General features: G+C 50.3%; 2 protein-coding genes across 4 annotated transcripts; both read right to left on the reverse strand.

The window, feature by feature from the left end:
• Positions 1-1120: 1120 nt before the first annotated feature.
• LOC132584027 (immunoglobulin superfamily DCC subclass member 3-like) lies at positions 1121-67280 on the reverse strand. 3 transcript variants are annotated; one of them, XM_060255802.1, is made up of 14 exons: positions 67167-67280; positions 51177-51512; positions 47713-47857; positions 35299-35429; positions 34427-34564; positions 33137-33295; positions 24482-24647; positions 23034-23284; positions 21818-21988; positions 13257-13445; positions 8017-8121; positions 6112-6241; positions 3368-3515; positions 1121-2028 (listed from the first exon to the last, which is right to left on the reverse strand). In XM_060255802.1, exons 1-14 carry the CDS (start codon positions 67216-67218, stop codon positions 1936-1938), a joined length of 2214 nt encoding a protein of 737 aa, XP_060111785.1. In that variant the 5' UTR covers positions 67219-67280; the 3' UTR covers positions 1121-1935. The 3 variants fall into 3 exon arrangements, with proteins under 3 accessions (XP_060111785.1, XP_060111793.1, XP_060111801.1); XM_060255810.1 differs by having other exon boundaries at positions 1906-2028; positions 21824-21988; XM_060255818.1 differs by lacking the exons at positions 1121-2028; positions 3368-3515 and having other exon boundaries at positions 6108-6241; positions 21824-21988.
• A 19434-nt stretch (positions 67281-86714) lies between these two features.
• On the reverse strand, positions 86715-121110 carry SLC27A3 (solute carrier family 27 member 3). The gene is made up of 10 exons (XM_060254142.1): positions 120456-121110; positions 109374-109583; positions 106298-106456; positions 101887-102011; positions 100450-100644; positions 99233-99323; positions 98091-98289; positions 93209-93306; positions 91783-91913; positions 86715-86910 (listed from the first exon to the last, which is right to left on the reverse strand). Exons 1-10 carry the CDS (start codon positions 121108-121110, stop codon positions 86734-86736), a joined length of 2040 nt encoding a protein of 679 aa, XP_060110125.1. The 3' UTR covers positions 86715-86733.
• Positions 121111-141974: the final 20864 nt, after the last annotated feature.

The raw sequence follows: 141974 nt of genomic DNA on the forward strand, positions 1-141974 counted from the left end.
AAGGTGGGCTCTGCCATGGCAATAGGCAAACCCCAGTCTCTTCCAGGACTGGAAGAAGAGTGTGGATGCTGCTGTAGACAAAGTTGGACCATTGGTGCAACTGGTGCAATATAGATTGGCAGTGGTCTTCGGTGTCTGAACCACAGGATCGTTCCCACTCTGGGTACCAGAAAAAGGATCTCTGGTAACCAGGCCACGAATGATTCTGAGGTCAGGACACTGAAGAAGGGCCTGAATTTGGGGATCTTCTGTATGTAAAGCTTGTGCTCTACCACTGATCTGCAACCCTCCAAAGTGGTAGATCTCCCTGGAAAAGATACTGGGGTTTAAGACCATATGGAACGGAATATTTCGGAAGCCCTTCCCCTTTCCAGTTCTAATCACTGGGTAGGAGGAAGGCGGGGGTGGGGGGAGGATGGTGATGAATGGCACTCTGCACATCCCCTAATGCACTGTTGTTACCACTTTGTGAGACTGGAGCTTGCCATTCAAATATGCTGAGTTTTGAATAGACCTCTGTCTGTCATGGAGCTGCCTCAGAAGGAGGGCTCCCCGTGAGGTACAGGATATGAGTGTCTCCCCAGTCTGTCTTGCCAGCTCAGGTGTTCAAGGAAGAAGGAAAGAAAAAAACAGATCAGGAAGAAAAAGAAAAGACAAGATGGAAAGCGAGGGAAGGGGGTGGAACAACAATGCTGGTGGAACCACAATTTTTGAGCAACCCCTGCCATTGTGAGTCACTTAGAGCTCATTATGGCTGTCCCAGAGTCAGAGGTGGGCTCTTCAGATCTCAAGGGGATAGCAGGAGACATTGGAGCTCAGAAGCAGACCTTTCCTGGAGCAAAAGATCTGTCTCCAACCATGTATTTTGAGGTACTCCTGTGGTGGTGGGGGGAAGGGTTACCTCAAGGGAGTCAGAATGTGAGTGGGCTATTTCAGTCCCTTCAATAAATACTTTCCCCTCAGGACTGAAGAGCCTCTTTCTCCTCAAAAAAGGACCCATCCCACCACTTGTGGGTCTCTGAGACCTATGTCGTTCCCCCCGCCCTCCCCATCAAAAACTTGAAAACTAAGGCTCTGTCCGCATTGTTAAAGCTCTACATCTTTGGAAGCAGTACAGCAATTCCTTGAATCATCTTTAAAAATATTTGGATTAGAGACGTTATACATATATATATAATATATATATCAAAAAAAGACACTCTGTAGGAAGCAGCAAGAGAATTGAAAGGAGCATGAGGTTTTTTTGAGGGGATGCGCCCTCCCTGCCCCCTCATGACTGAGGAGGAGGAGGCGGGGGGGCGCTATAGGGGTTGGGGGGGTCATGCTGCTGCTCCCGCTTTTGGTTTGGCGATATTTGGTATGCTGGTGCCAAGCGCCCAGGCACCGTGGGTGGGGGGGTCGGAAAGGGGACAGTCCTCACCCACCCGTGTGGAGGTGTTCTTCATTTGGAACTAGTTTTGGAGTCTCAACCTCCCCCCAATCCAAGCCCCCAATCCTTAATGCAGGGTTTGGCTTCGGCGAAATTTGGGGTCAGCTCCCACCTCCGGTCTGAGGCAGCCAAGGAGAGAGGTTGACTCTTCCTCTCAAGATGGCTGCCTCAGCTTCTGGAAGCCTCCAGTTGCTGGGGAAACTGCCCCCCGTTCCCCTCTGGCGTTGCCCACTGAGGGGGGGGGTTGTTATTTGGCAGCCAGAGTGGCTGGAGGTTGAGGTAGTTTTGGTATTTGTATCAAAAATAGACATCCAAGAGAATTGGGGGGGGGGGCAGGGTGGTGACAGAGCTGAACCCTGGAGGTCCAGCAGAGGTGAGGTAGATTCTTTGGAGGTTTACGGTTGGTGTCCCGGATGAGGTGGTAGGTGCCGGGGTCCAGGGAGGCCGAACCACTGAGGAGCTCCTCCACATCAGGCCTCACCGACCCCATCCCCACCTGCATTGGCTTAACCACTGGGCTGGGAAGGCGGACAGCGTTCAATGGTCACTTCGAAACAGGGAGTGTCGTGGGTTGGGAGTCCATCTGAGGATGGAGGGTTCTGTGGGGAAGAAGGAAAGTGACGTCAACTTTAGAAGAAGAGACTGGATTTATTCCCTGCCCTTCACTACCTGAAGGAGTCTCAGAGCGGCTTACAAATCTCCTTCCCCTTCCCACAACAGACACCCTGTGAGGCAGGCGGAGCTGAGAGAGCTCTGGCAGGAACTGATCTTGAGAGGAACAGCTCTGCGAGAGCTTGTGACTGACCCAAGGCCATTCCAGCAGGTGCAAGTGGAGGAGTGGGGAATCAAACCCGGTTCTCCCAGATAAGAGTCCGCACACTTAACCACCACACCAAACTGGCATTACCAGCTATGCGCAGGCAATCTTTTTTCCTACCACTGCAAGGTCCTTTTCCCTATCAGCCCCACAGTCCTTAAGCTGGGCCTATACAACAACATCCCCCTTTCCCTTTTTAACAGCCCCTCCCCGAGAATCATAGAGTTGGAAGGGACCTCCAGGGTCATCTAGTCCAACCCCCTGCACAATGCAGGAAACAGAGCCAGTTTGGTGTAGTGGTTAAGTATGCGGACTCTTATCTGGGAGAACCTGGTTTGATTCCCCACTCCTCCACTTGCACCTGCTAGCATGGCCTTGGGTCCGCCATAGCTCTGACAGAGGTTGTCCTTGAAAGGGCAGCTGCTGTGAGAGCCCTCTCCAGTCCCACCCACCTCACAGGGTGTCTGTTGTGGGGGAGGAAGGTTAAGGAGATTGTGAGCCGCTCTGAGACTCTTCGGAGTGGAGGGCGGGATAGAAATCCAATATCTTCTTCAATAAACACTTCCCCCTAAATTCACAGGATCCTCATTGCTGTCAGATGGCCATCGAGCCTCTGTTTAAAAAACCTCCAGGGAAGGAGAGCCCACCACCTCCCAAGGAAGCCTGTTCCACTGAGGAACCGCTCTGACGGTCAGGAAGTTCTTCCCCCTAAATTCACAGGATCCTCATTGCTGTCAGATGGCCATCGAGCCTCTGTTTAAAAAACCTCCAGGGAAGGAGAGCCCACAATCTTCCAAGGAAGCCTGTTCCACTGAGGAACCGCTCTGATGGTCAGGAAGTTCTTCCTAATGTTGAGCCCGAAACTCTTCTGATGTCATTTCAACCCACTGGTTCTGGTCCTAACTTCTGAGGCAACAGAAAACAATTCTGCACCATCCTCTAGATGACAGCCCTTCAAGTACTTGAAGGCCTTGAGAGTGAGGAACAGGCCAAACACCTAAAGTCTCCCCAACGCTTTCAAGCCCAAACCAGAACTTGTGGCAGAAGGGACAGTTTGAAGTGATCAGACCCTGACCTTTAACAGCTGATACATTCGGACCCTGTTCCTCCCGCCTCCTCACCTGAGTGACCAGTTCCACCATCTCGGAGGGTTTTGCCCTTCCCTCGGGCTTTCGCTGAGTTCGGAGAGGCTCCCGGGTGGTGGTTTGAACCGGCTCTGTTCCCTGGGGGACGGTCCAACTCTCTTGGGTCCCTTTCTTACAGAAGAGGCTGCAGGGGAAAGAAAATTTGGGTTGAGGTGGACAAGCCCCTGCATGCATCCTTTTCAGTGGTTCTTTGGATTGTCAGGGGCCAGACTTATTTTCTGAAGGAGCCTCATGGTGCAGAGCGGAAAGCTGCAGTACTGCTCTGCTCATGCCCTGAGTTCGATCCCAGCGGAAGCTTCCATCCTTCTGAGGTCAGTAAAATCTGCCCCCCAGCTTACTGGGCGGAAAGTGTCGATGACTGGGAAGGCAATGGCAAGGAAAGGAAAGGTCCCCTGTGCAAGCACCAGTCGTTTCCAACTCTGGGGTGACGTTGCTTTCACAACGTTTTCATGGGGTGGTTTGCCATTGCCTTCCCCAGTCTTTTACACTTTCCCCTCAGCAAGCTGGGTACTCATTTTACCGACCTCGGAAAGATGGAAGGCTGAGTCAACCTCGAGCCGGCTACCTGAAAACCCAGCTTCCACCAGGGATCAAACTCAGGTCGTGAGCAGAGAGTTCAGATCACAGTACTGCAGTACTGTTGCTTCACCACTCTGTGCCACGGGGCCACTCTAGGCAATGGCAAACCACCCCTTTAAAAAAGTCTGCCAAGAAAACATCATGATGTGATGTCAACCCATGAGTCGGTAACAACTTCGCGTTTGCACAGGGGACTAGTTTACTTTTTTGGACTTACTTTGTTTTAAAGCCAAGCTTGCCTGCTGCCATTCAGCCCCTCAGCAGTTCTCAGGGCTCGTTTTGTAGCAGGAACTCCTTTTGCAGATTAGGTCACGCACTCCTGAAGTAGCCAATCCTCCAAGAGCTTACAGGGCTCTTCGTACAGGGCATACTGTAAGCTCCAGGAGGATTGGCTACATTTAGGAGGCGTGGCCTAATATGCAAAGGAGCTCCTGCTAAAATGCCATCCCTGGGCCACACACCCCTGATGCAGCCAATCCTCCAAGAGCTTACAGGGCTCTTCGTACAGGGCCTACTGTAAACTCCAGGAGGATTGGCTACATATAGGAGGCGTGGCCTAATATGCAAAGGAGCTCCTGCTAGAATTCCATCCCTGGGCCATACCCCCCTGATGTAGCCAATCCTTCAAGAGCTTACAGGGCTCTTCATACAGGGCCTACTATAAGCTCCAGGAGGATTGACTACATCCAGGGGGCGTGGCCTAATATGCAAAGGAGCTCCTGCTAGAATTCCATCCCTGGGCCACGCACCCCTGATGTAGCCAATCCTTCAAGAGCTTGCAGGGCTCTTTATACAGGGCCTCCTGTAAACTCCAGGAGGACTGGCTACATTGAAGGGTGCGGCCTAATCTGCAAAGGAGTTCCTGACCTCAGACGCTAAGCAGGGTTGGCCCTGGTGGGCACGTGGATGGATACCTGCGAGGGTTGTTCTGCAGTGGCAGACTATGTGCGTGTCTTGCTTTAAAAGTTCTACAGGGTTGCCAGGGCTGGCCCTGTACTGTCTGGCACCCTAGGCAAGGTTAACCACTGGCGCCCTCCTCCCTTGCACTGATATTGTCACCGAGTCACCAATTGGGGGTTGCCCAATTTGGCGCCCCCAGAAAGCCGGTGCTCCGGGCGATTGCCTGCTTTGCCTAGTGGCAGGGCCGGCCCTGAGGGTTGCCTGTGTCAGCTTTGGCTTGAGGACACTTTCCACACACACACACACACACTTCAAAAAGGCCGAGAACCATTGCTACACCCACCCTGATGGTCTGCGATGGAGGATCTGCCGGGAATCCAGGGCAACGCAACCGTTCGTGGAGACACGAGAGGATGCTTTCACATGGGCTGCTAAGAGCTCTTGGATAATTGGCTACATCAGAGGTGTGTGGCCTAATATGCAAAGGAGCTCCTGCTACAAAATAAAATGCCGTCTTGATCCACTTCAAGAGACCATTTGCGAGTGGATTTTGCCATTTCACACAGGAAAATCCAGTTGCAAAGTCCACTGAAAGTGCGTTATTTCGTGCGTGTGAAATACACCCAGGGAATTAGAGAAGGCAGCATAGACGTAAGCCTCGCCCCCCCTCTCCTCCCCAAAATCACTGGAGTTGTGGCATGGAATGCTGGGAGTGAAAAAGCAGGCACTGAGGAGCATTCTGGGTAAGTCAAGGGCTTTTTTGTAGCAGGAATTCCTTTGCATATTAGGCTGCACGTTCGTGATGTAGCCAATCCTGGAGCTTATAGTAGGCCCTGTATTAAGAGCCCTGTCAACTGTTGGAGGATTGGCTACCTCAGGGGTGTGTGGCCTAATCTACAAGGGAGCTCCTGCTACGCAAAAAGCCCTGTTAGGCCACACACCCCTGATGTAGCCAATCCTCCTGGAGCTTGCAGTAGGCCCTGTACGAAGGGTCCTGTAAGCTCTAGAAGGATTGGCTACATCAGGAGGTGTGGCCTAATATGCAAAGGAGTTCCTGCTACAAAAAAGCAGGGCAAAGGAGGTATTGTTCTGTTTTGTGTGGGTAGCAAACACTGTGTTGTAACTGGGAAGAACAGAAAGCTAGGTATCCTAAGGCTTCTGGGAAACTGTGGGGAGGGGGGTGGCATCCCAGAGACGTCAGGCCGAACCTGTGGAGGAGGGCGGGGTCCCCAGGCTCTCACCTCTTGCGGTAGCCGAACATGAGGAAGAGAACGCAAAAGATAATGCACGCCATGCCAATGTGAACGCCAACCACGATGCCGGCGAGGGAGCTGTCCCCGTCCTGCCCGCACTGGCACACCGGGTTGGCATCTGCAGGGGCAAAGAAACAAAGGGAAGTCATGGGGTTGGAAAGACCGGCAAGCAAGGGGTGGGGGACATGGAGGTTGCCCTCCCTTTGAGGAGAAATGAGGAACAGAGAAGTGGGCGTTTCTGAAAAATTAGAAGCGGGGAAGGGGACAATGCCAGGACAAACCAGTGTTCCCTCTAGGCTGAGTTAGTGTGAGCCTCTGGCTCACAGAATTTTGTCTTAGCTCAGGAAGAATGGCCCCAGAGCAAGCTAATTCATGAAGTGGCTCATAACTTTAATGCCAGTAGCTCACAAAGTAGAGTTTTTGCTCACAAGACTCCACAGCTTAGAAGGAGTATCGGACAAGACGGTATACATGAGCCCTGCTGGACTGGGCTGAAGGGTTTCTGAGGCCAGCGTCCTGTTTCCAACAGAGGACAGCTAGATGTCTCTGGGAAGCCCACCAGCCTGGGGAGGAAGGCCTCTGCCTTTCTTGTGGCTTGCTCCCAGCATCTGGAATTCGGAAACAGACCACTTCTGAGTAGGGTTTCCGGGTTCTCCCTGGCTGCTAGTGGGGTAGGGTGTAGGGTTGCCAGATCCAGCTTGGAAAACTCCTGGAGATTTGGGGAAGGACCTTGGGGAGGACAGTAATAATAATAATTTTTATTTATATCCCGCCTTCCCCGCCGAGGACAGTGACCTCAGTCGCGTACACGGCCATAGACCCCACCCTCCAGAGCGTCCATTTTCTCCACATGAACTGATCTCTGTCATCTGGAGATGAGCTGTAATTCCAGGAGATCCCCAGGTCCCACCTGGAGCCTGGCATCCCTACCTCTGAGCCACTGGGAGCCCTCACCTCCTCCGTGAATTTGTCTGGTCTCCTCCAAAACCAGGGCGACAGCCACATCTAGTGGCTGTAAATCCCATCAGAAGAACGTAAGAGAAGCCATGTTGGATCAGGCCACTGGCCCATCCAGTCCAACACTCTGTGTCACACAGTGGCCATAAGAACAGAAGAGAAGCCATGTTGGATCAGGCCATTGGCCCATCCAGTCCAACACTCTGTGTCACACAGTGGCCATAAGAACAAAAGAGAAGCCATGTTGGATCAGGCCATTGGCCCATCCAGTCCAACACTCTGTGTCACATAAGAACAGAAGAGAAGCCATGTTGGATCAGGCCATTGGCCCATCCAGTCCAACACTCTGTGTCACACAGTGGCCAAAACCCAGGTACCACCAGGAATTCCACAAGCAGGGCCAGAACTCCAGAAACCCTCCCACTGTTGCCCCCCCCCCAAAGAACTAAGAATATAGAGCATCACTGCCCCAGACGTAAGAGAAGCCATGTTGGATCAGGCCAATGGCCCACCCAGTCCAGGTGCCATCAGGAGGGCCAGAACTCCAGAAACCGTCCCACCGTTGCCCCACCCCCAAGAACTAAGAATATAGAGCAGGGGTGGCCAACGCTAGCTCTCCAGATGTTTTTTGCCTACAATTCCCATCAGCCCCAGCCATTGGCCATGCTGGCTGGAGCTGATGGGAGTTGTAGGCAAAAAAACATCTGGAGAGCTACCGTTGGCCACCCCTGATATAGAACATCATTGCCCCAGACATAAGAGAAGTCATGTTGGATCAGGCCAATGGCCCATCCAGTCCAGGTGCCATCAGGAGGGCCAGAACTCCAGAAGCCCTCCCACCGTTGCCCCCCTCAAGCACCAAGAATACAGAGCATCGCTTGCCCCAGACAGAGTTCCAGCAATACCCTTGTGTAGGCTCTTCTGCCCAGTCCTTACCCAGCCTCTCGGAGTTCTCCTTGAGCGACACGAACCGCACGCTGCTGTTCCCGTTGCCGTTCCCGTTGAAAGCTTGGAGCTTGATCTCATACATGGCGGAGGGCTCTGTGGGGTTGGAGGTGGGGGGAGAGGACACAACGTGAAGTTGGTGTTTCCGGCAGCAGGCACTAGGGGGCAGCATGGCCCGGCTTCTGGGAGATCACTCAGTCCAGAGACGTCTTAGAAAGGCAATGGAGAAAACTGGGAAAGCTTCCCTTGTGCCTCTACACCAGGGGTGGCCAAACTTGCTTAACGTAAAAGCTACGTAGAATAAAGGTCACATGTTTGAGAGCCGCAAGACATGAAGGGCAGATGTTTGAGAGGAGGGAGGGAGGGAGGGAGGGAGGAAGGAAGGAAGGAAGGAAGGAAGGAAGGAAGGAAGGAAGGAAGGAAGGAAGGAAGGGAGGGAGGGAGGGAGGGAGGAAGGAAGGGAGGGAGGGAGGAAGGAAGGGAGGGAGGAAGGAAGGGAGGAAGGAAGGAAGGAAGGGAGGGAGGGAGGGAAAGAGGGAGGGAGGGAGGAAGGGAGGGAGGGAGGAAGGAAGGGAGGGAGGGAGGGAGGGAGGGAGGAAGGAAAATAGATGGGGAAAGGAGAGGGAGGGGAGGTGGAAAAAAAATAACTTTAAGTGCATTTTCCAAGCCACCGGTAAGCTTGGCTTGGGGAAATGATGTAAAGCGACAAATGCGTTCTCCGAGCCAGCCAATATAATAATGCTCTAGCATTATACCCTACCAAGGTCCCTCTCCTCACTAAATACCACTCTGAGGACTGAGTCATTATCTTGTGGGAGCTTCCTGGGCTGTGACGTGTTAATAGAGGACCTTACCTGACTCAGCCCTACCCCATCTGCCTGAGTAGATATAAATTACATGCCTACCAACTTCTTCTCAATTTGACCCAGAGACTGTGACTGGCATCCTCAGAAGTGTAGCCCAGAAAACTGAACTTCTTCTCAATTTGACCCAGAGATAACTCCAGTTTTCCGGGTTACACCTCTGCGGATGCCAGTCACAGTTGCCGGCAAAGCGTCGGGTCTCACAATGCCAAGTCCACGGCCACACAGCCCGGAAAATCTACAACCACCAATATCTATACTGCTGTTGGTATATGGCCTATGAGCTTTTAAACCCAATAAACATTGGCTTGTGTGTTGTGGGAGTTACAAAAAACCCAAACATTTCCAGTCAAAACCAAAGTTAAATTTGTTGTTGTTCAGTCGCACAGTCGAGTCCGACTCTTTGCGACCCCATGGACCGAGTCAAGCCAGGCCCTCCTGTCTTCCACCATCCTCTGAAATCCGCTCAAATCCATAAAGTTAAATAACAAACCCCAAATCTCTCCTCTCCACCTGAAAGCAGGGATATCAAACATGTGGCCCGGGGGCTGAAGCAGGCCCCCGGAGGGCTCCTATCAGGCCCCTGAGCAACTGACTGCCTTCTGCTTCCTTCTCCCTCTCTCTTGCGTTCTTCTGCATCACAGCTTGCTTTGCCAGGCTCTCTCAATCGCACAGCAGAGCTACTGAGTCAAGCCTCTCTTCCTTCTTTTGGCTGAGGCTCCAGCCCTCATAAAAAAACGACACCCCTGCCTTAAAGGATGTCTGCCAGTCCACCCCCCTTCGAAAGTCCTGGCAAACAAGTATTGTGCCCATGTGTGAGACAGCTGGTGTGTACACGATTGTGTGAGTGGAAAGTCACAGAACATGGAGTTCCTGAGGCGCAGGGTGCCTGAGGACGTGGATCGCGTCTGGGGTGACCCATCTGCTGCACCGTAGGAGGGACTCCGTGCCTCCAAGAAGATAGAAGCAGTGCGCAGTTGGAGGCACAGAGTCCCACCAACTGCGCGCTGCTTCTATCTCCTTTGTAAATAAAGCAGGAATTACAAAACCAGAATCGTTTCCGAGGGAGCCGTGCTGGTCTACAGTAGAACTAAGGGTGGAATTCTAGCAGGAACTCCTTTGCATAGTAGGCCACAAACCCATAGAATCATAGAGTTGGAAGGGACCTCCAGGGTCATCTAGTCCAACCCCCTGCACAATGCAGGAAACCCACAAACACCTCCCCCTAAATTCACAGGATCTTCATTGCTGTCAGATGGCCATCTAGCCACTGTTTAAAAATCTCCAAGGAAGGAGAGCCCACCACCTCCCAAGGAAGCCTCTTCCACTGAGGAACCACTCTAACGGTCAGGAAGTTCTTCCTAATGTTGAGCCGGAAACTCTTTTGATTTAATTTCAACCCATTGGTTCTGGTCCTACCTTCCGGTGTCCAGTAGCACCCCGGGTCAGGTGGTGTCCCTAGGAAGATGCCTACTTTGCCTACTCCCACGCACTGGCCCTGCCCATTGGCCAGCTTGGAGAAGGTATTTCTCTCTTTAAATCGCTTCTCCAAGCCAAGCCAGCCAGCAGCTTGCAGAATACATTTAAAGTGAAAGTTGCTTTCCTTCCATCTCACTCTCCCCATCAGCAGCCCCGTGGCGCAGAGTGGTAAAGCAGCAGTACTGTGGTCTGAACTCTCTGAGTTCTATCCCAGCGAAAGCTGGTTCAGGTAGCCGGCCCAAGGTTGACTCAGCCTTCCATCCTTCCGAGGTCGGTAAAATGAGTCCCCAGCTTGCTGGGGGGGAAGTGTAGAGGACTGGGGAAGGCAATGGGAAACCACCCTGTAAAAAAGTCTGCCGTGAAAACGTTGTGAAAGCAACATCACCCCAGAGTCGGAAACGACTGGTGCTTGCACAGGGAACCTTTTCTTTCCTCCCCATCTATTCGCCTTCCTTCCTTCCTTCCTTCCTTCCTTCCTTCCTTCCTTCCTTCCTTCCTTCCTTCCTTCCTTCCTTCCTTCCTTCCTTCCTTCCTTCCTTCCTTCCTTCCTTCCTTCCTTCCTTCCTTCCTTCCTTCCCTCCCTCCCTCCCTCCCTCCCTCCCTTCCTCCAACATCTCACGTTCATGTCTTGTGGCTCCCAAACATCTGATGTTTATTCTATGTGGCTCTTACGTTAAGCAAGGTTGGCTCCCCCTGGCTTAGAGGGAGTATTGGTTAGGGTTGCCAGGTCCTCTCGCCTGTCCCGCGGGGTGGGGGGGGGCCTTGAGGGCATCCTGGAGGTGGGCAGGGATATCGTGTGAGTTCCCTGATGCGATGATGTCACCTGGAAGTGACATCACCATGTCGGCCATGTTGCGCTCGGATGCTCTGGTGTCTGGGTAAAACTCCGTGATTTTTTTTTGTGTGCGTGTGTGTGCCCTCAAAACCACAAAGTTTGCCCAAATGCCAGAGCTTCCCTGCACAACATCCCCTTTTTAGGGGAGATGTTTCCCCCACCAGTCAGCTTGTCCATGTCAGAGAGGATCCCCTCCAAACTGTGGGATTCCCCCACAGAGATCTGGGAGCTGGTAAGCCTAAGATTAACATTGCGAAGGCCATGGCAAACCACCCCATAAAAGGTCTGCCACGAAAACGTTGTGAAAGCAACGTCACCCCGGATTCAAAAACGACTGGCGGTTGCACAGGAGACGACCTTGACCTTCTCTTTTTCAACCGTAAGATAGGTAGCAATGTTAGGCTGTGTGCAGCGGTAGAACCAAGCAAGAGTCCAGGAGCGCCTTAAACAAAATTTGTGGCCAAGCAGGGCTTTTTGTTGTTGTTGCAGGAACTCCTTTGGAGTTGTCCTCGAAAGGGCAGCTGCTGTCAGAGCTCTCTCAGCCCCACCTACCTCACAGGGTGTCCATTGTAGGGGGTAGGTAAAGGAGATTGTGACTGCTCTGACAATCTGGGGGTACATTCACACTACACTAACTAATGTGTTTTACATCCGGATTTTTGCTATTCTTACACAGTAAAAATCCGGATGTAAAATGCATTAGTTAGTGTAGTGTGAATGCACCCCCAGAGTGTCAGAGCGGTCACAATCTCCTTTATCTACCCCCTACAACGGACACCCTGTGAGGTAGGCTTCCCAAATCCCCCGCCTGGGCGGGGGACCCCTGATTTGGAGCCTCCTCCCCCCGCTGGCCAAAAATTCAGAAAGCAGGGGGAATGGCAGCCCTTCCCACCCAGCCCCGATCCCAGCAGCTTCTCCTCTCCCGTTCCCACCGATCCCCAATGCTTCTCCTCCTCCCTTCCCTTCTCACCTCAATTGCAGCAGCTTCTCTTTGCCCCTCCCCTTCCCACCCAGCTCTATCGCAGCAACCGGAGCTTTCCCAGGCTGCTTCCTGCCCCGCCCCAAAGGACCATGTGCCTTTGCACCTCCGGAGATGGTGAAAGGCTTCAACTTTCTGTGTCTGTGTCTGTTGCTGAAATAAGCTGGCTGATGAGTAGAGAGGGCAATCCCCTACATCAGATTTGCGAGAAGGGGTGTGTGTGTGTATGTGTGTGTGGAGAGGGAAACGTCTTCATTATTCCCTATGGAAATCATTTCTCATAGGCTATAATGGGGAATTGATCTAGAGGTTTTGGGGGCTCTGGGGGAGCTATTTTTTGAGGTAGAGGCACCAAATTTTCAGTATAGTATCTAGTGCCTCTTCCCAAAGTATCCCCCCCCCAAGTTTCAAAACGATTGGACCAGGGGGTCCAATTCTATGAGCCCCAAAAGAAGGTGCCCCTATCCTTCATTATTTCCTATGGAAGGAAGACATTTTAAAAAGTGTGCTGTCCCTTTAAATGTGATGGCCAGAACTCCCTTGGAGTTCAGTTATGCTTGTCACATCCTTGTTCCTGGCTCCACCCCCAATGTCTCCTGGCCCCACCCCCAAAGCCTCCTGGCTCCGCCCCCAAAGTCCCCAGATTTTTCTTTAATTGGACTTGGCAACCCTTGTGTGGCCTAATATGCAAAGGAGCTACTGCTACAAAAAGGTAGGAGCTTTCATGAGTATCTGAAGAAGTGGGCAGTGACTCACAAAAGCTCCTCCCCTGCCACAAATTTTGTTAGTCTTTAAGGTGCTGCTGGACTCCTGCTCTTTTCTGTTATAAGATTTCCAGCGTATAGGTTTTTGAGAGTCAAAACTCCCTTCGTCAGATACCTAACAGAATAGGTTTCTCATGTTTGTTTGCCCAATGGAAATGACAGCCCAGAAAGACTGACTCAGGAATGCTTTTGTGGCTTGTGCGGGGTGAGGAATGCAGAATTGGTGTCAGAAGTGGGATAGGCCGGAGGAGGGGCCAGGAAAAGAGCTCCTTGCTCAGCGTCAAGCCGAGAAGCAGCGGTGGGTCACTCACCCAGGTCGTTATATGTGAAGGAGTTGGCGGTGGCAGGCAAGGTCTGTGGGCCTTCGTAGTGGGCGCTCGGCAGCTTTCGCAGGTACAACTTGAAGCCTTCGATGCTGCCCGGCCTGGCTGGCAGCTCCCAGAAGACGTGGACTGAGCTGGTGTTGAGGATCTTGGTGAAAAAGCCCACCACTGCAGGGACTGAGGAGGTGGAGAGGAGAAAGACAGCAGAGTCAGGAAAGGAGATGGGGGCCCAGAATCACCCTCTCCATCAGGGTCTTCAACATTGTGCCCATAGACACTAGGGGGCCCGCCAGCCAGGGCTTTTTTTGTAGCGAGATCTCCTTTGATTATGATGTTGGATTTATATCCCGCCCTCCACTCCGAAGAGTCTCAGAGCGGCTCACAATCTCCTTTCCCTTCCTCCCCCACAACAGACACCCTGTGAGGTAGATGAAGATATTGGATTTATATCCCGCCCTCCACTCCGAAGAGTCTCAGAGTGGCTCACAATCTCCTTAACCTTCCTTCCCCACAACAGACACCCTGTGAGGTAGATGAAGATATTGGATTTATATCCCGCCCTCCACTCCGAAGAGTCTCAGAGCGGCTCACAATCTCCTTTACCTTCCCCCCCACAACAGACACCCTGTGAGGTAGATGAAGATTTTGGATTTGTATCCCGCCCTCCACTCCGAAGAGTCTCAGAGCAGCTCACAATCTCTTTTACCTTCCTCCCCCACAACAGACACCCTGTGAGGTAAATGAAGATATTGGATTTATATCCCGCCCTCCACTCCGAAGAGTCTCAGAGCAGCTCACAATCTCCTTTACCTCCCCCCCCCCCACAACAGACACCCTGTGAGGTAAATGAAGATATTGGATTTATATCCCGCCCTCCACTCCAAAGAGTCTCAGAACAGCTCACAATCTCCTTTACCTCCCCCCCACAACAGACACCCTGTGAGGTAGATGAAGATATTGGATTTATATCCCTCCCTCCACTCGGATGAGTCTCAGAGTGGCTCACAATCTCCTTTACCTTCCTCCCCCACAACAGACACCCTGTGAGGTAGATGAAGATATTGGATTTATATCCTGCCCTCCACTCCGAAGAGTCTCAGAGCGGCTCACAATCTCCTTTCCCTTCCTCCCCCACAACAGACACCCTGTGAGGTAGATGAAGATATTGGATTTATATCCCTCCCTCCACTCGGAAGAGTCTCAGAGTGGCTCACAATCTCCTTTACCTTCCTTCCCCACAACAGACACCCTGTGAGGTAGATGAAGATATTGGATTTATATCCTGCCCTCCACTCCAAAGAGTCTCAGAGCGGCTCACAATCTCCTTTACCTTCCTCCCCCACAACAGACACCCTGTGAGGTAGATGAAGATATTGGATTTATATCCCGCCCTCCACTCTGAAGAGTCTCAGAGCGGCTCACAATCTCCTTTACCTTCCTCCCCCACAACCGACACCCTGTGAGGTAGATGAAGATATTGGATTTATATCCCGCCCTCTTCAGAGTGGAGGGCTCAGAGCGGCTCACAATCTCCTTTCTCTTCCTCCCCCCACAACAGACACCCTGTGAGGTGGATGGGACTGAGAGGGCTCTCCCAGCAGTTGCCCTTTCAAGGACAACCTCTGCGAGAGCTATGGCTTGAGCCAAGGCCATTCCAGCAGGTACAAGTGGAGGAGTTCTTCCAGATTCTCCTGGATAAGAGTTTGCACATTTAACCACTACGCCAAACTTGCTCTCACACCAAATTGGCTCTCATATTAGGCCACGCGCCCCTGATATAGCCAATCCTCCAAGAGCTTACAGGGCTCTTCAAACAGGGCCTACTGTAAGCTCCAGGAGGATTGGCTGCATCAGGGGTGTGTGGCCTAATATGCAAAGGAGCTCCTGCTAGAATTCCATCCCTGGGCCACACACCCCTGATGTAGCCAATCCTCCAAGAGCTTACAGGGCTCTTCAAACAGGGCCTACTGTAAGCTCCAGGAGGATTGGCTACACCAGAGGGTGTGGCCTAATATGCAAAGGAATTCCTGCTACAAAAATAGCCCTGCCACCCAGACCTTTTCTTCCAAGTCTTTTTAGAATGTGGGTGGAGCTCCGTGGGCCTTTTGCCCAGCAAGGCTTCTGATTGGCCACAGAAGATTTGATTGGCTGTACAGATTTTTTTTTAAATGCTGCTTTGGCAGCAGCTTCCGCCTGGCACTGACTCTCTGGCACCCTAGGCAAGGCTAACTTCTGGCACACATGCACCCCTGCACTGATAACGTCACTGAGTCACATGGGGGCGCCAAAGAATCTGCACTGTTTTATGAAGTTAGGCTGTGGCAGCCATTTTGTTGCTGCAGCCACCGAACCCTGTCAGAAGGCCAAATGTGCCTGCAGGCTCCAAAAGGTTAGGGACCAGAGGGCCTTTTCGTCAGTCCTCAGAGAGGACCGTGTGTACGTGACCCATAGTGGTTAGTGGGGCTGGACATATAAAGGCAACAGAGTGTGGTGGGAGAGTCCTGCAATGGTAGGGTGGACGGGTCAGCTTTGGACTGTGAGTGGCTTTTGTACCCACTGGGGAAAACAGTGACTAAGAAGAGGAGTTTAGGTATGCAGAAAACTAGCATGCCAGGGAAAAGGCACAAACCTTTACTCTTGATGAGCTAGCTTTCTGCTTGCAGGGTTTGTTTCTTTTCCAGCACAGGGTAGGCATTGCAAAAATAAGACCCACACCCCAACTGCAATCTGAACTTGTATGGTCTGATTTAGGACTCCATTACTTCATCCTACCTCTTGTATAGACATGGCCTAAATTTCTACAGAGAGGGGATAACTGGAAGGTGGAAGAGCTACTTGAGTTTTCTGATCGGCCTGAGGAAGGTCTGTCTGCATATGAATATGTAAACCCGTGCCTTATATTGCCTTATACGGCGTTATATGTAGGGTTGCCAAGTCCCTCTGCCGCTGCGGCAGGGGACTTGTTCCTCGCGCATGTGAAGTGTGTTGACGTCACCTGGAAGTGACGTCACTGCGCCAGGGGACGTCGCACCAGGGACGCTCTAGGACTCATGCTAAAAACTGTATGGTACCATAGAGTTTTACCGCAATTCCTAGAGTGCCACACGAGAAACGGTCCAGGAATAACAGTAAAACTCTATGGTACCATAGAGTTTTTAGCACGAGTCCTAGAGCTTCCTCGATGCGACATCCCCGGCATGATGATGTCACTTCCGGATGATGTCATTGTGCCAGGGACAGCGGGTGTGGATGGGGCTCTTCTGGGGTGGGTATCCCCCCCGTGGCCTGCTCCCTGCTGGCATGTCGGGGCCTTTCAATCTTGTCGGGGCCTACTTATATACCTTATACTGAATCAGACTATCAGTCCATCAAAGTCAGTATTGTCTACTCAGGCTGGCAGCGGCTCTGCAGGGTCTCACGTGGAGGCCTTTCACATCACCTGATCTTTTTAACTGGCAACGGTGGGGATTGAAGGCGGGGCCTTCTGAATGGCAAGCAGATGCTCTTCTGCTCACAGGGCCACACAGCCTGTCTCGGAAGAACAGAGGAACTCTCTCCTCTCTTGCTGCTGAGGCCAAGTGAGAAGTTAAACGCTCCCGTATTGTATCCAAGTGAGAAGTTAAAACAGCCCAGGAGCAAGTTGAGTTGAGCAGGGGACTTGGGCCTTAGCAGAACCATGACCGATGGAGGGGACAGGTGATTCTGATCAGCCTGAGGAAGGTCTGTCTGCATATGAATATGAAGATGAGAGCCAGTTTGGTGTAGTGGTTAAGTGTGAGGACTCTTATCTGGGAGAACCGGGTTTGATTCCCCCACTCCTCCACTTGCAGCTGCTGGAATGGCCTTGGGTCAGCCATAGCTCTGGCAGAGGTTGTCCTTGAAAGGGCAGCTGCTGTGAGAGCCCTCTCAGCCCCACCCACCTCACAGGGTGTCTGTTGTGGGGGAGGAAGGTGAAGGAGATTGTAGACCGCTCTGAGACTCTGTCCTTGAAAGGGCAGCTGCTGTGAGAGCTCTCTCAGCCCCACCCACCTCACAGGGTGTCTGTTGTGGGGGGAGGAAAGTGAAGGAGATTGTAGGCCACTCTGAGACTCTGTCCTTGAAAGGGCAGCTGCTGTGAGAGCCCTCTCAGCCCCACCCACCTCACAGGGTGTCTATTGTGGGGGAGGAAGGTGAAGGAGATTGTAGGCCGCTTTGAGACTCTGTCCTTGAAAGGGCAGCTGCTGTGAGAGCCCTCTCAGCCCCACCCACCTCACAGGGTGTCTGTTGTGGGGGAGGAAGGTGAAGGAGATTGTAGGCTGCTCTGAGACTCTGTCCTTGAAAGGGCAGCTGCTGTGAGAGCCCTCTCAGCCCCACCCACCTCACAGGGTGTCTGTTGTGGGGGAGGAAGGTGAAGGAGATTGTAGGCTGCTCTGAGACTCTGTCCTTGAAAGGGCAGCTGCTGTGAGAGCCCTCTCAGCCCCACCCACCTCACAGCGTGTATGTTGTGGGGGAGGAAGGTGAAGATTGTAGGCCGCTCTGAGACTCTGTCCTTGAAAGGGCAGCTTCTGGGAGAGCCCTCTCAGCCCCACCCACCTCACAGGGTGTCTGTTGTGGGGGAGGAAGATAGAGGAGATTGTAAGCCACTCTGAGACTCTGATTCAGAGAGAAGGGCGGGATATAAATCTGCAGTCGTCTTCTTCTTCTGCACCCTTTTTGGCTTCTGGCAGGTATTTATCGTTGGGTTCGGCACACTGCTGGCTGCTGCTGGTGTCCCCCCCCCACCAAGCTGTGCACGTGAGCGGCCACTCCGTAACGCAGGAAGCCCCACTCGGCAGCAGTCTGGAGCTGCGCTTGCACTGCCCGTCGCCTGTTTCAAGATTACAGCAGTTCTGTTCTGTTCAGGCGGGGAACTGCTCTACTCAGCAAAAGGAGCGAAATTAGAGGGAACATTGCATTGTTGACTACCTGCCGTGAACCTTCCTGGTGAGGTGAAGGGCCACTCTGCTCCTAATTACGGTGCCCCGTGGCGTCATTACCAAGAGGGTAGAGGGTGGCATACAGGGCTGTAGCCAGGTTTTTACACTCATCGTATAAGTCAAATTTTGAAGAGAAACGGTTTCGTTTTTTCCCCAATATGTAACTTCCCAAAGTAATCCATGTTGTAAATTGCCAAGGATGTATATATATATATATCTCTGTATGGATATACTATGTATGTATTAGTTTGCAGCCTTGCTCTATTTTGTTTTTGTTTTAGTTTTGCTCTGCAATTTTGAGTTTCACTTTTTATTTTATTTTTTTGTATTACTTTTGAGATTTTAATAAACGATTTAAAATTAAAAAAAAAAAAGCTGGGGGGCTTTTTAAGAAGTCAGGGGGCGGAAGCAGGAATTCCTTCCACCTACCTCTCTCCCACCTCTGGAATCTTCGCTGTCCTCAGCACTTTGCCATCTATGTGCCTAAGTTGTGCCAAGTACTCGAATTACAGTTCTAAGCGGTGTCAATTACCTGAAGTTGTGCCAAAGCCTTGCCCAACTAGCTGAAGCTGTATCAACTAAGAGCATAAGAGAAGCCATGTTCGATCAAGCCAATGGACCCTCCAGTTCAACACTCTGTGTCACACAGTGGCCATAAGAACATAAGAGAAGCCATGTTGGATCAGGCCAGTGGCCCATCCAGGCCAACACTCCGTATCACACAGTGGCCATAAGAACATAAGAGAAGCCATGTTGGATCAGGCCAATGGCCCATCCAGTCCAACTCTCTGTGTCACACAGTGGCCATAAGAACATAAGAGAAGCTATGTTGGATCAGGCCAATGGCCCATCCAGTCCAACACTCTGTGTCACACAGTGGCCATAAGAACATAAGAGAAGCCATGTTGGATCACGCCAGTGGCCCATCCAGTCCATCACTCTGTGTCACACAGTGGCCATAAGAACATAAGAGAAGCTATGTTGGATCAGGCCAATGGCCCATCCAGTCCAACACTCTGTGTCACACAGTGGCCATAAGAACATAAGAGAAGCCATGTTGGATCAGGCCAATGGCCCATCCAGTCCAACACTCTGTGCCACATAGTGGCCAAAAACCCTAAGTGCCATCAGGAGGTCCACCATTGGGGCCAGAACACTAGAAGCCCTCCCCGTGTTGCCCCCCCCCCCCAAGCACCAAGAATACAGAGCATTCATTACTTGCCCCAAACATAAGAACATAAAAGAAGCCATGTTGGATCAGGCCAATGGCCCAACCAGTCCAACACTCTGTGTCACACAGTGGCCATAAGAAGCTATGTTGGATCAGGCCAATGGCCCATCCAGTCCAACACTCTGTGTCACACAGTGGCCATAAGAACATAAGAGAAGCCATGTTGGATCAGGCCAATGGCCCATCCAGTCCAACACTCTGTGTCACACAGTGGCCATAAGAACATAAGAGAAGCTATGTTGGATCAGGCCAATGGCCCATCCAGTCCAACACTCTGTGTCACACAGTGGCCATAAGAACATAAGAGAAGCCATGTTGGATCAGGCCAATGGCCCATCCAGTCCAACACTCTGTGTCACACAGTGGCCATAAGAACATAAGAGAAGCTATGTTGGATCAGGCCAATGGCCCATCCAGTCCAACACTCTGTGTCACACAGTGGCCATAAGAACATAAGAGAAGCCATGTTGGATCAGGCCAATGGCCCATCCAGTCCAACACTCTGTGTCACACAGTGGCCATAAGAACATAAGAGAAGCCATGTTGGATCAGGCCAATGGCCCATCCAGTCCAACACTCTGTGTCACACAGTGGCCATAAGAACATAAGAGAAGCCATGTTGGATCAGGCCAATGGCCCATCCAGTCCAACACTCTGTGTCACACAGTGGCCATGAGAACATAAGAGAAGCCATGTTGGATCAGGCCAATGGCCCATCCAGTCCAACACTCTGTGTCACACAGTGGCCATAAGAACATAAGAGAAGCCATGTTGGATCAGGCCAATGGCCCCTCCAGTCCAACACTCTGTGTCACACAGTGGCCATAAGAACATAAGAGAAGCTATGTTGGATCAGGCCAATGGCCCATCCAGTCCAACACTCTGTGTCACACAGTGGCCATAAGAACATAAGAGAAGCCATGTTGGATCAGGCCAATGGCCCATCCAGTCCAACACTCTGTGTCACACAGTGGCCATAAGAACATAAGAGAAGCCATGTTGGATCAGGCCAATGGCCCATCCAGTCCAACACTCTGTGTCACACAGTGGCCATAAGAACATAAGAGAAGCCATGTTGGATCAGGCCAATGGCCCATCCAGTCCAACACTCTGTGTCACACAGTGGCCATAAGAACATAAGAGAAGCCATGTTGGATCAGGCCAATGGCCCATCCAGTCCAACACTCTGTGTCACACAGTGGCCATAAGAACATAAGAGAAGCCATGTTGGATCAGGCCAATGGCCCATCCAGTCCAACACTCTGTGTCACACAGTGGCCATAAGAACATAAGAGAAGCCATGTTGGATCAGGCCAATGGCCCATCCAGTCCAACACTCTGTGTCACACAGTGGCCATAAGAACATAAGAGAAGCCATGTTGGATCAGGCCAATGGCCCATCCAGTCCAACACTCTGTGTCACACAGTGGCCATAAGAACATAAGAGAAGCTATGTTGGATCAGGCCAATGGCCCATCCAGTCCATCACTCTGTGTCACACAGTGGCCATAAGAACATAAGAGAAGCCATGTTGGATCAGGCCAATGGCCCCTCCAGTCCAACACTCTGTGTCACACAGTGGCCATAAGAACATAAGAGAAGCCATGTTGGATCAGGCCAATGGCCCCTCCAGTCCAACACTCTGTGTCACACAGTGGCCATAAGAACATAAGAGATGCCGTGTTGGATCAGGCCAATGGCCCATCCAGTCCAACACTCTGTGTCACACAGTGGCCATAAGAACATAAGAGAAGCCATGTTGGATCAGGCCAATGGCCCCTCCAGTCCAACACTCTGTGTCACACAGTGGCCAATATATGTGTGTGTGTATATATACATATATATATACACATACACACACACACACATATACATACACACACACACATATCTGCTCCATATTTTTATCCAATCCCCTCTTAAAGCTGGCTGTGCTTGTAGCCACCACCACCTCCTGTGGCAGTGAATTCCACATGTTAATCACCCTTTGGGTGAAGAAGTACTTCCTTTTATCCGTTTTAACCCGACTGCTCAGCAATTTAATCGAATGCCCACGAGTTCTTGTATTGTGAGAAAGGGGAGAAAAGGACTTCTTTCTCTACCTTCTCCATCCCATGCATAATCTTGTAAACCTCTATCATGTCACCCTGCAGTCGACGTTTCTCCAAGCTAAAGAGCCCCAAGCGTTTTAACCTTTCTTCATAGGGAAACCTTTAATCATTCTAGTTGCCCTTTTCTGGACTTTTCCAATGCTATCATATCCTTTTTGAGAAATCAGGGGGGACTAGCAGGAAGCCAGGGGCAGTGTCCCCACAGGCCCCCCTGTGGCTACACTCCTGGTGGCAAACGGGAGAGAAGCACACACTCACTGTTCCCCAAGGTGGTGGCCAGGATGGGTTGGGAATCCTGACTGGCGCCCAGCGGTGAATAAGCCTTCAGGTAGATGGAGTAAGTCGTGGAGGGTTCCAGGTTGGTGAAGACGTGCTGGAAGGTGGTCTTGCTGACGGCCCTCCTGCAGCTCCGGCTGTCGGACTCTGAGGGGTTTAAAGCACAGCACTTTGGGTTAGGGCGGGATAGGGCTTTTTTTTTGTCGCAGGAACTCCTTTGCATAGTAGGCCACACACCCCTGATGTTGCCAGTCCTCCAAGAGGTTACAGGGCTCTTCATACAGGGGCCTACTGTAAGCTCCAGGAGAATTGGTGATATCAGGGGGGCGTGGCCTAATATGCAAAGGAGCTCCTGCTAGAACTCCATCCCTGGGCCACGCACTGTTGATGCAGCCAATCCTCCAAGAGCTTACAGGGCTCTTAGTACAGGCTGCATCGGGGGGGTGTAGCCTAATATGCAAAGAAGTTCCCGCTACAAAAACAGCCCTGTCGAATCATAGGATTGGAAGGGACCTCCAGGGTCATCTAGTCTAACCCCTATGCTCCATACAAGAAATTCACAAATACCTCCTTCCCCACCCCCCCAAGTGACCCCTGCTCCGTGCCCAGAAGATGGCAAAAACCCTCCAAGATCCCTGGCCAAACTGGCTTGGAGCTTCTTGGGGTCACAAGAACTAAGCACTCTCAGCCCTATGAGTATCAGCAAGCCCTTTTCCAGCTCTTAGTGGCATTTGGAGGAGAGCGCAACCAGCAGCGCTTCTTTTTGTAGCAGGAACTCCTTTGCATATTAGGCCACACCTCCCTGATGTATCCAATCCTCCTGGAGCTTACAGGGCTCTTTGCACAGGGCCTACTGTAAGCTCCAAAAGGATTGGCTACATTAGGGGTGTGTGGCCCAGGGGTGGAATTCTAGCAGGAGCTCCTTTGCATTGTAGGCCGCACCCCCCTGATGTAGCCAATCCGCCAAGAGCTTCCAAGGCTCTTTTTTGAAAGCTCTCGGAGGACTGGCTACATCAGAGGGGTGTGGCCTGATATGCAAAGGAGCTCCTGCTAGAATTCCACCCCTGTTGGCCTGACATGTAAAGGAGTTCCTGCTACAAAAAAAGCCCTGGGGGTGGGAGAGGAGGCACCGGAGGGGGAGACACACGGGGGACAGGTTGTGGAAGAGAGAGGACCCTGTTTTTTGACTCACCTCCTGCCTTACGGATGTGAAGAACGTATCCGATGATGGCCTCGGTGACCTCCATGGGGGGCTCCAGCCAAGACACCTGGATGGAGGTGGTGGAGAGGGCCGTCGCCTGGACCCCTTCTGGAGAGCTGGGGAGTTCCTTGGAGAGGGCCACAGCCAGGCGGGCGCTGGCCTGGTTGGTGCCAGCGCTGTTCTCGGCGATGCACTGATAGATGGCCTCGTCCGCCGAAGTGATCCGCTGGATCATTAGGGTGCTGGGGAGAGAGGGGAAGAGGTGCCAGTGGTGAGGATAAGAGAAGCCACATTGGATCAGGCCAGCGGCCCACCCAGTCCAACACTCTGGGTCACACAGTGGCCAAAAGAACCAGGAGTTATCAGGCGGTCCCCCTGTGGGGCCAGGACAATAGAAGGCCTCACACTGTGCCCCACCCAAGCACTAAGAAAACAGAGCATCACTGCCCTGGACAGAGAATTCCAACAATACGCTGTGCCTGATAGCCAATACGCTGTGCCTGATGGACCTCTGCTCCATAGGTTTATCCAAAACACAAGCTTTCAGAGCATGGTGGAGGCAGGAGGCCCCCAGTTTTGCAAAAAAAAAAAACCCTTGTGTTTTGTTTAGGATAAAGGATCCCCTTTCACCTTACGGCCACCTGCCTTCAGGGGATCTCCCAGAGTTACCAGTGCTCTCTGGACTATGGAGATTAATTGCCTTGGAGGAAATGGATACTTTGGAGGGTGGACTCTGGCCTCCCCTCCCCAAACCCCGCCCTCCCCAAACTCCACCCCCAAAGCTTGTATCCCCAATCTTAGAAGAGAACTTGAGCAAATTCGGCCTGTGGGGGCACTGCCCCCTGACTTTCGGCAGCCTGCTTTCTTCTTCTTTTTTGCTATGGCTGAGCAGCCAGAGTGTCACCAACGGAAGCCGGAGCCAGGAGAGCTGAGCAGGGCACAGGGCACTGCAACAGCAAAAGCAAAAGCAGCTGGCGGAGAGGAGGGAGGGAGGTGGAGGAGTGGGAAGTGGAGAAAGCCCCTTGGAATAAGCCAGGGGTGGCCAATGGTTGCTCTCCAGATGTTTTTTGCCTACAACTCCCATCAGCCCCAGCTATTGGGGAGTTGTAGGCAAAAAACATCTGGAGAGCTACCGTTGGCCACTCCTGAAATAGGCTGACTATCTATCTGTCTGTCTGTCTGTCTGTCTAGATGATAGATAGGTGATATCAGTGATAGATAGGTGATAGACAGATATTTAAAAAAAAACCTTCTCCCATTTTTTTTCGCAATAGTTTGGAAATGCCCATTAGCTGGGCACTAATTAATTAGATCCCTTTGCACGACTATTCGCATTATATGCAGATCGGGTTGCCCTGACTGGGGAGGGGGGGACTGAGTGGCTCCCGTACAGTTAGACCGATTTAAAAGCGAGCCGCGGAGTCGTCCGCCAGCCTCACCTGTTGTTGTGGGTGAGTTTGATGTTCTCGCCAGGTGCCAGGACTTTGCCGTTCTTCAACCAGATGAGGTGGGGCTCTGGCACGCCTTGTGCCACGCAGGTGAAGATGGCGCTGGTGCCCGGGGGCTTGGAGACAGACTGGGGCCACTGCACAAACTCCGGCGGAGCTGCAGGAGAAGGAGAGAGCAGACCACAGTTGTCATCTCCCAGCTCAGGAATAGTTTGCCAAGTGCTGGTTCGCAGGCCAGTCCCATCCACCTTTCAGTTCACTTCAACCGTCCACACAAACAACAGAACAACAGCTGTGAAAGATCAGAGTTGGAACAAACTGGGAACCAGTGTGGTGGTTTGACTGTCAATCATAGGCGATGTCAGGATCCTGGGCCTAGTGGGGCCTACAGGCTTCAGAGAAGGGTTGCCAATCCCCAGGTTTGCCAATCCCCAGGTGGGGGCAGGGGATCCCCCGGTTTGGAGGCCCTCCCCCCGCCTCAAGGTAATCAGAAAGTGGGGGAGGGAAATGTCTTCTGGGTACTCATGATTCCCTATGGAGACTTATTCCCATAGAAAATAATGGAGAATTTATCCACGGGTATCTGGGGCTCTGGGGGGGCCTGTTTTTTGGGGTAGAGGCATTTTCAGTATAGCATCACCAGGGGGTCCAATTCTGTGAGCCCCAAAGATGGTGCCTCTGTCCTTCATTATTTCCTATGGAAGGAAGGCATTTAAAAGATGTGCAGTCCCTTGAAATGTGATGGCCAGAACTCCCTTTGGAGTTCAATGATGCTTGTCATGACCTTGCTCCTGGCTCCACCTCAATGTCTCCTGGCTCCACCCCCAAAGTCCCCAGATATTTCTTGAATTGGACTTGGCAACCCTATCTGCCTCAGAGTTATTCTGAAAAGCCTACATTTCCCAGGATCCCTTCTGTCCCTCTGATTGGGTGGCAAGGTTTTGGAGAGAAACTGGCCAGAGAGGGGTGGGGTCTGGGAAGAGAACATAAAAAGGCCAAGCCCAGGCAGGGGGTGTTCTTTTCCTAGGAGGCAGAGCTGAGGAAAGCTGCTGCAAGGAAGAGACCCTTGCCCTTAGGGGAAGGGTGAGTAGGCCCAGGTCTGACTGAAACAGTCTAGGGCAGGGGTGGCCAAACTTGCTTAACGCAAGAGCCACATAGAATAAACATCAGATGTTTGAGAGCTGCAAGGAAGGAAGGAAAATAGATGAGGAGAGGGGAGAAGAGGTAGAAAGAAAGCAACTTTAATTTTAAATGCATTCTCCAAGCTGCTGGCTGGCTTGGCCATGTGATTTAAAGAGACAAATGCCTTCTCTAAGCTGGCCAACGGGGTGATGGGAGCTTCGAGAGCCACACAATATGTGTGAAACATGTAGCTCCTGAGCCACAGTTTGGCCATCCCTGATCTCGGGACAGTAAGTTCAGACACGTTAGGGCATTTGGTTATTTATCCCTTCACCCCTTTTACTGTTTAAGGCACCTTGCCTGTTAAATTGCACTGGCTCGGTCTTTTAAATAAACCCCTTTTTTCCCTGTTGTTCCCTCTGCCTGGTCCTCACGCCTATTATTTGGCCTATGCTAAAGGAGGCCTGAAGGGCTTGGGAGAGAACTCTGGGCCTTCTCAAGGGGAACCCTTAACCTAGAGTGGTAGCAGCAATTGGTTATATCCCCCCTGAGTCGTGACAGGAGACGAAATCCCCACTCAACAGTAGGCTTCACTGGGCCAGCTGCTTACAGAAAGTGCCTCTCTTAGCCTAAACTACCTTGCGGCAAGGATTACAGAGTCCTCACCATGGAAGTCTGAAGAAACAGAATGAAGCCTTGGAACGTCCCCCCCCTCCCTTCCGTTCTTTGCTTCCCTTTTAAGTCTTAACCAAGCTAGTGTGGCTCAGTGGTAGAGCATCTGTCCCAGGTTCAATCCCCGGCTTCTTCAGTTAAAAGGACCAGGGGAGGAGGTGATGGGAAAGACCTCTGCCTGAGATCCTGGAAAGCGGCTGCCAGTCTGAGTAGGCAAGACTGAACTTGATGGACCAAGGGACTGATTCAGTATAAGGCAGTTTGCGAAGAAGAAGAAGATGATGATGATATTGGATTTATATCCTGCCCTTCACTCTGAATCTCAGAGCGGCTCGCAATCTCCTTTCCCTTCCTCCCCCACAGCAGACACCCTGTGAGGTGGGTAGGGCTGAGAGGGCTCTCACAGCAGCTGCCCTTTCAAGGACAACCCTGCGAGAGCTATGGCGGACCCAAGGCCATTCCAGCAGCTGCAAGTGGAGGAGTGGGGAATCAAACCCGGTTCTCCCAGATAAGAGTCCGCACACTTAACCACACTTAACCACTACACCAGGGTGGCCAATGGTAGCTCTCCAGATGTTTTTTGCCTACAACTCCCATCAGCCCCAGCCAGCATGGCCAATGGCTAGGGCTGATGGGAGTTGTAGGTAAAGAACATCTGGAGAGCTACCGTTGGCCACCCCTGGACTACACCAAACTGGCTTTCTTTAAGGAGTGGCTGGACAACATTGGGTAGGGGACGCTCCAGGCTTCTCCTGCATTGAGCAGGGGGTTCGACTAGATGACCTCTACGACCCCTTCCAACTCTGTGATTCTAGGATCCTATGATGACTGAGCTCTTCTGCTTTCCCCTCTCTAATTAAAGGGACCCACTGAGAGTCCCCTGCCCAACAAAATTGTGAAATCCGGCTATGCAGAGGTGACTGTGCACAGGGCCGTAGCCAGGATTTCATGTTTGGTGGGGCCCATGGCAGAATTGGTTGCTTGTATAGGGTGGGGCTCTTGGCACTGTAAGCTGCCTTGAGTCCCACAAGTTAACCCCCCCCCTTTGCTCTGCACACTGTGTTAGGAAAGGGGAGTGAAATAGGTGAAAAGACCAGCAGCAATGCAATTACTAGTTCAGAGTGGCGCTGAGCAAAAGGGGACAGATTAGAGGCCCTCCAATGAAGGAGTCATACAGTTGGAGGCAGGGTTGAAAGGATGGGCCTTCCCCCCCAGGCCCGACGGTAGCTACGGGCCTGCTAGTGCAAAGGACCACAAAACAGGAAACCGCTTCTTGCTCTTTTAAACTGGCTGAGACCGAATGATTTATAATTGCCACGGAGATCCTTCTAAATCGCTTTAGCTAACACCTACAGGGTTGCCAAGTCTGACTCAAGAAATATCTGGGGACTTTGGGGGTGGAGTCAGGAGACTTTGGGGGTGGAACCGGGAGCAAGGGTGTGGCAAGCACAATTGGACTTCAAAGGGAGTGCCACCACATATAAAGGGACCACATGCCTTTTAAATGCCTTCCCTCCATTTGGAATAATGAAGGATCGGGGCACCTTGTTTTTGGGCTCACAGAATTGGACACCCTGGTCCAATCTTTTTGACACTTGGGGGGGTACTTTGAGGAGAGGTGCCAGATGCTATGCTGCAAATTTGGTGCCTCTACCTCAAACAACAGCCCCCCCCAGCGCCTCAGATACTCATGGATCAATTCTCCATTATACCCTATGGCAGGAGTGGCCAACGGTAGCTCTCCAGATGTTTTTTCGCCTACAACTTCCATCAGCCCCAGCCATCAGCCATGCTGGCTGGGGCTGATGGGAGTTGTAGGGAAAAAAACATCTGGAGAGCTACCGTTGGCCACCCCTGCCCTATGGGAATCGGTCTCCATAGGGAATAACAGAGTCCCCAGCAGACATTTCCCACCCCTTCCCCCGCTTTCTGATGACCCTGCAGCTGGGGGAGTGTCTCCAAACCGGGGGATCTCCTGCCCCCACCTGGGGACTGGCAACCCTAAACACCTACACCTTAACTGTGCCTTAAATTTGAGAAAGGGGAACAAAATGTGGATGGGACCTGGCCCCGGCAGAGTTACCGGGATCGTGCCCGCTCCCCCAGCTGCGCCGCAGCCCCCCCTCTTGGCCGCAGCGTGGGAGCGACTGGGTAAGCCAGATGTCACATTGAAAAGGCCTGACACTCTCCAGAAAAGAAGCCGTAAGCTTCTAAAAGACGGGCGCATCTCATTAGCTGGCCAAAGGGCTGGGAAATGAGCAGCTCCCCCCACTGCTTTGCCCCAGAACAAAGGCAGGACCCCTCCCCCACGGGGCAGAGGCTGGGGAAAAACAGCCCCACACTTGAAAATGGCTTTGTCATCCAGATGGCCTGGGGTTCCCGGCATGGTAATAAGGCGTGTGCGTTGGATATATGTGAAGGTCTTGCACACGCCCGCCCCTCCTCCGGCCAGACCAGAAAGCGCACCCAGCGCCCTGCGAGAAATTTCCCCAAGTGCAACCCCTGAAAAGTGTGCCCTTTGACACCCGGGACCGGTTTTGTGGAAGATAATTTTCCCACAGTCTGGGGAGATGGTTTCCGGATAATACAATTGTGCACTTTATTTCTATTAGTTTGGTGTGGTGGTGAAGTGTGCGGACTCTTATCTGGGAGAACCGGGTTTGATTCCCCACTCCTCCACTTGCAGCTGCTGGAATGGCCTTGGGTCAGCCATAGCTCTGGCAGAGTTGTCCTTGAATGGACAGCTGCTGTGAGAGCCCTCTCAGCCCCACCCACCTCACAGGGTGTCTGTGCTGGGGAAGGAAGATAAAGGAGATTGTGAGCCCCTCTGAGATTCAGAGTGGAAGGCTTGATATAAATCCAATGTATTATTATTATTATTATTACTAGCACTACTACATTGTAATATATAATGAAATAATTATACAACTCACAGCCTGGTTGCTACCTGGTACCGGTCCATAGCCCAGGGGTTGGGAACCCCTGCCCTAGAGAGTCCGATTGTGGGGGAGCCCGTGGTCTAAAGCAAGCTGAATAGAGGAATGCTGAGTCTTAGGTTGGCTTTCATGCATTCTTTAGGCACTTTCAAGACACTTTAGTGATTAAATCATTTTAGTGATTTTTAGCGATTAAATCACTTTAGTGATTTTGACCCAGAGAGAACTCCGGTTTTCTGGGTTACACCTCTGAGGATGGCAGTTACAGTTGCTGGCGAAACGTCAGGTCTCACCATGCCAAGGCCACGGCCACACAGCCCGGAAAATTTACGACAATCAACTTCAGTGATTGTCTGCAAGTGGATTTTGCCATTGAATCCACTTACAAAGCGCGAAAGTAGACCGAAAGTGCGTTATTTGGCTTGTGTAAAAGCAATCGGTCACTCCAAATCAGGGATCCCCGCTTCTGTCTCCTTTCATGGCTGTTTGAGGGAACGGTCACCCTGAGCTAATTCCCTGCTAGGACAGGGTCTCCTTGGTCATTCCCGCCCGAATCCCTGGAGGTTATGGGAACACAGCCTCTGAATGCGAGTCGACTCTAAATGTTACCTTCCGTCTTTCCCCTCCTCGACGTTGTTCCAAAGGAGTTTTAGTGGTAATGAATAGGTTCCCAGCTTCGCTGTAGCTAGGGCTTTTTTTTTTTTAGCAGGAACTGCTTTGCATATTAGGCCACACACCCCTGAGGTAGTCAATCCTCCTGGAGCTTACAGGAGGCCTCGTACAAAGAGCCCCGTAAGCTCTTGGAGGATTGGCTACATCAGGGAGGTGTAGCCTAATATGCAAAAGAGTTCCTGCTACAAAAAAAGCCTCGGCTGTAGCAGACAGGGAAGAGGATAGGGATAAGGTCAGATCTCCTGTCATTCCTCACCACCACTGTTCACAAAGTCAAGTGTGCCTTTTTTAGCTGGGGCGGTCTATGCCAGACCGTGGTGGATTTTGCCTTAAGGTGCACGATTTCCTTTTGAATTGAATCTCTTTCCAGCACCGTTGACCCTCGCTGTGGACTCTGATACCAAATCGAGAAGCAGGGCTCTGGGGGTGAGCATGGACCCTCGCCCGTTTTTCTTTGGGAACCGAGACCTCTTGAATTCAAATGCGACGCCGCAAGGGGTCCATTTGACACTGTTCCCATCACGGGGAAAGAGAGGGTTTTTGCACCATCAATCACCCCGCGGCCCTTTGTCCCCGGTGCACAGGTCACAAAATCGACCCCACATCTCTTTATCCGAGCCACGGCCCAGAATCGATGGCCGCTCTGGGGGCAGGTTCGATCCTGTCTCTCATCAACCCTTGAAATGAGAAAGCGAGCGGGGAGGGGGGTGGTGGTGGGGAGGACACGCTAAAACGAAACTGATATCGGGGAAGGAACACCTTGAAACGGGGGCCTCGACGAGGCGAATTAAAATTTCTGTCAGCCAGGAAAGAAAGACGTGCGTCTTGATGGAGAGCCGTGCGGGTCTTTGTCTGGAAAGCCCAGAGGTCAAGGGGTCTGGAAAGGGACTCAAAGGCCATGTCCGGGAACCCTTTGCAGAGGCTGAGAGATACCTAGTGACGGTTGTGCATCTAGCCCAAACCATGAACCACGAGGACGCTAACAGCTAGATACAGAAGACCAGCGGAGCATTACAGGCCGAGGCATTTTTCATTCCTCCTTTCACCACTGGGTTGAATTATTGTGGGTTATGGCTGTCAGCTGGTTAAAAAAAAAGTCATAACTGATTGGTTAAATCAGCAGAAATTTGCATTTGAGGGGAGGGAAAACAATCGTTTGAAAGGATAATGGCATTCTGGCCTTGTTTTCGAACCAAGCACCCCAAGGTACCTGGGTGCTTCCTCTTAGAAAGAGGTTTTCCTTTCCTTTCTCTCACATAGGGAAGGATGCCTCAGCTGAAAGGGGGTTAGGGTTACCAGGTCCCCCCTGGCTAACGGAAGGAAGTGAGGAGGGCAGGTTGCCAGCTCCAGATTGGGAAACTCCTGGAGATTTGGTGGTGGAGCCTGAGGACAACAGGGACCTCAGTGAGTCAGTTTGCTATAGTGGTAAGGAGTGCAGGCTCTAATCTGGGAGAACCAGGTTCGATTCCCCACTCTTTCACATGCAGCCAGCTGGGTGACCTTGGGTCAGTCGGAGTTCTCTCAAGAGGTCTCTCAGCCCCGCCTACCTCACAGGGTTTCTGTTGTGGGGAGGTGAAGGGAAAGGAGACTGTAAGCCGCTCCGAGACCCTGAGTGAGGCCCCTTCCAACTCTATGATCTACGATTCAGTCAGACCATCAAGGCCAGCAGTGACTACTCAGACTGGGTGTAGCTTCTTCCAAATCATTTCTGATCAGATCTTTGAACGGGAGTTGCTGCGGATTGAACCTGGGACATTCTGCTCTACCTCTGAGCCTTTCTTGGGGTCTCAGGCAGAGGTCTTTCCTATCACCTACAACCTGGTCCTTTTAACTGGAGATGCCAGCGATTGAACCTGGGGCCTTCTGCGTTCCAAGCAGCTGCTCTACCACAGAGCCACAGCCCCTTCCCATGGCTCCCCAGTGTCCCAGGCAGAGTCTTTCCCATCACCTACTGCCTGGTCCTTTCAACTGGAGATGCTGGGGATTGAACTGGGGACCTTCTGCATGCCAAGCAGATGCTCTGCCACTGAGCTCAGGCCCTTCTCCTCCGGCTATGCAGGGTCTCAGGCTGAGGTCTTTCCCATCACCTTCTGCCTGGTCCTTTTAACTGGAGATGCCGGGGATTGAACCTGGGATCTTCTGCATGCCAAGCAGAGGCTTTTCCACTGAGCCACAGCCCCTCAGCTGATTTTAATGACTTTGTTTTTTATTTGCTTGGCACTCTAAAGACAACGATTATTACTGCAGCATGTTTTTAATAACAGCCGATGTGAATCGTAAATTCACATTAGAAGTGAATACACTTTTGCATCTTGGAGGAAAGGTAAGTTCATGTGAGGACTGCCTTGACGCTGCCAAAGCTATACGATTATTTTGTAATGTGTTTGAAAATTGTTCCTTTAAAACTTTCCATTAAAATGCGATTAGCTTTTGTTTAAAGGCAACATCCACAGGACCTAATTTCTTTTCTGTTGTTATAATAGGTCCCTTGCCACAAAAGGGTGTAAGAAAGTTCAGAGCTACGGTTCCAGAGCTAGACTAGGGCCAGGAAAACCAGGGTTCGAATCCACCCCCCTGCACTCTGCTAACCTTGGGACTGTCTCTCTCAGCCTAAGCTACCTCGTAGAGTTGTTGTACAACTAACATGGCGGAGGGAAAGCCACATTTGCAGCCCTCAGTCCCTTCGAAGAAGGCAGGGTTGCCAATCCCCAGGTGGGAGCAGGAGATCTCCCGGTTTGGAGGCCCTCCCCCCCATTTCAGGGTTATCAGAAAGCGGAGAGGGGGGAGGGCACTTCGTTATACCCTATGGAGACTGATTCCCGTAGAATTGATCTGCGGTTATCTGGGGCTCTAGGGGGGCTCTTTTTTGAGGTAGAGGCCCCAAATTGTCCATACAGCATCCAGGGCCTCTCCTCAAAGCACCCAACAAATTTCAAAAAGATTGGGACGGGGTCCAATTCTATGAGCCCCCAAAGAAGGTGCCCCTATCCTTCATTATTTCCAACGGAGGGAAGGCATTTAAAAGGTGTGCAGTCCCTTTGAAACGCGATGGCCAGAATACTCTTTGAAGTTCAGCCATGCTTGTCACACCCTTGCTCCTGGCCCCACCCTCAAAGTCCCCGTATATTTCTTGAGTTGGACCTGGCAACCCTAGAGGGAAGGGTAAGATTAAAACACGTGACGTCAGCGTCCCAGCTCTTTCGTTTCTCAGCAGCCAACCACGCTGACCCCAGCCTGCACTCACCCTGCACCATGAGGATTCCCTGGGCCGTACGGCGCACTCGGGTGCCAGGTCGATTGGCAGCGCAGACGTAGACCCCGGCGTGCTTCACGGACACATCGGAGATCATGAGGTTGCCAGTTCCCAACACCTGGATGCCTTCAACACCGATCGAACGCCCATCTGGGGAAGAAGAAGACTCATTAAATGGTGGCAGGAAGAACCATCTAGTCGTAGCTGACTTAAGACTGCCCCTGGGTTTTTTCAAAGCAAGAGACAGCGAGGTGGATTGCCATTGCCCGGCTCTGCATAGACACCCTGGAATTCTTTGGTGTCTCCCATCCAAGGACCCATCAGTGCCAAGTCTGCACTGTCTGACAGTGCCATAGAGTTTCCTCTCGAGATGCTGCAGCATCCCTGCATGAAACCATGGAGTCCCCCCCCCAAAATTGCTAGAGTGTCCCTGTGTAATGTGCCCGGTGCAATGAGGACTTCCAGGTAAGGTTGCCAAGTCCCTTCACTGCTGCAGAGGGGGACTTGTTCCCCGCAGGTGCTTTGCGCATGCGGTGCGATGACGTCACCTGGAAGTAACGTCACCCAGAAGTAACATCATCACGCCAGGGACATCATGCTGGGGATGTTGCGCCAGGGACGCTCTAGGACTCATGATGGTACCATAGAGTTTTACTGATATTCCTAGTCACACCAGAAACACTCTAGGACTTGGGGTAAAACTCTATGGCACCATACAGTTCTTAGCACAAATCCTAGAGTGTCCCTGGTGCGATGACATCACTTCCAAGTGATCTCATCGCGCCATGGACGGCACGTGCCAATGGGGCTCTTCAGGGGTGGGAATCCCCCTGGTGGCATGCTCCCTGCTGGTGAGTTGGGGCCCTCCAGGATGGGGGATCCCCCACCCCTGGTGGGAGCTTGTCAGCCCTGCTTCCAAGTGATGTCATCGCACCTCACACTCCATGTATGTCAGAGCTCTTTGGCGGCCAGCTCCGTGTCAGTGAGTTGGGGGACCTGAAACTGGAGGAACCCCTTCCCCCAGCAGGAGCTTGGGAAACCTAATTGGGACCAACCCTGTTTAGCTTCTGAGATCTGATGAGATTGGGCTAGCCTGGGCCATCCAGGTCAGGTCTACCCACTGGATGAGTTCTGCTGTTCCCTTTGGGGACAAAGAGAAAGGGGGAGGGCATTCCCCTGTGGACTTGTCCTGTTCTTCAGTACCTCTTAGAGCAGCATCTCCCCCCCTCTCCATCACAGTCCATTCCACCCCCCACTCCGAGTTCTCTGCCCTCTACTCACCCAGGCGGCTCCAAGATACGATAGGCCTTGGGTTGCCAGTGGCGATGCATTCCAAGATGGCCGTCTGGTGGACGTTGATGGTGAGGTTCTGCGGGCCTGACAGGATGACCGGCTCCTTGTAGAGCTTAGGAGCTGAGACTAGGGAGGTGGGGAGAGGGGAGAAAAATTAGGCATTGTGGATTGAACGTCCCATCTTGTCGATTGTGTTGACTCACTCTGTGTAATGCACCTTGAGTCCAAGAAATAACGTAAAAATAAATAAATAAAGAGAAACAACCCTTCCTCTGTTTTGCAGACCCGCACCCAATTCTGGCCTGGTGCTCTCCCATAATTTGGGAGGCAGGGGAGAGAGTAGGGTTGCCAATCCCCAGGTGGGGGCAGGGGATCCCCCGGTTTGGAGGCCCTCCCCCCGCTTCAGGGCCATCAGAAAGCGGTGGGAGGGGGGAAATGTCTGCTGGGAACTATTATTCCCTATGGAGACTTATTCCCATAGGAAATCATGGAAAATTGATTTGTGGGTATCTAGGGCTCTGGGGGGGCTGTTTTTTTAAGGTAGAGGCACCAAATTTTCAGTATAGCATCCAGTGCCTCTCCCCAAAATCCCCCCCCAAGTTTCAAAAAGATTGGACCAGGGGGTCCAATTCTATGAGCCCCAAAAGAAGCTGCCCCTATCCTTCATTATTCCCTAAGGAAGGAAGGCCTTTTAAAAGGTGTGCGGTCCCTTTAAATGTGACGGCCAGAACTCCCTTCGGCGCTCAATTATGCTTGTCACAACCCTTGCTCCTGGCTCCACCCCTGAAGTCTCCTGGCTCCACCCCCAAAGTCCTTAGATATTTCTTGAATTGGACTTGGCAACCCGAGGAGAGGCTCACCGCTGATGCTGAGGGTGGCTTCCTGGCTGTACCGGGTGTTGGCGATGTTACTGGCCACGCAACGATAGGTGCCCACGTCAGAACGTCTCACGCCCGTGATCTGCAGGATGCCGATGGGCAGCAAGGTGAACCTGGTGGGAAAACAGAGGATGAAGCAGCATTCACACAACCCCCAGGAACAGGAGCACATGGCCAAGGGCCTGCATATCTACGGGACCACCTCTCCCCATATGAGCCCCCTTGGGTTCTGAGGTCTGCTTCACAACATCTTCTTGTGGTCCCTGCGCCTAAGGATGCCTGACTGGCTTCAACAAGGGCCAGGGCCTTTTCGGTCTGGGCCCCTACTTGGCGGAATGAGCTCCCCTTGGAGATTCGAGCCCTGCGGGACTTGTCAAAGTTCCACAGTGCTTGCAAGATGGAGCTCTTCTGCCGGGCCTAAGGATGCCTGACTGGCTTCAACAAGGGCCAGGGCCTTTTCGGTCTGGGCCCCTACTTGGTGGAATGAGCTCCCCTTGGAGATTCGAGCTCTGCGGGACTTGTCAAAGTTCCACAGTGCTTGCAAGATGGAGCTCTTCTGCCGGGCCTAAGGATGCCTGACTGGCTTCAACAAGGGCCAGGGCCTTTTCGGTCTGGGCCCCTACTTGGTGGAATGAGCTCCCCTTGGAGATTCGAGCTCTGCGGGACTTGTCAAAGTTCCACAGTGCTTGCAAGATGGAGCGCTTCTGCCGGGCCTAAGGATGCCTGACTGGCTTCAACAAGGGCCAGGGCCTTTTCGGTCTGGGCCCCTACTTGGTGGAATGAGCTCCCCTTGGAGATTCGAGCCCTGCGGGACTTGTCAAAGTTCCACAGTGCTTGAAAGATGGAGCTCTTCTGCCGGGCCTTTAACTGATCCGGCGGGTGTCCCTTTAAACGTCATCACTTCCCCCCACCGTTTTACACTCATGGTGCTTATATAGGGGTGACAGTCATTGGCCAGACATGCTGTTCAATGTTCCCTCTAAGCAGCCCCGTGGCGCAGAGTGATAAAGCTGCAGTACTGCAGTCTGAGCTCTCTGCTCACAACATGAGTTCGATCCCAGCGGAAGCTGGTTCAGGGAGCCGGCTCAATGTTGACTCAGCCTTCCATCCTTCTGAGGTTGGTAAAATGAGTACCCAGCTTACTGGGGGGGAAGTGTAGATGACTGGGGAAGGCAATGGCAAACCACCCCACAAAGAGTCTGCTGAGAAAACGTCATGATGCGACGTCACCCCAGAGTTGGAAACGACTGGTGCTTGCATAGAGGACTACCTTTTGGGGGAGGGACGGTGGCTCAGTGGTAGAGCATCTGCTTGATAAGCAGAAGGTCCTAGGCTCAATCCCCAGCATCTCCAATTAAAAAGGGTCCAGGCAAGTAGTCGTGAAAAAACTCAGCTTGAGACCCTGGAGAGCTGCTGCCAGTCTAAGTAGACAATACTGACTTTGATGGACCGAGAGTGTGATTCAGTAGAAGGCAGCTTCATATGTTCAATATGTTCTGCAGAGTCTTGGGAGCAAAAATTCTACTTTGTGAGCTACTGGCATTAAAGTTGTGAGCGACTGCATAAATTATTGTGTTCTGAAGCCATTTTTCCTGAGCTAAGACAAAAAATGTGAGCTGGAAGCTAAAAATCTGTGAACTAGCTCACACGAACTCATCTTAGAGGGAACACTGGTGCTGTTATATGTTTGCCCCTTATGCCTGAAAGAGTGCCTGTCTCTTCTGAACATGCTGTTCTGATTTACTGAAACTGTTTTATGATGTTTTAATTTTGATGTTTGTTTTTACTGTTGTTTACTGAGCCCTCTTGCGGGATAGGGCGGGGTATAAAATAAAATAAAATTAAAATTAAATGGGAATGTTAACGTTAGAGACCCCATGCTGGACCAGGCCAATGGCCCATCCAGTCCAACATTCTGTGCCACACAGTGGCCAAAACCCAGGTGCCATCAGGAGGTCCACCAGTAGTGCCAGAACTCCAGAAGCTCTTCTACTGTTGTCCCCCACCCCAAGCATCAAGAAGACAGAGCATCAGTGCCCCAGCAATAAGAACATAAGAGAAGCCATGCTGGGTCAAGCCAGTGGCCCATCCAGACCAACACTCTGTGTCATACAGTGGCCAAAAAAACCAGGAGCCATTAGGAGGTCCACCAGTAGGGCCAGGACACCAGAAGCCCTCCCACTGTGCCCCCCGGCACCAAGAATACAGAGTGTCACTGCCCCAGACATAAGAACATCGGTGAAGCCATGTTGGATCAGGTCAGTGGCCCATCCAGTCCAATATTCTGTGCCACACAGTGGCCAAAACCCAGGTGCCACCAGGAGGTCCACCAGTAGTGCCAGAACTCCAGAAGCTCTTCTACTGTTGTCCCCCACCCCAAGCATCAAGAAGACAGAGCATCAGTGCCCCAGCAATAAGAACATAAGAGAAGCCATGCTGGGTCAGGCCAGTGGCCCATCCAGACCAACACTCTGTGTCATACAGTGGCCAAAAAAACCCAGGAGCCATCAGGAGGTCCATCAGTAGGGCCAGGACACCAGAAGCCCTCCCACTGTGCCCCCCGGCACCAAGAATACAGTGTCACTGCCCCAGACATAAGAACATCGGAGAAGCCATGTATAGCTGCGCCCGCCTCACGGCCTCTTTATTTCAGTCTCTTCGGGGTATTTTACTTGTTTATTTGATGGGACCACAGCAGCTTTGTTTGTTCTTCCCACAAAATATAGGCTCTTGAGAACTTTAACTTAAACCACAGATTTATTGTAACACAAAGTTCTTAACTTGGGGATATGGGAGATATTTACACAGGCTAATACGTTGTTCAGTTGTTTCAGGCTTTACAATCACTTTGTCTTTCTTGAGTCTCTCACAGTTACACAGTTTCCCTTTAACTCACTCTCCACCTCTAGCCAAGGTCTGGCCTCTTGGGATTGATGTGTCTAGTCTCACCCCTCGACTGGAGTCTCTCCTCTCAGCCCTCTTGGTGTCTCAGACCCACATCCACTCCCTCAACCACCTCACTAGATCTTCAGAGTTGTCTCTAGGTGTCTGTGACCGTTCAGGTCTTGACTGACTCACACACACACACAGCCCTCTTGGCTGGTTTTGTCGAGCTTGCAGCCTCTGGAAGACTTCCCCGTCTCCGCCTCAAGCTCCTTCACAGGATCAGCTGTCCTCTCAGCCTCTCTGGCAGGCTCGAACTGACCCTCTCAGTCTCTGTCAGGTCCCCACTGACAGACTTCTCTGACAGGCACCAACACTGTCAGAGACCAACACTGACTGAAACCCTGCCTCAGCAGCTTCTGTCACTCACTTTCCCTCCCTGAGAGTTCTCAGCACTTTGCCCCCACCCTCAGGTCACCTGACGCAGGCCCTGTGCGTCTTCAGTTCCTGGTTAACCACTAGCTTTCCGTCACAGTTCTGTTCTGGTCGCCGCACCTCAAAAAGGATATTATAGCATTGGAGAAAGTTCAGAAAAGGGCAACTAAAATGATTAAAGGGCTGGAACACCTTCCCTATGAAGAAAGGTTGAAACGCTTAGGGCTCTTTAGCTTGGAGAAACGTCGACTGAGGGGTGACATGATAGAAGTTTACAAGATAATGCATGGGATGGAGAAAGTAGAGAAAGAAGTACTTTTCTCCCTTTCTCACAATACAAGAGCTCGTGGGCATTCGATGAAATTGCTGAGCAGACAGGTTAAAACGGATAAAAGGAAGTACTTCTTCACCCAAAGGGTGATTAACATGTGGAATTCACTGCCACAGGAGGTGGTGGCGTCCACAAGCATAGCCACCTTCAAGAAGGGGTTAGATAAAAATATGGAGCAGAGGTCCATCAGTGGCTATATATATATATATATATATTGCTCAGCCTTTTGCTGAGCAATGGGACATGGGCACACTTGCTTGGGTTACGCTACGTTATAACTTTACAATTTTGTTATAACCCCAACTTCAAAATTATATACATTCTACATCAGTTATACAGTCTAATTTCTTCTATAACATTACCATACATACAGACTTCTAAAATTTACATTCTTCTAGACAGTGCATCTGCAATCACATTTTGCTTCCCAGGGATATGCTGTATGTCAAAGTTGTAATCTTGGAGCTGTAAACTCCATCTTATCAATTAATCTTTGGAACGTGGAGGGAGCGTTCCTTAACCCAAATGGTAATACAGTAAACTCAAAGAGTCCCTCTTTGGTTACAAAAGCTGTTTTCTGCTGATCTTTAGGCTCCATAGCCACCTGCCAATAACCTTTTGTCAAATCTAAGGTGGTAATAAAATTGGCAGCTCCAATTGTCTCGACCAACTCATCTATGCGAGGCATTGGATACAAATCCGGTACTGTGATCTTATTCAATCTTCTGTAGTCCACACAAAACCTCATGGTTTTGTCCGGTTTGGGTACTAGGACTACAGGTGAGGCCCACGGACTTTCTGATGGTACAATCAAACCCAATTTCAACATTTCTTCTACCTCCTGCTGTACATACTTGGCATTTGGGCCGGTCACTCTATACGGTTGGAGTGCCACAGGCCTCGAATCCCCTGTGTCAATCTTGTGACACGCTAGGTTTGTCTTACCTGGTACATCTGAAAAAATTGTTTTGTACCTTCCCAATATTGTTTGTAATTGGCCTCTTTGTTCTCCATTAAGAGAAGGGGCGAACTGAACCTCATTAATGGTCTCTTCCTGGGATATTTTCCCCCAACCCGACAATTCAGTTCCCGCACACTCTCCCTTCTTAGCAATTAAAACCAAATTACCCCTGTCAAAATAAGGTTTTAACATGTTTACATGGAACACTTTACATTGTTCACCATCTTCACTTAAGTTCACTACATAGTTCACGTTGGAGACCTTATGGGCGATGGTATAAGGTCCCTCCCAGGCCACGTCTTAACTTGTTCTTCTTCCTGGGCTTCAACACCAGTACTCTGTCTCCTGGCTTGAACTCTCTGTCTCTGGACTTGGAGTCGTACCACTGCTTCTGCCGTTGTTGCGATCTTCTCATGTTGTCTGCAGCAGCCGTCCTCACCTCCTGCAGATGCTGTTGTAGTTTGTGTAGGTAAGAGATGACATCTGTCTCCTGGACGTCCTCGTTCCCGGACCACGCCTCTTTCAGAACATCAAGGGGTCCTCTGGCTTGCCTTCCATACAACAGTTCAAATGGGCTGAACCCGGAACTTTCTTGGGGTACCTCCCTGTACCCAAAGAGCAGGTGTTGCAACCTCTGGTCCCAATCGTTGGGATGCTTGTATGCGTAAGTCTTTAGCATATGGTTCAGGGTGCCATTAAACCTTTCATTGAGTCCATTTGCTTGTGGGTGGTATGCCGTTGTGGTCACATGCCGGATTCCACAAGCTCTTAATAATTCTTGCATCACATTTGACATAAATGTGGTGCCTAAATCAGTCACCATCTCTTTTGGAAAACCCAATCTTGAAAACACATTCAATAGGGCTTCCGTCACTGTCTTTGCCTCAATGTCCTTAAGTGGAACTGCTTCTGGAAACTTGGTGGCATAATCTACGATGCTCAGGATGTACTTGTGTCCCCTTCTGGTCACTCTGGAGATAGGACCAACAATATCTACTCCTATCTTCCCAAAGGCTTCTGTGACTATAGGGACTGGCTGTGATAGACCCTTAGTTTTGTCTAGAGCTTTTCCCACCATTTGGCAGGCCTGACACGATTTGCAAAAATGTCCTTGCCCTTATGTCCTTGCCCATATTTGGCCAAAAGAACCGTCCTTGCACTCGGTCCCTTGTCTTATTGATGCCAAGGTGAGAGGCCATGGGTGATGCATGAGCCAAATCCAACACTTGCATCCTATACTTTCTTGGCAGGGCTAATTGCTTCTTTCTTTCACATACTATGTTATGTTTTCTTTTTAAGGCCACCCGGTATAGTTTCTGGTCTATCACTTTAAATTGGCATGGGTGTTCAATTGTGATCTCATTATCACTCACCCCAGTTCTCTGCCATAGTTCCTTCAAGTTGTCATCTTGTAGCTGCTCTCTGAGGAATTCTGCAGCAGGGATGGTCTGCAACATTGTTTCCTCTTCTTCTGCTGGTTGCTATACAAACACCTGAAGCACCAGCTGGGGTCTGCTTCTTGTAACAATGTTTACAGGATTAGCTTGCTGTCTCTTTAATTCAGAAGCTAAATCATTGCCCAATAAAAGCGATGTTCCTATGTCACTCAGGACGCCCACAATCCAATCACCTTGGTACTCTCTATACTTGATAGGAACTTCTGCCAGGGCCACTTCAAATGTAGGTCCTTTAATGCCTTTTATGGTGTAAGTTTTCCCAGGCAAATACTGATGACTTTTTACTAATCCTGGCTGTACTAGGGAAACCTGCGCCCCTGTGTCCCTATAAGCCTTGACTTCCTCGTCATTTAGTGTCACAGTCTCAGTATACTCCTCACTCAAGCTTTCCTGTACCTTCCACACTTTCAGAACACTAGCGGGTCTTTCTGGTGGTGTGTTCTCTGGAAGTGAGGGGTTTGTTTCTACTTCTTTCTGTTGACCTTGTACCATTTTAACTGTCTTAGCTGGTGGGGTCTTTTTTCCTTTTTCTGGGCAAAATCTGGCATAGTGCCCTATTGCCCCACATTGGAAACAAGCAGCCTGAGTCTTTCTGTAAGGAGGTGGACTGCACCGCTTTGCAGGGCTGTTGTTACCCGCCCCAGACTTCTCTGGAGAGTTCCAGACTCGGGGTTTTTTTAGTTGGAGCAGTCCACATTGATCTCCCTAGATCTGATTCAGTCTCATCTAGAATCCTAGCTGCTTCTTCTACTGTCTTCAATTTCTTGTCTCTCAGAACCCACCTACACTGAGAGGGGACTTGGTTATAAAACTGTTCCAAGCCCACTAAGTTTTTCAGGTCTTCTAAAGTGGAAACTTTACTCCCTTCTACCCATCTGTTAAGGGCTCTGTCTAACCGACAACCTAGTTGAGAGTATGTTTCCCCAGGCTTTCTTCTGATTTCTCTAAAAAAATTTTCTGCTTTGCTCTGCTGTTAAGCCAAAGCGGACTCTGACCCTTTCCTTGTACAATTGATAGTCAGAGGTCTCCTCATCCCTCAGTTCAGAGTATATTTCACTCAACTCTCCACAGATCTGAGGTCTCAAATAAATCATTCTGTCCTCATCAGCAACTCTTAAATCCTTACAGGTTCTTTCAAAATTAAACAAAAAAGCTTCTACATCATCCCCTTTTTGGTACTTGGGGAATTTCTTTTGTTCTACTGTGAAGCGCCTTTCACTTCTAATATCACGTTGAAACTCTGGCCTTCCCTGAATCTCCTGGAGTTTCAAACTGTACATTTTTTCCTCATGTTCTCTCTCTCTATTTTCTCTCTCTGATTCCAGCCTAGCCATTTCCATTCCTTTTTCTCTTTCTGCTTCCCTTTCTCCGTGTTCTCTCTCTTGTTCTGCTTGAATCCTGGCCATCTGAATTTCTTTTTCTGCTTCTATTCTGGCCATTTCTAACTGTATTTTCATAGCCTCTATGCTCTGACTAGGATTCTCCTCAGGAATCTCTTCTTGTGTCTGCCCATCCCCCGTGGCTGTGGTAGTTCTCTTAGGAGGAGCCATTTCTGACAGGAATTTTCCACAAAACTGTCTTAATTCCTTTACTGCAGTGTCCCTCTACTTCCTGTGTGTCTTAGTTACACTTATTTTGGGGGTTTTCTTCGAAATCCCGACGCTGGCAACCAATTATAGCTGCGCCCGCCTCACGGCCTCACTGGACCTCTTTATTTCAGTCTCTTAGGGGTATTTTACTTGTTTATTTGATGGGACCACAGCAGCTTTGTTTGTTCTTCCCACAAAATATAGGCTCTTGAGAACTTTAACTTAAACCACAGATTTATTGTAACACAAAGTTCTTAACTTGGGGATATGGGCCGCTCTGAGACTCTTCGGAGTGGAGGGCAGGATATAAATCCAATATCTTCATCTACCTCACAGGGTGTCTGTTGTGGGGGAGGAAGATTGTGAGCCGCTCTGAGACTCTGAGACTCTTCGGAGTGGAGGGCGGGATATAAATCCAATATCTTCATCTACCTCACAGGGTGTCTGTTGTGGGGGAGGAAGGTAAAGGAGATTGTGAGCCGCTCTGAGACTCTGAGACTCTTCGGAGTGGAGGGCGGGATATAAATCCAATATCTTCATCTACCTCACAGGGTGTCTGTTGTGGGGGAGGAAGGTAAAGGAGATTGTGAGCTGCTCTGAGACTCTGAGTGGAGGGTGGGATATAAATCCAGTATCTTCATCTACCTCACAGGGTGTCTGTTGTGGGGGAGGAAGGGAAAGGAGATTGTGAGCCACTCTGAGACTCTTCGGAGTGGAGGGTGGGATATAAATCCAATATCTTCATCTACCTCACAGGGTGTCTGTTGTGGGGGAGGAAGGTAAAGGAGATTGTGAGCCGCTCTGAGACTCTGAGACTCTTCGGAGTGGAGGGCGGGATATAAATCCAACATCTTCATCTACCTCACAGGGTGTCTGTTGTGGGGGAGGAAGGTAAAGGAGATTGTGAGCTGCTCTGAGACTCTGAGTGGAGGGTGGGATATAAATCCAGTATCTTCATCTACCTCACAGGGTGTCTGTTGTGGGGGAGGAAGGGAAAGGAGATTGTGAGCCACTCTGAGACTCTTCGGAGTGGAGGGTGGGATATAAATCCAATATCTTCATCTACCTCACAGGGTGTCTGTTGTGGGGGAGGAAGGTAAAGGAGATTGTGAGCTGCTCTGAGACTCTGAGTGGAGGGTGGGATATAAATCCAGTATCTTCATCTACCTCACAGGGTGTCTGTTGTGGGGGAGGAAGGGAAAGGAGATTGTGAGCCACTCTGAGACTCTTCGGAGTGGAGGGTGGGATATAAATCCAATATCTTCATCTACCTCACAGGGTGTCTGTTGTGGGGGAGGAAGGTAAAGGAGATTGTGAGCCGCTCTGAGACTCTTCGGAGTGGAGGGCCGGATATCTATCTATCTATCTATCTATCTATCTATCTATCTATCTATCTATCTATCTATCTATCTATCATCTATCTATCTATCTATCTATCTATCTATCTATCTATCTATCTATCTATCTATCTATCTATCTATCTATCTATCATTTCCAGTTTTGTGATAATTATTTCCCAGTTTTGTGATAATTCTGATGGGTGTATTATTGGGGTTTATCCCTTTTATTGTGGTTTATGTTATATTTAAGGTTCTAATTTGTATCCTGTTTTATAGTCAATAAAATCTTTCTTTTTGGCGGGAATAAAACAATCAAGCTTGGGCCAGTCAGCCTAACCTACCTCACAGGGTTGTTGTGAGGACAAAAATAAGTGTGGGACGGGAGAATGACATATGCCACCCTGAGCACCTTGAAGAAATGGTTAAGATGAATAGTGAAATGGATAGGATTTATAAATGGGAGTTGATGGAAGCACCTAGGAGTGATGTGGATATTGTGTCTCTGGGAATCTGAGGCAAAGTAGCGGCTTCTGACTGATCTTGGAAGAAGGGCCTGAAGAAACAGAAGGCAGGGAGGCCTAGGATCAATGTCTCTGGAAAACCCTTTTGGTGGATGAAGGGTTGTACCCATTCTCGATAAGTGTGCGGCTAAGCTTTTAATACCTGCCGTGCGATTACAAGAATAGACAGCTAGAAGCATAGCTTGCAGCTACAACCACATACAGCTTCAAGAGGAGATTGGATAAACCTATGGAGCAGAGGTCTATCAGTGGCTATTAGCCACAAGGTATAGATAGAACTCTCTGTCTGGGGGTCAGCAGTCAGAGGGCTTCTAGCGTCCTGGCTCCATTGAAAGGCCTCCTGATGGCACCTGGGTATTTTTGGCCACTGTGTGAGAGTTTTGGACTGGTTGGCCACTGGCCTGATCCAACATGGCTTCTCTTATGTTCTTCTGACAGAGATGAGTGTTGAGAAGCGCTTGAGAAGATCCACTTTCAGTACTGACTAGGTAGTTTGTTAACAAAACCAGTCCCCTGTGCAAGCACCAGTCGTTTTTGACTCTGGGGTAACGATGCTTTCACAACATTTCCACGGCAGACTTTTCACGGGGTAGTTTGCCATTGCCTTCCCCAGTCATCTACGCTTTCCCCCCAGCAAGCTGGGTACTCATTTTACCGACCTCGGAAGGATGGAAGGCTGAGTCAACCTTGAGCCAGCTACCTGAACCCAGCTTCCGCTGGAATCGAACTCCAGTCGTGAGCAGAAGGATCCGACTGCAGTACTGCAGCTTTACCACTCTGCGCCACGGGGCAGACAACTTATAGACAATAAAAGATGCTAGTGCTTCCAAAAATCGAAACGGTATATTATTTAAAGAACGAGTTTGGTGTTGTACTTGAGCAGCTAAATAAAGGCTACAAGAGCTAGAGTTGGGCTTTTGTGTTTTTTGTTTCTTGTATATTTGAGCTTTATTGTGTAAAGTGTGTTAGGCTCTAGTGGCCTCTCTTTAGCTGCTCAAGTACAACGGAGTTTGTTCTTTAAATAATACACCATTTCAATTTTTGGAAGTATTAGCATCTTTTATTGCCTATAAGTGGTTATATATAATTTTACGAGTTTTGAACCTGGTTATAGATGGCGCTTTTGTTGCTTTAGATGACTAACTAGTTTAGGCAGAGCGAGGACAATTTAATGGCCCAAAGCCCCTAAAGGGCTTTATTAATGCCCCAAGTCCATGGGGTCGCAAAGAGTCGGACTCGACTGTATGACTGAACAGCAACAAACAATAGCAAGTCCGTACATGTCTTGGATGACAGAAATGAACTTAAAAGAGGACATGATCAATGTTTCTTCTAAGCTGCAGAGCCTTGTGAGCAAAAATTCTACTTTGTTGGCTACTGGCATTAAAGTTGTGAGCGACTGCATAAATTATTGTGCTCTGGGGTCATCCTTCCTGAGCTAAGACAAAAATGCGTGAGCTGGAGGCTAAAAATCTGTGAGCTAGCTCATGCTCACTCAGCTTAGAGGGGACACCATGATGTTTAGCCTGCCTTGAGTGGTGGATCTCTCATTTTAGGAATTATACAGGTCTTCATCGCTTCTTCCATCCATTTTTTCCTGATTTCTTTCAAGGAAAGCTGAAGAGCCCGAGACTTTTCAATATTCAAAGATGGCTAAGGGAACAACATTCAGGTTTATAAAATGATGCATAGGGTTGAGGAAGTGGGGAAAGGGATCTTTTTTTCTTTCTTTCCCATAATATTAGAACTTGGGGAGGGACTTACTGAAATTGCTGGCAAATAGGTTCAGGAGAGACAAGAGAAAATATTTATTTGTTCAACAAGTGATTACAAGCAGAAAGGATGCTGGTCCAGATGGACCACTGGTCTGACCCCGCAGTGCTCTTCTTAGGTTTGTATGAAGGCCTCAGCCTCTCTGTCTTGCTGTGGGCCCTCCAGAGGAACTGGTTGGCTACTGTGTGAGACAGGAGGCTGGACTAGATGGACCCTCATTGGTCTGATCCAGCAGGGCTCTTCTGATGTTCTTATGAGGGGAAGGCCTCAGCCTCTCCGCCCAGTTGTTGGCCCTCCAGAGGAACTGGTTGAGGCCACTGTGTGAGACAGGAAGCTAGTCTAGATGGACCACTGGTTTGATCCAGCAAGGCTCTTCTTGGGTTTTTATGAAGGCCCCGGCCTCTTTGTCTTGTTGTGGGCCTTCCAGATGAACTGGCTGGCCACTGTGTGAGACAGGATGCTGGACTAGATGGACCCTCACTGGTCTGATCCACCAGGGCTCTTCTGATGTTCTTATGAGGAGAAAGCCTCAGCCTCTCTGCCCAGTTGTTGGCCCTCCAGAGGAACTGGTTGAGGCTGCTGTGTGAGGCAGGATGCTGAACTCGATGGACCCTCACTGGTCTGATCCAGCAGGGCTCTTCTGACGTTCTTATAAGGGGAAGGTCTCGCCTCTCTGCCCTGTTGTTGGCCCTTCAGAGGAACTGGTTGAGGCCACTGTGTGAGACAGGAGGCTGAACTGGACTCCTTGGTCTGATCCAGCAGGGCTCTTCTGATGTTCTTATGAGGGGAAGGCCTTGGCCTCTCTGCCCTGTTGTTGGCCCTCCAGAGGAACTGGTTGAGGCCACTGTGTGAGACAGAAAGCTAGTCTAGATGGACCACTGGTTTGATCCAGCAAGGCTCTTCTTGGGTTTTTATGAAGGCCCCGGCCTCTTTGCCTTGTTGTGGGCCTTTCAGATGAACTGGCTGGCCACTGTGTGAGACAGGATGCTGGTCTAAATGGACCCTCAGTGGTCTGAGCTCTTCTTATGCCCTCTATCCACCCATAACCATTTCCCTGTTCCCCTTCTTCCCCCTCCCCGCCCCCACATGGCCCTCTTGACACTCACCGGTAGTCATCCGTTAACAGGGCTGTCCGGTTGCGCTCCCAGGTGATAGTAGCTTCAGGAACCCCCTGGATAAAGCACTGGAATCGGGCCACACCGCCCTCTTCGACTGACATCGATTCTGGGTGCATGTGGAATTTGGACAAGGCTGAAGAAGAGGGCAGAACAGCCACTGTCAGAATCTCACTGAGTTCCATCCACGTGATCCTACGAATTGTCTAGGCTTGCCAATCCCCAGGTCCCAGCGGGGGTTCTTCTGCTTTTCCAGGCTCCTTCCTGCCCCCAGTCAGCTGACCAGTGGGGGGAAGCCCCGCCCCCAGAGGACCATGTGACTTTCCACCTCCGGAGACTTCAGTCTCCGATTGAAAGGCTTCCTCTTGGGATGGGGTGTCTGTGTTACTTTGAAGAAGTTGGCAGCAACTCGTGAGTAGAGAGGCCAATCCCTCGCTTCAGAGTTGCCAGAAACGGGGTGGGGGGGGGAGGGAAACGTCTGCTGAGCATTTCATTATTCCCTATGTGGAGATCGATTCTCATAGGGTATAATGGGGAATTGATCTGGAGGTATCGGGGGCTCGGGGGGTGGCTGTTTTTTGAGGTAGAGGCACCAAATTTTCAGTATAGCATCTAGTGCATTTCCCCAAAATACCCCCCAAGTTTCAAAACGATTGAACCAGGGGGGTCCAATTCTATGAGCCCCAAAAGAAGGTGCCCCTATCCTTCATGATTTCCTGTGGAAGGAAGACATTTTAAAAGGTGTGCTGTCCCTTTAAATGTGATGGCCAGAACTCCCTTGGAGTTCAATTATGCTTGTCACACCGTTGCTCCTGGCTCCGCCCCAATGTATCCTGGCTCCACCCCCAAAGTCCCCTGGCTCCACCCCCAAAGTCCCCAGATATTTCTTGAATTGGACTTGGCAACCCTAGAATTGTCACTGCTATGGCTTACCAAGACAGCGCAATCCGAGCTCATGTGACTTCACAGAACAGTGTAAACAAGAAAGGGGCCCTGCCCCAAGCTGTTTACAATCTAAGCTTTGATTGGCCAGCACAGAGGTATCTGCATAGGACAGTTCCCTGGAATAAGAGGAAGGAAAGGGGAACAGAGAGGATTTTTGAAGAGAGCCGGCAATTTTGGGGCAAGTCAGGTTGGTAGAGATGGGGGAATGAGGGCTGCAGGCAAAAGGGGAGAGGGGAAGAGGCCATTTTTAATCTCCTTCAACACCTTTCAGCATGCAATCCAACACTTGCCTCTTTCTATATCAGGGATCTCTGCAGGCAGCGTTGGAATTTTGGTGGAGCCACAAAATGGCTGCCACATGAGGGAAAGAGCGCCAACCCCAAATATCAGGAACTTCAGCAATTCAGGCAGAAACTGCACTCCACATAGGGCTGCCAAACTCCCGGGTGGCGGTTCTCCCACCCTGGAGGTTCCCCAACCCGCCAACCTGCAGTAGGCCAGTGGGGGAATCCCCACCCAACGTTGCCGGTGCGGTGATGTCATTCACAAATGATGTCATCACGCCACTCTAGGAGCTTCCAGGAAAGCTCTATGGTTTTCCTGGACGCTCTAGCAATTTGGGAGGCTGCGGAGGACTTGGCAAGCATAGCTCCACATGATGCCTTTTAAAATGAACATATCATTTGGAAACATCTTGCATATGCACAGCTAAGGTTCAGTGCTGCTGTGAAGATCTTTGAATCTGCTCTGCCAATCAGATCACCAGTTCCCAATCAGAAACCTTGCTGGGCTAAAAGTGCTACCACACCCTTCATTTTATTAAAACACTTGGGGGACACCAGGAAAGTGTTGGGGTACTGTGATGCCCATGCTCACCAAGTTGGAGACCTTGCTCTATATAGATTCTGAGCATCGGTGGCTAGAGCTTTCGCTCAAGGGGGCGTGGCCTTTCTATAGGAAAAAGGGTGGAGCCAGGGCATCCTCAAAAAGGGTTTTCTCTCAAAAACGTCACCCAAAGTTCCACCATTGTACTCGATTGTCCGCATGTTGGGTAGAAGACCCATAAAACATACAATTATATATATTCAGATCAGGGCTTTTTTGTAGCAGGAATTCCTTTGTATATTAAACCACGCACCCCTGATGTAGCCAGTCCTCCTGGAGCTTACATTAGGCCCTGTAAGCTCTTGGAGGACTGGCTACATTAGGGAGGTGTGGCCTAATATGCAAAGGAGTTCCTGCTACAAAGCAAAACCCCTGATTCAGATAAACAGCAGTGTTGGTCTGAAGCAGCAGGACAAGTTTTTCGTCCAGTGGCACCTTTAAGACCAACGACTGCTTATTCAAGGTATGAACTTTTGTGTACAGGCACGCTTCCTCAGATACATACAAATGGAAGTCAATTTCTTATATAGCAGATTTGCTGTTCACCTATGCAGAGGTATCTGCCTATATAGGGTTGCCAAGTCCCCCGTGTCCTCTGGCGGCGGACTTTTGTACCGTAGAGTTTTCCCTCCCAAATTGCTAGAGCGTTCAGGAAAACCATAGAGTTTTCCCAGAAGGGCCTAGAGCAGCCGGCGCGTGACGTCACTTGCGGGTGACATCATCGCGCTAGCGACATCGGGGGAGGCCCAATGTGGGACGGCAAGTTGGGAACCTCCAAAGAGGGAGAACCCCAGCTCTCTATATCTATCTATCTATCTATCTATCTATCTATCTATCTATCTATCTATCTATCTATCTATCTATCTGTCTGTCTGTCTGTCTGTCTGTCTGTCTGTCTGTCTGTCTGTCTGTCTGTCTGTCTGTCTGTCTGTCCACACGCAGTATATATACAGTGTGTGTGTGCGTGTGTGTGTGTATATATATATATATATACACAGTATATGCTATGCACACACACACACACGCACATACATATATATATATATATATATATATGACACTTTAACTTCCATTTCTGTGTTTCTGAGCAAATGTGCCTGAACACAAAATCTCGTACTTTGAATAAACTGTTGTTGGTTCTTAAAGGTGCTACTGGACGCAAAATTTGTTCAACTATATAAGCTGTTTCACTTCTGCAAGTTGGTATATGAGTGCGTATGCTTTTAGGTCCCGCCGAATACTCCATCAGCTCTTGCTGATGAAAAATTCGTTGAGCTCACAGACTCCTACACCACCAGGAATGCTTAATTTTTTAAAAAGTCATTTCTTCCCATTTTTTTTTTTTTGGAAGCGGCATGACATGTTCTGAGCTTTAGAGTGAACGTCAGCCACTCAACACGTCAGGCAGGGGTCGTTTTGTAGAAAAATATGTGATGGAACTCATCCAGGGATTGTTATGCAGCTGCACCTCTTATTCAGTGGACAAGGGAGGGAGGTGGGGAGGAAGATGGGGAACCCTCAGAAAGGCTCAGGAGCTGTGCTCCTGTGAGCGCCTGTTGAATTCAAGGCCTGACGCCAGGTATCCTGACCTCTGACCCCCCATGCTGTCTCACTCTCCAACTCACTGGCAATCTGCACGCGGGCTTTGCGGCTGACCAGCAGGCCGTAACGGTTCTGGGCGGCACAACTGTACTCTCCGGCACTCGAATCACTGGTGTTGGCGGTTGTGTCAGCTGCTCCTCCTCCTCTTGACCGTCGATGGACACTTTCCAGGCGCAGGGAACCGTTGGCCAAGATGGCCGTGTGGCTGTCGTTGGAGAGGGCTGCCCCATTCCGATACCAAGTGAGAGCGATGGGCGCGTCGCCTTCCACCTGGCAGTGCAACAGCAGCGGGCGATCCCGGACGGCAATCACGTCGCTGGGCTCCAAGACAAACGCCAGCTCCGATGGGCGGGCCAGACCTGCGGAAAGGAGAGCTTTCAACTCTGGGGTTTGAGAATCTATTTATTTATTTAGCTGGCTTATATCCCATCCCTTCCCTTAACGGGCCCAGGGCAGATTACAACATAGAAGATGAAGAAGATATTGGATTTATATCCCGCCCTCCACTCCGAAGAGTCTCAGAGCGGCTCACAATCTCCTTTCCCTTCCTCCCCCACAACAGACACCCTGTGAGGTAGATGAAGATATTGGATTTATATCCTGCCCTCCACTCCGAAGAGTCTCAGAGCGGCTCACAATCTCCTTTCCCTTCCTCTCCCAACAACAGACACCCTGTGAGGTGGGTGGGGCTGAAGAGGGCTCTCACAGCTGCTGCCCTTTCAAGGACAACCTCTGCCAGAGCTATGGCGGACCCAAGGCCATGCTAGCAGGTGCAAGTGGAGGAGTGGGGAATCAAACCCGGTTCTCCCAGATAAGAGTCCGCACACTTAACCACTACACCAAACTTGCTCTCCGAACAATAAAAACCTACACTTTAAATCTAAAACAATACAATAAAAACCGAAACAATAGAGCAATAGAACGAAATAAAAATGCATCATTGGCGGGAAGGACACATTTCACAAGATGCAGCAGTTTTGGGGCCCAAGGAAAGCAATGGTGTTAATAATAAAATTCAGCACCATAATAAGGCTGTAAAACATAATGTTCATCTTAAAGGTGCCACTGGACTCAAATTTTGTTCTCGCATTATTCTAATGAATGTAGGTGTGTCACCTACATTCATTAGAATAATGGAATCATAGAGTTGGAATCAAGACCTACGATGGTAACATGCATGAGACGAAAAGCAGTAGACAAGTGGCACCTTTAAGACACCAACTAAGTTTTATTCAGAACGTAAGCTTTCGTGTGCTCTAAGCAGAGTTCATCAGACAAAGATGGAATGGCAAGCAGGCCTAAATATAGAGAAAGTGGGCGGTGAGTTGGTATGTAGAGTCATGAAAATGTTTTTAGCCGATTAAAAGAATCACAAATTGGGGTCTGTGTTTGTTAGTGTTGTTAACTGGGCTGAAACAACAGTGGAGGGTGATAAAAAAAAAGCAGATGGATGTCATAGGTGTGAAGTGCCATAAATCTGGGTGGGTTAAATTGTGCTGGGCTGAAGCGGCAGAACAAAATTTGAATCCAGCAGCCCGTTTAAGACAAACAGTTTTATTCTGGGTGGAAGCTTTCACATGTATGCATTCCTGTGCATGCAAGGAAGCTTCTATCCAGAACAAAACTTTCATAGAATCATAGAGTTGGAAGGGACCGCCGAGGTCATCTAGTCCAACCCCATGCACAATGCAGGAAACTTACAAATCCCTCCCCCTAAATTCACAGGATCTTCATTGCTATCAGATGGCCGTCTAGCCTCGGTTTAAAAACCTCCAAGGAAGGAGAGCCCACCAACTTAAAGGTGCCACTGGACTCAAATCTTGTTTTCACCTATGAGGCTGTGTGTCACCTACATTCATTAGAATAACAGAATCATAGAGTTGGAAGGGACCTCTAGGGTCATCTAGTCCAACCCCCTGCGCAATGCGAGAACTTCACAAATACCTCCCCCTAATTTCACAGGATCTTCATTGCTGTCAGATGGCCATCCAGCCTCTGTTTAAAAACCTCCAAGGAAGGAGAGCCCACCACCTCCCGAGGAAGCCTGTTCCACTGAGGAATCGCTCTAACATAAGGACATTACAAGATTATGCATGGTATATAGAAGGCAGAGAAAGAAGTACTTTTCCCCCTTTCTCACAATATGAGAACTCGTGGACATTCAATGAAGTTGCTAAGCAGTCAGGTTAGAACAGATAAAAAGGAAGTCCTTCTTCACCCAAAGGGTGATTAACACTTGGAATTCACTGCTACAGAAGGTGGTGGCAGCTGCAAGCATAAGCAGCTTCAAGAGGAGATTGGATCAACATACGGGGCAGAGGTCCATCAGTGGCTATAAGCCAAAGTGTATTGTTGGAACTCACTGTCTGGGGCAGTGATTACCTGTATTCTTGGTGCTTGGGAGGGGCTTTTAGTGAGGACTTCCAGTGTCCTGGCCCCACTGATGGACCTCTTGATGGCACCTGGGTTTTTTTGGCCACTGTGTGACCCAGAGAGTTGGACTGGATGGGCCACTGGCCTGATCCAACATGGCTTCTCTTCTGTTCTTATGTGACACAGAGTGTTGGATGGGCTGGATGGGCCACTGGCCTGATCCAACATGGCTTCTCTTCTGTTCTTCTGTGACACAGAGTGTTGGATGGACTGGATGGGCCATTGGCCTGATCCAACATGGCTTCTCTTCTGTTCTTATGTGACACAGAGTGTTCGACTGGATGGGCCATTGGCCTGATCCAACATGGCTTCTCTTATGTTCTTATGTGACACAGAGTGTTGGACTGGAGGGTCATTGGCCTGATTCAACATGGCTTCTCTTATGTTCTTATGTGACACAGAGTGTTGGATGGACTGGATGGGCCACTGGCCTGATCCAACATGGCTTCTCTTATGTTCTTCTGTGACACAGAGTGTTGGATGGCTTCTCTTATGTTCTTTTGTGACACAGAGTGTTGGATGGACTGGATGGGCCACTGGCCTGATCCAACATGGCTTCTCTTCTGTTCTTATGTGACACAGAGTGTTGGACTGGACGGGCCATTGGCCTGATCCAACATGGCTTCTCTTATGTTCTTATGTGACACAGAGTGTTGGACTGGATGGGCCATTGGCCTGATCCAACATGGCTTATCTTATGTTCTTATGTGACACAGAGTGTTGGACTGGATGAGCCACTGGCCTGCTCCAACATGCCTTCTCTTATGTTCCTATGTGACACAGAGTGTTGGACTGGATGGGCCATTGGCCTGATCCAACATGGCTTCTCTGATGTTCTTATGTGACACAGAGTGGTGGACTGGAGGGTCATTGGCCTGATCCAACATGCCTTCTCTTATGTTCTTATGTGACACAGAGCGTTGGACTGGATGGGCCATTGGCCTGATCCAACATGGCTTCTCTGATGTTCTTATGTGACACAGAGTGGTGGACTGGACGGGCCATTGGCCTGATCCAACATGGCTTCTCTTATGTTCTTCTGTGACACAGAGTGTTGGATGGACTGGATAGGCCACTGGCCTGATCCAACATGGCTTCTCTTCTGTTCTTATGTGACACAGAGTGTTGGACTGGATGGGCCATTGGCCTGATCCAACATGGCTTCTCTTCTGTTCTTATGTGACACAGAGTGTTGGACTGGATGGGCCATTGGCCTGATCCAACATGGCTTCTCTGATGTTCTTGTGTGACACAGAGTGTTGGACTGGAGGGTCATTGGCCTAATCCAACATGGCTTCTCTTATGTTCTTATGTGACACAGAGTGTTGGACTGGATGGGCCATTGGCCTGATCCAACATGGCTTCTCTGATGTTCTTATGTGACACAGAGTGTTGGACTGGATGGGCCACTGGCCTGATCCAACATGGCTTCTCTGATGTTCTTATGTGACACAGAGTGTTGGACTGGAGGGGCCACTGGCCTGATCCAACATGGCTTTTCTTCTGTTCTTATGTGACACAGAGTGTTGGACTGGAGGGGCCACTGGCCTGACCCAACATGGCTTCTCTTATGTTCTTATGTGACACAGAGTGTTGGACTGGAGGGGCCACTGGCCTGACCCAACATGGCTTCTCTTATGTTCTTATGTGACACAGAGTGTTGGACTGGAGGGGCCACTGGCCTATCCAACATGGCTTCTCTGATGTTCTTATGACAGCTCTTCCTGTCTCTATCCCTTCCTAAGAAGAAAGTTAGGATGATGATGACCAATTCCCCCAATCTTTTTTTGTTTGTAATTGCACTGGAGCTTTCGAACAGGCTCTTTGCGGAGATTCAAGTAAAGTTCTGTCCTCCTGGATAGCCCAAGCTAGGCCTGTCTTTTCAGATCTTGGAGGCTAAGCAGGGTTGTCCACAGTTAGTACTTGGATGGGAGGTCACCAAGGAAGTCCAGAGTTGCTGTGTACCACTGGAAAAACCTATGGGGTCTCTCTAAGTCAGCTGCAACTTAATGGCAAGCTCCACCAGCAAGCTTCATCCTCATTCCAGTCTTCCAAAGAGCAGGGCTTTTTTTGCAGCAGGAACTCCGTTGCATATTAGGCCACACATCCCTGATGTAGCCAATCCTCCAGAAGCTTACAGGGCTCTTCGTACAGGGCCTACTGTAAGCTCCAGGAGGATTGGCTACATCAGGGGTGTGTGGCCTAATATGCAAAGGAGCTCCTTCTAGAATTCCACCTCTGTAGCCAATCCTCTAAGAGCTTACAGGGCTCTTTGTACAGGGCTTACTGTAAGCTCCAGGAGGATTGGCTACATTAGGGGTGTGTGGCCTAATATGCAAAGGAGCTCCTGCTAGAATTCCATCCCTGTAGCCAATCCTTCAAGAGCTTTCAGGGCTCTTCATACAGGGCCTACTGGAAACTCCAGGAGGATTGGCTACATCAGGGGTGTGTGGCCTAATATGCAAAGGAGCTCCTGCCACAAAATAAACGCCCTGCCGGAGAGGAGCATCAAGCCCATTCTGTTTAGGTGGGCTTTTCATTGAATGCCGTTGAACTTGGAATTATTTGGACGGTTGGGCATTGCCTCTCAGCAAGCTGAAGTATTTCCACAGTCTGGGAGCCAGTTTGGTGTAGTGGTTAAGTGTGCAGACTCTTATCTGGGATCAACCAGGTTTGATTCCCCACTCCTCCACTTGCAGCTGCTGGAATGGCCTTGGCTCAGCCATAGCTCTCGCAGAGTTGTCCTTGAAAGGGCAGCTGCTAGGAGAGTTCTCTCAGCCCCACCTGCCTCACAGAGTGTCTGTTGAGGAGAAGGAAGGTAAAGGAGATTGTAGGCTGCTCTGAGACTCTGATTCAGAGAGAAGGGCGGGGTATAAATCTATGGTCTTCTTCTTTAAAATCGTTAGGCTGTTTTAGAAGTCTACAGTCCATCTGCTAAGATGTACTGTTGTCACAGGAACTACTTTGAGCTCATCTGCTTTATGGAGAAAAGTGGCCTAGAAGTACTTTAAATAAACAAAATGCATAATTAAGAAAGATTTTGCGGCAATAGACCTGGATTTACCACAGACTTTCTGGGACGAGTCACCAGTGAAGTCTGATAAATTGTTACAGCGGGTTTTTAATATTTGGATCTTGCTTTTCTTCCTTTATGTAACTCATTCCGAGAATTCATTGCCTTAATGGTTTGTGTGAAAACATTTGTGTCTTGCTTTTCTTCTTTTATGAAACATATACCTAGGATTCCTTAGCTTAATTTTTATGGTCCGTGTGATATTGGATTTATATCCCACCCTCCACTCCGAATCTCAGAGTCTCAGAACGGCTCACAATCTCCTTTATCTTCCTCCCTCACAACAGACACCCTGTAAGGTAGGTGGGGCTGAGAGAGCTCTGACAGAAGCTGCCCTTTCAAGGACAGCTCTGTGAGAACTATAGCTGACCCAAGGCCATTCCAGCAGGTGCAAGTGGAGGAGTGGGGAATCAAACCCGGTTCTCCCAGGTAAGAGTCTGTGCACTTAACCACTACACCAAACGGGCTCTGACTGAACCAAACTGTACTCACTTTTCTTCCTTTATGAAACTTATACCTAGGATTCCTTGACTTATTTTTAATGGTTTGTGTGAAAACATTTGTGTCTTGCTTTTCTTCCTTCATGAAACTTATACATAGGATTCTTTGGCTTATTTTTAATTGTTTGTGTGAAAACACTTGTTTCTTGCTTTTTTTCCTCCATGAAATTTATACATAGGATTCTTTGGCTTATTTTTTAATGGTTTGTGTGAAAACATTTGTTTCTCGCTTTTCTTCCTTCATGAAATGTATACCTAGGATTCCTTGGCTTAATTTTTATGGTTTGTGTGAAAACATTTGTTTCTCGCTTTTCTTCCTTTATGAAACATATACCTAGGATTCCTTGGCTTAATTTTTATGGTTTGTGTGAAAACATTTGTATCTCGCTTGTCTTCCTTTATGAAACATATACCTAGGATTCCTTGGCTTAATTTTTATGGTTTGTGTGAAAACATTTGTATCTCGCTTTTCTTCCTTCATGAAACATATACCTAGGATTCCTTGGTTTAATTTTTATGGTTTGTGTGAAAACATTTGTATCTCGCTTTTCTTCCTTCATGAAACATATACCTAGGATTCCTTGGTTTAATTTTTATGGTTTATATGATAACATTTGTATCTCGCTTTTCTTCCTTCATGAAACATATACCTAGGATTCCTTGGCTTAATTTTTATGGATGGTGTGAAAACATTTGTTTCTCGCTTTTCTTCCTTTATGAAATGTATACCTAGGATTCCTTGGCTTAATTTTTATGGTTTGTGTGAAAACAGTTGTATCTTGTTTTTCTTACTTTATGAAACATATACCTAGGATTCTTTGCTTTAATTTTTATGGTTTATATGATAACATTTGCATCTCGCTTTTTTTCTTTTATGAAACATATACTTAAGGTTCCTTGGTTTAATTTTTATGGTTTGTGTGAAAACATTTGTGCCTTGCTTTTCTTTCTTCATGAAACCTATACCTAGAGGGTGTTGGTAGTGAATGGGAAACCACTTGTGAAAGCCACGTTTCAATATTCTTCAGAAAATGAACTACAGGCTATGTTTTCTACTAGAGAATAAGTCTGAAATGGAAACTGGGATCATCCCCAAGTAGCAGAGGCGAGAATAAGGCAATAAAATCCCTCCTTCCATACCCTCCCCAGTTACAACTTGCTGTCCTATTGCCAAGTTCTCCCTACCAACTTACCCTCCCTGCATCCCCCAAACTCTGACTGCCAAAGCTGTTTGTGGGAGGTTCAAATTAGTGTCGGGGCCAGGGGAAAAACAACACCAATTAAGGGCCTCTTGACTTCTGAGTGGGGAACTTTCTATAGCTTCAAAGGGGATAATCCGGAACCCTCCCCCTGCCCCCTATGGTGTCCCCTTTCCCCCCTTCCCTTGACCACAGCCAAGAGCCTCTTCATTCACCAAAAACTCTTGGCCGCAACCCAAAAACTAGACACCCCCCCTCCTTCTTGCCGACTCCACCCTTCTGCCTTTCCTGCATGCCAAAAAGACAAGGGAGGGGGAACAGAAAAGGCAGCAGGGTGGGATTGGCACCATGCCCGACCCAACACACCCGACACACGCTGGCATGTGTCCCTACAAGAGGGCATCTGGATCACAAGCAGGGTAAAGGCATGCCACCCTGTCTGGGCTATGCACAGCATGCACACCCATTTAAGCATGCCAGCTAAATGTATATGCCTGTAGGGGTCTTTATATTTTGCACCCAGATGCGCCCTTTACCAGTTCCCTTTCATTCGCACTGTGCTAACTTGGGATCAAGATAGAAGACTATGGCTTGCTTGTGTTTTTAAAAGATGGTCGGATGGAAACATTGCTGCCCTCATACATGCATTTCAGCTTTCTAGGGCTTTTTTTTTTTTTAAACCCTCACATCCTTCGAGGAACTCAAAGGCATCCTACACGGATCTCCTTTCCTGATTTGATCCTTACAACAACTCTGTGAAATAGACGAGTCCAAGAGAGAGTGACAGAACCCGAGGTCAGCCCCACCAATGGTCAAATGGGGAATATGAACCCAGATCTGATACCCTCAGGCCTTGGATTTTTCAGGAGCTCACAGGAGCACAGCTCCTGAACCTTTCTGAGGGTTCTGCCTCCTCCCCCCCACCTTGTCCATTGAATAGTAGGTGCAGCTGCATAACAATCCTTGGATGAGCTCCACCACCTATTTTTCTACAACGAGACCTCTGGATACCCTGTTCTGAACTAACACATTCTTATAAGTGTTAGTTTCAGGAAACAGAGATGACCAGACAACAGAGCGATTGTGTGCACCCCAGGGCATGATACCTCTGTCGTCTCTCCTTAAACACTCATAAAAATAATGGTCCTATTGTCAACCTTTTCCACTTAATTTTCCACTCCACACACTGCATACCCATGACTTCCTCTGTCAGCTCCCTCGTATGGAGTTATACACAGCCAGATATACAAGAATACACATAAAAAGTTATTCACTCACTCCACTCTTCAACAATAATCCATGCACACACAGGGAAGATACTTAGAAAATATCTCTAGCTGCCAGAGTTCTCGAAAACTTTCAGAAAGGTGTTTATGAATCATGGGCGAAGGACAGGTCTGTTCCATAGCTAAAAACCATGATGGCAAATTGGAGCTTCCATGTATAGAATCAATAAACCTCTAAATACTGGGATCCAACAGCGGGGGGGAAATGTCTTTGTAGTTGTTTGTGGACTTCCAAGATGGTTGAGTGGTCACATTGGAAATGAAATGGACCAGGTGGATCTTTCCTTGATCCACTTTCCTGTGTCCTAATTTTTGTGGAGGAGCGACAGATAGAGAGTAAGAATGGTTAAAGGCTTCTCTTGGAGTCTCAGCCCAATCGAGTCTTGTGGTACTGAGTTCCACAGGTTAATCACATGGAACTGCTCCATGGCTCCCAGTTTTGGACAGCAGAATTACTCCAGGGCTATCTTTTTGGTTAAGAGGGGATTGGGGTAATCTGCCTGTCGCTATTCTTGTCACTCTGCTCCCTGCCTGTTTTCTCCCCACATCACAGTGAAGACTTCTGAGAAACTGATACTGCTCCACAAAACTTCAGTCAGGGAGGTTAATGACACCCAGTCTCTCTCAGGCACCACAAAATTGCAGTGGTGGCTGTTTTTATAGCCATAATGGAACTTTCCGGAAAGGGGGCTGACTAGCCAAGGAATGCTAAGTTTTTCTTCCAGAATGTTCCAGGCCAGCATGTTCTGGAAGGGGGAGCAAAGAAAAAGCAAAATAGAGTGAAAGTGTGACTCCAAAGTGTGAAGGAACATTCTAGAAAAGGGGAACAAGGACAAAACTACTAAGGTGGCACGGAAGAGGCCTTCAAGCCTGAACCAAAGTTTCTGACTTTTCCCTCAAAGTCATCTTAGAGAGATAACAACAGGACAGCCAGGCAGCTGGTGTGTGTGTGTGTGTGGGGTCAGACCTCACAATCCAGCAGTGTCCACATGGTCTGTACAAACTCCTGTCTGCCCCCAAACCAACATATGGAAAGCGCTTTTGAGAAGGAGAGCCTTTAATCCCCTCAGGGGGGCCGCTTGCTCGGTGTTGTGGCTCCTAAAAGCCACGGCCCAGGAGTAGGCGGTGGGGCTCAAGTCCGAGGACGACAATGGCCTCTGCCGGGAAGGGGAGGAAGGAGGGGGATACGGAATGGTCCCCTTGACGTCTTGATGGATGCTGCCATTCAGGCCTGCCTTAGCAACCGCAGGGCGGACGCAGGAGGCCCCATGGTGGGGCTGTCGAGAGGCTTTGCAGGGTGCTGGGGAGGAGGAACAATAAGCTGGGTCAGAAGGGGCCGAGGCAGCCCCTATTGTCCCATTGCCGGCACAATAGGCCTCACCTCCGCCTTGCCCATCTGCCCGGCCACGTGACGCTCTCGGGGTGAGGTTCCCATGACTCGCCCCATCACTCAAGGACGGGGCTCTTGCCCCATCCCAAACCTTCGCCTTCGTACCTCGATCTATCACGCCCATTGCCCTCGGGCTAGGCCAGGGGGCGATGACCCCAGACTTCTTTCTCTCTTCCCCCCACCCCGCCCAAGCAGATTGTCTGTGCACTTGGCATCGTGCTCAGCCAGTCGTGAAATGGAGCCCAATGCCCCTGTGACAGGCCCTAGGCCTTGTGAAAGAACACAAGGAGTGGCATCGGCGGTATGCGCTACGAAGCGAGCCACTGTCTAGTCCGATTTGAGAATGAAACAGAGTTAGGTCGCTTCTAGTTGCTTCCTCCATGAGGGGTGCCTCATGGGCTAAACCAGCTAGTTCTTAGTGGTTACGTTGGCCTTAACCTGAGTAAATGGACTACAGTCTCCCCCCGCTGAACTCTTAAGCTAGACACTGTTTCCACATCCTGTCTAGAGGTCGTTTTTGATAGTTTTTTCTCCTCAGAGTTTTAAGACAGCTTGAAGTAGTCATCCTTTCTCATAGTGAGAATGCTGATTGTATTTACACCTCTGGCCAAACATGTTCAGAAGGGTTTTCCCTTCAGAAACCCATTCAGCTACAGGGAAAGAAATGGAATGAGCATTCACACCATGAGCAGCGATCCCTTTTTTTTCGCCACCTTTTCCAGCTAGTGTGATATAATAGAGCATCAGGCTAGGATCTGTAAGGCTTGGATTCAAATCCTCCCACTGCTGTGATGCTCACTGGCTGACCTTGGGGCCTGTCATCCTTTCTCAGCCTCACCTACCTTACAGGGTTGTTGTGAGGGTAGTTTGGGGAAGAGAGAACTGGGTAGACCACCCTCTGCTCCTTGAAGGAAAAGCAGAATAACAATGCACTAGATAGACAACCCTACTTGCGTACAACTAGATTCAAGTCCATTAGGACCTATGAGACCAGCACGATTTGGGGGGTATATGCATTTGAGAGTCAAAGCTCGCTTCATCAAATATCATAAGAACATAAGAGAAGCCATGTTGGATGAGGCCAATGGCCCCTCCAGTCCAACACTCTGTGTCACACAGTGGCCATAAGAACATAAGAGAAGCCATGTTGGATCAGGCCAATGGCCCCTCCAGTCCAACACTCTGTGTCACACAGTGGCCATAAGAACATAAGAGAAGCCATGTTGGATCAGGCCAATGGCCCCTTCAGTCCAACACTCTGTGTCACACAGTGGCCATAAGAACATAAGAGAAGCCATGTTGGATCAGGCCAATGCCCCCTCCAGTCCAACACTCTGTGTCACACAGTGGCCATAAGAACATAAGAGAAGCCATGTTGGATCAGGCCAATGGCCCCTCCAGTCCAACACTCTGTGTCACACAGTGGCCATAAGAACATAAGAGAAGCCATGTTGGATCAGGCCAATGGCCCCTCCAGTCCAACACTCTGTGTCACACAGTGGCCATAAGAACATAAGAGAAGCCATGTTGGATCAGGCCAATGGCCCCTCCAGTCCAACACTCTGTGTCACACAGTGGCCATAAGAACATAAGAGAAGCCATGTTGGATCAGGCCAATGGCCCATCCAGTCCAACACTCTGTCTCACACAGTGGCTAAAAATCCCAGGTGCCATCAGGAGGTCCCCCAGTGGGGCCAGGACACTAGAAGCCCTCTCACTGTTGCCCCCTCCAAGCACCAAGAATACAGAGCATCACTGCCCCAGAGTTTAATAGCCACTGATGGACTTCTGCTCCATATGTTTATCCAATCCCCTCTTGAAGCTGGCTATGCTTGCAGCCGCCACCACCTCCTGTGGTCTCTAAAAATGCTACTGGGCTCGAATCTAGCTGTCTGAAACTACTTTGTACTACGGAGTCATGAAAGAACAGGTGTCCTGGATCCTACCTTTCCTCACTCTATCAGCTCCCTCATAATACTTCAGCAGAGGAACACCAGCAAGAGAATCTAGGCCACCTGTAATAAACTCTTGCTACGGAAGAGACCTCTCAACTGTAGATCAGAGGACGTTTTACAGGTCTTAATCTGAAAGCATATTATTTTGAGCAACTGGAGGGTGGAGAATACATAGCTCAAACAGCACTGTCTTCCCCCACCCGTGCCTCCCCCCCATCGAATGCTCCTTGTACTCTGAACTCCTAGGAATTCAAGAGAGAGAAGCCCCCTAAATTCTCTATAGTTTGCCCCATAGTTTGACACTGGTGCACCACATAAGCCAGTAGCTCTGTGGTCCTCCATGACTTTCCACATCCTCACCACACTCCACACAAATGAACTATCCAAAGAACTTGAGAGGAAATACCTTAAAGGCAAAACCACCCCCCAGAACTGTGTATGGCTTGACAGTGCAATCCTAAAAGGATTTTGTCCCATCTAAACCCATCACTTTCTGTAGGTTACGACAGGCATAGCTCTGCATAGGCCTGAGCTATAGAGGTTTACAAGATTATGCCTGGGATAGAGAAGGTAGAGAAAAAAGTCCCTTTCTCCCAATACAAGAACTCGTGGGCGCTCCATGAAATTGCTGAGCAGTCAGGTTAGAATGGATTAAAGGAAGTACTTCTTTACCCAAAGGGTGATTAACACATGGAATTCACTGCCACAGGAGGTGGTGGCAGCTAGATGGCTTCAAGAGGAGATTGGATAAACATCTGGAGCAGAGGTCCATCAGTGGCTATTAACCACAGGGTATAGATGGAACTCTCTGTCTGGTGATGTTCTGTATTCTTGGTGCTTGGGAGGGGGGCAACAGTGGGAGGGCTTCTAGTGTCCTGGCCCCACGAGTGGATCTCCTGATGGCACCTGCTTGTTGTTTTTTCTTTTCTTTTTGGCACTGTGTGAGACAGAGTGTTGAACTGAATGGGCCACTGGCCTGATCCAACATTGGTTTTCTTATGTAACTAGCAATCTGGAAGCCCTGGCGTCGCTAGCCTCAGCCAAAATTTCAGCCTCCCACCTGCAGTACGAGGCTCTTATCGACTTCCTTTATTTATATCCCACTGCTCTCCCCAAAGCAGCTTACGTCATTTCCCTCCTCTCCGATTTATCCTCACAACAACCTCGTGAGGTAGGTGAGGCTGAGAGTCTGTGATTGGCCCAAGGTCACCCAGTGAGCTTCCATGGCACGAGTGGGGATTCAAACCTGGGTCTCCCAGCACCAAGAATACAGAGCATCACTTGCCCCAGGCAGAGAGTTCCAACTGCACCAGCTCTTACAATGGAAGAGCAGGATTAAAGTAAACTAGCACCCTGAAGACCAATAAGTTTTCCCCTAGAGTATAACCTTTTGAGAGTCCCTTCACCAGATGCCTGTCCTTCAAAAAGCTAGGGGTCAGTCACCAGAGGTCAACGTGACTTCCAGGTGCACACGCACACACAAATAAAAAGGTAAAGGTAAGCACCAGTTATTTCTGACTCTGAGGTGACATCACATCATGACGTTTTCACAGCAGACTTTTTACAGGGTGGTTTGCCGTTGCTTTCCCCATTGCTTCTCTTATGTTCTTACGGTTTGAAACTTCTTTCCCCCCCCCCCCCACTTGTTTCTCTGCATAGAGATTCTCAACCAAAAGCAGGGGCTTAAGAAAGACATTTATGCGAACAAGAAGTCCCCAGCATCTCAGTTTTAATAAATCGCAGAAATAATCCTGCAATCTTCCCTCATTCCCTTCTTACACTGCTTCTGAGAGGGGACCGAGGCTGTGAGCAGCAGTTAGGGGCAATGTTCCCAGCAAGCTGAGTCAGTGTGAGCCAACTCACAGTTTTATAGCCTCCGGCTCACACTATTTTGTCTTAGCTCAGGACAAACGGCCCCCAAGCAAACTGATTTGCGCAGTCGCTCACAACTTTCACGCCAGTAGCTCACAAAGTAGAATTTTCTCTCACTAGACTCCGCAATTTAGAGGGGGCATTGGTTAGGGGAAGTTAGTTGGATGCAAGTTCCAGGTTTCCGTTTTAGCACGTTTTAATGCTGAGTTTGTCTTCATCTTTCCAAGAAGAGAAAGAAGTCCGGAGTTCTGTTTTTGTTTTTTTGATAGTAAGGGATTTTTGCTAAAGCAGGAGACGGTAACTCAGTTTCGAGCAGTCGCTTAGCGAAGGGAAGTGAACAGACGAAATCTTTTGTCACTTGACAGGCACATCAACGGATCCAGCTTCAAAACCCTGACACGGAGATTTCTGCGAGAAAGCGCCTGAAAGCGCCTCCAAGACTGCCTTCTTGAAAAGGATGCGAACTTCTAAGAGGAAGATCTTCCACGCCCCCCCCCCTACACCCTCTTTGTTATCTCCTCTTCTTCCAGTGTGTTAAGTTCCTAGACAGAGAGTCTGAATAGGAAAGGAAAACTTTCAACTTCTCTTCCGAGCCGAAGAGACGAGGCCGCTGGGAACGTTAGAATTTTGCTAAGGATCTATGTACCCAGTTCATCTCTAACTTCTAGGAGAGGATAAGAATTGGGCAAGGGGGTACATCTAAGGACCAGCGTTCCCTCTAAGCTGCAGGGTCTTGTGAGCAAAAATTCTATTTTGTGAGCGACTGGCGTTCGAATTGTAAGCTACTGCATCATTTAGTGTGCTCTGGGGGACATCCTTCCTGAGCTAAGACAAAACATGTGTGAACTGGAGGCTAAATATTCATGAGATGGCTCACGCTAATTCAGCTTAGAGGGAACACTGCTTGCGACTTAAAGCACAGCAGAAACGGGGGACCCTATTTGCCTCTACGACTTTTGAGGTGTCCTTGGTTGTTTCCAAGAGCTGAGCTGGTCATCGTATCCTAGAGGCAAACCAAGTTCGGGCTCTGTGACTCTTCATTAGGCACATTGAGAGAACCCGGAATCATTTTTTCCTCTTCCTCCTCTTTGTACAGAGACACAACCCACCCGGGTCCAAGTCACAACTCGCTCTCAGCAACCCGCTTAGATCCCATGATGGCTCCAGTGATGAGATCGAATCCAATCTCAAATCCCAAACGTTGTTAAACACACAGACGCACACTGCTGAGTCAAGAGAGGCTGGAGGCTGTGCCAAGCGAACAAGACGAAACACAGGACTACCCTCACAGTTGCTGAAGTGTTGTAAGGAATCACAGTTGGGAAGAAAACACTCTACCAAAACTGGGACATTAACTTTAGAGGCAGCGAGACCGACCGACTTTTCTCCTTATTTGACACTCCAGAAATAAAACCAAATTGGTCACCTCATTCAAATTCCTGACCTTCAAGGACCAGTTTCCTCTTGAAATCGCTCAGCTGGAGCACACCAACCCCCCCCCAGAGACAGCAGACCTCTATTTCGGGAACTAGATGAAAAGAAAGCTCTTTTGTGGATAGCCAACTCCATCCCTTTTTTGGTACACGGTTTTCCAAGATGGGAAATAAATGGATGGGGTTACTCCCCCCCCCTCCCCAGAGTCACCAGGGCATGTTTGTTTTTCAAAACGTACCTCTTCATTCATTTGGATTTTTCTTTAAACCTTCCCGACTCAAGAGGTTTTAGAGGACTCGCAAGAAATTTGAGTGCACCATTCCGAAAACAGCATTAAACAAGACTGACATCAAAGCATTGAAGCCCTTTGCCCTCTTGATTTCTCCAGCCTCTTGGTTCGAAAGCCCACTTCTCCAGTCGCAGCTTACAGAATTGCATCAGGGTTCTTTGACCACCCAACACACTAGAGGGCCACTGAATCCAATATGGAAACCATTTGGGAATGAACAGACACCGGAATATAGGAGATTTGACCCAGGGAAGATGCAAGCTGTAATTGAGATAAACGGCAACGTGGGATGGCCTTGCTCAGGGATATTGAGAGGCCGATGGGTGTCCCTGAAAGTTTTGCTAAGAATCCAGGGGGCTCTTCTGTCTCCCCAAAGCTTTCACCGTGGAACCACGATCCAGCTCTCCTAAACTCAATGCAGGTTACAGTCCAACAAAGGTCCGCTTTCTCAACACCAAGCAGAAAGAGGACAGCCATCGCAACCCCAAAAGACACAGGCGTCCAAGCCTCCGTCCAAGTGCACTGAAGCAAAAAGAGAAAAGAGAGAGACGAGATAAAAAAATAAATAAAACCTAGACTTACCCCATCCTTGCAGGACCAGCCCGATAGCTAACCAGAAGTTCCACAATGACATCCCCCCAGATTTAGCGGTCCGGCGGGAAAAAGCATCCAAAAACCGACTCTACTTAAAAACACGAACCTTCCAAAAATTAAAAAAAAACAAGCAAAGCAAAACGAACCCCCCAAAGTTTCTTCTTGAAGTTTAATAGGGAGAGCAGGAGACAGGTAATTCCATAGTGACGGGGTGTTTCAAATTCACCGAGGTCCTCTTCACAACAAAATAACAATTCTTTGGCCTCTCAACTTTTGCACTATTCTTCAGTCGTGCCCCCCCCTCTTTTTTTTTAATTTCCCATTTCCTAAATTTGTTTTTGGTTCCCCCGAAATCCGCCTGGCTTCAACTTTGGCAGCTTCTGGCTTCACACTCTGGTTCTGCTGGAAGGGGCCAGCCAGCCTTCCTAATTTCCATTGTTTACCCTCTCTGACGGCCAGAGACACTGATACAATTGGGCTGGGGTGCAGGGGAGTGGGGGGGGGGGAGCTGGGGTGTGTGAAAGGCAGCTGGAGGAAGGGATGCCCAATTACAGCTCAGCACAAAGATGAGAGGCGGGGGTCGCTCCCTCCCCCCCCTTCCCCCAACCCCCCTTGGGAAGCATTGATGTGTCCAGTGCTTTGGTATATAGCCCTTTGGCTGGGTTATTCTATTGGCCAAATTGCTACGGCTTGCAGTGCCGGACTTTTTCACAGTAACCCAGGGTGGCAGGGCAAAAGAAAAAAAGAAAAGATATCCAGCCATGCCTAAATGTAGTCTGGTCACAAGAATGGCCAGGGATCTTCAAGGAATATCCATCGACATTCGCTGTTGATCTGATTGCGATGAGTAGATTTCAGGAGGGCCGCAAGACCCGCATTTCCACCCTCCCCTGTTTGGTTCCAGCGCATGCTTCTATCACTTTCCATGAGGACTAAACGCTTTGTTTTTAAAGATGCATCCCAGAGGACAATATTCAGCCTGGTTTTGGCTTAAAATGTACTCCCAGGGGTGCTTTCACACATTCTGAGTAATGCACTTTCGATCCACTTTGCAAAGCACTTTACTGTGCGGAACGGCAAAATGCACTTGCAAAAAAAATAATCTAAAAAGTGTATTGAAACTGGATTGAAAGTGCATTGCTTGACGTGAAAGTTCCTAGAATCATGGAGTTGGAAGGGGCCATATGAGCCCTCTAGTCCAGCCCCCTGCTCAGTACAGGATTGGGGAGGGATGGTGGCTCAGTGGTAGAGCAGAAGGTCCCAGGTTCAATCCCCGGCATCTCCAACTAAAAAGGGTCCAGGCAAGTAGGCATGAAAACCCTCAGCTTGAGACCCTGGAGAGCCGCTGCCAGTCTGAGTAGACAAGACTGACTTTGATGGACCCCGGAGTCTGATTCAGTATACAGCAGCTTCATATGTTCATATATGATCAGCCTAACCATCCTTGACAAACACACATCTTTTTTGGATCATACTGATGGTACTCCTTTTAAATTTTTGTTTTGCTTTTGTTTTGTGGAAGGCGTTTCTTGGAACTGATCACAAACATGCTCAGGAAAATCCGGTTGTTCATAAAGAAGTTGCTCTCAATTTCCTGAAGTTTCTGAAAAAGCTTGGTTTCCTGAGCCATTTTGGAGATTTTGCAATTGGATCTCGATTGGTAATGGTAAGACCTCACCTGGAGTCTTGTGTTCAGTTTGGAGCACACATTTTAAGAAGGATATAGACAAGCTGGAAGGGGTCCAGAGGAGGGCAACGAAGATGGTGAGAGGTCTGGAGACCAAGTCCTATGAGGAAAGGCTGAAGGAGCTGGATATGTTTAGCCTGGAGAGGAGACAACTGAGAGGTGATAGGATCACCATCTTCAAGTACTTGAAGGGCTGTCCTATAGAGGATGGTGTGGAATTGTTTTCTGTGGCCTTGAAGGTAGGACCAGAACCAATGGGTTGAAATTAAATCAAAAGAGTTTCCGGCTCAACATTAGAAAAACTTACTGACCGTTAGAGCAGTTCCTCGGTGGAACAGGCTTTCTTGAGAGGTGGTGGGGCTCTCCTTCCTTGGAGGTTTTGAAAGAGAGGCTAGATGGCCATTTGACAGCAATGAAGATCCTGTGAATTTAGGGGGAGGTGTTTGTGGGTTTTCTGCATTGTGCAGGGGGTTGGAGTAGATGACCCTGGAGGTCCCTTACAAATGGCAGAATGGAAGAAGTAAACTTATATTGGATCTGTGAGGACCCTGAGACAGTGTGGTGTGGTGGTTATGACCAAGAAGACCAGGGTTCAAATCCCCACTCTATCATGAAACTCAGTAGGTAACCTTTGGACATTGACTCTTTCTCTCAGTCTAACCTACCTTACAGGACTGTTGTGTAGGCAGGGGAGAGGAGAATGACATTCACTGCTCTGGTCTCTTTGGAGCAGGATAAAAAGCTAATGGATAGGAGAAGTAGAAAAGATATAGGAGATTGTAAGCCGCTCTGAGTCTCTGATGCAGAGAGAAGGGCGGGGTATAAATCTGCAATTCTTCTTCTTCTTCATCTATTACACCCCATCCATTTAGGTATTGGATCATTCTCTCTATGTATACCACAGCAAAACATGCACCATCTCCAAAACATCCACAAACATCTTTGTTTAAAAAGTGAGATTCAGAGGATAAGAACATAAGAGAAGCCATGCTGGATCAGGCCAGTGGCCCATCCAGTCCAACACTCTGTGTCACACAGTGGCCAAAAAAACCCAAGTGCCATCAGGAGTCCATCAGTGGGGCCAGGACACTAGAAGCCTCCCACTGTGCCTCCCCAAGCACCAGAATACAGAGCATCACTGCCGCAGACAGGGAGTTAGTGTCTTAAGAACATAAGAGAAGCCATGTTGGATCAGGCCAATGACCCATCCAGTCCAACACTCTGTGTCACATAGGAACATAAGAGAAGCCTTGTTGGATCAGGCCAATGGCCCATCCAGTCCAACACTGTGTGTCACACAGTGGCTATAAAAACCAAGTGCCATCAGGAGGTTCACCACTGGGCTAGAAGCCCTCCCACTGTGCCCCACCCAAGCACCAAGAATACAGAGCATCACTGCCCCAGACAGAGAGACCCAACAATACGCTGTGGCTAATAGCCACTGATGGACCTCTGCTCCATATGCTTATCCAATCCCCTCTTGAAGCTGACTATGCTTGTAGCCGCCACCACCTCATGTGGCAGTGAATTCCACGTGTTAATCACCCTTTGGGTGAAGTACTTCCTTTTATCAGTTCTAACCTGACTGCTCAGCAATTTCATGGAATGTCCAAGAGTTCTCATATTGTGAGAAAGGGAGAAAAGTACTTCTTTCTCTACCTTCTCTAGCCCATGCATAATCTCTGTCAATTTCTCTGTCCTCAAAAAGAGTGAAGTGTTGCGTTGAAAAGCTTTTCAGCTACGTTCAGACTTTTCTGCGACGTTCTCTCCTATTTGGTGTAGTGGTTAAGTGCATGGACTCTTATCGGGGAGAACCGGGTTTGATTCCCCACTCCTCCACTTGCAGCTGCTGGAGTGAGCTTGGGTCAGCCATGGCTCTCGCAGGAGTTGTCCTTGAAAGGTCAGCTTCTGGGAGAGCTCTCTCAGCCCCACCTACCTCACAGGGTGACTGTTGTGAGGGAGGAAGGTGAAGGAGATTGTGAGCCACTCTGAGATTCAGAGTATAGGGCGGGATATAAATCCAATATCATCTTCTTCTTCGTGATGGTCCATTCACACACACAAGCCATCACCAGATTCTGAGGCTATCAAGTACCAAAGACATAAATGTATGAACTAGCCCTGTGAGTGGTGAAGGCTGGTGTACCTGCAGGTTGCTGTCCCAGGTACTGAAGTCCAAATATTGGGGGGAGGGAAGGAGAAGATTTCTCCATTGGACCCCACTAGCCTGAATGAGAGAACAGAGGCCTAGATTTAAACCATCGTCACCCTCACTGTATTGAGATTCCCCAACAAAAGGGAGACCCAGAAATCCAGGTTTCCAGCTAGAAAGTCACACCACACAATCTCCCCCACCGGTTTTCCAGAGCTGTTGAGTAAATTGAAGGAAACCCCCCCCCCCCATTCATTCATATCCATCTCCTTAGCCCCCCTAAAGTTGGGAGTAGACTCAAAGTTTCCTCTCCACCCCACCCCACCCCCGCAACCAATTTCCCATCTCTGCACTTTCTGAGCTACGATCTTCTGTTTGTTTGCACACAGAGAATTTTATGCATAGCTGCATAAATTAAGCATGGGGGACAGAGGCAGGGGATAGGAGACCAAGTTAAATAATGATGGGGGGGGGGGGTGTTTGGCCTGTGATGTGACCCCCCCCCCAAGCCAGTGAGTGGCTGCACATTGGAAACGGGCCTTTTCTGCATCCCTACCCAGCCCCTCTTATCCTATTAGCTGCACTTAGAGCCCCTGTGGTTACCGGGGTGACGAGGCCTACCCCCTTCCCGGCCTGCCTCCCAGCCCATTCATGGTGTCACTTTCACAAGCTGCTGGCCTATTATCCCTCACAATGGGGCACTAAGCCACTGGCCTCTTTTTTATGGCAGAGGTGAAGAAAAAGGGAGGGAGTTTGGCTCACAATGGCAAGTGCGTCTGAGACTAGGCCCGGAGTATGTAGGGGGAGGGGGAGAGCTCTCTGCTCTCCGACTTCACCCCAAGTATGCAAGTTGGGCTGCCATTTCGGGCGAGTGTCGGAACTCCCACCCCCCACAATTGAGTCCCCATGTGACTGTTGTTGACTTGTTTTTCCAGTCAACTCGTGGTTTTCCAAGTCAACTTGAGTTTTTCAAGTCAACACACGTATTAAGTGGCTTTGGGGGGTGGGGGAGAAATTCAGTGAGTTTCTCCATGGCTTATGGTGTGTGCATTTGTTTATGTATGTGCTTACTTACTTTGTGGCCTGCCTTTTTCCCTAATGGAGAGCCAAAGCATCTGTGTTCTCCTCTCCTCTGTTTTATCCTCACAACAACCCTGTGGGGTAGGTTAGTTTGGGCACACCCAAAGCAAATCTGTTTGTTGTTTCGTTCTGCCTGTTTTGATCATATCTTCATGATGAGGCACGAGAAGAACAAATGACAGTAAATGCTTTTAATAGATGCTGCTTTGAAACTTCATGTTGGATAAGTCAAAGAATGGGTTTTTCAACCGCAGGGGAAATCCTCGCTTCCCCACGCCATCTTTTTATCCATCACCACCAAATACCCTTCTCTGAAAATCTCCTCATTCATGTACCAGGGTAAGAAATTCCTCATTCAGTTATCCCTAGTGAAACAACAAAATTTGAGTCCAGTGGCACCTTTAAGACCAACAAAGTTTTAATTTGTGGTATAAGAAAGCCAGTTTGGTGAAGTGGTTAAGTGTGCGGGCTCTTATCTGAGAGAACCGGGTTTGATTCCCCACTCCTCCACCTGCAGCTGCAGCTGCTGGAATGGCCTTGGGTCAGCCATAGCTCTCATAGGAGGTGTCCTTGAAAGAGCAGCTGCTGTAAGAGCTCTCTCAGCCCCACCCACCTCACAGGGTGTCTGTTGTGGGGGGAGAAGACATAGGAGATTGTAAACTGCTCTGAGTCTCTGATTCAGAGAGAAGGGCAGGGTATAAATCTGCAGTCTTCTTCAGAGCGGCTCACAGTCACCTTTCCTCTCCCTTCCCCACAGCAGACACCCTGCGAGGTAGGTGGAGATGAGAGAGCGGGGTATAAATCTGCAGTCGTCGTCGTCTTCTTTTTGGGTGGTCAAGCTTGCTTAACGTAAGAGCCACATAGACTAAATGTCAGATGTTTTGAGAGCCGCAAGCCACGAAAACCAGACATTTGAGAGCTGCAAGGAAGGAAGGAAGGCAAACAGATGGGGAGAGGGAGAGAGAGGCAGGAAGAAAGCAACTTGAAATGCATTCTTCAAGCCACCGGCTGGCTTGGGTTGTAGAAGTGATTGAAAGAGATAAATGCCTTTTCCAAGTTGACTGATGGGGGTGGGCTTTGAGAGCCAAACAATATGTGTGAGAGAGCCACATGTGGCCCCCGAGCCAAAGTTTGGCCACCCCTGGTATAAGCTTTCATATGCACGCATTCTTCTTCAGATACAGGTGAAACAGACTTCCCTCAACACTTTTCTTATAGGGGGGGTGGGGTGGTTGTCAGGAAGGTCCATTTAAAGTCAAGATGCATAAGTACTGGGTGATTTTAGCTGAGATTGGATGTGAGAAAGATCTGTGAACGGCAGCAAATTGGCATACAAATACAAACCCATGTGAGAATGAGGGTTGAGCCCAGTAGCACCTACAAGCCAAATAAAGTTCAGTTCTGGGTATAAGCGAGAACTGAAAGACTTCATAGCTACATAAACATTTCATGAGGCAAAGATCTACTTCATCAGATACATGAGGTGTTCACCCGTTAGGTGCGTACATTTCTGCTTTAAAGAGAAGCTGGTTTAAAACAACATCCAACTCCTCTCCCCCCCCCCAAAAAAAAACCAAACAGGATTTCTGTTCTATTTTGCAATCACGAACATGGCTACCCATCTGGAATTCCCTTCAAGAGCGACAGAAGATGAGACAGATGAGGGAGGGGGAATGCAAGATAGACCCTTTTTATCCTCTCTCCCGGATTCAATGCTTTTTAAGGGGGGGGGGAGGGAAAAGTTTGAGGATTCTGAGCTTTCTCTCCTCGCACAATTGAGTTATGGGGCATGGGTGTCAATTTAGCTTCAGCGCATTTCCATTTTTGGGAGGCGGGAGAGAGGTCCAACCCATCCCAGGGATCTGAGGGCTGGACTTCCCTTCCCCCATCTGCCCTCATCTGTTGTGGTCGGTTGGATTAGTGGCTGATGAATAAAGATGGGTCTGGGGAGGGGGAGGAGGGAGGATGGCCCTCTGCCGGCCCCAAATACTTGTTCAACAGTCAACCCGAGACAGAAGCCAAGGCCAAGATGTCTGAGGGAAAGTTTCGTCACCTTTTTGATAAAGGGTGTTTTTACACTGACAGTTTGTGACTCTCTATCACCGCATTGGAAACTGACCTTTCACGTTACCTAATGTTCTCACGACTGTTTTGCATCGTTCATGCCCGAAGCGTCTACATTTGTTTCCCTGAGATTATTTGGAGTACGGTGTGCAGTTCTGGTCGCCGCACCTCAAAAAGGATATTATAGCATTTGAGAGAGTCCAGAAAAGGGCAACTAGAATGATTAAAGGGCTGGAACACTTTCCCTATGAAGAAAGGTTGAAACGCTTGGGGCTCTTTAGCTTGGAGAAACGTCGACTGCGGGGTGACATGATAGAGGTTTACAAGATTATGCATGGGATGGAGAAGGTAGAGAAAGAGGTACTTTTCTCCCTTTCTCACAATACAAGAACTCGTGGGCATTCGATGAAATTGCTGAACAGACAGGTTAAAACGGATAAAAGGAAGTACTTTTTCACCCAAAGGGTGATTAACATGTGGAATTCACTGCCACAGGAGGTGGTGGCGGCCACAAGCATAGCCACCTTCAAGAGGGGGTTAGATAAAAATATGGAGCAGAGGTCCATCAGTGGCTATTAGCCACAGTGTGTGTGTGTGTGTGTATATATATATATATATATATATATATATATATATATATATATAATGGCTGCTGTGTGACACAGAATGTTGGACTGGATGGGCCATTGGCCTGATCTAACATGGCTTCTCATATGTTCTTATGAGTTTCGGAGCTGCTTCTGCAACGTTTTTTCTCCACACTAGTTTTGATCTGGTCTTTTCTCTACGGGCGTTTCAAACTTGTATGGTAGAAGTTTTCATGTGTTTTAAAAGACTCCTCCAAAAGCCACCGCAAGGTGCAGTAATTTGCACGAGAACTGACAGCACTTGAAATTTTTACATATCATTGCTTGCCTCATCTAGTAATTTAAACTTGTATTGCTTTTGCAGCGTTGACACGATTTCCAAGCAATCGTATACATTTAACGAAGCACTGGCATTCCGGCTGCCCTCGGATCAGAGACACCCTCTCCCCTCCAAATTGAAACGCTTAAATGTAAAAGGAAAATAATTAAAGCGGAACAGCGGCAGGCGATTTGAAGACTCTAAAACTCTGGCTCAAACTGAACCCATTCCAAATATGTGAAAGGGAGAGTATTTTGACATCTGGAGGCACGGTGCCACCACGAATCCCCAAAGCTTTACAAAATGTCTCCCTGAGAAAATGAGATAAACATTAGGGGAGCTTAGCTCAGCCTGAGTTTAAACCGCATCTGCCCCTTGACTTATTTTTGGAGCCTGGCAACATCAGAAGAAGAAGAGAAGAGATTGGATTTATACCCCGCCCTTCACTAGCCAAAGGAGTCTCAGTTTGGTGTAGTGGTTAAGTGTGCAGACTCTTGTCTGGAAGAACTGGGTTTGATTCCCCCACTCCTCCACTTGCACCTGCTGGAATGGCCTTGGGTTAGGCATAGCTGTAGCAGGCAGAGGTCATTTTGTAGAAAAATAGGTGGTGGAGCTCATCCAGGGATTGTTATGCAGCTGAACATACCATTCAATGGACAAAGAGGTGGAACTCTCAGAAGGAGGAGGTGGAACTCTCAGAAAGGTTCAGGAATCTGAGGCCTGATCGCAGGAGTTGTCCTTGAAAGGGCAGCTGCTGTGAGAGCTCTCTCAGCCCCACCCACCTCACAGGGTGCCTGTTGTGGGGGAGAAGATATAGGAGATTGTAAACTGCTCTGAGTCTCTAATTCAGAAAGAAGGGCGAGGTATAAATCTGCAGTCTTCTTCGGAGCGGCTCACAATCGCCTTTCCTCTCCCTTCCCCACAACAGACACCCTTTGAGGTAGGCAGGGATGAGAGAGCTGTGACAGAAACTGCTCTTGAGAGAACAGCTCTGCGAGAACTTCTGCCTGACTCAAGGTCACACTTAACCACTACACCAAACTGGCTCACTAAGAAACATGTTCTGTAGGGTTGCCAAGTCCCCCATAGCCACCAGTGGGGCATGGGGAGGGGCTAGGGTTGCTAGATGCACGCTGGGACATACCTGGAAATTTGGGAATGGAGCCCAGGGAGGTCAGGGACTTCAGTGGGTTACAATGCCCTAAAGCCCGCCCTCCAAAGCATCCCTTTTTCTCCAGGGGAGTTGATCTCTGTTGTCTGGAGATGAGCGGTAATCCAAGGGGCGGCCAAACTGTGGCTTGGGAGCCACATGTGGCTCTTTCACACATATTGTGTGGCTCTCTAAGCTCCCACCACACCATCCGCTGGTTTGGAGAAGGTACTTAAATCTCTTCTCCAAGCCAGCTGGCGACTTGGAGAATGCATTTAAAGTTAAAGTTGCTTTCTTTCCACCTCTCCTTCCCCCCATCTATTGTCCTTCCTTCCTTCCTAGATTAAAAACATACAACATTTAATAAAAGTCTACTAATTTCTTTCCTTCAGCTTAAAGGTAAAGGTAATCCCCTGTGGAAGCACCAGTCGTTTCCGACTCTGGGGTGACTTTGTTTTCGCAATGTTTTCATGGCAGACTTTTTACGGGGTGGTTTGCCATTGCCTTCCCCAGTCATCTACACTTTCCCCCCAGCAAGCTGGGGACTCATTTGACCAACCTCAGAAGGATGGAAGGCTGAGTCAACCTGGAGCCGGCTACCTGAACCAGCTTCCGCTGGGATCGAACTCAGGTCATGAGCAGAGGGCTCCGACTGCAGTATTGCAGCTTTGGCACTCTGTGCCACGGGACTCTTATCTCCTTCAGTTTAGCCCCCTGTAAATTGCAAGTCTTTAAAGAGATGGGAGTACCAGACCACCTCACATGTCTCCTGAGAAACCTGTATAAGGGTCAAGAAGCAACGGTCAGAATTGTTCCAGGATATGGAACAACTGATTGGTTTAGAATAGGAAAATGAGTTCGACAAGGATGTATATTGTCACCCTGCTTATTTAATTTATATGCAGAGTACATCATGCTGAATGCTGTCCTGGATGAAGCAGAAGCAGGAATTAAGATTGCCGGGAAAAACATCAACAACCTCAGATATGCAGATGACACCACTCTAATGGCAGAAAGTGAGGAGGACCTAAAGAACCTCTTGTTGAGGGTGAAAGAGGAGAGCACAAAAGTAGGCTTGAAACTCAACACCAAAAAAGCTAAGATCATGGCATCTGGCCCCATCACACCTTGGCAAATAGAAGGGGAAGACATGGAAGTAGTGACAGACTTCACATTTCTGGGATCCAGGATCGCTGCAGATGATGACTGTAGCCATGAAATTAAAAGACGTTTGCTCCTTGGGAGGACCAGCTATGCCAAACCTAGGTTGTATAACAAAAAGTAGAGACATCACCCTGCCAACAAAAGTCCGTACAGTCAAAGCGATGGTATTCCCAGTAGCAATGTATGGCTGTGAGAGCTGGACCATAAGGAAGGCCAAGCGCAGAAGAATAGATGCTTTTGAGCTGTGGTGCTGGAGAAGACTCTTGAGAGTCCCTTGCACTGCAAGAAGATCCAATCAGTCAGTCCCTTAAGGGAAATCAACCCAGACTGTTCCCTGGAAGGTCAGATGCTGAAGCTGAAGCTCAAATACTTTGGCCACCCAATGAGAAGGGAGCACTCCCTGGAGAAGACTCTGATGCTGGGAAAGACAAAAGGCAAAAGAAGAAGGGGACGGCAAAAGACGAGATGGCTGGACAGTGTTACTGATGTAACAAACACGAATTTGAGCAGACTTCGGAGGATGGTGGAAGACAGGAGGGCCTGGCGTGACTTTGTCCATGGGGTCGCAAAGAGTTGGACTCAACTGCGACTGAACAACAACAGCAAAAATCGCAAATAAGATGGCCATACAGCACCTCCTAAAAAAGCCTGAAGACAGTGCTCCTTCCTTCCTTCCTTGCTTCCCTCCTTCCTGCCTACCTTCCCTCCTTCCTTCCTTCCTGCCTTCCTTCCTCCCTCCCTCCCTTCCTTCCCTCCCTCCTTCCTGCCTACCTTCCCTCCTTCCTTCCTTCCCTCCTTCCTTCCTGCCTTCCTTCCTTCCTTCCCTTCCTCCTTCCTTCCTTCCTTCCTTCCTTGTCATGTGGCTCTCAAACATCTGACATTCATGTCTTGCAGCTCTCAAACATCTGGCGTTCATCTCTTGCGACACTCAAACATCTGACATTTATTCTACGTGGCCCTTACGTTAAGTGAGTTTGGCCGCCCCTGCACTAACACAAAACCAGCACTGCACAAAAGAAATGACCTCCTTGCCTGCCCGACAGGACAGCTGAGCATGAAGGGGGGAGGAGGTGGTAACGTAGGTCTCACGCCACCCGCCACGCCACAGATGCACACTCTCCAGCACCTCCGGCTCCCTTCCCCCCACCTCACCAGATCTCCTGAGATGATTGAGAAGTGATCGATACAGGCCCGTCACCCCACTGACCCAGAATAAACAGAAGCAGGAGCAAGAAAGAGAGCTGACCTCTCCATGGGGCCTCCCAGCCCTGCTGACCGGACACACACGACCCATAACCCACCTGGTTCTCTCTCCCAAACCCCTTCCCCACAGCTTGGCCATTATCCCATAATCTTGGATTTACAATTAGGGTTGCCAGCCTCCAGGTGGGGCCTGGGGATCTCCTGCTTTTACAACTGATCTCCAGCTGGCAGAGATCAGCTCCCCTGGAGAAAATGGCTGCTTGGAAGTGTGGGCTCTCTGGCATTGTGTCCTGCTAAGTTCCCTCCTCTCCCCTAACCCAGTCCTCTCTGGGCAGCATCTCCAGAATCTCCAGGTATTTCCCAAACCAGGTCTGGCAATTTTACTCACAAGCAATGAATGTAAATAAGAACACAGGAAGAGTTCTGCTGGATCAGACCAGTGAGGGTCCATCTAGTCCAGCATCCTGCCTCACACAGTGGCCTCAACTACTTCCTCTGGAGGGCCAAAAACAGGGCAGAGAAGCCGAGGCCTTCCCCTCATAAGAACTTCAGAAGAGTTCTGCTGGATCAAGCCAGTGGTTCATCTAGTCCATCATCCTGTCTCACACAATAGCCAGCCAGTTCTTCTGGATGGCCAACCAAAGGGCAGAGAGGCTGAGGCCTTCCCCTCATAAGAACATCAATGCCCTAGACATAAGAACATAAGAGAAGTCATGTTGGATCAGGCCAATGGCCCATCCAGTCCAATACTCTGAGTCACACAGTGGCCAAAACCCAGATACCAGCAGGAAGTCCACCAGCAGGGCCAGAACTCCAGGTGTCCTCCCACTCAGGACTGGCCCTAGACTGTCTTACACCCCCTCTGCACTGATAGCATCACCAAGTCCCATGGGGGACACCCAATTTGGCACCCCCAGAAGGCCAGCATCTCAGTTTGCCTAGTGGCAGAGCCAGCCTCCCTCCAACTGTTGCACTCTACCCTGAAACACCAAGAATACAGAGCATCACTGCCCCAGACATAAGACCATAAGAGAAGCCATGTTGGATCGGTTCAATGGTGCTGTCAGGAGGTCCACAAGTGAGGGCAGAACTCCAGAACACTGTTGCCCCCTCCAAGCATCAAGAATACAGAGCATCACTGTCCTACACAGAGGGTTCTACAATACCATGTGGGCTGATAGCCACTGATGGGCCTCTGCTCCAGATGTTTACCTCATCCCCTCTTGAAGCTGTCTGTGCTTGTAGTCACCACCCCTTCCTTCAGCAGTGAATTCCACATGCTAATCAATCTTTAGGTGAAAAAAGACTTCTTTTCGTCTGTTCAAAATCTGCTGCTCAGTATTCTCATAGAGTGACCACAAGTTCTTGTATTGTGAGAAGGGGAAAAAGAACTTATTTCCCTGCCTTCTCTATCCTAAGCATAATTTTATAAACCCCTATATCAGGGGTGGCCAAACTGTGGCTCTTTCACACATATTGCGTGGCTCTTGATGCCCCTACTGCCCCATGCGCTAGCTCGGAGAAGGCATTTGTCTCTTTAAATAACTTCTCCAAGCCAAGCCAGCTGATGGCTTAGAGAATGCATTTAAAGTTGCTTTCTTTCCACCTCTCTCTCCCTCTTCTCCCCCCTCTATTTGCTTTCCTTCCTTCCTCTCTGCCTGCCTTGGGCTCTCAAACATCTGACATTCATGCCTTGCGGCTCTTAAACATCTAATGTTTATACCTTGTAGCTCTAACGTTAAGCAAGTTTGGTCCCGCCTTGCCCTATATGAACAGTTGGACAGTGTAAGCAGCTTTCCTGGACTAGAATTCTAGTCCAGTTTGGTGTAGTGGTTAAGAGTGCAGACTCTTATCTGGGAGAACCAGGTTTGATTCCCCACTCCTCCACTTGCACCTGCTAGCATGGCCTTGGGTCAGCCATAGCTCTGGCAGAGGTTGTCCTTGAAAGGGCAGCTGCTGTGAGAGTCCTCTCAGCCCCACCCACCTCACAGGGTGTCTGTTGTGGGGGAGGAAGGGAAAGGAGATTGTGAGCCCCTTTGAGACTCTTCGGAGTGGAGGGCGGGATATAAATCCAGTATCTTCATCTACCTCACAGGGTGTCTGTTGTGGGGGAGGAAGGGAAAGGAGATTGTGAGCCCCTTTGAGACTCTTCGGAGTGGAGGGCGGGATATAAATCCAATATCTTCATCTACCTCACAGGGTGTCTGTTGTGGGGGAGGAAGGGAAAGGAGATTGTGAGCCGCTCTGAGACTCTTCGGAGTGGAGGGCGAGATATAAATCCAGTATCTTCATCTACCTCACAGGGTGTCTGTTGTGGGGGAGGAAGGGAAAGGAGATTGTGAGCCGCTCTGAGACTCTTCGGAGTGGAGGGCGAGATATAAATCCAGTATCTTCATCTACCTCACAGGGTGTCTGTTGTGGGGGAGGAAGGTAAAGGAGATTGTGAGCCCCTTTGAGACTCTTCGGAGTGGAGGGCGGGATATAAATCCAATATCTTCATCTACCTCACAGGGTGTCTGTTGTGGGGGAGAAAGGTAAAGGAGATTGTGAGCTGCTCTGAGACTCTTCCGAGTGGAGGGCGGGATATAAATCCAATATCTTCATCTACCTCACAGGGAGTCAGTTGTGGGGGAGGAAGGTAAAGGAGATTGTGAGCCCCTCTGAGATTCTTCGGAGTGGAGGGCGGGATATAAATCCAATATCTTCTTCTTTTTCTAGAATTCTCCTCACCGGCTGCCTGAATTGTATCTTCCTTGGCTAAGGATACACAGGCACGTGCAGATAGAGAAAGAAAAGCTGTACAAAATGAAGGCCAAAAGACTATGTAATGTGAGCAGCTAATTCCAAGATGGAAGGACAGTGACTAGTTCTCAATGGCAGCGATGGTGTTGTCTGAGTAAGGGGGAAAACCAAAATCTCGGGAGGTGCCACTCGCCCTGGGCCTGACAGACAGCGCCTTCTGCTGGCCGTTTGGGTATGGAGGCTACTCATAGGCAATGGCCAAAGATTTGGGGAAGAATGGTTACCAACACCTCCCGAGCATTCTTGCTTTTGTCATCTCCACAGATCTCACTGGGCACCATGAAATGGTGTGGCAAAACCCAGCACCGGCTTCTGTCGCAAGATCTCAGCCTCGCATCTTGTGTTAAAGTGGAAAAACAACTGCATCCTGGTTTTGGATAGAAAGGGGCCGAAGCCATCAGGAGACTGTAGCCTGCAATTCGCAAAGGACGCAAGGCTCAAAAGGGTCATAGACAGGCTTAAAAGGGAATTAGAAAGATTCATGGATAGGTCCTTCAGTGGCTACCAGCCATTGTGACTAAAGAGAACTTGCACGTTCATTCACAGTCAACCTCTGGATCCAGTGTCAGTGGGCAACATCAGGGGAAGGCCTCGGCCTCTCTGCCCTGTTGTTGGCCCTCCAGAGGAACAAGTTGGCTGCTGTGTGAGATAGGATGCTGGACTAGGTAGACCAGCAGGGTTCTTCTAGTGTTTTTATAAGGGGAAGGCCTCAGCCTCTCTGCCCTGTTGTTGGCCCTCCAGAGGAACTGGTTAAGGCCACTGTGTGAGACAGGATGCTGGACTAGATGGACCACTGGTCTGATCCAGCCGGGCTCTTCTGATGTTCTTATGAGGGAAAGGCCTCAGCCTCTCTGCCCTGTTGTTGGCCCTCCAGAGGAACCGGTTGAGGCCTCTGTGTGAGACACGATGCTGGACTAGATGGACCACTAGGCTGATCCAGCAGGACTCTTCTGATGTTCTTATGAGGGAAAGGCCTTGCCCTCTCTACCCTGTTGTTGGCCCTCCAGAGGAACAAGTCGGCCATTGTGTGAGACAGGATGCTGAACTAGATAGACCAGCAGGGCTTTTCTGATGTTATGAGGGGAAGGCCTTGGCCTCTCTGCTCTGCTGTTGCCTATCCACAAGAATTGGTTGACTACTGTGTGAAAAAGAATGCTAGACTAGATGGACCCTCCCTGTTCTGATCCAGCAGGGCTCTTCTTATATTCTTTAGAGGGGAAGGTCTTGGCCTCTCTGCCCTGTTGTTGACCCTGCAGAGGAACCGGTTGGCCATTGTGCAAGACAGGATGCTGAACTAGGAGGACCACTGGGCTAATCCAGCAGGGCCCTTCTTCTTATGAGGGGAAGGCCTCGGCCTCTCTGCCCTGTTATTGGCCCTCCAGGGGAACTGGTTGAGGCCACCGTATGAGGCAGGATGCTGGACTAGATGGACCACTGGGCTGATCCAGCAGGTTCCTTATGTTCTTATCAGGGGAAGGCCTCCGTCTCTATGTCAGAGAAACTGGTTGGGATGCTGGACTGGATGGACCACTAGCCTGATCCTGCAGAGCTGTTCTATGAAAAACAGAAGACTCCTTAACCCTTTTGTATTGCTAGGTCAAGGTATAAATCTCACCTCACCATGCTGTTCTGGCTTCGTGGTTATCCCTTCCTTCATTCTTTACGCCTCCTCCACAACAGCCCTGTGAGATAGGCGACGCTCTAACAACTGCACCACAGTGGTGCTTTGACTGAGAGGAAGTCATCCTTTTCCCAGCTGGACCTGGTGATAGGGGTGTACACAGGGCTGAGTTTCCATCTTGATTGATTTATTTTTGATTTATAATCTGTACTGAATTCAAGAAGCAGTACATAACTGAGTTGTGACCATTCCTCAACATCAGGGGTGGAATTCTAGCAGGAGCTCCTTTGCGTATTAGGCCACACCTCCAATGTAGCCAATCCTCCAAGAGCTTACAAAAAAGCCTCGTATGCTCTTGGATTGGCTACATCAGGGGGTGTGGCCTAATATGCAAAGGAGCTCCTGCTAGAATCCCACCTCTGCTTAATATACCTTAGGAATAATGTAGTGCCCACCAACACCTTTTCTGTCACCCACCAGGTGTTTTTAGGAAGTGGGTGGGGCCAGGTAGGGCTTTTGCAAGCAAAGCTTCCGATTGGCCACTGCAGATTTGATTGGCTGTGGAGATTTTTAAAAAAATGTTGCTTTGGCAGCAGCCGCCACCACAGCACAAGAATCTCCACAGTGTGACAGAAGTAAAGCCGTGGCAGCCATTTTGTTGCTGGCTCCACCATGCCGTGTTAGAGATCAGTGTCTGAAGGCTCAGAAAGGTCTTTTCCCTATGAAATCTCTGTACAAAATTTTATGTTTGATGGATTCTGCATTTTACTGACTGGGTTATTACTCTGTGATTCTGTGTTCTACTGACTGGATTATTACCTATTTTGTGATTGCTATAAGGTATATGATGAGATACAACTAAAAAAGGTGGGAGATTCCAGCCCACCTTGACTCAACAGGACTTAGAATTCCCTCTTCTGTGCTAAGGAAAATATACACTGCACCTACTTTCCCTTACAGAGCCAGTTTGGTGTAGTGGTTAAGTGTGTGGACTCTTTATCTGGGAGAACCAGGTTTGATTCCCCACTCCTCCACCTGCAGCTGCTGGAATGGCCTTGGGTTAGCCATAGCTACCGCAGTTGTCCTTGAAAGGGCAGCTTCTGGGAGAGCTCTCTCAGCCCCACCTACTTCACAGGGTGTCTGTTGTGGGGGGGAGGGAGAAGGTAAAGGAGATTGTGACTGTTCTGAGACTCAGAGTGTAGGGTGAAGTATAGTTTAGAGAACTGTGACTGACCCAAGGTCACCCAGCTGGTGGTGCGTAAAGGAGTGGGAAATCAAACCCGCTTCTCCTAGATTGCAGTCCACCACTCTTAACCCCAACACTAACTGCTTCTCAAGATGATCTCCATTAATACACCCATCCCGAACAGTGACCACGGCCTCCAGTTTAGACCAAGTAGATGGCTGATAGCAACCATGTTCTTTGTGGTGGGCAGTGAGAAACACACGTCAGGCCAATACAAAAGAGACTTTATTTGTTACAAAGAATACAAAAAGTAGAAAACCCTACCTGTGGATCCCACCAACCCCTCACCCGGCCAGCCTTCTCGAAGGGATATTAGCACCCATGGAGGAAGAAAACAAGACAGGCCAAAATATTTCCCATCTCTCATCCAGAGAACACAGTGAGGCTTGTATCTAGCACCTACAAAGCTTACCTCTCATGGTCCAAATACTTCATGTCCATTATCTGAAAAATCTTTACAACACTCCTTCAGGGTAGGCCAGTACTACTGTTATTGCAGAGAAGGGTCTATCTATCATAATGTTATCCCACTCTTCCTCCAAGGAGTGTCGAGTGCATTACACATGGAATTTTGCCTTCTTCAATTTATCCTCACAGCAATTTATCCTCATAGCAGGTTCAGCTAAGAGGAAGTGACCACGCCAAGGGCACTCAGTGAGTTTTGAACTCAGGATCCCCCGTTCCTAGTGTGTCACTCTAACCACCAGAGGGGTTTTTTTGTAGCAGGAACTCCTTTGCATGTTAGGCCACACACCCCTTGATGTAGCCAGTTCTCCTGGAGCTTACAGAAGGCCCTGTCCTAAGAGCCCTGTAAGCTCTTGGAGGACTGGCTACATCGGGGAGGTGTGGCCTAGTATGCAAAGGAGTTCCTGCTACAAGAAACACCCTGCTAACCACACTACACCCCCGTGGTCTGAGAGACAGTTGCCACCTGGTTGGTTCTTGACGTAAACAAATGCCAGGACCACGGAGATACAACCAGGAAATAGCAAAAGAGATATATACTCTCCGTGTACAAAACAATATAAAAGTATAATTAAAGTAATTCCTCTTTAATATAATATTACAGTGACAACAATACAAAATTACAGTGACGAAAATACCATCTTGAGCACACAACTCCGGTACTGTCCATGTACTGTATTCTGTGAGAATACTCTGAGGGAAATACTCTGAGAGACTATTCTGAGAAAATACTCTGAGGGAAATACTCTGAGAGACTACTCTGAGGGAAATACTCTGAGAGACTATTCTGAGAAAATACTGAGGGAAATACTCTAAGAGACTACTCTGAGGGAAATACTCTGAGAGACTACTCTGAGAGACTATTCTGAGAAAATACTCTTGAGGGAAATAATCTGAGAGACTACTCTGAGGGAAATACTCCGAGAGACTATTCTGAGAGAATACTCAGGGAAATACTCTGAGAGACTACTCTGAGGGAAATGGAGTAACCCAGTTTTTGTTTGGAATTATGATGTATATGTTTCTCACAGAAATTGTAATGAATTAAGGCACTACCAAACTACTGCACCTATAAATAAGCAAGAAGGACAGTCCCAGAAGAAGGATTATCTAGATTGAAACGAGATTGGACTGGTTCTGGTATCATCGTTGGACTGTATTGAGTGAAAGCTGCATAATTTATATTATGGACAGTAGCGGAGTTGTGTGCTCAGGATGGTATTTTCATCACTGTAATTCTGTATTGTTGTCACTGTAATATTATATTGTTAAGAAGGAATCACTTTAATTACTCTTTGATATTGTTTTGTACATGGAGAGTATGCATATTTTGCTATTACCTGGTAGATTGCTGTGAGTGAAGTTACAGCCCCTGAAGCAGACCTTTACGTGACCCAGCAAGAAGACGGTGACATTTTGAGAGGGCGGCCTTGATTTATACGAGAAATCACAGCGAGAAGCAAATAAGGCCTCTATCAGGTGCAACCCAGTCAGGGCTTCGAAAGCCAGCACCTTGAATTGGGTCCAGACATATCTAGGGAGACAGAGAGAAAGTCAACGCCTTGGTAGCACGCCTCTGTTGGCCCACCTCTCTTCAAAGGCACGTGGGCCGCGATGGAGTCAGAGCACCAGTCCGTCGAGATGAGCACTGTCTACTAAAACTGGCAGCAGCTCTCCAGGGTTCTAGGTCTTTCCCCTCCCCTGCTATCTGATCCTTTCAGCAGTGTGTGCCGGGGACTGAACCTGGGACCTTCTGCATGCCAAGAAGCTGCTCCCCCACTGAGCCATGGCCCCATTCCAAAGCAGGATCACATGAACCAGACAGAACACCCAGCAGAATCTGGGTGTCTTGAGGCAGAAAATATTGGCGGAAGAGAGGCACATTCCGGCCCTTAAAGGCTGCACTCCCAGGAGGTTGCCGCGCTTTCCCAGCATGCACTGACCCCTCCGCTTTGGAGCACAGCATGCTGGGATGCGAGTCCCCGCTGGGCTCCATGTATCGGCAAGATTGGGTGTTATAATCGGATGTCGCCCGCCACAATGCCCTCCCAGATGGTTTTGGTCAGCGGCACGTACATCTTGGCAGCATCGTCCAGAAAGTAGAGAGGATCTGTGATCCGGGTCGGGTCAAATCCTTCGGCCGCTAAGCAGGCTTTCTTCTGCTTGAAGGTTTCCGTCATCTCCAAGTGGTCCTGAGGGGAGAAAGAAAGAGGGCGCGTTACTGGGTGGCTGCAAAATCACAGCAGATATCCCCTCCCAGCAGTGGCGGACTGGCCAGGGAGTCAGCTTGCCCAATGTCGTGGGCCCCTGAAGAAGTGGGCTCCCTTAAACATCAGACAATATGTTAAAAATGTTAATGTCCTTTTAGTAGCCTGAAAATATAATAGACGTTCCAGTATTATTACTGTAATGCAACTAAAATGTACACTGTATTTAAGGGTTGCCAGCCTCCAGGTGGGGCCTGGGGATCTCCCGCTTTTACAACTATCTCCAGTTAGCAGAGATCAGCTCCCCTGGAGAAAATGCAATCTGTATTTACACATTTAATAGCTACTGCATACTGCCAGTAAAACGTACAATATATGTACACTGTCCCTTGCATAGTGCAGACGGCCAAGTGCTCCTCACAGACAAGGCATCCATACTGAACCGGTGGTCGGAGTATTTTCAGGTTCTCTTCAGTGCCAACCGCGTAGTTCAAGATTCAGCAATCCACCTCACCCCACTTCAACCGGTGAAAACAGAGTTGGATGAGATCCCCACCCTAGAAGAGACTGTTAAAGCCATCAAGCAACTGAAAAGTGGCAAGGCAGCAGGAGTTGATGGAATTCCACCAGAGATCTGGAAGCATGGGGGCACAGTACTACATAGCTCACTTCACAAAGTACTTGTCACCTGCTGGGAACAAGGCAAATTACCACAGGACTTTCGCGATGCAATCATCATCACCCTATACAAGAACAAAGGGGAAAAGTCAGACTGCTCCAACTACCGGGGGATAACCCTGCTCTCCATCGCAGGCAAAATCCTTGCCAGAATACTCCTGAACAGACTGGTGCCCACCATTGCAGAAGAACTCCTCCCAGAGAGCCAGTGCGGCTTCAGAGCTAACAGGAGCACCACCGACATGGTATTTGTTCTCAGGCAGCTCCAAGAGAAATGCAGGGAACAGAACAAGGCTCTGTATGTGACTTTTGTCGACCTTACCAAAGCTTTCGATACCGTTAGCAGGAAAGGCCTGTGGCAAATCTTGGAGCGTTTAGGATGTCCCCCAAGGTTCCTCAGCATGATCATCCAGCTACACGAAGACCAGCGAGGCCAAGTCAGACACTGCAACGACCTCTCGGAGCCCTTCCCAATAGGCACAGGTGTAAAGCAAGGCTGCGTTCTCGCGCCAACTCTCTTTACGATCTTCTTTAGCATGATGCTTCAAAGAGCCGCAGTAGATCTAGATGATGACGATGGTGTCTACATCCGCTATCGCACCGATGGCAGCCTGTTCAACCTGAGGCGACTAAAGGCCCACTCCAAGACAATGGAAAAACTCATCCGAGAGCTACTGTTTGCTGATGATGCTGCACTCGTCTCCCACTCGGTATCAGCTCTGCAGCATATGACGTCCTGCTTTGCAGAGGCTGCCAAGCTATTCGGCCTAGAAGTTAGTCTGAAGAAGACAGAAGTTCTCCACCAGCCTGCACCCCAGGAAGATTATCACCCTCCCTGCATCACTGTGGGTGAATCAGTTCTGAAGACAGTCCAGCAGTTCAGCTACCTGGGGTGCATCATCTCCTCAGATGCCAAGATCGACAAGGAGATTGACAACAGGCTGGCAAAGGCAAACCGTGCATTTGGCCGAGTGCACAAAAGAGTGTGGAGCAACAAGCATCTGAAAAAAGGCACAAAGATCAATGTTTACAAAGCGGTTGTGATGACAACCCTCATCTACGGCTCCGAATCGTGGGTTTTATACCGTCATCACCTGCGACTCCTCGAGCGCTTTCATCAGCGCTGCCTTCGCACCATCCTCAACATCCACTGGAGTGACTTTGTGACCAACACTGAAGTCCTCAAGCGGGCAGAGGTTACCAGCATCGAGGCACTGCTGTTGAAGACGCAGCTGCGCTGGGCAGGGCATATTTCTAGGATGGAAAACCACCGCCTTCCCAAGATTGCCCTGTATGGCGAACTTTCCACCAGCCATCGAAATAGAGGGGCACCAAAGAAGAGGTACAAGGACTCCTTGAAGAAATCCCTTAGCACCTGTCACATCAACCATCACCAGTGGTCTGACCTAGCCTCAGATCGCAAAGCATGGAGGCACACCATCCACCAGGCTGTCTCTTCCTTTGAGAACGCACGCATAGCTGGTCTTGAGGACAAAAGAAGATTGAGGAAGAATCGCACTGCTACAGCACCAACCCCAAATCAGACTTTTCCCTGCAGCCGCTGTGGCCGGACCTGCCTGTCCCACATTGGTCTTGTCAGCCACCAGCGAGCCTGCAGCAGACGTGGACTATTGCACCCTTCTTAAATCTTCGTTCGCGAAGCCAAGCCAAGAGAGAGATATGTACACTGTAATTACTAAAAATATACATACATTTATTTTGCAGAAGTTTTAATTATACCTTTTTTCCACTTATGTATTTTTTGAAAATTTTGTTTATTTCTTATCAAAATTAAATGATAGCCTTATAGTTGTGGGTGGGCCCCCTTTTGTCTCCTGGCAACCAACATTTTTATACGCAATCTGCCACTGCCTCCCAGGGACCCCTGGAGGGGGAAATGTGGGCATGGAGGTGTAGTTTTTCCACGCTCAAAAGCTCCCAACTGGTATCAGCAAACAGGATACAAGGCAGTGGGATGCACTGAGATGCATCCTACGATATTTCCACCAAAGCTCAAATATAGACATGCTAAGCGTGCGATGGTTCACAAAAGGAGTAAGAAGAGACCACACAGTTTTCCTAGGTTTGCTACCCTCTCGTAGAAAGGATGGTCATTGCAGCAAACTTGTAATAATTCTACGAGCAGTTTGGTGTGGTGGTGAAATGTGCGGACTCTTATCTGGGAGAACCAGGTTTGATTCCCCATTCTTCCACTTGCACCTGCTGGAATGGCCTTGGGTCAGCCATAGCTCTCGTGAGAGTTGTCCTTGAAAGGGCAGCCACTTTAAAATCCCCGGGCCGAAGGAAGCCAGATTAAAAACCACCAGAGACAGGGCCTTCTCAGTTGCAGCCCCTTGCTGGTGGAATCAACTGCCAGAGGAAATGAGGGCCTTGCGGAACCTTGCGCAGTTCCGCAGGGCCTGCAACTTTCTCTTCCAGCTTGCATTTAACTGACACGGCGCTCTGTATCTCAGGGAATTTGAAGAAATGCTGTCGCCGCTGAAATAACACTAAATTAATATTCTGTTTTAATTGTTGAATGTGTAATTTTTAATATTTATTGATTTTAATTGTCTGTTATGATTTTACTCTGTGAGCCGCCCTGAGCCTGCTTCGGCGGGGAGGACGGGATATAAATAAATAAATAAAAATAAAAGCTCTCTCAGCCCCACCCGCCTCCCAGGGTGTCTGATGTGGGGGAAGGAGATAAAGGAGATTGTGAGCCGTTCTGAGACTCTGATTCAGAGAGAAAAGCGGGGTATAAATCTACTGTCGTCGTCTTCTCCCACAAATGAAGGTGGCAATAACCCCCTTCCCTCAATCCAACACACGATTAAAGGTTGGAGATTATTTAATCTAACCAGGTTCTACATGGTGTTAAAGTATCTGAAGAAGCGAGCAGCAGCTCACGAAAGCTCCTCCCCGACACCGATCGTGTTCGTCTTGAAGGTGCAACCGGACCTCTTGCTCTTTTCCACCACTAAAAGGTAAAGGTAGTCCGCTGTGCAAGCACCAGACTCTGGGGTGCCGTCGTTTTCACGGCAGACTTTTTTACGGGGTGGTTTGCCATTGCCTTCCCCAGTCATCTACGCTTCCCCCCCAGCAAGCTGGGGACTCATCCTCGGAAGGATGGAAGGCAGTCAACCTGCAGCCAGTTACCTGAAACCAGCTTCCACTGGGATCGAACTCCAGTCACGAGCAGAGAGTTCAGACTGCGGTACTGCAGCTTTACCACTGAATTATCTGGAACCCCATGCTGCGCAGCCGTAGCGTGGGCAGCAATAAAAGCAGATTTTATTTCTAGCCGCCCCGATTAGCCTGCTCTCGTCCGAGCTTGGAAGCGAAGCGCAGGCTCAGCGTTTGAATGGGAGACCCTCAAGAAGGCTCTGGGGTTCTGTGCAGAGGAAGGCAACGGCAAACCACCTCTCTGCTCTTCTCTTGCATTCAAAGCCCAATGCGATGGAACTCTGTGGGGTTGCCACGAGTCGCCTGCAACTCGAGTACACACTTGGCCATTCGGCAGGGGTGGAATTCCAGCAGGAGCTCCCTTTGCATATCAGGTCACACATCCCTGATATGTAGCCAATCCTCCAAGAGCTCACAAGGCTCTTTTTTGTAAGCTCTTGGAGGACTCGCTACATCAAGGGTGTGTGGCCTAATATGCAAAGGAGCTTCTGCTAGAATTCTACCCCTGCCACTTGGCAACGTGTACGGTCTTCCAAGAGTGGATTTCTCCCAGTGTTCCAGCCGCACCTCTTCTGCCCAGCCACCCCCTAGTGGAGTCTCACCCTCGGCTTTTTTTGTAGTAGGGACTCCTTTGCATCTTAGGCCACGCCCCCCTGATGCAGCCAATCCTCCAAGAGCTTACAGGGCTCTTAGTACAGGGTCTACTGTAAGCTTCAGGAGGATTGGCGACATCAGGGGTGTGTGGCCTAATATGCAAAGGAGCTCCTGCTAGAATTCCATTCCTGGGCCACGCCCCCCTGATGCAGCCAATCCTCCAAGAGCTTACAGGGCTCTTCGTACAGGGCCTACTGTAAGCTCCAGGAGGACTGGCTACATCAGAGGGGTGTGGCCTAATATGCAAAAGAGCCCCTGCTACAAAAAGACCTGCTCACACTACCCTCCATCTCTGCCCTCCTTTTTGTTAAGAGAGTGAGAGAAGGACACCTTTATTACCTGAATTCGCAGAAAGCGGGGTCGAGCAAATGGTGGCAAAAGCTCAACTGCATAGACATAGACCTCAGCCCCGTTGAACTCCCGTCCGGGCCTCAGCACCACTGTGGCCATACCCGCCCGACCTTCGTGACCTGGAGAACAGAAGGAGAAGAGGAGGAATGAATTTGGGGGCTCAGCTCAGGAACGGGCACCTTACTAATAAAGATGAGGCAAACCTCTGAGCATGCAGAGGACATTTCCCCTACTGATGAGTACCCAAGTGCCAAAACTGGTGGACAGGGCTAAATTTCTGCATCAGCAGCATCACTACAGGCTGGGGTGGCCATCTACCTTCCTTCTTTCCTTGAATCATAGAGTTGGAAGGGACCTCCAGGGTCAACTAGTCCAATCCCCTGCACAATGCAGGAAACTCACCAATTCCTCCCCCTAAATTCACAGGATCCTCATTGTTGTCAGATGGTCATCTAGCCTCTGTTGAAAAACCTCCAAGGAAGGAGAGCCCACCACCTCCCGAGGAAGCCTGTTCCACTGAGGAACCGCTCTAACGGTCAGGAAGTTCTTCCTAATGTTGAGCTGGAAACTCTTTTGATTTAATTTCAACCCGTTGGTTCTGATCCTACCTTCTGGGGCCACAGAAAACAATTCCACACCACCCTTTATAATATAGGACAGCCCTTCAAGTACTTGAAGTTGGTGATCCTATTACCTCTCAGTCACCTCCTCTCCATGCCCAGTTCTTTCAGCCTTTCCTCATCGGACTTGGTCTCCAGACCCCCCCCCCCCTCACCATCTTCATCACCCTCCTCTTCCTTCCTTCCTTCCTGTCTTGTGGCTCTCAAACATCTAACATTCATGTCTTGCGATTCTCTAAACATCTGCGATTTATTCTACAGGGCTCTTACATTAAGAAAGTTTGGCCACTCCGGTACATGTACACAGAGAGGGCGGGAGGGAGGGAGAAATGGTCACCAGGCACTTTCTTTTGAACGGAGCAAACAATGAGCAATATGCGCTTAAGAGCTGAGACTTGGGCAAAGGGCTCTCAAACACCCTCTGTCCCCAATCTGCGGCAAAGGGCTCTCTAATGCCCCTGTGTCTCCACGCTCTGCGCGCACCAAAATTCAGGTCAGAGGGAGCAAGCAGCGGACTTACACATATGACAACCCTGGCCAAGCTGTTCATGCTAAGGAGGACAGAGGCTCAAAAGCCCTTTGTGCATACATCTTCTTGCCCTTCGGGAGCTGGCATGAACCAGAGCCCTCTGCCTACATTTCCACCCGGACAGGAGTGAGGAAGGTGTAGATGGGAAGGGATACTGCTTCAGGGGCCACGTTGAGACCCTGGGAGGCCAGTCGGCAGCACTCACCATATCAGACCCCATCTGTCCCCCACCCCTGCATCCTTTCAGAGGTGCTCCTCCCCTCACCTGGCACGGTAACACCATAGACAGTGACATCCTGTAAGCTCTCCAAGGCAGCCAGGATCTCGCTCACTTCCGTCGTGGCCACATTCTCGCCCTTCCACCTGGAGAAAAAGAAGGATGTCGGGTTAGGGGAAGATGACAAAATGGTGGTTGTGGGAACATGGTACTACATAGGGAGTGGAAAGTCATTCTCCATCTGGGCAAGAGGGCAGCAGTCCCTCCCTCCAGCTCCTATGTTTGAAGCAATTAGCCTCTTCAAAGGAACACTCCTCAAGGTAAAGATATGAAATGAATAAGAGAAGCCATGTTGGATCAGGCCAGTGGCCCATCCAGTCCAACACTCTGCGTCACACAGTGGTCAAAAAAACCAGGTGCCATAAGGAGGTCCACTAGTGGGGCCAGGACGCTAGAAACCCTCACACTGTTGCCCCCCTCCCAAGCACCAAGAATACAGAGCATCACTGCCCCAGACAGAGAGTTCCAACAATAGGCTGTGGCTAATAGCTACTGATGAACCTCTGCTCCATATGCTTATCCAATCCCCTCTTGAAGCCGCCTATGCCTGTAGCCGCCACCACCTCCTGTGGCAGTGAATTCCCAGTATGAATCACTTTGGGTGAAGAAGGACTTCCTTTTATCCGTTCTAACCCGACTGCTCAGCGATTTCATTGAATGCCCACGAGTTCTCATGTTGTGAGAAAGGGAGAAAAGTACTTCTTCATCTACCTTCTCTGTCCCATGCATTATCTTATAAACCTCTATCATGAGCAGTGAGTACTAACCTAAGAAACAAGGAAATGCACTGCACAGATATTTTTTTTTTTTGGGGGGGGGGATATTTTTGTATTGTGTGCGTGTGTGTGTGCACACCTGGAAGTCAGGTGACTGACCCCTACTGGGAGCCTGGAGGATATTCAGAGAAGTGGCTGAATAAAGTCTGCCCCTGCCTTCACAACTGCTGGTATTCCATGGAGGTCTCCCATCCACATACTTGCCACAGTCAGTCATGTTTGACTTCTGAGATATGACAAGATAGGGCTTGCCTGGGCTAAGCAGGTGAGGGCACACTGTACAGATTTTCAGGAAAGAGAAAGAAGCCCCTGATATTGCACAGAAACGGGTTAGCACACTTATTTTAATTTAATACATCTAACACCACCACCCCCCCGGGCTCAATATAGATAAACAGAAGAGGATGATGTTTTTGAACTAGAAGCGAATAATTTAACCATCAAACTAGAAGGACTTTAAAAAAATGTTGCTTCTTTGATCAACGCGGAGTTTATGGATCAGTTTCGTCAGGCACAGGAAAAGGAAAGAAAGGTCTTTGAATATATTTTTAGGATTCTTAAAACCTGCTCTTTTGCCCAACTGAGGCGTTCTTTGGCATTTCACTGTTATTTTGCTCACGTTCACTGGTGCTTCAAACTAGGCTTTGACAAACCTGATTTCGTAGCATCTTTTGAACATGCCACTCCCCCCCCCCCCCCGCCCCATGTTGGTATGTACTTACATCATCTCTTCTTCAGAAACAGACACGCCTTTGGACTCTTCCGCCTTTCGGAATGGAACTGCTCTTCAGAAAGTCCCCCACACCCAGCCCCAATCTCTCTGGCAACCACTCTCTTTGGTCAAGAGTGCCCCCCAGTGGTCAGATTTGTATTTGCCAGTAAAATCGTAGAGTTGGAAGGGACCTCCATGCTCATCTAGTCCAACCCCTTGCACAATGCAGGAAATTTACAAATACCACCTCCCACACACATACATCCCCAGTAAGGAGAAGAAGAAGATATTGGATTTATATCCCGCCCTCCACTCCGAAGAGTCTCAGAGCGGCTCACAATCACCTTTACCTTCCTCCCCCACAACAGACACCCTGTGAGGTAGATGAAGATATTGGATTTATATCCCGCCCTCCACTCCGAAGAGTCTCAGAGCGGCTCACAATCTCCTTTACCTTCCTCCCCCACAACAGACACCCTGTGAGGTAGATGAAGATATTGGATTTATATCCCGCCCTCCACTCTGAAGAATCTCAGAGCGGCTCACAATCTCCTTCCCCTTCCTCCCCCACAATAGACACCCTGTGAGGTAGATGAAGATATTGGATTTATATCGCACCCTCCACTCCAAAGAGTCTCAGAGCGGCTCACAATCTCCTTTACCTTCTTCCCCCACAACAGACACCCTGTGAGGTTGATGAAGATATTGGATTTATATCCCGCCCTCCACTCCAAAGAGTCTCAGAGAGGCTCACAATCTCCTTTCCCTTCCTCCCCCACAACAGACACCCTGTGAGGTGGGTGGGGCTGAGAGGGCTCTCACAGCAGCTGCCCTTTCAAGGACAACCTCTGCCAGAGCTATGGCTGACCCAAGGCCATGCCAGCAGTTGCATGTGGAGGAGTGGGGAATCAAACCCGGTTCTCCCAGATAAGAGTCCGCACACTTCACCACTACACCAAACTGGCCCTGCTCCATGCCCAGAAGATGGCAAAAACCTCCAAGATCCCCGGCCAAACTGGGCTGGAGAAGAATTGTTTCCTGACCCTCAAAGTGGCGATCCGCATTTCACGGGCCTCTAAGAAAGGGCCACAAGGACTAAACAATGATGCTGTCCTTCTCATGATCTGCCTACGTTCATAGAATCAGCATTGCTGGCAGACGGCCAACTAGCCTCTGCGTAAGAACCGCCAAGGAAGGAGAGCCCACCACCTCTCGATGAAGCCTGTTCCACTGGGGAACTGCTCTGTCAGGAAGTCCTTCCTAATGTTTAGTCAGAAACTCTTCTGATTTAATTTCAACCCACTGATATACCTTCAATAACCTGACATACCTCAATAATGGTTATTGGCCTTTCCTTCTGGTTCTGGGGCTTATGTATTTTTTTTCTTGGTGTAGTGGTTAAGTGCGCAGGCTCTTATCTGGGAGAACCAGGTTTGATTCCCCACTCCGCCACTTGCAGTTGCTGGAAGTGCCTTGGGCCAGCCATAGCTCTCGTAGGAGTTGTCCTTGATAGGGCAGGTGCAAGTGGAGGAGTGGGGAATCAAACCCGGTTCTCCCAGATAAGAGTCCGCACACTTAACACTTGGCAGAGGTTGTCCTTGGAAGGGCAGCTTCTGGTAGAGCTCTCTCAGCCCCATCTACCTCGCAGGGTGTCTGTTGTGGAGGGGAGGAGGGAGGGAAGGTAAAGGAGATTGTGACCACTCTGAGACTCTAAGATTCAGAGTATAGGGCGGGATATAAATCCAGAATCATCATCTTTTTGATTTTTGCATTTTGTGTGTGTACCTGTGCCCAGAAATCATGGTGACCTCTGGTGACCCCTACAGGAGCAATGAGGACATTCAGAGAACTGGCTTGATACAGCCTGCCTCTGCCCTCCACTCCAAATTTCAGAGTCTCAGAGCAGCTCATAATCTCCTTTATGTCCCCGCACCCCAAAAACAGAAATCCGTTGAGGTGGGTGCTGAGAGCTCTCACAGCAGCTGCCCTTTCAAGGACAACCCTACGAGAGCTATGGCTGACCCAAGGCCATTCCAGCAGGTGCAAGTAGAGGAGTGGGGAATCAAACCCGGTTCTCCCAGATAAGAGAGCTATGGCTGACCCAAGGCCATTCCAGCAGCTGCAAGTGGAGGAGTGGGGAATCAAACCCGGTTCTCCCAGATAAGAGAGCTATGGCTGACCCAAGGCCATTCCAGCAGCTGCAAGTGGAGGAGTGGGGAATCAAACCCGGTTCTCCCAGATAAGAGAGCTATGGCTGACCCAAGGCCATTCCAGCAGCTGCAAGTGGAGGAGTGGGGAATCTAACCTGGTTCTCCCAGATAAGAGAGCTATGGCTGACCCAAGGCCATTCCAGCAGCTGCAAGTGGAGGAGTGGGGAATCAAACCCGGTTCTCCCAGATAAGAGTCCGCACACTTAACCACCACACCAAACTGGTATGGACGGAACTCTCTGTCTGGGGCAGTGATGCTCTGTTTTCTTGGTGCTTGAGAGGGACAACAGTGGAAGGGCCCCACCTGATGGCACCTGGGTTTTTTGGCCACTGTGTGACACAGAGTGTTGGACTGGATGGGCCATTGGCCTGATCCAACAGGGCTTCTCTTATGTTCTTATGTGACACAGAGTGTTGGACTGGATGGGCCATTGGCCTGATCCAACAGGGCTTCTCTTATGTTCTTATGTGACACAGAGTGCTGGACTGGATGGGCCACTGGCCTGATCCAACAGGGCTTCTCTTATGTTTTTATGTGACACAGAGTGTTGGACTGGATGGGCCATTGGCCTGATCCAACATGGCTTCTCTTCTGTTCTTATGTGACACAGAGTGTTGGACTGGATGGGCCATTGGCCTGATCCAACATGGCTTCTCTTATGTTCTTATGTGACACAGAGTGTTGGACTGGATGGGCCACTGGCCTGATCCGACATGGCTTCCCTTATGTTCTTATGTGACACAGAGTGTTGGACTGGATGGGCCATTGGCCTGATCCAACATGGCTTCTCTTATGTTCTTATGTGACACAGAGTGTTGGACTGGATGGGCCATTGGCCTGATCCAACATGGCTTCTCTTATGTTCTTATGTGACACAGAGTGTTGGACTGGATGGGCCACTGGCCTGATCCGACATGGCTTCCCTTATGTTCTTATGTGACACAGAGTGTTGGACTGGATGGGCCATTGGCCTGATCCAACATGGCTTCTCTTATGTCCTTAAATGATGCCTTTAATTCAAATGTTTTCATGTTCGCTGCCTTGGAGTCCCTTATTGGGTGGAAAGGCAGCATGAAAACGTTCAAAATCAGTAAATATCTTCTCTTTACCACCACCACCCCGCAAAAAAACCCTGCCCCCCCCCATGGCAATTCTTTGCCCTTTCTCATACCTGAAAGTGTCCCCAGTGCGGTCCCAGAAGTAGATGAAGTTGTCAGCGTCCCGTAACATGAGGTCACCGGTGTTGAAGTAGGAGTCTCCCTCAGCAAAAACATTGCGCAGGAGCTTGGCTTCTGTCAGCTCTCGCCCTCCAGCATATCCCAGGAAGGGTGTCATTGGGGTCACAGGTGCGACCAGAAGCCCCGGTTCCCCTGGGAGGAAAGCAGAGAGTCGTACTGGTGTTGGAACTACGAGGGCAAGTGTCCCTGACCTTTTTCAGACTGTGAGCACCTTTGGAAGTCTGACACAGAATGGTGGGCGCAGCCCCAAAATGGCGGCCACGAAAGGCACAGCCAGCCCCAAAATGGCTGCCATGCCTCAGTCACACCCTGAAAATCCTTGTGCTACGATGGCTGCTTTCACCAAAGCAATTAAAAACCTGCACAGCCGAGCGAATGTCCAGTGGCCAATCAGAAGCCTGAAGAGGCAAGAGTCCCACCCAACACACACACACAAATGGGAAAAAAGAAAGCAAGAATTCCCTTTTCCTCCATGGAAGGAAGGAAGGAAGGAAGGAAGAAAGAAAGAAAGAAAGAAAGAAAGAAAGAAAGAAAGAAAGAAAGAAAGAAAGAAAGAAAGAAAGAAAGAAAGAAAGAAAGAAAGAAAGAAAGAAAGAAGACTTAGAAGAAGAAGGTTTATACCCCGCCCTTCTCTCTGAATCAGAGACTCAGAGCGACTTACAATCTCCTATATCTTCTCCCCCCACAATAGACACCCTGTGAGGTGGGTGGGGCAGAGAGAGCTCTCACAGCAGCTGCCCTTTCAAGGACAAACTCTGCTAGAGCTATGGCTGACCCAAGGCCATTCTAGCAGCTGCAAGTGAGTGGGGAGTGGGAAATCAAACCCGGTTCTCCCAGATAAGAGTCCGCACACTTAACCACTGCACCAAACTGGCTCAGGAAAGAAGGAAGGAAGAGAGAGAGAGAGAGAGAGAAAGGAAGAGAGAGAGAGAAAGGAAGGAAGGAAGGAAGGAAGGAAGGAAGGAAGGAAGGAAGGAAGGAAGGAAGGAAGGAAGGAAGGAAGGAAGGAAGGAAGGAAGGAAGGAAGGAAGGAAGGAAGGAAGGAAGGAAATCCCCCAACCCAAATCCCACTCACCAGTCGCCACACGCTGACACCGGCCAGCCTCGTCTCTTAGAGGAGTGCCCTGGAGGACGTCGTAACGAAGCAACTCGAACGGGAACAAACGCTGTCAAGGTGAGAGGTGAGAACTGTTTGCTTTCAGGAAAACAAAAAACCTGGGGGGCAAGGCAGGGTTGCCATCCTCCAGGAGGCAGCTGGAGATCTCCTGCTATTTACAATTGATCTCCAGGAGATAGAGATCAGTTCCCCTGGAGAAAATGGCCGCCTTGGAGGGTGGACTCTGTGGCATTATACCCTGCTGAGGCTCCTCCCCTCCCCAAACCCCGCCCTCTTCAGGCTTCACCCCCAAAATATCCAGGTATTTCCCAACCCAGAGCTGGCCACCCGCCCTCATCCAAGGCCAGCACAGACACCATGCTCTGTCATGTGGAAACCCCTCACCGAAATCCCAGGCACGTATCCGCCTGTAGTTGCTCCTTAGCCGCAGAGAGGAAATGAGCTCTACACATGCTCAGAGGCAATATCTCTTTCATTATTTGCCTGTGTGTCCTGTGTTTTCTAGACGGAAAAGTCCCAGACTCTTCAGCCTTTTCTCACAGGGAAGGTGCCAACCTCAGCTCTTTAAGAGGTTCACGTCCCAACAGGACGGGATCCGTGTTCCCATCTGCAAGTTCACGCCAACCGGTAGCCAGGCCCGGCGCTATAGTTTCTGCTGCCTAAGGCAGAACCCCGTGGCAGCGTCCCCCTCAGTGTAAAAGCCAACGACATCACCAGAATTGACATCATCAGGACGGTGCGCTGCATACCTTTTGGCCCAGCAGTTCTGTCCCGCTTTATAAAGTGCTGAGCAGGGGCTGCAGGGACATTGCTCCGAGCGAAGAAACAACGCCCCCCCTCCCCGGCAGCCCCTGCTGAGCTCCCTAAAAAGCAGGACAGGGCTGCCGGGCACCTTCCCCTGCCCAGCGTGCTCTGAGTTTGAAGCACGCTGGGCAGGGGAAGCCGCGTTCTTTCTAGGCTCTGAGACCTCCTCAGATCCCTCAGGCCCGGGAAAGGCTCGGGGACGGCGCAAGTAGGGTCGGGAAGGGGGCGCACGCCCCCACCCGTGCCTCTGTGGGAGCCATCGCCTAGTTCGACTCCCACGCGCCACCTCTGCCCGTAGCAGCTCCTCATTGATTTCCTGAGCCCCCAAGCTCGTCTGATGCTCCTCATGCCATTTCTGCTTCGATCCTCACCTTATAAAGCCAAGAGGCCCGCCCCACGGCGCCCACGGTCCCTGTGATGTTGAAGAAGCTCACGCTGCCCTCCGTCATGCCGTACGTCTCCACGATCCGCAAGTCCCCAAAGCGGCGGAGGAACTCCCGCCAGACATCTGCACGCAGCCCGCTGCCGACCGCCATGCGTAAGCTGTGCTCCCGGTCTCGGGGACTCTGGAAGGGGGAAGGAGAAAGGACGGGCTGAGAGCCAAGAAGGGAGACTGCTGCTCTGTCTCCAGGAGTGGTCCGAATCGCTGAACGTCAGAACGTGTTGATAGCCCAGAATCAGGAATCAAAAAATACACAAGGATCAGTCTTCAGACAATGGGTGGCAGCTGGGGAAAGGGCCTTTCCTGGGATGGCCCCGCACCTCTGGACACTCTAGCAGAGATGCTTGCCTGGTGACAGCGTTGATAGGAGTTGAGTATCTTGTTGAGCTGATTCTGGTTTTCTTGGCCTCTGGCTAGTTTGTTGTAGTGGTTAAGCGTGCGGACTCTTATCTGGGAGAACTGGGTTTGATTCCCCACTCCTCCACCTGCAGCTGTTGGAGTGACCATGGGTTAGTCTCAAGTTCTCTCAGAACTCTTCCCTCAAAAGTGGTTTTTGAAAGAGCTCCCTCAGCCCCACCTACCTCCCAGGGCGTCTGTTGTGGGGAGTGGAAGGGGAAAGAGATTGTAAGCTGCTCTGAGTGAAGGGTGGGGTATAAATCCAATCTCTGTTCTTATTATTATTTTAGAAGAAGAAGAACTGCAGATTTATAACCCGCCCTTCTCTCTGAATCGGAGTCTCAGAGTGGCTTACAATGCTCCAAATGGTTCTGCAGCAATGGTTCTATTTTCCTTCCGAATTTCCAATGGATAAACCTGACAAAAAAGCCTCCAAAGCAATTTCAAACTGGCACTTTACCAAGAGCGTTTCAAACCAGCGCTGAACCCACATTGTTGCAGAACCATTTAGAGCAGAGGTGGCCAACGGTAGCTCTCCTGATGTTTTTTTTGCCTACATCTCCCATCAGCCCCAGCCATTGGCCATGCTGGCTGGGGTTGATGGGAGGTGTAGGCAAAAAAACATCTGGAGAGCTACCGTTGGCCACCCCTGATTTAGAGCATTGTACCTTGTGAGGTGTTGCAGAACTATTCAGAGCACTGCACCTTTTGTAAGAATGTGATTTATGGAGCACCCTGTGCTAGAAGAGAAATCGAAGCCGGAGTAACCAAGTCGACTCCCTGCACGTTGGGACTCCTTTGTTGGAATTGTATATTTAAGTTTCCTACGGACTGTATTTAATACCAATGAATATACATAGCTATTTGGTCACTATAACCATTTTGGTTGTTTTTGTCTGTATCCTTAAAGTGGGAGTTTCATAGCTGCCCCTTGCCGATGAGGGGGTGGGGTAGCCTTCCCCATGCTAACCTGCGGCTGGTTCACCAAATACCGGCATAGCTCTCCGATGTACTGGAACACCGTCACGCCGTAGCGACGGCAGTCAGGCCAAAACTGGCTGACTGAGAATTTCTTCTTCAGCACGCAGGTAGCGCCTGGCAAGAGACAAAGCACAAGAACATAACGTAAGAGAAGCCATGATGGATCAGGCCAATGACTCACCGAGTCCGACACTCTGTGTCACATAAGAACAGAAGAGAAGCCATGTTGGATCAGGCCAATGGCCCATCCAGTCCAACACTTTGTGTCACATAAGAGCAGAAGAAAAGCCATGTTGGATCAGGCCAATGGCCCCTCCAGTCCAACACTCTGTGTCACATAAGAACAGAAGAAAAGCCATGTTGGATCAGGCCAATGGCCCATCCAGTCCAACACTCTGTGTCACATAAGAACAGAAGAGAAGCCATGTTGGATCAGGCCAATGGCCCATCCAGTCCAACACTCTGTGTCACATAAGAGCAGAAGAAAAGCCATGTTGGATCAGGCCAATGGCCCCTCCAGTCCAACACTCTGTGTCACATAAGAACAGAAGAGAAGCCATGTTGGATCAGGCCAATGGCCCATCCAGTCCAACACTCTGTGTCACATAAGAACATAAGAGAAGCCATGTTGGATCAGGCCAATGGCCCCTCCAGTCCAACACTCTGTGTCACATAAGAACATAAGAGAAGCCATGTTGGATCAGGCCAATGGCCCCTCCAGTCCAACACTCTGTGTCACATAAGAACATAAGAGAAGCCATGTTGGATCAGGCCAATGGCCCCTCCAGTCCAACACTCTGTGTCACATAAGAACATAAGAGAAGCCATGTTGGATCAGGCCAGTGGCCCCTCCAGTCCAACACTCTGTGTCACATAAGAACAGAAGAGAAGCCATGTTGGATCAGGCCAGTGGCCCCTCCAGTCCAATACTCTGTGTCACATAAGAACAGAAGAGAAGCCATGTTGGATCAGGCCAGTGGCCCCTCCAGTCCAATACTCTGTGTCACATAAGAACAGAAGAGAAGCCATGTTGAATCAGGCCAACAGCCCATCCAGTCCAACACTCTGTCACACAGTGGCCAAAAAAGCCCATGTGTCACCAGGAGGTCCATCAGTGGGGCCAGGACGCAATAAGCTCTCCCACTCTTGCCCCCCCCCCAAGCACCACGAAGACAGAGCATCACTGCCCCAGACAAAGAGTTCCAACAATACACTATGGCTAATAGCCACTGATGGACCTCTGCTCCATATGTTTATCCAATCCCCTCTTGAAAGTGTCTATGCTTGCAGCCGCCACCACCTCCTGTGGCAGTGAATTCCACATGTTAATCACCCTTTGGGTGAAGAAGTACTTCCTTCTATCCGTTCTAACCTGACTGCTCAGCAATTTCACTGAATGCCCACGAGTTCTTGCATTGTGAGAAAGAAAGAAAAGTACTTCTTTCGTCTGACCCCGTGTCATAATCCTCTGGACCTCCTAAGGGCTCAAGGTAGACCTTATAACCTCTGACCCAACGCCCCACATGTGTGCATCTGACAATATCCCTACCCTGCTGTTTAGATACTCCCCTGATCAATTGAGGGTCCTTCCCCCATCTCCCTTTTTCGTCGCCATTGGAGCCTTCCTCAAAGATTACGATAGGTAATGATCGCCCTGTTTGTCCATCCCTGTGTTTACCCCGTGCATTTTCACGCTATGTTCTTAGGCCTGTATGCGTGTCGTATGATTTTATACTCTTGTATCTTTGCTTTTATTTCATAATAAAACCCCTTGATTATTAGACAATATTTCCTCGTTACGGAGTGACTTCCAAAGGAGAAACTTCTGTATACATAGATTCTGATCTCGCTAAAGCCTAATTCCCCGACCCCCAAACCTAATTTTAGGGCAATTCAGATAACAGGCCCTCTGGAGCAGTGGTCCCCAATCTTTTTGACACCAGGGACCGGTTTTGTGGAAGACAATTTTTCCATGGACTGGGGGAGAGAATGGTTTCAGGATGATACAGTTGTGCACTTTATTTTGGTGTGGTGGTTAAGCGTGCAGACTCTTATCTGGGGGAACCGGGTTTGATTCCCCACTCCTCCACTTGCAGCTGCTGGAATGGCCTTGGGTTAGCCATAGCTCTGGCAGAGTTGTCCTTGAAAGAGCAGCTGCTGTGAGAGCTCTCTCTGCCTTACCCACCTCACAGGGTGTTTGTTATGGGGGAGAAAGGTAAAGGAGATTGTGAGTCACTCTGAGATTCAGAGTGGAGGGCAGGATATAAATCCAATGTCCTCTTATTACTATTATTACTACATTGTAATATATAATGAAATAATTATACAAGTCACGGATCGGTTGCTAACAGGCCACGGACCGGTACCAGTCCACGGTCTGAGGTTTGAAGACCTCTGCTCTGGAAGAACTGGCTGGCCACTGTGTGAGAGGGAAGGCTGGACTAGATGGACCCTCAGAGGGCTGATCCAGCAGGGCTCTTCTGATGTTCATATGAGGGGAAGGCCTCAGCCTCTCTGCCCTGTTGTTGGCCCTCCAGAGGAACTGGTTGAGGCCACTGTGTGAGGCAGGATGGTGGACTAGATGGACCCTCACTGGTCTGATCCAGCAGGGCTCTTCTGATGTTCTGAGGGGAAGGCCGCAGCCTCTCTGCCCTGTGGTTGGCCCTCTAGAGCAGGGGTGGCCAGCGGTGGCTCTCCAGATGTTTTTTGCCTACAACTCCCATCAGCCCCAGTCATTGGCCATGCTGGCTGAGGCTGATGGGAGTTGTAGGCAAAACATCTGGAGAGCTACCGCTGGCCACCCCTGCTCCAGAGGAACTGGTTGAGGCCACTATGTGAGGCAGGTTGCTGGACTAGATGGACCCTCATTGATCTGAGCCAGCAGGGCTCTTCTGATGTTCTTATGAGGGGAAGGCCGCGGCCTCTCTGCCCTGTTGTTGGCCCTCCGGAGGAACTGGTTGAGGCCACTGTGTGAGATAGGATGATGGACTGGATGGCCCGTCACTGGTCTGATCCAACAGGGCTCTTCTACCTTTCTTATGAGGAGAAGGCTTTGACCTCTCTGCCCTGTTGCTGGCCCTCCAGAGGAACTGGTTGAGGCCACTGTGTGAGACAGGAGGCTGGAGTAGTTGGACCCTCAGTGGTCTGATCCAGCAAGGCTCTTCTGATGTTCTTATGAGGGGAAGGCCTCGGCCCCTGTGCCCTGTTGTTGGCCCTCCAAAGGAACTGGTTATGGCCAGTGTGTGAGACAGGAGGCTGGACTAGTTGGACCTTCACTGGTCTGATCCAGCAAGGCTCTTCTGATGTTCTTATGAGGGGAAGGCCTCAGCCTCTCTGCCCTGTTGTTGGCCCTCCAAAGCAACTGGATGAGGCCACTGTGTGAGGCAGGAGGATTGGGGACCTCTGCTCTGGAAGAACTGGCTGGCCACTGTGTGAGACAGAAGGCTGGACTAGATGGACCCCCACTGGTCTGATCCAGCAGGGCTCTTCTGATGTTCTTATGAGGGGAAGGCCTCAGCCTCTCTGCCCTGTTGTTGGCCCTCCAGAGGAACTGGTTGAGGTCACTGTGTGAGACCGGATGCTGGACTAGATTGACCCTCACTGGTCTGATCCAGCAGGGCTTTTCTGATGTTCTTCTGAGGGGAAGGCCTCAGCCTCTCTGCCCTGTTGTTGGCCCTCCAGAGGAACTGGCTGAGGCCACTGTGTGAGGCAGGAGGCTGGACTAGATGGACCCTCACTGGTTTGATCCAAAAGGGCTTTTCTGATGTTCTTCTGAGGGGAAGGCCTCAGCCTCTCTGTCCTGTTGTTGGCCCTCCCGAAGAACTGGCTGAGGCCACTGTGTGAGGCAGGAGGCTGGACTAGATGGACCCTCACTGGTCTGATCCAACAGGGCTCTTCTGATGTTCTTATGAGGGGAAGGCCTCGGCCTCTCTGCCCTGTTGTTGGCCCTCCAGAGGAACTGGCTGAGGCCACTGTGTAAGGTAGGAGGCTGGACTAGATGGACCCTCACTGGTCTGATCCAGCAGGGCTCTTCTGATGTTCTTCTGAGGGGAAGGCCTCAGCCTCTCTGCCCTGTTGTTCGCCCTCCAGAGGAACTGGTTGAGGCCGCTGCGTGAGACAGGATGCTGGACTAAATGGACCCTCACTGGTCTGATCCAGCAGGGCTCTTATTTTTTTATGATGAGTTGTGGCAGCCATTTTGTGGCTGTGCCTGTCACACTATGTCAAAATTCCAAAGGTACCTGCAGGCTCAAAAAGGTTGGGAACCCCTACTGTAGAATTCAATTAACAGAAGCCTGCAAAATAAGCCAGAGCGTCCTGCACTTCTTCCAACTGCTGTCCTCAACACATGCCCCCAACAGAAGAGAACAAGAACGCCCTGGCATCGGCCCCAGACTCACCCAAGCCGAAGGTGCCAAGGATCCCCAGCAGAGCCCCTGCCAAGTGGTAGAGGGGCAGGGCCACGTAGATCACGTCGGAGCTGGTCCCACCTACCAGTTGATAGAACTTTAAGCACAGGATGCATTTCATGTGGCTGATGCGAGCGGCCTTGGGAAGCCCTGGAAGAGAGAGGAGTCCTGCAGATGAAACAAAGGCCATTTCTTTTTGGCCAGTTTGGTGTAGTGGTTGAGTGTGCGGACTCTTATCTGGGAGAACCGGGTTTGAGTCCACACTCCTCCACTTGCAGCTGCTAGCATGGCCTTGGGTCAGCCACATGTCTGGCAGAGGTTGTCCTTGAAAGAGCAGCTGCTGGAAGAGTCCTCTCAGCCCCACCCACCTCACAGGGTGTCTGTTATGAGGGAGGAAAGGAAAGGAGATCGTAGGCAGCTCTGAGACTCTGTCCTTGAAAGGGCAGCTTCTGGGAGAGCTCTCTCAGCCACACCCGCCTCACAGGGTGTCTGTTGTGGGGGAGGAAGGGGAAGGAGATTGTCGGCCGCTCTGAGACTCTGTCCTTGAAAGGGCAGTTTCTGTCAGAGCTCTCTCAGCCCCACCCAGCCCCAGAATTCTCCACTGCATATGCATATTGTGAGAGGTCCGTAGTGGACTTGAGGCACGGCAAGAGAAGAGATAGGAGAAGGAGGAGAGTTGGTTTTATATCCCACCCTTCACAACCTGAAGGATTCTTGGAGCAACTTAAAATCACCTTCTCTTCCTCTCCCCACAACCAACACCCTGTGAGGTTAGGTGCAGCTGACTGGGTTTGCTTCCCCGCTCCTCCTCCACATGCAGCCAGCTGGGTGACCTTGGGTCAGTCACAAATTCTCTCAGAGCTGTCCTCTCAAGAGCCGTTCTCTCAGAGCTCTCTCGGCCCCACCTCCCTCCCTCACAGGGTGTCTGTCGGGAGAGGAAGGGAAGGAGATCGTAAGCCGTTCTGAGACTCCCGAGCAAAGGGTGGGGTATAAATCCAACTCTCTTTTTTCTTTCTAACCATGACAGAACCCCTGGCGGCAATTTGCAGGGCTTCACATTTTTGTTTCAGGCAAAACCAAATTAAATCAAACTGTATTCAGAGGCTGCTATTCCCTGGAGCGGCCAATGCTTATCCCAGAAACAGAGAGGCCTCAATCGTCGTTCTGGGAATTCCCTTAACCTGCATCCGGAGTTATCTACAAATTCAAGCAACGGATCAGTCTTTGATCACCTCTCTGTGCTCATAAAATTTGCAACGGCCTATAGTTTCGAGAGAGCCAAATTATAACAAACAAACGTGATGATTCCTTGCCTTGGGTGCCAGTTGCCCGGCAGACAGACAAGGTTATCAATGTTTTAAAGAAATAAACAGAACTGAAGGGATAATTCAGCGTGGAGAGATACCATCAACAAAGCTGCTGCGAATAGAATTATAAAATAAAATCCTAAAATCACAGAGTTGGGCCACAGAGGCCATCTAATCCAACCCCCTGCTCAGTTTGGTGTAGTGGTTAAGTGTGCAGACTCTTATTTAGGAGGCAGGGAGAGAGGGGGGGGAGAGGAAGAGAAGAGAGAAAGGGGGGGAGGGTAGGAGGGAGATAGGGAGGGGGAGAGATGAGGGAGGGAAGGAGGCAGGGAGAGAGAGAGGGAGGGAGGGAGAGAAAGAGGGGGAGAGATAGAGAGAAGAGAGAAAGGTGAAGAGGGATAGAGGGGGAGAGGGTAGGAGGGGGAGGGGGAGAGAGGGAGGGAAGGAGGGAGAGAGAGGGGGAGAGAGGGAGGGAGGGGGAGAGAGGGGGGAGAGATAGAGAGGGGGGAGAAAGAGAAATGGAGGGAGAGGTATAGGGAGGGGGAGAGAGGGAGGGAGAGAAGGAGGGGGGAGACAGAGGGAGAAAGAGGGGGAGACGGAGGGAGAGAGAGGAGAGGGAGGGAAGGAGGGAAAAAGAGGGGGTACAGAGAGAGAGCCAAACAGGGAGGGAGAGAGAGATGGAGGGAGAGAGAGGGAGAGGGCAGGGGAGGGAGAGAGAGAGAGGGAGGGTGGGAGAGGGAGGGAAGGAGGGAGAGAGAGGGGGAGAGACAGAGAGGGAGGAGGAAAAAGAGGAATGGAGGGAGAGGTATAGGGAGGGGGAGAGAGGGAGGGAGAAGGGGAGAGGGAGGGAGAGGGAGGGAGAGAGGGGAGAGGGAGGGAGAAAGGTGGAGATGGAGGGAGGAGAAAGAGGGAAGGAGGGAGAGAGAGGGGGGACAGAGAGAGCCAGACAGGGTGGGAGAGAGAGATGGAGAGGGCAGGGGAGGGGAGGGAGAGACAGAGAGGGAGGGTGGGAGAGAGAGGGGGGGAAAGACAGAGAGGGAGGGAGAAAGAGAGAAATGGAAGGAGAGGTATAGAGGGGGAGAGAGGGAGGGAGAGAAGGGGAAAGGGAGGGAGAGAGGGAGACAGAGGGGGGAGAGGGAGGGAGAGAGGTAGAGGGAGGCAGGGAGAAAGGGGGAGAGGGAGGGAGAGAGAAGGGCAGAGGGAGGGAGAAAGGGAGGGGGGAGAGGGAGGGTGGGAGAGAGGGGGAGAGGGAGGAGAGGAAGGGAAGGAGGGAGAGAGAGGGGAGACAGAGAGAGACCCAGACAGGGAGGGAGAGAGAGGGAGAGGGGAGGGAGAAAGATAGAGAGAGGGTGGGAGAGAAGGAGAGGGAGGGAGGGAGGGGGGAGAGGGAGGGCGGGAGAGAGGGGGAGAGGAAGGGAAGGAGGGAGATAGATGGGAGAGAGACCCAGACAAGGATGGGGGGGAGAGAGAGGGAGAGGGGAGGGGAGGGGAGAGAGAAAGAGAGAGAGAGGGTGGAAGAGAGGGAGGGAGAGAGAGGAGGGAGAGAGGAGGGGGAGACGGAGGGGGGAGAGGGAGGGAGAGAGAGCGGGAGAGGGAGGGGGAGAGGAGGGGGAGTGAGAGAAGGAGTGAGAGGCGGGAGAGGGAGGGAGAGAGGAAGAGGGAGACGGGGGAGACGGAGGGAAGGAGGGACAGAGATAGAGCAGGGAGGGAGAGAGAGGGGGAAGGAGAGAAGGTCTCAGCCCAGCTGTGCAAGATGTTACCTGTGGTTCCAGAGGTGAAGATGTACAGGCAGGTGTCCGACAGGTCACTGGGGGTGGAGAGATCATAGGGCACTGGCTCCTCAGAAGACTCCTCCAGCAGGTCATCGAGAGCCGTCACCCCGGGAGGGTAGGGTCCCTTCCCCAACACCCAGACCACAATGCCCATTTCCTCCAAGTCGGGGAGGATGGGCTCCACCGCCTCAAAAAGATCTGTAGAGACAGAGAACAGAGACGGTAAGTGGCAAGTCTCATTTTGTACTCTGCAGGGAGGTCACTTCTCATAGGAACATGAGAGAAACCATGTTGGACCAGGCCAATGGCCCATCCAGTCCAACACTGTGTCACACAGTGGCCATAAGAACATAAGAGAAGCCATGTTGGACCAGGCCAGTGGCCCATCCAGTCCAACACTCTGTGTCACACAGTGGCCATAAGAACATAAGAGAAGTCATGTTGGATCAGGCCAATGGCCCATCCAGTCCAACACTCTGTGTCACATAGTGGCCATAAGAACATAAGAGAAGTCATGTTGGATCAGGCCAATGGCCCATCCAGTCCAACACTCTGTGTCACACAGTGGCCATAAGAATATAAGAGAAGCCATGTTGGATCAGGCCAATGGCCCATCCAGTCCAACACTCTGTGTCACACAGTGGCCATAAGAACATAAGAGAAGCCATGTTGGATCAGGCCAATGGCCCATCCAGTCCAACACTCTGTGTCACACAGTGGCCATAAGAACATAAGAGAAGTCATGTTGGATCAGGCCAATGGCCCATCCAGTCCAACACTCTGTGTCACATAGTGGCCATAAGAACATAAGAGAAGTCATGTTGGATCAGGCCAATGGCCCATCCAGTCCAACACTCTGTGTCACACAGTGGCCATAAGAATATAAGAGAAGCCATGTTGGATCAGGCCAGTGGCCCATCCAGTCCAACACTCTGTGTCACACAGTGGCCATAAGAATATAAGAGAAGCCATGTTGGATCAGGCCAATGGCCCATCCAGTCCAACACTCTGTGTCACACAGTGGCCAAAACCCAGATACCATCAGGAGGTCCACCAGCAATCTTCCCATGGTTGTCCCCCGAAGTACCAAAAATACAGCACATCACTGCCTCACACAATGTGTTCCATCTACACCTTTTGGTTAAGAGCCATTGATGGAGCTCTGTTCCATGTGTTTATCTCATGGGCAGGACGTTTTTTTGGTCCACTAACATCGACGCTTCCCTCTGCTGCAGGGTCCTTGCACTGTGGGGGAAGACGTTAGGAACACAAGAGAAGCCATGTTGGATCAAGCCAAAGGCCCATCCAGTCCAACACTCTGTGTCACACAATGGCCAAAAAAACTCCAGGAGCCATCAGGAGGTCCATCAGTGGGGCCAGGGCACTAGAAGCCCTCCCACTGTTGCCCCCCCCCCCAGCACCAAGAATACAGAACATCACTTGCCCCAACAATACGCTGTGGCTAAGAGCCACTGATGGACCTCTGCTCCAGATGTTTATCCATTTGCCATTACCGGAAACGGATCCAGGAGATCCAGAAATCTCATAGCGAGCAAAAGAAGGTTTCTCCTTCAGTCTTTGAAACTGTCTTCGTATAAGACAAAGGATCAAGAAAAATCAGCAGATTTGGACACTAGCACAAACTCTGGCAACGGTATTAGTCACATTCAAACAAGAAACACATGCTTGGAGATACGTTCATTCCAGAGGGGCACCCATGTTCTTCTCCAGCAGCAAAACAAAACTGGAATCCCGGGGCACCTTGCATACTTATAAAATTTATTCCAGAAGCGGCTTTTGTGAGGCAGAACTCAATATATGGTGGGTAGGTTGTGAGCCAGTGGGCAGAGCTGGCCCTAGGGTGCAAGCAGACTGGGGGTACCAAACCGGGCACCCCCCAGGTGTGGGTGGGCAGCTGCTTGAGTTCCCCGAACCTCTTGGGAGTCTTCTGAGAGGCACAGAAGCAGCGACACTCCCTGCCTTTGCACCTCTGGAACGCACCAATAGGATGGAATGAAGGGGGAAGGACGATCGTCCTCCCCCCCTTCATTCTATCCTATTGGTGCATTCTATTCTATAAGCCCTTTGGATAAAATGGAGGGATCGGGCCGCAGCTGCAGCGCGGCTCTAAAAAAGAAGGCGACGACAACTGCAGATTTATACCCCGCCCTTCTCTCAGAGTGGCTCACAATCTCCTTTTTCCTTCCTCCCCCACAACAGGCACCCTGTGAGGTGGGTGGGGCTGAGAGGGCTCTCACAGCAGCTGCCCTTTCAAGGACAACCTCTGCCAGAGCTATGGCTGACCAAAGGCCATTCCAGCAGCTGCAAGTGGAGGAGTGGGGAATCAAACCCGGTTCTCCCAGATAAGTGTCCACGCACTCAACCACTACACCAAACTGGCTCTCCAGAAGGGGATTTAAACGTTAAACCCCTTCTCTGGTGTGGCACCACAGGGACAGCCGAATCCCTCCATTTTATCCAATGGACTCATGGAGGGGAGCAATTAGTTAGTTTTGCCTAGGGCGCAAAAGGCTCTAGAGCCAGTGTTTTGGAGTGGGCAGTGCCGAACTAGGTACGTGGAAGACTTCGAGTTCAAATCCCAATCAGCCGTGAAATATAACGAGCGACCCTGGGACCACCCACACTCTCTGAAAACAAATTACTTGGTAGGGCTGTTCTGAGAATAAAAAGGGAGGAGAGAACATCTTGAACTCTTCAGAGAAAGGAAGCTAAACTGGGTCGGTCCTAGTTAGTACGCAGACGGGAGACTACCAAGGAATACCGGGGTTGCTACGCAGAGGCAGGCGAGGTCAAACGACTTCTGACTATCTCTTGCCCTGAAAATCCTCTGGGGTCAGTGTCCCCCCTAAGCTGAGTCGACATTGAGCTCTACAATTCAGCATAGTTATTATGATTTTAAATCTATCAACGATACATTCATGACATTTTAGAAGTGCACAGCTCTAATCTGAAGATTTGGTTTTCATGATACTTCTGAATGTAAATTTTTATACTGTGATAATCTATCCATCCATCGCTTTTTTTGTAGAAAAAGCCTAGCAGGAACTCATCTGCATGTTAGGCCACACCCCCTGATATCACCATTGTTGCACATAGGGCTTCTTTTGTAGAAAAAAGCCTAGCAGGAACTCATCTGCATATTAGGCCACACCCCCTGATATCACCATTGTTGCACACAGGGCTTCTTTTGTAGAAAAAGACCAGCAGGAACTCATCTGCATATTAGGCCACACACCCCGATATCACCATTGTTGCAAACAGGGCTTTTTTTGTAGAAAAAGACCAGCAGGAGCTCATTTGCATATTTGGCAACACCCCCTGATATCACCATTGATGCACACAGGGCTTCTTTTGTAGAAAAAGGCCAGCAGGAACTCATCTGCATATTAGGCCACACACCCCTGATATCACCATTGTTGCACACAGGGCTTCTTTTGTAGAAAAAGACCAGCAGGAGCTCATTTGCATATTTGGCAATACCCCCTGATATCACCATTGTTGCACACAGGGCTTCTTTTGTAGAAAAAGACCAGCAGGCGCTCATTTGCATATTTGGCAACACCCCCTGATATCACCATTGTTGCACACAGGGCTTCTTTTGTAGAAAAAGCCTAGCAGGAACTCATTTGCATATTAGGCCACACACCCCTGATATCACCATTGTTGCACACAGGGCTTCTTTTGTAGAGAAAGCCTAGCAGGAACTCATCTGCATATTACGCCACACACCCGATATCACCATTGTTGCACACAGGGCTTCTTTTGTAGAGAAAGACCAGCAGGAGCTCATTTGCATATTTGGCAACACCCCCTGATATCACCATTGTTGCACACAGGGCTTCTTTTGTAGAAAAAGCCTAGCAGGAACTCATTTGCATATTAGGCCACACACCCCTGATATCACCATTGTTGCACACAGGGCTTCTTTTGTAGAGAAAGCCTAGCAGGAACTCATCTGCATATTAGGCCACACACCCCTGATATCACCATTGCTGCACACAGGGCTTCTTTTGTAGAAAAAGCCTGGCAGGAACTCATTTGCATATTTGGCCACACCCCATGACACCGAGCCAGCTGGAACTGTGTCCCCCTGCGTTCCTGCTCAAAAAAAGCCATCTATCTATCTAACACATTTTTGTTTTTAGCTCACACACTTTTGTCTTAGCTCAGGAAAAATGGCCCCGGAGCAAACTAATTGATGCAGTAGCTCACACCTTTAATGCCAGCAGCTCACAAAGTAGAATTTTTGCTCACAAGACTCCACAGTTTAGAGGCAGCATTGTGTGGGGTCATCATAAATCGGTTGCAACTTGGATGGTATTTTCCAGCCAGACAATTTATGTATCGCACAAATTCTTAGAAAGTATTTCAAGCAAAGCCACAGAATCATACTGTAGTTGGAGAGGGAACTTCAGGGTCATCTAGTCTAACCTCCTGCACAATGCAGGAGCTTCACAAATACTCCCCCCCCCCATGCTCTCAGTGACCCCTGATCCATGCCCCGAAGATGCCAAAACCCTCCAGGATCCCTGGCCAAACTGGCCTGGAGAAAAATTGTTTCCTGATCCCAAAGTGGCAATCAGCATTTCTCTAGCCGTGTAAGAAAGGGCCATGAGAATTAAGCACTGACGCAACCCTTCCTGTCTTTGTCCTTGAAAGCATCCCACTTATTTTATACAAGAAAAATCCCATGGTCCTTCACTCCCCTCCCCCCCATTTCCAAAACAACCTTTTTTTTTTTCTCATTGAAAAACTGGGGGGAGACGGGAAGTCCTTGGGGGGAACAATCGATTTCTTCTAAACTTTTCTGGGCACTTGCATCTGTGTCTTCAATATCAGGATACCGAGTTCCTAGGAAAAGGCGCAGAGTGGTAAAGCTGCTGCGCTGCAGTCTGAGCTCTCTGCTCACGACCTGAGTTTGATCCCGGCGGAAGCTGGGTTCAGGTAGCCGGCTCGAGGTTGACTCAGCCTTCCACCCTTCCGAGGTCGGTAAAATGAGTACCCGGCTTGCTGGGGGGGGGGGGGGAAGTGTAGATGACTGGGGAAGGCAATGGCAAACCACCCTGTAAAAAGTCTGCCAAGAAAACAGCGTGACATGACATCAGCCCAGAGTCAGAAACAACTGGTGCTTGCACAGGGGACTACCTTGACCTTTATTAAAGCTGCGCAAATGCTAAATCTTTGTCACTTGGAATCCCATCCAAGGCAAGAGTGGCATATATGAAAATACAAAGCTGCCTTATACTGGATCAGACCCTTCGTCCATCCAAGTCAGTACTGTCTACTCAGACTGGCAGCGGTTCTCCAGCTGAGGTTTTTCACATCTACTTGCCTGGACCTTTTGGAGATGCTGGGGATTGAACCTGGGACCTTCTGCTTACCAAGCAGATGCTCTACCACTCAGCCGCCACCCTGCCTCGATAGTGACTCCACCTTCAAATCTCCTGGAATTTCCCAAACCAGAGTTGGCGATCCTTGAAAATAAGAACAAGGCTTGTGCAGAATCTCTGTAGAAGAAGAAGAATTGCAGATTTATACCCCGCCCTTCTGTCTGAATCAGAGACTCAGAGTGGCTTACAATTACCTTTATCTTCTCCGCCCACAACAGACACCTGTGAGGTGGGCGGGGCTAAGAGAGCAAAGCTTCACTATATAATTTGCTCTCTTTGAAAATCGATGGTTTCAGGATGATACAATTGTGCACTTTATTTCTAAAGTCTTTGCTGTGGTGGTGAAGTGTGCAGACTCTTATCTGGGAGAACGGGACTTGATTTCCCACTCCTGCGCTTGCAGCTGCTGGAATGGCCTTGGGTCAGCCATAGCTCTCTCAGGAGTTGTCCTTGAAAGGGCAGCTTCTGGGGGGAGCTCTCTCAGCCCCACCCACCTCACAGGGTGTCTGTTGTGGGGGGAGGAAGGGAAAGGAGATTGTGAGCCGCTCTGAGACTCTGTCCTTGAAAGGGCAGCTTCTGGGAGAGCTCTCTCAGCCCCACCCACCTCACAGGGTGTCTGTTGTGGGGGGAGGAAGGGAAAGGAGATTGTGAGCCGCTCTGAGACTCTGTCCTTGAAAGGGCAGCTTCTGGGAGAGCTCTCTCAGCCCCACCCACCTCACAGGGTGTCTGTTGTGGGGGGAGGAAGGGAAAGGAGATTGTGAGCCGCTCTGAGACTCTGTCCTTGAAAGGGCAGCTTCTGGGAGAGCTCTCTCAGCCCCACCCACCTCACAGGGTGTCTGTTGTGGGGGGAGGAAGGGAAAGGAGATTGTGAGCCGCTCTGAGACTCTGTCCTTGAAAGGGCAGCTTCTGGGAGAGCTCTCTCAGCCCCACCCACCTCACAGGGTGTCTGTTGTGGGGGGAGGAAGGGAAAGGAGATTGTGAGCCGCTCTGAGACTCTGTCCTTGAAAGGGCAGCTTCTGGGAGAGCTCTCTCAGCCCCACCCACCTCACAGGGTGTCTGTTGTGGGGGGAGGAAGGGAAAGGAGATTGTGAGCCGCTCTGAGACTCTGTCCTTGAAAGGGCAGCTTCTGGGAGAGCTCTCTCAGCCCCACCCACCTCACAGGGTGTCTGTTGTGGGGGGAGGAAGGGAAAGGAGATTGTGAGCCGCTCTGAGACTCTGTCCTTGAAAGGGCAGCTTCTGGGAGAGCTCTCTCAGCCCCACCCACCTCACAGGGTGTCTGTTGTGGGGGGAGGAAGGGAAAGGAGATTGTGAGCCGCTCTGAGACTCTGAAATTCAGAGCAGAGGGCAGGATATAAATCCAATGTCATCTTATTATTATTATTGCTACTACTACGTTGTAATATATAATGAAATAATTATACAACTCACGGCCCGGTTGCTAACAGGCCACGGACCGGTACCAGTCCACTGCCCAGGGGGTGGGGACCACTGTTCTATGTGATTAGTTTCACTTTATGTTGCTGAATTTTGTTCTATGTTTATAAAGCACTGGTAAGTTTTGTATTATTATTGAGGCTGGCTTTTCCGCGGAGGTATTTTTACCTTTTTCCCTTCTCCACCTGGGGATTGGCAACCCTAATCCATCCCTATATCACTGTAGGCATCTCCAAGCAGGAAGAACGGAGATGGCTCCCTCTTAGTATGTTGAAAACCGACTTCTGCTTTTTAACCACCGCTGCTCATTTGCTTTAAACCTGTCCTCCTTTCAGTTTTTCGTTTGTTGTAACTGCTGGCCGATGTTAAGCGTTCCAGCAGAAAAGCCAAAGAGAAGATCCATAAGGGATCCTAAACGGTGTCTCACCCTCCGAAGCCCACAAATGCCAATGGACTTTGAAGGAGGTCAATAGGGTCAGGTAGAGCTCTCCTGGGAGGACAGAGATCGGCTCCCCTGGAGAAAATGGCAGCTCTGGAAGGTGGACTCTATGGCATTCTCCCCCACCAAAGTCCCTCCCCTCTCCAAGCCCTGCCCACTTTAGGCTCCACCCACTCCCCCCAAATCTCCCAATCCAGAGCTGGCAACAGAGCTGGCAACCCTAGGTTGGGAACAATGGCACCAGTAAGCATTCACAACTCCAGAAGCCTTCCCTAAATGTTGTTAAAAGCCAGGGGTGGAATTCTAGCAGGAGTCCCTTTGCATATTAGGCCACACCCCCTGATGTAGCCAATCCTCCAAGAATTTACAAGGCTCTTTTTTGTAAGCTCTTGGAGGATTGGCTACACCAGGGGTGTGTGACCTAATAGGCAAAGGAGCTTTTGCTAGAATTCCACTTCTGTTAAAAGTTAACATACATTTTGGGAGAACGGTGTTGTTGACGTGCGTTTCACCCTCAGGCCTGCCGGTGGATCAATGTTATCTTGGGCTCCCCACCCCCAACAATAAACCTTTGGAAGATGATGAAGATATTGGATTTATATCCCGTCCTATACTGTGAATCTCAGAGTCTCAGAGCAGCTCACAATCTCCGCTACCTTCCTTCGCCCCCCACAACAGACAACCTGCGAGGCGGGTGGGGCTGAGAGAGCTCTTACAGCAGCTGCCCTTTCAAGGACAACTCCTGTGAAAGCCATGGCTGACCTCTGCCAGAGCTACGACTGACCCAAGGCCATCCCAGCAGCTGCAAGTGGAGGAGTGGGGAATCAAACCTGGTTCTCCCACATAAGAGTCTGCACGCTTAACCAGCTATATGTAGCTCTGCTCACTGTACCCCATTTCATTGTATGACGAAGTGTGCACGCATGCGAAAGCTTACATTCTGAATAAAACTTTGTTGCTCTTAAAGGTGCCTTTTATTTTATTTATTAACTTTCCATTTATATCCCGCCCATTCCAAACGGACTCAGGGCGGCTAACAATCATATAAGTCTTGCCATAGCCTGGCAAGACTACGGCACCAAGAGCAGCTGGAGAAGAAAGAAGGAGGAGGAGACGACGACGACAATATTGGATTTATATCCCACCCTATACTCTGAATCTCAAGAGTCTCACAGCGGTCACAATCTCCTCTACCTTCCCTCACCCCCAACAACAGGCACCCTGTGAGGTGGGTGGGGCTGAGAGAGCTCAATTCCCTCTTGAAGCTGTCTGAGCTTGCATTTAAAATCATAAAATAATTCAATAAAAATACATAAGCACCAGCCTGACTTGGATGGCCCAGGCACAAGCCCCATCTCATCAGATCTTGAAAGCTAAGCAGGGCCAACCCTGGCAAGTACTTGGGTGGGAGACCTCCTTGGAATACCAGTACCGGGAAGCAGAGGCAGGCTGTATCAAGCCAGTTCTCTGAATGTCCCCCATGCTACAGTAGGGGTCGCCGGAGATCACCATGATTTTCTGGCACAGGTATATAGACACACACACACACAAAATGCAAAAATGAAGAAGACGATATTGAATTTATATCCCACCCTATACTCTGAATCTCAGAGTGGTCACAATCTCCTTTACCTTCCCCCCACAGCAGACACCCTGTGAGGCAGGTGGGGCTGAGAGAGCTCTCACAGCAGCTGCCCTTTCAAGGACAACCTCTGCCAGAGCTATGGCTGACCCAAGGCCATTCCAGCAGGTGCAAGTGGAGGAGTGGGAAATCAAACCCGGTTCTCCCAGATAAGAGTCCGCACACTTAACCACTACACCAAACTGGCTCTCCGGCACCTTGAAACTGGCCCACTGCTGGAAGCGGAGACCTTGGCGGCGGCAGCTGGAGCCGGGGGGGACCACGAGCAGTGGATTGGGAAGGTAGGGGCTGTGGCTGAATGGAAGAGCAAGCAGAAGGTCCTAAATTCAATCCCTGGCATCTTCAGTTAAACTGATTAGGTAGTAGATGATGGGAAACACTGGAGACCCTGGAGAGCCACTGCCAATCCGAGTCAACAAGACTGACTGGAAGGACCCAGGGTCTGGTTCAATACAAGGCGGTTTCATGCAGGGAGGGATCAGGCCGCAGCGGTGGCGCGACTCTAGAGAAGGAGATTTAAACCTCAAGTCCAATTCAAGAAACATCTGAGGACTCTGGGGGTGGAGCCAGGAGACATTGGGATGGAGCCAGGAGCAAGGTTGTGACAAGCATAACTGAACTCCAAAAGGAGTTCTGGCCCTCACCTTTAAAGGGACTGCACTGCACATCTTTTAAATGCCTTCCCTCCATTGGAAATAATAGATAGGGGCACCTTCTTTGGGGGCTCATAGAAATGGACCCCCTGGTCTAATCCTTTTGAAATTTGGAGGGTATTTTAGGAAGAGGTGTTGGATGCTATGCTGAAAATTTGGTGCTTCTACCTCAAAAAACAGCCCCCCCCCCGGAGACCCAGATACCCACAGATCAATTCTCCATTATGCCCTATGGGAATCGGTCTCCACAGGGCATAATGGAGTGCCCAGAAACCGTGAAAGTTAACATCAGAGCAGAACCGGATCTACATGTTTTTTGAGGGGGAGGGATTAAAAAATGATACCCCATAAGAACATAAGAGAAGCCATGTTGGATCAGGCCAATGGCCCATCCAGTCCAACACTCTGTGTCACACAGTAGCAAAAAATTTAATATATAAACACACACTGTGGCTAATAGCCACCGATGGACCTCTGCTCCATATTTTTATCTAAACCCCTCTTGAAGGTGGCCATGCTTGTGGCCACCACCACCTCCTGTGGCAGTGAATTCCACATGTTAATCACCCTTTGGGTGAAGAAGTACTTCCTTTTATCCGTTTTAACCTGGCTGCTCAGCAATTTCATCGAATGCCCTAACCTGGCTGCTCAGCAATTTCATCGAATGCCCCTTATGGGCCATTCTATCTTATGGTCTCATGGAATCCAATGGACTCCGTACCCAATTTGGCGCCCCCCCCTCTGCCCCCTCCCCCCAGACCCGGCCCTGCACCAGCGTAAAGCACAAATGCTCACGGTCACAGAGGCTGAAAACATCAAAATTCCATTGCACCTTGAAATATATGACAAATGCATTTTTAACACTTTAAACGCTGGGTTACAATGAACCCCCCCCCCCCCAAGTACAAATTCCTTGCAGGCTTGGCTAAGTGCATTAAAGCAACAGTGTCCCTTCAACGAACTTTTTGTGCTACTTTAGGGAAACTCCCGTTCCTTTCTCAAATGCTGGCACGAAGATGCGACGAGAGCCTCCAGGGGTCGCTTTGTAGAAGAACAGGAGCTCATGCAGGGATCGTTCTGCAGCTGCACCTCCTAGTCAATGGACGAGGTGGGGAGCAACGTTCCCTCTACACTGCAGAGTCTCGCGAGTCCAAATTTTACTTGGTGAGCTACTGGCATGGAAAGTTATGAGATGCGCATCAATGAGTGTGCTGTGTGTGTGTGTGTGTGGTCATCTTTCCCGAGCGAAGGCAAAAATGTGTAAGCTGCAGGCTAACGATCTGTGAGCCGGCTCACACGAACTCAGCTTGCAGGGAACACCGCTGGGGAGGAGGAAGAGGGGGAACCCTCAGAAAGGTTTCGTGGGAGCTGCGTTCCTGTGAGTTCCTGCTGAATCCGAGGCCTGAATGTCTCCAATGAGCAGGTGCCAGGCAGTCTAAGGCCGGCCCTGCCCCCCACCCCACCCCTCCCCAGCGGAAGCCCCAGACTCACCGTGGGCCACCAGGAGGGCCCGGGCGCCGCAAGCGCGCAGGCAGTGGAGCAGTGCCCCTCGCCGCAGCGCGGTGCCCAGGAAAGCCGCCCGGACGCCCAGCTTGGCGAGGCCGATCCAGGCCCAGACGAAAGCGGGTTCGTTGCCTATCAGGAGAGCCACCGTCTGGCCGGGCACCAGGGGGCCTCCGGCGACGGGCCGGGCTCTCAGCAGCGCGTTGGCCACCCGGTTGCTCTCCCGCTCCGCCTGGCCGTAGGTGAAGCTGCGCTCCTCGTAGCGCACGAAGACGCGCTCCGCCCGCCGGCGCGCCAAGCGCCCCCAGCGCTGCGCCAGGCTGCCCGGCTCTCCCAGCAGCTGCCGCCGGCCCTGCCACGCTCGGAGCAGGAAGGCCAGCTCGGGCCCCGCCTGCGGCCACAGCCGGCGCTGCAGCCCCAGCCCCAGCAGCGCCGCCAGCAGCAGCCCCAAGGCGGCCGCGCCCAGCGCCGAGGCCACCATCGCGCCTTTCTCCTCCCCGGCTCGCTCCGCGCGCTGCGCCAAAGACGCCCCTGCCCGAGCTTGGCCGAGCTGGGCGGGCCCCGGAAAGCCCCGCCTCTGCCAGCCCCGCCGGAGGACGGCGAGGAGGGGGCCGCGGCTGCCGCGCAGAGTTTGAGCCTGCATCTCGCGCATTTGTTTTTGGTTTTACCTCAGGGAAGAGAACCCGAACCCTCCCCCCCCCCGCAGCAAACGAATTGATGCGGGAGCCCACAGCTTGAATGCCGGGCGCTCGCAAAGTGGGATTTTTTGGCGCGCAAGACTCCGCTAAGTCCAAGCCAAGAAATAGCTGGGGAGGGAAGGAGGGAGCCAGGAGTACGTTGTGGCAAGCGGAACGGAACGCCAAAGGGAGTTCTGGCCGTCACGTGGAAAGGGACCGTGCTCCTTTCAAATGCCTCCCTTCCCCTGGGAAGGATGAAGGACCAGGGGTGCATAAGGACAGAAGAGAATCCGTGTTGGATCAGGCCGATGGCCCATTCAGTCCAACGCTCTGTGTCACATAAGAACAGAAGAGAGGCCATGTTGGAGCAGGCCAATGGCCCCTCCAGTCCAACACTCTGTGTCACATAAGAACAGAAGAGAAGCCGTGTTGGGTCAGGCCAATGGCCCCTCCAGTCCAACACTCTGTGTCACATAAGAACAGAAGAGAAGCCATGTTGGGTCAGGCCAGTGGCCCCTCCAGTCCAACACTCTGTGTCACATAAGAACATAAGAGAAGCCCTGTTGGGTCAGGCCAGTGGCCCCTCCAGTCCAACACTCTGTGTCACATAAGAACATAAGAGAAGCCCTGTTGGGTCAGGCCAGTGGCCCCTCCAGTCCAACACTCTGTGTCACATAAGAACAGAAGAGAAGCCATGTTGGGTCAGGCCAATGGCCCCTCCAGTCCAACACTCTGTGTCGCATAAGAAGGACAGGTTTCTTACCTGTAACTGGTGATCTTCGAGTGGTCATCTGTGCAATCACACATATGGGTAATCCGCAGGATTGGCCCCGACCTCGGAGAGTTCAAAGCAATCTTGATCGTAGATCTGGCGCGCCTCCCACTTGTCCTGGGAGGAGACAGCTACTGCGCATGCCTGGACAAGGGGGAGGTGCTTAGCCACTCAGTTTCTTCCCGCCGCCGGATAGGTGGAAATAACTGTGCTTACTAGCTTCCAGCAGCGGGGAAGGCTGGGTGGGTCTGTGTGATTGCACAGATGACCACTCGAAGATCACCAGTTACAGGTAAGAAACCTGTCCATCTTCTTCGTGGTCTCTGTGCATTCACACATATGGGTGATTAGCGAGCCATTTCTTCGGAGGTGGGTGCTGGACCTGTAAGAACATGAAGGGTTAGAGCGTAACGTAATGATAGTGGTACTCACAGTGGTTAGTCGAAGATCGATCGTAGCACTGCTTGTCCGAAGGAGGCATCTCGCCGGGCACGGACGTCGAGAGCGTAGTGCGAGGCGAAGGTAGATGTGGAGGACCAGACGGCTGCAGCGCATATGTCCTCTATAGGGGTGCCTTTCATGAAGGCAGACGAGGTAGCCACGGCTCTGGTTGAGTGGGCTCGTATATGTTGAGGGATTGGTTGCTTTGCCAGCTGGTAACAGAGTTCGATGGCAGCAACAATCCATTTGGAGAGTCTCTGGGTAGATATTCTGCTGCCCTTATTATGGGTAGCGTAGGTGACAAAGAGTCTAGGGTCTTTACGGATTTGGCGGGTTCTGTCTATGTAGAAGGCTAGGGCTCTCCGTGCATCCAAGTTGTGGAGTGCCCTTTGTCCCGCGTCCGCGGGGTGCTGGAAGAAGGCTGGTATAGTGGACTGTCTTCCTAGGTGAAAGGTAGAGACGACCTTGGGTAGGAAGGTCGGGTCAGGTCGGAGGACCACCGTACTGTTATGAAATATCGTATACGGTGGGTCTGCTCTGAATGCGCAGATGTCACTGGCCCTCTTGCCTGTGGTGAGGGCCGTAAGTAGTGCCGTCTTCCATGACAGCAGGTGTAGTGGGATGGAGGCCATGGGCTCGAAGGGTGGTTTCATGAGTTGGCTCAGGACTAGGGACAGGCTCCAGGTGGGTAGAACTTGTTTGATTGGTGGGTGTAGGCGAATGATGCCCTTGAGGAAAGCTCTGGTCGCGTGGTGAGAGAATACCGTTGTGCCATCGATGCGGGGGTGGAAGGCAGAGATGGCTGCCAGGTGTACCTTCAGGGAAGAATACGACAGACCCGCTCTGGATAGCGTTAAGGTGTAAGTTAGTACCTGAGGTATAGTGGCGAGGTTGGGGTCGAAGTTGTGCTGTGAGGCATAGTGTGAGAAGCGTTTCCACTTAAATAGATAGGATTTCCTAGTAGATGGTTTTCTGGAGTTCACTAGGACCTGACGGACCTCCGGAGGGAAGTCTAGAAACTGATTCTCCAGGCTGTTAATTTGAGCGATGCCGGGTTGTGGTGAAGGACCCTGCCGCCCTGTTGAGAGAGGAGATCCCGTGTTTGAGGGAGCTGGATGAAGGTATTGTTGGACAGGAGCAGCAAGGTCGTAAACCAGGGTTGGCGCGGCCACCATGGAGTTATGAGGATGCAGTTTGTGTGGTCTACCTGAATCTTCTGTAGAACTCTGGTGATAAGTGGAATGGGCGGAAAGAGGTAGTGGAGTGTTCCTTTCCAAGTTTGTATGAAGGCATCCCCCCTGGAGAGGTGGGATGGAGGACCTCTCATGTAGAAGCGGGTGCATTGGGCATTTGACGGTGAAGCAAATACATCTATCTTCGGTTGTCCGAAGATGCTGAATATCTGTCTGATGTATCGGCTGTTGATAGACCACTCGTGGTTGTTGGTGGAGTGGCGGCTCAGGGCGTCTGCCTGGGTGTTCTCGGCCCCTGGTAGGTGTACGGCCGTGAGGAAGATGCCCTGGCTTATGCTCCAGTGCCACAGGGCTAGGGCTCTCTTGCAGAGTCTGACGGAGGCGGTGCCGCCCTGCCTGTTGATGTAAAAGACTGTGGCGATGTTGTCGGAGGTGACCTGGACGTGCTGGTTCCTTAGCGATGGGAGGAAGGACCGCAAAGCCTTGTGCACTGCGATGAGCTCCAGGCAGTTTATGTGGAGAGAGCGTTCGTAGTCTGTCCACTGGCCCTGCACCGTGAGGTCTTCCAAGTGGGCTCCCCATCCCCAGTTGGAGGCATCTGTGGTTACAATCACCGAGGGCGGTGTCTGCTTGAATGGCATGCCCTTGTAGAGGTGATGTTCCTTGGTCCACCATTTGAGGGATGGTACAATGTGTAGTGGAAGGGTGAGCAGTGTGGATTGATGTTGTGTGTGAGGGCGGAAGGTTCTTACGAACCACATTTGGAGGGGACGCATGTGCAGCTTCGCAAACCGCAGAACTGCTGTGGTTGCTGCCATGAGGCCTAACATTCTCTGGAAGGTGAGCGCTGTTTGGGAACGCTGGGCGATGATAGTGTTGGCCAGTGACATTATGGCGAGTGCCCTGTCCTGAGGTAGGAAAGCCGTTTGTGAGAGCGTGGAGATGTCTGCTCCTATGAATTGGATCCTTTGGGTAGGGACTAGTTTGGATTTTGAGAGGTTGACTAGGAGGCCTAAGGTGGCCAGGGTGGAGAGGGTGGTCGAGACGTCCAGTTGTAGTTGCTCCCTGGAATGGGCGACGATCAGCCAGTCGTCTATGTACGGGAAGATTGATATCTGTTGCTGGCGTAATGTGGCTGCTACTACTGCCATGCACTTGGTGAAGACCCTTGGTGCTGTGGAGAGACCGAAGGGAAGGGAGCAGAACTGGAAGTGCTGCTTCCCTATGGCAAACCTGAGGAATCTTCTGTGATGATGGTTGATTGTAATGTGGAAGTAGGCGTCCTGGAGGTCTATGGACGCCATCCATGCTCGTTCTGGGATGAGCGGGAGGATTGCCTGAAGCGTGACCATACGGAATTTCTTGTAGGTTATGTGTAGGTTGAGTTTGCGGAGGTCGAGAATGGGTCGGAGTCCTCCGTCCTTTTTTGGCACCAGGAAGTACCGGGAGTAGAAGCCGGTGCGATGGTATTGGGGTGGGACTGGTTCTATCGCGCCCTTGTCCAGCAGAGACGCGATTTCCGTCTGCAGGGGTGCGGACGGGGGTGTGGTGAGGAACCGGTGGTGCTTTGGAGTGGACGTAAACTCTATTAGGTAGCCTCTTTGAATGATGGCGAGGACCCAGGCGTCGGATGTTATGGTCCTCCAGGCAGTGTAGAATGGTTGTAGTCGTGTTGATGGGTTTGGCTGATGGAGGGAGACTGGACGGCTCGGGGCAGGGAGGTCAGAGAGACGGTTTGGGTGTGGTTGAAGGTTTCTTGGTTGTTTGGCGTCTGTGTTGAAAGGAAGGCTTGGACTGCGGTGGTTTGCGCTTCCATGGTTCCTGTTGTCGTGGGGATCTGTTCCCTTTGTATTGGTTGGACCTCCAGTTCCTTTGTCGATTGGTTTGGGTCAGAGGTTGTGAGACTCCCAGTCGTCTTGCCCTCTTCCTGCCATCGTCTACAGATGTGAGGATGTCATCTGTAGAGGAGCTAAACAGGCCAAGGCCATCAAAGGGCAAATCTTCAACTTTGTATTTGATGTCTGGTTGGAGGGAGGAGGACCTGAGCCACGCGTGTCTGCGGAGTGCTATGGCTGAGGCCAAGGTTCTGGAGGAACACTGTGCAGCGTGACGGGCAGTGTTGATTTGCTGTTTGGTTACTCTGGCCATCTCCTGCAGGGTCGTGGTGGCTGACTTTTGGGATGCCTCGGGCAGGGATGGTACCAATGCGGCGAGGGAGGTGGTCAGGTTGTGGGTGTATGCGGAGAAGCATGCCATGTAGTTGAGGATTTTGGTTGTGGCTGTAGTGAGGGCGTAAATCTTTCTTCCGATGGTGTCGAGTTTTTTGCCCTCCCGTTCTGGTGGTACCGGGTGTCTAGTCTGCTTCGACTTCGAGGACGAATGTACAATGATCGAGTTCGGAGCCGGGTGGGTGAACAGGAACTTGGAATCAGGTGCGTGTATCTTGTACAGCGCTTCAACCCTCTTGGATGTTGGCGGTACCGATGCCGGTTTGTCCCATGCTTCTTTGAGTGTTTCTAGTAGAACGGGGAGCATTGGGAGAGAAGAGCTGGATGGAAGATCCGCGTGGACTAGATCAAAAACGACGTCCGAGACTCTGGGGGCGTCCGTATTGAGCTTTAGATTTAGCGAGCTTGCCATGTTTGCTACCAGGTCGAGGTAGGATCTTGGGCTTTCAGACGGTGATAAGTCTGCTGGCTTGGCTATGTCGGAGTCTGGGGATTGTAGGTCCGAACCCGAAGAGTGGTCGGAGTCGGAGAGTTCCTCCTCGGATCCGTCGTCGGTTCCTTGAGGTAGGTCGGGCTGTGTTGTCTTGGGAGCCGTGTGTAGGGATTCTAGTGGTGACGGGAGCTTCGGTTCGGCGCCGAGGTCCGTAGGGTCGTCATGGTGAAGCGATTCGATCGAAGCAGTTTGGAGTCTGTGTGTGCGATCTCGGTAGCGCGGAGACTCTTGGTAGCTGTGGTAATGGCGATCATGGGATGGTGATCGTCGGTGCCGTCTTCGGTGCCGTGGGGATGGAGACCTAGATCTCGATGGAGAGTAATAGTAGTGTCTCCCCCTGCGGTGGCTGCGAGAGCGCCGGCGGCTGCGGGACCTGGTGCGGCGGCGACTGCGGGACCTGGTGCGGCGGCGGCTGCGGGACCTGGTACGGCGGCGACTGCGGGACCTGGTGTGTCGGCGACTGCGGGACCTGGTGCGTTTGCGACTGTGAGATCGAGGTCTAGTCAGGGGATCTCTCGGGGTCGAGGGTTCTCTGGTGAGCGCGTGGGCGTCTATCGGCTGTGAGAGATCTACGAATTTAGTGGGGTCGAGAGTGTGGGTCCTAACGGATGCGGTAGAGTGCGTATCCAGCAGCTGGTCTGGTGGGGAATTCGGAATGGACGGCGACTTTGATGAGATGCGGATGATTTCCAACGGAGTGATTGACGGTGTTGCCGTCGACTTCGACGTCAGAGTCTTCGGCATCGATCCGGAGGCAGTGGCGGTCGGGTTCGAGGCCTTCGGTTTGGTGGTCGGGTTCGAGGCCGAGTCGAGAGGGCGGGTCTTATGCTTTTTTGAGCTAGTGCTGCCCGTCGGGTCCGAGTGGGCGGAATCGGAGCGGCGACGCTTTTTGGGGTCGTCCGACTTCTTAGAGTGCTTGCCGGTCTTAGGCTTACAGGGAGTCTGTGCCACGGAAGCTGCCGACTGCGCCTCTCCCACGAGGTGTGGGGAAGATGGCGCGGGTTGTTGTTGTCCGCCACGCGGCATGGCCGGTCGGAGTGAGGTTTCCATGAGGTGGCTCTTGAGTCTCGCGGCGCGGTTCTTGCGGGCCTGTTTGCCAAATTGGCTGCAGTGCACGCAGGAGTCTGGACGGTGTGCCTCTCCAAGGCAGAACAAGCAAAGAGAGTGGCCGTCGGACGAGGGGATTTTTGAGGAGCAGCTGGTACAGCGTTTAAAGATTATCTTGTCCCTTCCTTCCATCCGCCCGGGAGGGGGGGGGGGAGGGAGGGGGAAAGTCCAGAAAGATAGTAATAGGAGGCTTTTTTTTTTTTTTTTTTTTTTTTTTTTTTACGATACCAGGAGAAGTAGAAGATGAAGAATTGAAGCGAAGAGAAGGTAGTTGTTGGAGATTGCAATGAAGAAGTTGGAGATCAACGAGGAAGGTGCGATCCGGTCGGCGGTAAGGAAGAAACTGAGTGGCTAAGCACCTCCCCCTTGTCCAGGCATGCGCAGTAGCTGTCTCCTCCCAGGACAAGTGGGAGGCGCGCCAGATCTACGATCAAGATTGCTTTGAACTCTCCGAGGTCGGGGCCAATCCTGCGGATTACCCATATGTGTGAATGCACAGAGACCACGAAGAAGATCAGAAGAGAAGCCATGTTGGAGCAGGCCAATGGCCCCTCCAGTCCAACACTCTGTGTCGCATAAGAACATAAGAGAAGCCATGTTGGATCAGGCCAATGGCCCCTCCAGTCCAACACTCTGTGTCGCATAAGAACAGAAGAGAAGCCATGTTGGGTCAGGCCAATGGCCCATCCAGTCCAACACTCTGTGTCACATAAGAACATAAGAGAAGCCATGTTGGATAAGGCCAATGGCCCCTCCACTCCAACAGTCTGTGTCGCATAAGAACATAAGAGAAGCCATGTTGGATCAGGCCAATGGCCCCTCCAGTCCAACACTCTGTGTCGCATAAGAACAGAAGAGAAGCCATGTTGGGTCAGGCCAATGGCCCATCCAGTCCAACACTCTGTGTCACATAAGAACATAAGAGAAGCCATGTTGGATCAGGCCAATGGCCCCTCCAGTCCAACACTCTGTGTCACATAAGAACATAAGAGAAGCCATGTTGGATCAGGCCAATGGCCCCTCCAGTCCAACACTCTGTGTCGCATAAGAACAGAAGAGAAGCCATGTTGGGTCAGGCCAATGGCCCCTCCAGTCCAACACTCTGTGTCGCATAAGAACAGAAGAGAAGCCATGTTGGATCAGGCCAATGGCCCCTCCAGTCCAACACTCTGTGTCGCATAAGAACATAAGAGAAGCCATGTTGGATCAGGCCAATGGCCCCTCCAGTTCAACACTCTGTGTCGCATAAGAACAGAAGAGAAGCCATGTTGGGTCAGGCCAATGGCCCCTCCAGTCCAACACTCTGTATCGCATAAGAACAGAAGAGAAGCCATGTTGGATCAGGCCAATGGCCCCTCCAGTCCAACACTCTGTGTCGCATAAGAACATAAGAGAAGCCATGTTGGATCAGGCCAATGGCCCCTCCAGTCCAACACTCTGTGTCGCATAAGAACATAAGAGAAGCCATGTTGGATCAGGCCAATGGCCCCTCCAGTCCAACACTCTGTGTCACATAAGAACATAAGAGAAGCCATGTTGGATCAGGCCAATGGCCCCTCCAGTCCAACACTCTGTGTCGCATAAGAACATAAGAGAAGCCATGTTGGATCAGGCCAATGGCCCCTCCAGTCCAACACTCTGTGTCGCATAAGAACATAAGAGAAGCCATGTTGGATCAGGCCAATGGCCCCTCCAGTCCAACACTCTGTGTCGCATAAGAACATAAGAGAAGCCATGTTGGATCAGGCCAATGGCCCCTCCAGTCCAACACTCTGTGTCGCATAAGAACATAAGAGAAGCCATGTTGGATCAGGCCAATGGCCCCTCCAGTCCAACACTCTGTGTCGCATAAGAACATAAGAGAAGCCATGTTGGATCAGGCCAATGGCCCCTCCAGTCCAACACTCTGTGTCGCATAAGAACATAAGAGAAGCCATGTTGGATCAGGCCAATGGCCCCTCCAGTCCAACACTCTGTGTCGCATAAGAACATAAGAGAAGCCATGTTGGATCAGGCCAATGGCCCCTCCAGTCCAACACTCTGTGTCGCATAAGAACATAAGAGAAGCCATGTTGGATCAGGCCAATGGCCCCTCCAGTCCAACACTCTGTGTCGCATAAGAACATAAGAGAAGCCATGTTGGATCAGGCCAATGGCCCCTCCAGTCCAACACTCTGTGTCGCATAAGAACATAAGAGAAGCCATGTTGGATCAGGCCAATGGCCCCTCCAGTCCAACACTCTGTGTCGCATAAGAACATAAGAGAAGCCATGCTGGATCAGGCCAATGGCCCCTCCAGTCCAACACTCTGTGTCGCATAAGAACATAAGAGAAGCCATGTTGGATCAGGCCAATGGCCCCTCCAGTCCAACACTCTGTGTCACATAATAACATAAGAGAAGTCATGTTGGATCAGGCCAATGGCCCCTCCAGTCCAACACTCTGTGTCGCATAAGAACATCAGAGAAGCCATGTTGGATCAGGCCAATGGCTCATCCAGTCCAAGTAGGAGTCAAGTGCACCTTTACGACCAACAACGTTAGAAGCACACTTCCATCCTATTGTCTGATTATGTGTGCTTCTAGCACACAAAAGCTTACATTCTGAATAAAACTTTTTGGGTCTTAAAGGTGCAACTTGACTCCCATTTCCCTCTAAGCTGAGTTAGTGTGAGCTAACTCACAGATCTTTAGCCTCCAGCTCACACATTTTTGCCTTCGCTCAGGAAGGATGACCCAAGAACACAATTGTTTATGCGGCAGCTCACAACCTGAATGTTAGGAGCTCACAAAAGCAGAACTTTGGCTTACAAGACTCCACAGCTTAGAGGGAGCATTGCTCAGGGACCCACTTGAAGCTGTCTGTGCTTGTAGTTGCCACCAGTGTTCCCCCTAAGCTGAGTTAGTGTGAGCTAGCTCACAGGTTTTTAACCTCCGGCTCACACATTTTTGCTTTAGCTCAGGAAGTATGGCCCCAGAGCACAATCATTTATGCAGTAGCCAAATGGCTTGCTCACAACTTTAATGCCAGTAGCCAAATTGCTTGCTGACAACTTTAGGCAGTAGCCAAATCACTTGCTGACAACTTTAATGCCTGTGGCTCAGCAGAGAGCCAGTTTGCTGTAGTGCTTAAGGGTGCAGACTCTTATCAGGGAGAACTGGGTTTGGTTCCCCACTCCTCTTGGTTCCCCACTTGTAGCTGCTGGAATGGCCTTGGGTCAGTCATAGCTCTGGCAGAGTTGTCCTTGAAAGGGCAGCTTCTGTGAGTGCTCTCTCAGCCCCACCCACCTCACAGGGTGTCTGTTGTGGAGGGAGAAGTTATAAGACGGGGTGGCCAAACTTGCTTAACATAAGAGCCATGTAGAATAAACATCAGATGTTTGAGAGCCACAAGACATGAATGTCAGAGGTTTGAGAGCCTCAAGACAAGGAACGAAGGCAAATGGGGGGAAAGGAGAGGTGGAAAGAAAGCAACTTTAAATGCATTCTACAAGCTGCTGGCTGGCTTGGCTTGGCGAAGGGATTTAAAGAGAGAAATGCCTTCTCCAAGCCAGCTGATGGGGCGGTGGGGGCTTCGAGAGCCTGCACAACATGCGTGAAAGAGCCACGTGTGGTTCCTGAGGTGCAGTGTGGCCAGTCCTGGTGGCAGAGCATCTACTTGATGTGCAGAAGGTTCCGGGTTCGATCCCCAGCATCTCCAGGTCAAAGGACAAGGCAGGAGGTGATGTGACAGACCTCCGCCTGAGACCGTGGAGAACAGTTTGAGTAGACAAGATTTTGATGGACGTAACTCTTCCATGATGTGTTACAACACTGAAGCCCAACTGTAAGCTATTCGACTTATCTAGTCCAGTGGTCCCCAACCTTTTTGGCACCAGGGAATGGTTTTGTGGAAGATAATTTTGTCATGGACCAGGCTGGGATGGGGGAATGGTTTGGGGATTATACAATTGTGCGCTTTATTTCTAAAGTGTTCGGTGTGGTGAAGTGTGCGGACTCTTATCTAGGAGAACCGGGTTTAATTCCCCACTCCTCCACTTGCACCTGCTGGAATGGCCTTGGGTCAGCCATAGCTCTTGTACGAGTTGTCTTTGAAAGGGCAGCTGCTATGAGAGCTCTCTCAACCCCACCTACCTCACAGGGTGTCTGTTGTGGGGGAGGAAGGTAAATGAGATTGTGAGCCACTCTGAGACTCTGTCCTTGAAAGGGCAGCTTCTGGGATAGCTCTCTCAGACCCACCTACCTCACAGGGTGTCTGTTGTGGGGGGAGGAAGGTAAAGGAGATTGTGAGCCGCTGTGAGACTCAGTCCTTGAAAGGGCAGCTTCTGGGAGAGCTCTCGCAGCCCCACCTACCTCACAGGGTGTCTGTTGTGGGGGGAGGAAGGTAAAGGAGATTGTGAGCTGCTCTAAGACTCTGAAACTCGGAGTGGAGGGCAGGATATAAATCCAATGTCATCTTCTTATTATTACTACTACATTGTAAAATATAATGAAATAATTATACAACTCACAGCCCAGTTGCTAACAGGCCACGGACCGGTACCGGTCCACAGCCTGGGGTTTGGGGACCCCTGGTCTAGTAGACAGAACGCTGGCCTGTCCACCTCTTGAAAATTCATCCAGATGCTGATTCAAACTCGCAGCTGTAAGCCTGCCGCTTCTCACAGCTGCGGCCTGGCTGGCTGGCGCTGGCATCAATTCCAGCAGCCCCAAAACCGCCCTGACCTTTTCCCTACTTTAACTGAGCAGGATTGTTTTCCCCTCTCCTTCTGGCTTCGGGCAACCTCTCTCCATCCTATGAATTACAGATGTTGCGAGGAGAGGCCGGAACCGCACGAGAGAAATGCCCTCGTTTTCCCGCCTCCCCTCGCCTGATGAGGTGGTTCTGGAATGTTTCTCCCTCCAGGGGGTGAAAGGAATGCCAAAACAGCCCCGCATGGAGATCTGGGAACGGGCTGCTGCTTGTCGAGAGACGCAGAGATGTGGGGAGAAGGGGCGGCGGCGGGGGGGGGGGGGGACACAAAAACGTGCACTGTCCCACACCTTCCTTGAGTGCGGAGGTTGAATTTCAGGTGAAGAACTCCGAGTCAGGGCAGTTGGGAATGAGGGCCGATGTCTCCCCCTTCCTTCCCCTCCCCCCAAAATTAGTCTCAGCCTTTAAACGGAGGTGATTCTTGGCTCTGAAAGTTTTTCTGGTGCTCTGGAAAGTGCGATGCAGTAGGAAGAGAGTTCCTCTGAGCCTGCGAGAAGTGCAATTCTATTGGAAGAAGAGGAGGAGGAGAGGTAGTTTGCCTTCGCCTGTCCCTTGCCTTCGCCTGTCCACTTCCTTGGTGGTTTCTCATCCAAGTACTGAGGCTGACTCCGCTTAGCTTCTGATCTGATGAGATAGGACTAGCCTGGGCCATACTGGTCAAGGTGAGAAACAGAAAATTGTATAACTTACCGTGAATCTTCCTTCTTGGTGGTCCGGAGTGGGCTTCCAAGATCTGACAAAATTGTGGCATCCAGGTCAAGGTGAGAGACACTCAGAAGTGGTTGGCCTTTACTTCTGGGATGTAGCTCCTCCTCTCTCCTCAGGCAGGGTCCAAAATCCTTTGCGATCCCTTGAGGGGTGGAGCTCATCTCCCAGAACTCCAGTCTGATAACAAGCCATAACTCTCCCCTTAGAACAACATCAGCCACTTGGAAAGAAACACAAGTGAGTACCAGGCCAACTAGAGCGAGTCAGAACCCACTCCAGATTCTGAGAAAACCCTGTAGATGAGTGCACCTGTATAGAAGTGGGATATGAACCCACACCTACATACGGAGACCAGAACATCGACTCCCAACTTCGGAAAGGCCTACGGTTTTCCTTGATTCTGGTGCCTTGTTCCTTCAGTCATGCTGTCATGGCCCATGGAAAAGAACCAGCCCCAGAACGGGATGACTGGTGAAATCAGCTAAATAAGATCCTGTAACCTCACAGGGATCCTATCAGCCCTTAGGAGCCAAAACTGAAGAAACACTCCTGGGTGGGAAGGAGTGACCCACCCCAGACCACCGAGAAGGAAGAGTCATGGTAAGTTATACAATCTTCCGTTCTCCAGTGGTTCGGGTTGAGCCATTCCTTTACTTCTGGGATGTAAAAAAGCCGTATGCCCCAGGGAGGCAAAAAACAAGGCTCCTAAGCCAGAAGGGTGTGCAAGGCATCCTCTATATGAAGCCTGCCTCCACTGAGGCCGTCTTACGTAACCATTATACCCCCTGAAAGAACTGCCCCCTTAGGAGAGCCAGTTTGGTGTAGTGGTTAAGTGTGTGGACTCTTATCTGGGAGAACCGGGTTTGATTCCCCACTCCTCCACTTGCACCTGCTGGAATGGCCTTGGGTCAGCCACAGCTCTGGCAGAGGCTGTCCTTGAAAGGGCAGCTGCTGTGAGAGCCCTCTCAGCCCCACCCACCTCACAGGGTGTCCGTTGTGCGGGAGGAAGGGAAAGGAGATTGTGAGCCGCTCTGAGACTCTTCAGAGTGGAGGGCGGGATATAAATCCAATATCTTCATCTACCTCACAGGGTGTCTGTTGTGGGGGAGGAAGGGAAAGGAGATTATGAGCCGCTCTGAGACTCTTCAGAGTGGAGGGCGGGATATAAATCCAATATCTTCATCTACCTCACAGGGTGTCTGTTGTGGGGGAGGAAGGTAAAGGAGATTGTGAGCCACTCTGAGACTCTTCGGAGCGGAGGGCGGGATATAAATCCAATATCTTCATCTACCTCACAGGGTGTCTGTTGTGGGGGAGGAAGGGAAAGGAGATTGAGAGCCGCTCTGAGACTCTTCGGAGTGGAGGGCGGGATACAAATCCAATATCGTCATCTACCTCACAGGGTGTCTGTTGTGGGGGAGGAAGATAAAGGAGATTGTGAGCCACTCTGAGACTCTTCGGAGTGGAGGGCGGGATACAAATCCAATATCTTCATCTACCTCACAGGGTGTCTGTTGTGGGGGAGGAAGGTAAAGGAGATTGTGAGCCCCTCTGAGACTCTTCTGAGTGGAGGGCGGGATACAAATCCAATATCTTCATCTACCTCACAGGGTGTCTGTTGTGGGGGAGGAAGATAAAGGAGATTGTGAGCCACTCTGAGACTCTTCGGAGTGGAGGGCGGGATACAAATCCAATATCTTCATCTACCTCACAGGGTGTCTGTTGTGGGGGAGGAAGGTAAAGGAGATTGTGAGCCCCTCTGAGACTCTTCAGAGTGGAGGGCGGGATATAAATCCAATATTGTCATCTACCTCACAGGGTGTCTGTTGTGGGGGAGGAAGATAAAGGAGATTGTGAGCCACTCTGAGACTCTTCGGAGTGGAGGGCGGGATACAAATCCAATATCTTCATCTACCTCACAGGTGTCTGTTGTGGGGGGGGGAGGTAAAGGAGATTGTCGGCCGCTCTGAGACTCTGTCCTTGAAAGAGCAGCTTCTGGGAGAGCCCTCTCAGCCCCACCCACCTCACAGGTGTCTGTTGAGGGGGAGGAAGATAAAGGAGATTGTGAGCTGCCCTGAGACTCTGAGATTCAAAGTGGAGGGCGGGATATAACTCCAATATCATCATCATTAGGAGTGAGGCCGGAGGCGGATACCCCCATGTGAACTTCGAAGACTGAATAAAGTCTCCAATAAATCACTCATTCATTGACCCTCTTCGGTGAATGGAAGCCATACAAACTGAGACCTCCTAAGGAAAGGATTTAGGGTCCACTCAATAGAGACTCAACCTATTCCCAACAGCCTGGACTATCCATTTTGTCCTTAGAATGCCTAGCATACAAGATCCAAAGAGGGAGGACCACGTCTTACATAACAGAAATCAACTAGATCCCAGGTATTAAGGGACCCCACAGCTCAGACCATCCCCAAGCCAAAGCGAAATCCATGAGATCATGGTCTGAGTGTGTGTGAATGTGTGTCCTCCTAAGGGAGTCATAAATATGACCCCACAGAGTCCTAGAATTCTAGTTCTCCTACCTTCAGGGTCTACATTGGACAATGAACCAGGAAAGGCTGAACCAAGGCAACCCTCTAATGATTTTCACAAGTGTGATTTATGGAAAGGGGTTCCTCTCCCAGTACCCCTAACAGCAGAAAAGGCACTGCTTATAGTTTGGTGTAGAGCCAGTTTGGTGTAGTGGTTAAGTGTGTGGACTCTTATCTGGGAGAACCGGGTTTGATTCCCCACTCCTCCACTTGCACCTGCTGGAATGGCCTTGGGTCAGCCATAGCTTTAGCAGAGGTTGTCCTTGAAAGGGCAGCTGCTGTGAGAGCCCTCTCAGCCCCACCCACCTCACAGGGTGTTTGTTGTGGGGGAGGAAGGGAAAGGAGATTGTGAGCCACTCTGAGACTCTTCAGAGTGGAAGGCGGGATATAAATCCAATATCTTCATCTACCTCACAGGGTGTCTGTTGTGGTGGGGGGGGAGGAAGGGAAAGGAGATTGTGAGCCGCTCTGAGACTCTTCGGAGTGGAGGGCGGGATATAAATCCAATATCTTCTTCTACCTCACAGGGTGTCTGTTGTGGGGAAGGAAGGGAAAGGAGATTGTGAGCCACTCTGGGACTCCTCGGAGTGGAAGGCGGGATATAAATCCAATGTCTTCATCTACCTCACAGGGTGTCTGTTGTGGGGGAGGAAGGTAAAGGAGATTGTGAGCCGCTCTGAGACTCTTCGGAGTGGAGGGCGGGATATAAATCCAATATCTTCATCTACCTCACAGGGTGTCTGTTGTGGGGGAGGAAGGGGAAGGAGATTGTGAGCTGCTCTGAGACTCTTTGGAGTGGAGGGCGGGATATAAATCCAATATCTTCATCTACCTCACAGGGTGTCTGTTGTGGGGGAGGAAGGTAAAGGAGATTGTGAGCCGCTCTGAGACTCTTCGGAGTGGAGGGCGGGATATAAATCCAATATCTTCATCTACCTCACAGGGTGTCTGTTGTGGGGGAGGAAGGGGAAGGAGATTGTGAGCTGCTCTGAGACTCTTTGGAGTGGAGGGCGGGATATAAATCCAATATCTTCATCTACCTCACAGGGTGTCTGTTGTGGGGGAGGAAGGTAAAGGAGATTGTGAGCCGCTCTGAGACTCTTCGGAGTGGAGGGCGGGATATAAATCCAATATCTTCATCTACCTCACAGGGTGTCTGTTGTGGGGAAGGAAGGTAAAGGAGTTTGTGAGCCGCTCTGAGACTCTTCGGAGTGGAGGGCGGGATATAAATCCAATATCTTCATCTACCTCACAGGGTGTCTGTTGTGGGGGAGGAAGGGGAAGGAGATTGTGAGCTGCTCTGAGACTCTTCGGAGTGGAGGGCGGGATATAAATCCAATATCTTCATCTACCTCACAGGGTGTCTGTTGTGGGGAAGGAAGGTAAAGGAGATTGTGAGCCGCTCTGAGACTCTTCGGAGTGGAGGGTGGGATATAAATCCAATATCTTCATCTACCTCACAGGGTGTCTGTTGTGGGGGAGGAAGGTAAAGGAGATTGTGAGCCGCTCTGGAACTCTTCGGAGTGGAGGGCGGGATATAAATCCAATATCATCTTCTTCTTCTACTTTCCTGCCCAAAGCAGGTATCTTGGCATTCTGAGGTGAAGAGAAGTCTGCCCAAATAAATTACTGTTAGGCTTGACCGAAGCTACCAGACTGTACGGGCCACCTGGTACCCATACTAGAAATCCACTTAGAGAGCGACAAAAACACACACCAAAGGTGAATGCTCGACCATGTAGCTGCTAGACTTAACAAATGACCTTGGTCGAGATGTTTAATTCATCCTAGTGGCCGAAAGAAAACTCCCTTAGCAGCCAACACCAGGAGATATCTCTTTCCAAATGTTTTGACAAAATAAGAATCGTCTAGCACCGACCAAGCACAGAATCTAGATCAACTGCTTGGAGGGCAGCTATGCAGCTATTAGCGCCCCTTCTGCAGGACAGCCACAGCTGACCTTGAAAACACCATCTCTCTATCTAAAAGGCAGCCAGGGCTCCTTTCACCTTCACAAGTGGTGACCCTCTGGAGTACACGTTGTAATTACTAAACTGGAGAAAGACGGGGAAGAGCTGGTCTTCTAGTACCACTGCTACTGGCCAAAAGCTTGCCCTATCTAGATGCAGGCAAACTGTTGGGCAATTGTCTATTTCTATGATCCTTCCAAGTATAGCAGAACTCTCCGAGTTAGTCTGTCTGCCAGAGACTGCCTAGTCTTGTCATCTAAACTACCTGTAGAGACATAGATGACTTTCCACCCATTGCGATAGGAGCCATGGATCCACACTAATGGTGCCCAAAAAAGGGGCCTGGTGTCCCTGAGAGCTTACATAGGCTTTGATCATCACACCATACAGGTGAACCACAGCATGTTGTCCTGTTATCGGTATCCGGGTTGCTAAACAGCTCCCCACCAATAGACCTGAGTTCCAGTTAGCGGTGCTTCCTGAATATACTTACTCTGCCTTTCCCTTGTGCAAGAGCTCTTCAGAACACTTGTGCCCAGAAGTCCTTCTGATCCTCTTCTGGCCCTTTGGAAAAACCTTTTAGGGATCCTGGAGGCAATGAGCTAACACCTGAGCTCCTAAGGTAGTGAAACTGATAGTCTGCATGAACTTTGACTAACTGTTAGAACTGAATCCTACAAAAAACTGTACAGAGGCTGGGCATGACAGACCCTGAATCACCAGTGCACTGTTACAGGACATCAACATGGAAGCGGTTGTGCCACAGTCTGACTCTGAAGCCTTGGAAATGGTCACTTGCACCTTTCTCCATGTCATGGAGAGCCAGTTTGGTGTAGCGGTTAAGTGTGCGGACTCTTATCTGGGAGAACCGGGTTCGATTCCCCACTCCTCCACTTGCACCTGCTACCTTGGGTCAGCCATAGCTCTGGCAGAGTTGTCCTTGAAAGGGCAGCTGCTGTGAGAGCCCTCTCCAGCCCCACCCACCTCACAGGGTGTCTGTTGTGGGGGAGGAAGGTAAAGGTGAGCCGCTCTGAGACTCTTCAGAAGCCGCTCTGAGACTCTTCAGAGTGGAGGGCGGGATATAAATCCAATATCATCATCTTCTTCTTCTTCGGAGTGGAGGGTGGGATATAAATCCAATGTCTTCATCTACCTCACAGGGTGTCTGTTGTGGGGGAGGAAGGGAAAGGAGATTGTGAGCCGCTCTGAGACTCTTCGGAGTGGAGGGCAGGATATAAATCCAATATCTTCATCTTCTTCTTCTTTTAAGAGGAAGATTCTTGACCCAGGCAATATCTATTTGTATCCCCTTCTGTAGGGAGGGCAGTGTTCAGCTGACATCTATTGTTCCCTGCTAAAAAGAAGGAACCTCAGTTAGGATATTGGTCAGGAAGGGAAAATACCAACCCGCTTGGGTCCTTAGCTCTGTTACCAGTGTAACCAGTATCTTGCAGATATCCCTTGTGCTGGCTATGAGGCCATAGCAATTCCCATGTATTTCCTGGAAGGGAATAAATAAAAGGTCTTGAGAGATCCCTGCATCCAAGAACTCCCTCCGAACCAGCACCACCATGGATTCGTCTTTCCAATATTGTTTTGAGACTGTGAAAACAAAAACAAATCTGGGTAGGCCTCCAGCACTAATTGGGGTTTTCCCATTTAGTTTCACAGATCAAAGATCAGACCAGTCTTGATGATCCAAAACGGAACTCTATTTAGTCTCCAAAGCCTAATAAAATCAGGCTAGTTAGGTCAGAACTAGCTTTCAGCGTTAACTGACCTTGGGTAACCTGTCATATGTAAACTAATCAATAGTTGGGTCTGACAGGTTTGGATTACTCTCTACCCACCTGAGTCAGGAACTGGAAGGCACTCGGTAGAGAGAATTTAGGCCACAGCATTGAAAAACGCTTGTTCTACTACCAAAGTCTGACGAACTTGGGTAATCGCTGGCTTTCCTATAGCTAAGCTTGCAGTACGCCTAGTGTTGGATTACATGGCCTGTGTGGCTCCTTTGAATTCTGTGGTTCCCTTACTCAGGACTCTGCAAGCTGAAAAAGGATATTATAGCATTGGAAAAAGTGCAGAAAAGGGCAACTAGAATGATTAAAGGGTTGGAACGCTTTCCCTATGAAGAAAGGTTGAAACGCTTGGGGCTCTTTAGCTTGGAGAAACGTCGACTGCGGGGTGACATGATAGAGGTTTACAAGATTATGCATGGGATGGAGAAAGTAGAGAAAGAAGTACTTTTCTCCCTTTCTCACAATACAAGGACTCGTGGGCATTCGATGAAATTGCTGAGCAGTCAGGTTAAAACAGATAAAAGGAAGTACATCTTCACACAAAGGGTGATTAACATGTGGAATTCACTGCCACAGGAGGTGGCGGCGGCTACAAGCATAGCCAGCTTTAAGAGGGAATTGGATAAAAATATGGAGCAGAGGTCCATCAGTGGCTATTAGCCACAGTATATTGGCCACTGTGTGACACAGAGTGTTGGATGGGCCATTGGCCTGATCCAACATGGCTTCTCTTCTGTTCTTATGTGACACAGAGTGTTGGTCTGGATGGGCCATTGGCTTGATCCAACATGGCTTCTCTTCTGTTATCATGTGACACAGAGTGTTGGACTGGATGGGCCACTGGCCTGATCCAACATGGCTTCTCTTATGTTCTTATGATTCCCTCACCCCTTGAAGGGTCTTGGAAACTGAACCCACTGCTTGCACTGAATCTTCCCCGCATAGGTCGTAGTCCTCACAGCGAAGAGTTCTGGTGAGCAAATATTCTGACTGGGACTCTGATTCCTGATGACCGCTGCATGACAGAGCTGCCAGGGTATGATCCTGCAGGACTCTGTGATGCTAGTTTCCCAAGATCAAAGTGCCATAGAGAATGCCCACATGGTCTTATTGTAGGAAACCCTGGCAGCAAAACAGAAAAAAGCTTTGCCAAAGGTAACTGCCTCATATTGAATCAGAGCTTTGGCCCATCAAGGTCAGTATAGCCTTCTCAGAATGGCAGCCATCCTCCAGGGCCTCAAGCTGAGGACCTTCACATCACCTACTGAATGGATAGAGGTGTTGGGGACCGTCTGCATGCTAAGCAGATGCTCCCCCAGTGAGCCACAGCTCCTCCATCACGGTTGGCTCCACCTGTACGAGCCCTTCCCTTATGGGAAACAAGAACCAGGAGAAAAAACACCCCCCAGAAGCCTTTTCCCTTGGGGTCGGGGGTGAGAGGCTTTGGCAGAGATTCTTGTATGCCTCTGCTTCTCCATAGCTGTTAGAAAATTAAGCCACTGCCAAAAAGGCCCAAAGAACTAAAATCCCCAGTGCCACTAGTAGATAGCCCCTGCTCTTCTCAAAGGGTAGGTTCCTTCCTCTTCCAACACATGCCCCCCCCCCCCCCGTGGGTTACATAGGGCAGAGAGAACTGCGACTGACCCAAGGGTCCCCCGAGTTAAAGTGCCAAATTTGTAGCTCCTTGTCACTGTGCCGAACAGAATGGTACAATTGACTCCTATTTTGTTCTACTACTTCAGACCAATACGGCTGCCTATTTGGATCTAGACTCTCTTGTTGCACCGGAGGGAGCCAGGAAGCCCCATTGCAAGGGGAAAAAGCGCCTTCCATACAGGAGCTCGTCCCTGCCGGAGAAGCTTTGTTGTTCAGTTGCTCAGTCGAGTCTGACTCTTTGCGACCTCAGGCCCTCCTGTCTTCCACCATCCTCCGAAGTCTGCTCAAATTCGTGTTTGTTACATCAGTAACACTGTCCAGCCATCTCCTCTTTTGCCGTCCCCTTCTTCTTTTGCCTTGTCTTTCCCAGCATCAGGATCTTCTCCGGCAAGTGCTCCCTTCTCGTTAGGTGGCCAAAGGATTTGAGCTTCAGCTTCAGCATCGGACCTTCCAGGGAAAAGTCTGGGTTGATTTCCCTTAGGACTGATTGGATCTTCTTGCAGTCCAAGGGACTCTCAAGAGTCTTCTCCAGCACCACAGCTCAACAGCATCTATTCTTCTGCGCTCGGCCTTCCTTATGATCCAGCATTCCCCCCTTCTCTCCCTTCACCTCAGCAGCAGCATTCCCCCCTTCTCTCTCACACAGAAGGGAATGCCTCTTTTCTGATGGGATATGTGTTCTTTAGCATTCATAGGCAGCCATTGCTGTGGCTGTGGACAGTATCTGGAATTCTAGACTGGGAGCAATTCCAGCACACCTGAGGCAATGTGGGAGAAGGGGGGAATTCTTCTGCTGAGGTGAAGGGAGAGAAGGGGGGAATACCTCTTCTGAGGCAATGTGGGAGAAGGGGGGAATGCTTCTGCTGAGGTGAAGGGAGAGAAGGGGGGAATACTTCTTCTGAGGCAATGTGGGAGAAGGGGGGAATGCTTCTGCTGAGGTGAAGGGAGAGAAGGGGGGAATACCTGAGGCAATGTGAGAGAAGGGGAGAATGCTTCTGCTAAGGTAAAGGGAGAGAAGGGGAAATACTTCTTCTGAAGCAATGTGAGAAAAGGGGGGGATGCTTCTGCTGAGGTGAAGGGGGGAATCACCCAAACGGTGATTAACACGTGAAATTCACTGCGACAGGAGGTGGCGGCGGCCACAAGCATAGCCACCTTC

The sequence above is a fragment of the Heteronotia binoei genome, chromosome 1 (assembly GCF_032191835.1).
Source record: "Heteronotia binoei isolate CCM8104 ecotype False Entrance Well chromosome 1, APGP_CSIRO_Hbin_v1, whole genome shotgun sequence".
NCBI lineage: Eukaryota > Metazoa > Chordata > Lepidosauria > Squamata > Gekkonidae > Heteronotia > Heteronotia binoei.

Coding starts and splice junctions, on each gene's coding strand:
- SLC27A3 (XM_060254142.1), bottom strand. CDS start 121,110: ATGCAGGCTCAAACTCTGCGCGGCAGCCGCGGCCCCCTCCTCGCCGTC. Junction 100,645..101,886: donor ATTTGGTGAACCAGCCGCAG/GTTAGCATGGGG, acceptor TCCCCCTTCCAG/AGTCCCCGAGACCGGGAGCA. Junction 99,324..100,449: donor GGGCCTCTTGGCTTTATAAG/GTGAGGATCGAA, acceptor TCACCTTGACAG/CGTTTGTTCCCGTTCGAGTT.
- LOC132584027 (XM_060255802.1), bottom strand. CDS start 67,218: ATGTCATTGTGGAACTTCTGGTTAGCTATCGGGCTGGTCCTGCAAGGA. Junction 34,565..35,298: donor AGCCACCCTCAGCATCAGCG/GTGAGCCTCTCC, acceptor CCACCTCCCTAG/TCTCAGCTCCTAAGCTCTAC. Junction 23,285..24,481: donor AAACTCACCCACAACAACAG/GTGAGGCTGGCG, acceptor CTCTCTCCCCAG/CACCCTAATGATCCAGCGGA.